Source organism: Primulina huaijiensis, chromosome 18, assembly GCF_012295235.1.
Source record: "Primulina huaijiensis isolate GDHJ02 chromosome 18, ASM1229523v2, whole genome shotgun sequence".
Taxonomy (NCBI): domain Eukaryota; kingdom Viridiplantae; phylum Streptophyta; class Magnoliopsida; order Lamiales; family Gesneriaceae; genus Primulina; species Primulina huaijiensis.
In genome coordinates this window covers 7,364,232-7,508,410 of record NC_133323.1, presented here as the reverse complement: position 1 = coordinate 7,508,410, position 144,179 = coordinate 7,364,232, and the positions used below count along the sequence as shown (strand labels likewise).

Genomic DNA, 144,179 nt, shown 5'->3' with positions numbered 1-144,179 from the left:
AACACATGCCTTCCGCACAAACAACATATGCTGACTAACAATCATGTATAAATTTTACACACACACACACAGAGAGAGATATATATATATATATATATATTATGTTATCTATTTCTTTATTTGTATTAAGTTATCTATTACAACATAGGCATTTGGTGTCATCATCTAACATTTGAAATACTCAAAATTCCATTATTAAAATAAACAAATGCCATGTGTCCCATGTGATGTCAACTTTTGTAGCATATGACTTATTTTAGTAAATATATAGTTTAGTGGTTTCTCGATTTAGTAACTTTTGTGTCTAAATGATCCTTCATGACTCTTGACCACATGTTGGATATTTATCTATATGAAATTGAGAAAGAATGTGAAATTAGGCAAAGAGAAGGGAAAATTTATAGGAAAAGAAAGTAAAATTGGTCACCAATAGACTCAAACCAGGATGAATAATTGAAGTAATGAGTTACAAACATATCAATAACGCGAGACTAAATTCGATCCAAGACTATTTTGATAGGACACAAATAAGAGAGATTGAACAAAAAAAAACAACATATATATAAATAAAGCTGTAAAAATAGTTAGATCTGACACATCTCAACCGTCCATCGACCATCAAATGGGGTGGGTCAAGTTGGTCCTACCAACTTGACGGGTTGGAAAACCTCAACCGACCACGAGTTGTAGATTAGGCTTGCTAACCCGTCAAAATATAAAAAAAAAAACCAAACCATTACTGTCACGCCACGAGACCGGGGTTAGTCGACACCGGCGTTTCTCAACAATCACATAATCGTCAAACAACAAGCCTCGTAGTACAGTATATACCAAAACTAGTTTATTTCTCATAATCCTCAAAAGAATCGCCTTTACAACTTAAATACCAAAATAAACTAATTAAAATTTTTTAATAGTACGGAAGCGATAAACATAAACTAAGCTTTAAAATTTCTGGAATAACTTGAAATCTTTTACCATCCCCAAAATTGCTCTTGCTCCTCTTCATCCAATTGCTCTTCATTCTTATCTGGATGGGGAGAAAGTAAGGGGTGAGTATTTGGGAAATACTCAACAAGTGGGGGCCGTTCGAGACATATAACAACAAATACATATATTTGAATTCAAATTGTACATAAAATATCAAAACTTGAATCATAACGGATATTCATACTTCATATTCATGCACATCATCACATATCGTACTCGTATAACATACTCATATAGCACTGAAAGTCATCTCATGTCCATGGTTTCCTGATATATCAGTCTCCTATATGTTAATCCTCTCAGAAGTGAGGCCATGTCCAATATGTTAATCCTCTATGGAGTGAGGCCGTACAACGGTTACCATCCAACTGTATAAGGGTCATAGTTCGGAAATCATTTCCCATATCCAATCGAATTCTAACAGTGCTTTGAACATATAATTCGACAAATCTTGAAGAAAACATATTATGAACAAGGAATTATGCTCGAAAAAATTTTTAAAAACGAAATAATCCATACGCAACATATTTTAAAACAAGCCCACTTATGAAGAACAAGTTTGGCAAACAAAAACTCACTTACGAAAGAATATATACATAACAAAAGCGCACTTAAAAAGGAAAAGTGTGCAAATTATAATATAGCAAAAACACACTTACGAAGGACAAGTGTGCAAATTATAATATAGCAAAAACTCACTTACTTTAGATCTTGCTTGAAGAAAAAGTTGAAGGAACAAGCTGAAATTTTTCTTTCAAAAATCAGCCAATATTGCAGGCACGTTTGCTACCTAATGAACCGTTGGATCAAGCTCGAACTTGTACAACACGTTCCCAAGTATGTTATTTAAAATATGAACGGTGGAGATTGCGTTTGGGCTTTCTTTGTACCAGATCATGGACAATAAACCGTAAATATGTTGTTCCAGCGTAGAATCTGAGCAATATTGTTGAAACGACTATATCTTAAATACTAACCATTGGATTTGACTGAATTTTGGATATGTTGTTCAAAACATATGAAAGTATGTTTCGAACGGTGGAGATTGGATTATGATGCCTGGAGTGATGGGACGAAATTTCAGAACGTTGGCAGATTTTCGGTCTCTTGGAAGCACCTCGGGGGACGAAATCTCGAAAATTGGAGAGAGAGGAGCTCGAAATTTTGAGCTTGAAATGTATAAATTTTGAATGCATAGACCCTCTTATTTATAGGTGTGTGGATAAAAATCCTACCATAACCGAGTTGATACTTCTTCCATAATTCCAAGGATATTTCTTCCATATTTTATAACATGCCAAATTCGCAAAACTTGATTCCCAAACCATGCTTATTTACCAAAATTATCTTATCTCCTAAATCAATTATATATGTATATTTATTTATTCATCTCATACGTGTATCTATATAATCTCTTTATAAATCACAAGATACATATACATATACATATACATATACATATACATAGGTGTATAAATTATTTATATTGATAACTTCTTAATTAAATTCTTGAAGAGTTTAAAATAACTAAATCTTTGATAAATTAATACCATCTTAAGTACAACTAAATACATGATTTAGAATTTGCGGAGTTTTACAATATTTCTCTAGGTTATTAATAAATATATATCACATATATAAGTATTTGTTATCTCATTATTTAAATTCTTGATATGTTTATCTCAAAATTCTTATCTCCGAAAAATCAGGGTTTCACAATTACAAATAACACAAATCTGTCAAATTCATCAACAATCATAAACAAACCATTATAAATAATAAAAAGATTTAAAATTTTATCGACTATACATAAATCATATAATATTTCAAAACTAATATAATAACTTCCGAACGAGCCGCTAAAATGTTCATCCAATTTCAAAATTAACAGCTATGTACATGTTTGCTTGTATATATTAGTCAAGCTAGCAAATACATGTACGACAAGAAAGAAGCACAAAACTTATCATATTGTAATTCTATAGACATTTCATCAACATACATAAAAAAAAAAAAGTACAATAACCTCTAAAACTCTTAAATTTAAAATAAATGATTATATATTAACTGATTTAAATCGAAAACATATTTCCTAAAAATAACAACCACAAGATAAACAACGGTACAAAACGAGGTTCTAAAAAAACGAGGAATATGACGAGTCAAATTTCAAGTTTTACAAATTTAAGGCGAAATTAAATGAAAATTAACGTTTTTAGTTTAATTACAATTTTAGTTATATCAAGTGAGATTAAATAATACGTCAACATACAAAATTAAAAAATAAATGCTTAAAATTTCAAATTCTCAAAATAATAAAGTCACAAATTACAAATATCTATAGTTTTCTACAATTATATTGTATTAATAATGCTAATTGTCCATCTCCTTGGCAGATTCTAATTCAATATCATTCTATAATTATGCCACCTTCCGCGTACAAACTTTGGTTTTATTTCAGTGTTTTGAATTTATTTTATCAAATATTTATTATTTAAAAATTATTTTTATAAAAATATAAAAGTTTACTTAAAATTTTATCTGAGAAGATCGCGCTTTTTTTTGCGTTTCTTGTGGTCAATATTTGATTAATCGTTTTTTTTTCTTGCTTTTTTATATCAAATATTTGAAATATTTAAGCAAAAAATATATATTTGAACAATATTCAAATACTTCATTATAATTTTGTGTAAAATATATACAGTAGATTTGAAATTGAAATCAAATCTTCTAAAATCTGTCAAATCAATTTGACCCAGGGTAAATTAGTTGCACCAGAATTTAAATATAGTCAAATTTTTGAATATGTACAAAAAATACTTATCCACACGAATAAACATTAGCATTGTATTAAAATCATTACAGTGCATAATTGAATCATAACCAATTTGGTTTCTCGTGCAACACATTTGCTTTTTTTAATATTTAAAAATAATACCAATATGCAATATTTATCGTTAAATATATATATCTTGTAATGCACTCTGGTCACCAGAATTTCTTGTAACAATTCCATAATAACAAATTCAAAACTAAACAAAATGTTGCAAATGTATAATGAAAAACCATTTACATATACAGCCAATTGAAAGTTCCTAAACAATATCCAACACAGCTGAAAAGCAGAATATAACAAGCCACACAAGACCAGAGATTTAAAACATAGAAATCCAGAACCGGACAAACAGCGCTATCAAGATTTATGTCTTGTTAGCAATGTTGTTAGAGAGCCACTCCAGTCCTTCGTAAAGCCCCTCCCCAGAGGTAGCACAGGTGCTCTGAATATACCTGCACACAAAGATATAATATTAAGAAAACGCTGTGTGTATCGTACAATAACAGATGATCGACGCAACTAGATTAAGAGTGTTTTACCAGTGGCGCTGCCTGAGCGAGTGCAAGCCAAGCTTGTCGGTTATTTCAGCAGCATTCATTGCATTAGGAAGATCTTGTTTGTTAGCAAATACAAGTAACACTGCATCTCTCAGCTCGTCCTGAAGAAACGGGGCCAAATTTTGAGCAAAATGATCAGCAGGAGCTTTGACCAATAATTTGAAGGCAGAGTCGTAAAATCTTAGTAATTCAATTGGCTGAGATGAAACTGCTTCATGTAAAAAGTCCCACAAAAGGCAGATAGCAGCTATAGGGGCAGGGCCAAAGGATAAGACTTCTTTTGTACCCACACCTACCCCTTAGGGTAAACATCACCGTTGCAAGGGATCAAAAGTACATGTGTTCATTACAATGACTCATTTCATATTTTTCACTTAACTCTACCAGAAGGGAATTATCATACATTAAATTCATTGTACACAGAGATATTATATTAAAGAAAACGCTGCATGTATTGACAATAACAAATGATCAACGCGTGTTTTACCAGTGGCACTGCCTTGTAAAACAGTTACTCAACTAGTTAATCATGCACAGTACGCAGCATTGTTTTTCTAAGCCAACATCATAATGGCATTTGCAATGTGATGTATTTGAATGATAGTTCAAGTTTTATCCATAAAAATAACATTGCGTAAACAAACAAATACTGTGGATCTCTTTTATGTTCTCTAGAGTATTTAATATGTAGATAGATGACAAATAGAGGTAGATATGTTGAAAAAATCACCCGATTATTTCTACCCCAACCAATCACCATAAACATGAAGCATGAAATACAGCCATACGATTTGACAACATACTTCTGGTCAAGAAAACTATAGGAAAAGATGTCCCCCAAACGTTGATCTACTTCCTAACAGAATGCAGAGCCTCAGTCACCAACAGTTGTTTGGCGTTCCACTTTTTGGAAGTTGAAACAAACAGGGAAAAGAAAAAGATTGTCACCTCATTCAACATCCTATGCAGTTCATCCCTTGCCTCCACAACACGGTCTCTGTCATTGCTATCTACCACAAAAATGAGACCCTGGGTGTTTTGGAAGTAATGCCTCCACAATGGACGAATCTGTCAAATAAGTTTAAAAAAACAATAACTCTTTTGCCACTTCAAGCACAAATAGATTCATAATGGAACAGGATTTAATCAATCATCACGTGAGATAAAAATGGTCCGTGAAAGGAGAGCAAGTTAACAAGTGTTTTGTTTTAAACAATAAGTGATAAAAATAGAGAGGTAGACAAAAAACTAAAAACAAGTCTCACCTTGTCCTGACCTCCAACATCCCAAACAGTGAAGCTGATGTTCTTGTACTCGACAGTCTCCACGTTGAAACCTGAAAATGGAACGAGAGCCCCACAAAGGTAAAAACAAAAAAATCCAGCTTAAAACCAAAGGATAAAATGGAGATAAACTGAATAGGATCATGAAAACAGAGAGATACAGCATCATTCAAATTTCAGAATCAAGGGCCGTACCGATGGTAGGAATAGTAGTCACAATCTCCCCGAGCTTGAGCTTGTACAGAATGGTTGTCTTACCAGCAGCATCAAGACCAACCATCAGAATTCGCATCTCCTTCTTGGCAAAAAGCCGACTAAAAAGCTTAGTGAATGTCAGCCCCATTTTTTCTTTCTTTCCTTTGATCCCTAACAACCATCATGGCACAAATCGAATAAAAATAATAATAACACACAAAGATAGATATGCAAATGTTATTTCATGAATCAGGACAGTAAAAATAAATGTACAAGTCTGAGAAGGTGCTCTGTGATGTATGCAGAGAGAATAAATGATTTGTAGCAACATGACTCTTTTTGTATTCTTGTTACTTCCCCCTTTCCAATTAAACATCTAGACACTATGAAACATATGTATGCCTGACACCTTTGTCCATAACTAAAGGAAATCCACACGCGACGACAGACACAACCTTCTTAACGATTGGCATTGCATTCAAATTCACGTAAACTTTCAATCATCAAAACTACTTGGTCTTACATCGATTTCATTGAATCAATAATATATTATTTTAAATCACTAAGTATTGATGAAATTATTTCAAACTAGAAATGCGTGTGGAGCACCAATAATTTTTATTCCAGGCTACATAAATTAAAGGCCTACATCAGGTACATAATCGTATTCTCATACAGATAAAACTAAGAGAAATAATAAAACGCAAGAAACTTCCTGGGCTAAAGCTCACAAAAATCAAAACTTTCACCAGAAATTACGAGCCAAACCAGGCGTATCCATAATTTTCATCAGTAAACAAAAGGATTTTAGCTTCTCAAAACAATTAACCGAGATCCTCAAGGTAAAAACTTCAGATCTCAGATAAGATCGTAACAAAACCAAAATCTAAGACAGCCGGCCGCACATTCACAAAATCCACAAGAACATTAAGCCGATTCACACGAAACAATGCTTCATTTTTCCACCAATCCCTCCGCATCAGAACAAAAAACACCAAAATTCACCGAAAAAAAAACCTCGCAAATCGCAAGCCATACACCACAAATCCAAAAATTAATTAAATCAACAAAATACAAAACAAAAAAAAAAACCACATCAAACCGCGAATCCACCAAAATCAATAAAACAACTCGTACGCAATTCAGATTTTTACCTCACCGGAAGTACAGATCAGGCGAGGTGCTGGAGAGAGAACGTGGAGAAAGATAAACGGAGCTCCCTCAGAACAGCGCGAACAGAACGATAACTTCTCTCTGGAAGAATGAAATGGGTAGCCACTGGTCATTTATATTATTTCCTACCTCATTTTTATATTGTCCAAAACACCCCTAGATATTTCGTAGACTAACGGCGTTGCCTTTTAAGAATTAACCGTATGACATTGTTTTGGCGAATATAGACCATTGAATATTGTTCGCTCACGCTGGCGGGCGAGTTAGATGGCGACACGTCATTAATTTGATTTTATTAATTTGGTACTGATTTTCGGTAACAATTAAAATTTGTTCGATAGCAATTAATTATACTATTAATATGTAAAAAAAATCATCTGTCAAAATTTTGATTAAAATTCAGTAATCATGAGTTTTTTTTTCCCTGTAGCCCTGACACAAATTATAAATGGTGATTTTATTATTTTTGTTGAAAATGTGAAAAACATTTGTGTTGAAAATTATAACGTTGAATGTTGAAAATTAAGTAAAATTAGGTGTTGAATATTGAAAATTAGTGTGTGATGATGTATGTAAAGATGAAATTATTTTTGGATTGTTTTCCAAGGAAATCCTATAAATAGGTCTCCATTTGTAAAGATTTGAGATAATTGAGTTGAGAGAAAAATATTATAAAGTGTGTAGTGTGATAATTTTGAGAATTTGAGATTTTTACTTTTTACCGTAAATTTTTATTTTTTCATAACACGTTATCAGCATGAAGCTCTAAAAGTTCTCCATATTTTTTCAAGCTCCAAAACAGAAGAAAAAGGTAACAAAAGTAATAATATTTATTTTATTGTTTATTTATTTATTGTATATATATTTAATATATAATAAAATGTTATTATAAATAATAAAAATAATTTTTTCAAAAAACTTGTTATAAATCTTGGGAGGATGTTAAGACGGCATCCCACACTCCCGGTAAGGGATAAGACAAGTATAAAATCCTATAAGATTTTTAAAAAAAATACATTATGACACATCATTATAATAATGTGATATGATATACATAATTATTTAAACATGACTAATATTATATACATCATATTATTACCATAAAATTATACAAATACATAAATTTATTTTTTTGTACACCAACGGTCATAAACGGTAACAAAACGACTAGTTTTTGCCCTATAAATATGATCTCACAACAACATTCAATCACTCAAACTTTCTCTTCTTCTCTAAAATTATTCTTCATCAAATTTTCGAAAAAAAAAAGAAGATGGCTTTCTCAAGATTATTTTTAATTATTTTGGTTATAATACTCACGAATCTTGTATTTACCGGAGAATATCATCTTCGTGTGTTTTCTTTATTTTTACGAATGCTTGTATTTGTTGTTTATCCATTACTTTGTATTGCATTATTCATTAACTAATAAAATGCATCATAATTTTTTTTAGTACCACCATGTCAAACTTGGCAAAGCTCGAATTTGTTGCACTCGACATTACGGGGAAAAATTATATGTCATGGACTCTAGATGTAGAAATATATCTTGAGTCATTGGGTCTAAGCGAGACTATTAAAGAAAATGGTATATCTTCATTACAAGAAAAAGCTATATATTTTTGCGTCGACATCTTGATGAAGGTTTGAAATGTGAATATCTCATGGAAAAAGATCTCATGGCTCTGTGGAAGGAATTAAAAGAAAGATTTGAACATATAAGAGAAGTTATACTTCCGACCGCCCGTGATGAATGAAATATGTTGAGATTCCAATATTTTAAGAAAGTAAGTGATTACAATTCGGCGATGTATCGAAAAATCTCGCAATTAAAATTTTGTGGACATGAGGTTACGGAATCGGAAATGCTTGAAAAAACATTTTCCACATTTCATGCATCAAATATAACTCTACAACAACAATATAGAGTGCGTGAATTTGCGAGATATTATGAACTTATCGCCTGTCTTCTTGTGACGGAAAAGAACAACGAGCTATTAATAAGAAATCATCAGTCCCGACCCACTGGATTAACAGCATTTCCAGAAGTAAATGCTGTAAGTAAAAATGAATTTAAACATGAAAACTAAAATCAAATTCAAAGACAAGGTATTGGTCGAGGTCGAGGTCATGGTCGTGGACGTGGACGTGGAATTGGTCGAGGCCGTGGTTTTGAAAACAATCGAGATACTTATTTTATAACTCATCTCAAAAGGACGTCACGGATCACCCACTGAAAGGGCATCATGAGAACATGAGTGTTAATGAAAATCACTCGAAAAGATTTGAAAGTTCTCGTTTCAGATACGGTACTCCAGGACATTGGTCTCGTATTTGTCGAGCCCCCGAGTACCTTTGCAAGCTCTATAAAGAATCAATAAAGGGGAAAGAAAAATAGACCAACTTCACTAAACGCAGTGACCGTTTGAGTGATTCAACTCATTTTGATGCTTCTGATTTTCTGAATTATTTCTCTATAAATGATCAATATGTTGGTGGGATAGAAATGAAAAATATTGATGCTGCAGATTTTCTCAATGATTTCTTTGAAAATGAACAATATACTAATGGAATATAAATGTACAATAATTTATTTTTCATGTATTCATAAGATAATGTTTTATTGTACAATTATGATATGTGTTTATTTACATATGTATTGTCAATAATTTTTTTCCATTGCATATTTTTGAAGTTCAAATATGGAAAATGCCACGAACAAAGCTAAACAAGGAACTAATCCCATGAAAATTTGCATACCTGATAGTGGTACAACGCATACTATACTCCGATATAAAAGATATTTATTGGAACTAAAACCAACAAAAACAATGATGAATACAATATCAGGTCCTGTAGACTTGATTAAAAGTTGTGGTAAAGCACAATTTTTGTTACCTAATAGTACAAAATTTTTGATCAATGAAGCTTTGTATTCACCACAATCGAAAAGTAATTTATTGAGTTTTAATGATATATATTCCCATGGGTATGATACTCAAACAATAAATGAAGGGAATGAGAAATATATTTGTCTTATCACATATAAATCAGGAAAGAAATATGTGATTGAAAAACTACCAATGCTCCCTACTGGATTGCATTATACACATATACGTCCCATTGAATCAAACATGGTAATTGATAATTCTTCAATATTAACCAATTGGCATGATCGATTAGGACATCCTGGTTCAACAATGATGCGAAGAATTATAGAAAATACACATGGTCATCCGTTGAAAGACCAGAAGATCTTTCAGAATAATAAGTTTCAATGTAAAGCATGTTCTCTTGGAAAACTTATTATAAGACCATCACCAGCCAAAATCCAAACTGAATCACCAATGTTTCTTGAACGTATTCAGGGTGATATTTGTGGACCAATCCATCCACCATGTGGACCATTCAGATACTTTATGGTATTGATTGATGCCTCCAGCAGATGGTCACATGTATGTTTATTGTCAACTCGAAATGTTGCATTTGCAAGATTACTTGCTCAAATAATAAAATTGAGGAATCAATTTCCCGATTATACAATCAAGAAAATTAGACTTGATAATGCTGGTGAATTTACTTCCCAAACTTTCAATGATTATTGTATGTCTATGAGAATCATTGTTGAGCATCCTGTTGCTCATGTACATACAAAGAATGGATTGGCCGAATCATTAATTAAACGTCTGCAAATGATTGCTAGACCAATGATTATGAAAACAAAGCTGCCTATTTCTATATGAGGACATGCAATTTTACATGCTACTGCATTAATTCGCATCAGACCAAGTGCATATCATAAATACTCCCTATTGCAGCTTGCATTTGGTAAAGAACCAAACATTTCTCATCTGAGAATTTTTGGATGTATGGTGTATGTGCCTATTGCACCACCGCAACGAAAGAAAATGGGACCTCAAAGAAAGATTGGAATTTGTATCAGTTATGATAGTCCATCAATCATTCGATATCTTGAACCTCAGAAAGGCGACATGTTCACAACACGTTTTGTTGATTGTCATTTTAATGAAGAAATCTTTCCAATGTTAGGAGGAGAACATAAATATACCGAAAAAGAAATTACATGGTATGTATCATCATTGTTACATCTGGATCCAAGAACAAAACAATGTGAAAAAGATGTACAGCAAATTGTGCACTTGCAAATAATAGCAAATCAAATACCAGATGCATTTCCAGACACAAAAGGGGTAACTAAATCATATATACATACTGCAAATGCCCCTTCTCGAATTGAAATTCCGAAGAAACAAATTGAAGATACTCATGATGTCATTAAACGCCTGAAACGTGGAAGGCCAGTCGGTTCCAAGGATAAAAATCCTCGAAAAATAAAATTCATAGAGAAACACGATGATCACAAAATAGAGAATGATGTTCCTGAAGAAACACATGATGATCACAAAATAGAGAATGTTGTTCCTGAAGAAACAAATGATGATGAAAACGTTCTATCAGAACCACAAACTGACGAGAATAGTGGAATCTCTATCAATTATATTAATACTGGAAAAATATGGAACAGAAAAGATATAGAAGAAATTGATGATATATTTTCTTATAATGTGGCAATCGACATCATAAATGATAATGAAGATCGAGAACCAAAATCTTTTGGTGAGTGTAAAAATCAGCAGGATTGGATAAAATGAAAAGATGCTATCCAGGTTGAATTGGATTCGCTAAATAAACGTAAAGTTTTTGGACCTATAGTCCTTACACCTGAAGGTGTAAAACCTATTGGATACAAATGGGTTTTTATTCGAAAGCGAAATGAGAAAAATGAAATAGTAAGATATAAAGCTCAACTTGTTGCACAAGGTTTTTCTCAAAGACCAGGAATTTATTATGAAGAAACGTATTCTCCCGTGATGGATGCAATTACGTTTCGGTATTTGATTAGCTTGACGGTATCTGAAAATTTAGAAATGCGTATCATGGATGTTGTTACAGCTTATTTATATGGATTACTTGATAGTAATATATATATGAAAATCCCTGAAAGATTTAAGATGACAGAAGCACAAAGTTCAAAACCCAGTGAATGTTATTATGTGAAATTACAAAGATCATTATATGGGTTAAAGTAATCCGGCCGAATGTGGTATAATCGGCTAAGTGATTACTTGATGAAAAAAGGATATGTAAATAATTCAATACGCCCTTGTGTTTTCATTAAGAAAACAACATCCGGATGCGTAATTATTGCTGTATATGTTGATGATTTAAACATCATTAGAACAAATAAAGAAATTCAAGAAGTTGTGTCATACTTGAAGGAAGAATTTGAAATGAAGGATCTTGGAAAAACAAAGTATTGTCTGGCTTTACAAATTGAACAAAAAGAATGTGGAATATTTGTTCACCAGACAAATTACACAGAAAATATCCTTAAACGTTTTAATATGGATAAATCAAATCCTTTAAGTACTCCAATGGTTGTTAGATCATTAAACATAGAAAAGAATCCATTCCATCCATGTGAAGATGATGAAGATATTCTTGGTCCAGAGGTACTATATTTAAGTGCTATCGGTACCCTTATGTATCTTACAAATTGTACAAGGCCTGATATATCTTTTGCCGTAAATTTATTGGCAAGATTTAGCACATATCCAACAAAGAGACATTGGAACGGAATTAAACATATTTTCCGTTATCTACGAGGAACAACAGACTTGGGAATTTTTGTATTCAAAAGATGCTAATCCAAGTATAATTGGTTATGCCGATGCTGGATGCTTATCTGATCCACACAAGACACGTTCCCAAACTGGATATGTATTTACTCGTGGAGGCACTGCAATTTCTTGGCGTTCACAGAAACAAACGCTCGTAAACTTCATCAAATCATGCCGAGATTATTGCACTACATGAAGCAAGCCGTGAATGTGTGTGGTTAAAATCAATGACCCAACATATCCAAATCTCATGCGGATTATCATTCGACGAGAAGCCTGTGATACTATATGAAAATAATGCTGCATGTGTTGCTCAAATGAAAGAAAGATACATAAAAAGCGACAAAACTAACATATTCCTCATAAGTTCTTCGCATTCACCAAAGAGCTTGAGAAGAATAAATATATTGATGTTCGTCACATTCAATCAAGTAAAAATTCATCAGATCTCTTCACAAAGGCACTTCCTACGACAATATTCAGAAAGCATATATATAATATTGGGATGCGCAATCTACGAAATTTGTGAAGAATTATTCATGTCAACATGAGGGAGAGTTTACGTGACTGCACTCTTTTTCCCTTACTATGGTTTTTATCCCAATGGGTTTTTCCTAGTAAGGTTTTTAACGAGGCAATATAAAAACACGTAATGAAGACAATCATTGTATTATGATTATCATCACAAGGGGGAGTGTTGAAAATGTGAAAAATATTTGTGTTGAAAATTATAATGTTGAATGTTGAAAATTAGGTAAAATTAGGTGTTGAATATTGAAAATTAGTGTGTGATAATGTATGTAATGATGAAATTATTTTTGGATTGTTTTCCAAAGAAATCTTATAAATAGGTCTCTATTTGTAAATATTTGAGATAATTGAGTTGATAGAAAAATATTATAAAGTGTGTAGTGTGATAATTTTGAGAGTTTGGGATTTTTGCTTTTTACCGTAAATTTTTACTTTTTCATAACAATTTTAACCGTAAATATTTGACAATTTTTTTATCTACTCGTTTCTTAATTCAACCCCTAATTCTTGGGTTGTTCAAGGCTGATGTTGAGTGCTCAAATGTGCCTTCAATGAGTCACTTAAATTGAAATGTCTACTCGTTTTAAAATGCATAAATATTTTTTTTTTATAATAAAGCTAACATTTTGAAAATAATATTTAAATAAATCGCATGTAGACAGTCCTACTTAAAAACATCATTTAAAAATTATCATAATTAATTACCAATAAAATATACGGAATAAAGACGAGAAAAAAAAATCCTAACATCAACTGTATAATGAAAAAGCATATAAGATCATCGTATCCTCTCCAAAACATAAAATCGTATAAGTGTGGAAAAATCATAGGCCCTCGGGTCGTGTCGCCCACCAGGTCCGCTGACTCAGAGTCCAGCACCTCCAGTCCCCTCAGAAGCTAGCTCACCTGCATCACACACGCCTAGTGAGTCTAAAGACTCAACACACCTGTACCAGGAATAACAAGTACATATACATAGCACACAACAGTGAAAAATATCATACTCAACATATCTTTCATGAAGTTAAAAACATAACACAAACGTGTCGTATAAAATCATAACATGTCAAATCGTGTCATCTCATGTCATCATATATGTATACATTTTCATTCTTGTGTCAAATCATGTCATCATAAACGTATACATTTGCTTTTTGATTGAATTCAGTTCATTAGTTGTGACTTTCGTATCAGCTCTATCGTATCAGCTCTATTGATGGATCCATCTATAAAACCGTGGTACCCGGCGGCGGGGGACATCAGCGACAGCATTACCCGCCCACTGAGCCCGGGCCTCAGCTCATCATATCTCATGTCATCGTATACATATACCTCGTCAGTCACAACCAATTCTCATCCTTCAAAAATAGTATCATTTTCATCACTTAATAAAAACATGCATATGCGTAACTTTTCCTTTAAACCAAGCATGCACCGTATTTATCATAATTGCGTAAAATAATAAACATGAAGCATGAACATTTAAAATATCATGAATTTGTGCTCAGGACGCTGCAAGAACCAAAATCTCACCCCGGGTGCAAGATGACCATTTTGCCCTTGCAAACCCAAAAATTATCGTTTCAACCCTGGACCTCTAAAATTGACTCGAAACTTACCAAACTCCCAAAGATGTCCCAAAACATTTAAAAAAATAGTCCTAGACGTAAACTCGAGGCAAAATCACAGCTTATCTAATTCGTTTTAAAACTCGGATCAGTGTTTTGGTTTTTAATCCGAATAAATCCAAAATTTACCCAACTCTTCTCCAACTTTTACCATTTCTTAAAAAAACTAAATAGTACCTAAAACAATATCATTAGGCCCCTAAATCCACGGTGGAAATTCCCAAAACTTGGTAAACTCTCGCTGCTCTCATGTTTCACCACCTCATGCACACTAATCTCCCCAAAAACTCACAACCATTCGGTCCCCTATAATTTAACCACTTGTCCTACCTTAAAACTCCCCATTAGGCCCCTTAATAACCCCTCTAAACTATACCAACCCACACAAATGGCTGCTGCACTACCTTGCGAAGAAAACCAGCCGAGACTACCTCACAGCACCTTCGACTCGGCCTCTCCCTAGCAGCATCCCACAACCAACTAAACCCCAAGCCAACCTCTCGCCACCACCAGTAGTCCCTAAACACACAAGGATCACAGCCCCTTGCACCAAATTCAGAAAACAAAAACACGTGAGATTCCAAACCAAAAAAAAATGTTCAACTTTCATGCAAAAACCGTGCATCACATTTCGAACGTGTATGATCTGATCTTCAACAACTATGGTACACACATCAGCAGTATATGGCGTGCATGATGCAGAAATGAAAGTACATAACGTGCCTTATGATGTTTGGAGCGCAAGAACGATAAGAGGAAACCCGGATGAATCTTTCTTTGCAAAAACAAGTGAACCACCGATTCTTTTAGCTGTTGGTGTGTTGAAAACCGAGAGGAGAGCTGGTAATGCTGAATGGTGTCCACTGGTTGGGTGTTAAAACCGATTGGAGAGGGAATTTGAATGGAGAGGAAACGTATATCGGCAGCATGGGGGTTACGGGATGTTTAAAGTTTATTCTATAATAATTAGTTGGTAATTAATTGATTAATGGGCCTTAATATAATAATTAAGGGTTTGAAAAGGATTTTAAGCCCAAAAGCTTAAAAGTAGGCCCATTAAATCCAAAAACACTACCGAAAAAATATTTCGTGTTGAAACGATTTCGAAAATATTAGCCGAAATATTAAAAAGTCCCTCGATTTGATAAAATCTGCGTACCGTAACAATAAAAATCATGTGATTAAAACTACCCAAAAATTCCCGTTTTTTGACAAATACTCTAAGAATGCTTTAAATTAATTTATAAAAATAACTCGTGTGAAAAAATTGATTTTCCTGAACATTCTCCGGTCTCCGATCCTCGTTCGAACGTGAAATGCACTTAGAAACCCTAATACGTGACCTTTTAAAATTTCAGGAATTAAATCCTATCATGCATGAATTATGCATAAATTGCATATAAATAATTAAACATATAATTAAAAATAAAAATACTAGATTGCATGCCCTTAGGTTACGGGAATTAAATTCCTGGACCTTACATAAATTCTCGAATTGAGATGGTATTTTGGCCGATCAATTGATTCCTTATTTTCGAGCAATATATGTGAATTTCATGGGCTTCACAAGTTGTGGATTTACACCGAAACGATGACAATAATGATGATAATATATTAACAAAATGCGGAATAAAATAATCAACAATAACACAAAATTTGTGTGTTTCACAAAATATAAGCTATCTTCATGGAGCTACTACAAATCTTTATTACAGGGGGAAAATATTACAATTATAGGCAACACTCAATCTTTTACAATCCTAACCCCGAGTATAATTGAGAAAATATTTCCTCTAACTCGCACAAGAGAACATTCAACACTAAAAAAAAACCGTTTTCTTTTATATTTGCTCTCTATTTAAGAATGCTTTGAAAAGATGAGATGATATAATGAGTGGTAAGCTACCTATTTATATGTTCAAACCATGGTGTGAACTCATACAAGATTTTCCATCAAATACGACAGTTTTAGTCATGGAAGATTTGTTGCATGTTTTTTTTTGAAATTTTATTCACCAACCATTTCATCATGTAATCCACCTAACATTCCTCCTACTTGAAAACTTGATTTCAATGTCTTAACAACATCAATGCAGAAGCTCATATCTCTTCTTTCATACTTGCAGTCCGGCTGAAGTTGAACACAACTTCAGTTTGTCAATGTTTATTGACTCCGTGAGCATATCAGCTGGATTTTCCAAAAATCTTCTCAAACATCAAGATTCCATCTACCAAAATCGATATAATGAATGATATCGAACATGTATATGCTCCGTTCTAAAATGATAAACATGATTTTTTGCTAAATGAATAACTATTTGATTGCTTATGAACCAATTCCTCCAGAAAGGATCTCAATCATATAATGAAATGATATCGAACATTTATATGCTCCGTTCTAGAATGATAAACATGATTTTTTGCTAAGTGAATAGCTATTTGATTGCTTCTGAACCAATTCCTCCAGAAAGGATCTCAACCATCTCATTTCCTTACTAGCTTATGCAGTTGCAACGTACTCAGCTTCAGTAGTCGAAAGCGCAACTATCTTTTGTGACTTAGATACTCAGCTTATTGTCGTACCACATAATGTGAGAATATACCCAATGATACTTTTTATGCCATCCAAGTCACAACTCATGTCAGCATCGACAAAACCTTGTAAGCCCGAATTTGACATTCTGAAACATATAAATAAACTAGCATTACCTTTCAAATACCTCAGAATCCATTTAAGTGCTTCCCAATGTTGTTTTACTGGATTGCCCATAAACTTGCTCACAACTCCCACTACATGTGCTATGTCTGGTCTAGTATACACCATTGCATACATAAGGCTTCTGACAGCAGAAGCATAATGAACCTTGTTTATATAAGCATGCTCCTGCTTCGTCGATGATGATTGTGCTTTGTTTAGTTTAAAATGACTAGCCAAAAGAGTACTCACATGTTTATCTTCATCCATGTTAAATCTGCTAATCACATTTTTCACGTACTCTTCTTGAGATACCTTCAAGATTACATTCACTTGGTTTCTTAAGATCCGCATTCCAAGGATTTACTTTACAGTACCCAAATCTTTCATAGCAAATTCTTTTGACAACTCATTTTTGTGTTTATTAATCTCCTCCAGATGAACTCCTGCATAACAACAATGATCAGCCTGACACCTCAGAAAATCATTATTACTCATGAATCCATCAAACTTATTGTACCACTGTCTTGGAACTTGTTTGAGACCATAAAAGCTCTTCGAAGTTTGCACACAATTTTCTCTTTTTCCCATACTTCAAAGCCCTGTGGCTGCTTCATATAAATTTCTTCACCTAGATCACCATGAAGAAACGCTGCCTTTACATCTAACTGCTTCATATGTAAATCTTCTTTTGCCACTAATTGGAGTACAGTCCTGATAGAAAATCTCAGTGTAATCAATGCCTTACTTTTGTTGAAAACTTTTTACAACAAGTCTTGACATGTACCACTTGCTACCATCACGTTCTTCTTTTAATTAGTACACCTACTTGTTGTAATACTTTTTTGCCTTGCGGAAGTTCCGTGAACTCCAACGTATGATTGGATGACAGTAAATCCATCTCATCTTCCACGACTAACTCTTACTTGGTTGAATCATTATTTTTCATTGCATATTCATAGATTTCTGGTTCACTTTTATCTGTCAGCAAAATATAGTGAAGTACGGGAGAATATCTATCATGTGGTCTAATTGTTCTCAAAGAACTTCTAAGTTCAATCACCGGAGTTCGTGAGTCATAATCTTGTGCTTGATTACTGCTTTTTGATTAATTCACAGGACTATCTGTCAATGACACTTCATCAGTTTTCTTGACTTCAGGACATTCATATCCAGCTCCAACGTTTGACTTGTCCTTGTACAATACTTGTTCATTGAAGATTACATCTCTGCTCTGAATGATCTTCCGATTTTGGTCATCCAAAAAAGATAACCAAACTCATTATCGCCATAAAAAAAAAAACTTCTTTGATTTTAGATCAAGCTTTGTTTTGCTAGCTGAGTCAATATGAACATAGGATAAATATCCAAACACTTTCAAGAAAGAAATGTTTACTTCTTTTCCGTTCCATACCTCTTCGGGTATTCTGCAATAAAGTGGTACCAAAGGTCTTCTGTTGTTCAGATATGCTGTATTGTTAACATTATCATCCCATAATGATTTTGGTAATCCATAGCGCAGTCTCAAGCTCGTAGCACGTTCATTCAAGGTCATGTTCGTTCCTTCAATTACATCATTCTGTTGAGGTGTAGCATGAATAGTTTTCTCCATCTTGATCTCGTTCTATGCACAATATTTCTTGAACTCATCATCTTCATATTCACCAACATTATCATACCGTAAGCACTTCACCTTCAAGTTGGTCTCATTATCAACCATGGCTTTCCACATTTTAAATGTCTCATAAACATCATATTTATTTTTTAGAAAATAAACCCAAACTTCCCTGCTCGAATCGTCGATAAATGTGATATAATATCTTGCATCTCCAAGGGATGTCAAGGGAGATGGTCCCCATACATCAGTATCAACCAGATCAAACTTTACTGCTTTCAGTTCTCTTCCGCCTTTTGAAAAGCTCACATTTTTCTGTTTTCCAAAGAAACAGCTTTCACATAGCTTGTGTTCAATGGTCTTTAATCCTGATAGCTTCCCGTTTGATACAATCATCTTCATTCCTTTCTCACTCATATGCCCAAGCCTACAATTCCATAGACTTGAATTAGCTCCAGCATCCACGACTAATAATGTATCTCTGCAACTGAAAGTTACATAAAGTGTTCTAGTTTTCTTTCCTCGGACAACAATCATGACTCATTTGTTCACTTTCTAGGAACTAGCACCAAAGGTCACATTATGGCATTAGCCATCGAGCTGTCCCACTGAGATCAGATTGTGTGTCAATTTTGATAAATGTATGACTTTGTTGATTTTCCTGACATATCCATTTGACATCATCATGCGGATATCACCCATACCGACTATTTCCAAAGCCTTTCCATCGGCTAGGAAAAATTTTCCGTAATCGCCATCGATGTAATTATCGAATACATCATGATTACCAGTGGTATGAAACGAAGCTCCTGAGTCCATAACAAAAAATCTACCGGGCTTTCCATGGATAGTAATAGAGCATCATGTACTTCCTCAGTAACAACATTTGCATTATTTTTTGTTGATTTGCAATTCTTTTACAAGTGATTAGTTTCAGCACAACTCCAACACTTCAAATTCTTTTCAAAAGTGTCTTTGTCTCTTCCATTTATTGACTTGGATTTGCCACGCCATATGTTAGATGTTATTTCACCACTTTTGTCTCTTCCTCTGTTATAGAGATTTAGAGCAGGTCTCGATGATGTCCATTCACTTGAATCCATCATGCGAACCTCTTCGGCAAGAATTTGATATCTGATATCATTGAATTATAGCTTTCTTTTGCCAACAGAATTGCTAACTGATGCTCGCATCGGTTCCCAATTATTTTTTAAAGGCGCCAAAAGGATAAGTGCCTGAATCTCATCATCAAAACTTATTTCAACCGATGTTAGTTGAGAAAAAATCGTGTTGAATTCATTGATATGTTTAGCCATCGAAGCACCTTCTCCCGTTTTCAAGTTAAATAACTTTTTCATGAGATGTACTTTGTTGTTTGTTTATGGATTTTCGTAGATGTTCAATAAAATGACATCATCTTTTATGTGGTTTGTGCCCCCGCCGCGTTATATGCTACGTTTTTCGTTAGAGTCAATCGTATTACACCTAACACCAGTCGGTCAATGAGCTCTCAGTCATCATCATCCATCTTTTTCGACTTATTTCCTGATAGAGGTTGATGCAATTCTTGCTATACTGATAATCTCTAATATGTAACCGCCAGAATGAAAAATCTATTCCGTCGAACTTGTTGATTTCCGGTCCAGATCCATAATCTCCGACCATCGATTCTCTAGCCTTAGCAAAAAAATCTAAAAAATCTTTTATGATATGAAAGATCAGACAAAGATGCAACCACAAAGTATATTCAGAATTCTAAGAAATTTTACAGCAAGGCTCTGATACCAGTTGTTGTGGATTTACATCAAAACAATGTCGATCATGATGATAATATAGTACCAAAAATGCGGAATAAAATAATCAACAAGAACACAAATATTTAAGTAGTTCACCAAATATAGGCTACATTCACGGAGCTACTGTAAATCTTTATTATATGGAGAAAATATTACAAGCATATACAATACTCAATCTCTCACAACCCCAACTCCGAGTATAACCGAGAAAATATTTTCTCTAAATCATACAAGAGAACACTAAACATTAAAGAAAAAATCCTCTTCTTTTTTTTTGCTCTATCTATTTAAGGATGCTTTGAGAAGATGAGATGATATAAATGAAGTGGTAATCCACCTATTTATATGTGCAAACTATGGTGTGAACTTATACAAGATTTTCCATCAAATAAGACGACTTTAATCAAGAAAGATTTGTTGGATGTTTGTTTGAAATTTTCTTTCACCAACAATGTCATCATGTCATCCACCTAACATCACATTCACTATCATAACTCTTTTAATCTTGGGATTCACTAGAACAACTCATCTTAGCTTCGAGGAATCCAAGCTAGCCACACACTCTTCCCGAATATTCTTGGTCTTAAAGGCTCAAAGATAGACCTCACAACAATATTACAAAAAGAATAAATCTTGGTGAGTAAAAGTAAATTGAGTTTTGAATGTACTGTATATGATTGCAAATGTATTCAAGAAATTTTTTCTCTGTGATAAAAAATGAATAATAATTCTGGAACGCCTGAAATGTACTTGGCAACATGAACTGGAATAAACTCGGCTATGCGCGCAGCCTCGACATCAGCAAGAGTACCTGAAAATTTGTTTAAAAAATTCAAATGCATGATTCTTTGATTTGATTACTACCAATTGCTTGTCAGTGAATTACTCATCTCAAAGATTCACATATTTCTCTGTTTCAGCTAACATGTTAAAGGGGAGCACACACACATATATATGTTAATGCATCGAGACAAACACATCATATGTGTAAGTATATTTTCTAATAGTGATTATTTTTGCTTCGGTCGTCCAGAAACAAAAGGTCCAGGCTCGGATGACAGATATTTATTTATTATATTTTCATCAATATAAAAAAAACATAGTTGTATATTAAATTTGATATTTATTTATCATAATATAATTTTAAATAAATTAAGAAATAAAATAAATTAAATCATTTTGAAAGTTAAGATAACTTAATTGAATTTATTATGGCTTTAAACATCAATGTGAACACTGTTAAAATCACGTCTTGTATATCCAATNACCATTGGGTTCTGCCACATGGAGGCCCAATAATGTGGTGTCCGCTTCAGTGGTCGAAGTGTCTTTTTTAAATATTTTTACTGTATTCATATTCATATATTTAATAATATAATAAAATTTTGAATTTTAGTTAATAAATTAAAATAGTTAACAAATGGTAAGATATTGGATATCTCATACAAAACTTAAACAAAATAAATATTATAAACTTTATTAAAAAAAATTGGAAACTGAACGACAATGCTCAAATAAAAAAAGAACACATCACTCTTTAAACACAAAATGATAAATTAAATTATATTAATAAATTAAATACACGTAGAAATATTCAATCAAATAATAAATAAAATATTATTTAGAACACATAGTATGAATTTTTCAAAAAAATTGCATAACAATTAGTAATGATCAAAGTTTGTTTTGTTAAGAAATAGCATACACTACAAAAAAACGCTATATTAATTGGAGTAGGTCTTTCATAAGACGGTATCACATATCTTTATTCGTAAAACGTATCAATTCTGTCCATATTTACAATAAAAATTAATATATTTGAAATAAAAAGTAATATTTTTTCGTGGATGACCCATATAAAATATTTGTTTCACAAAATTGACCCGTGAGATCGTCACGCGTGAGTTTTGTATTAATTGATACGGAATTAGCAACCGACTAAAATATCGTTCTCTAATTAACGACAATTTAACACCTTAAGCCTAATCATCCATTCTAATGGCTTATTGAGAAAATTTTTAACATCTTAAGTATAATTATTCAGTATAATTTTGATGACCGTATTCAATCAACGTAACTGACCTATTTAAAATACAATCTCATCTCTATATTATGCATTAATTTAAAGCTAATTCTCTTACTAATTATTGGGATTTATATTTCATAAAAAAATTAAAATAATATGATTATATACACACAATACATATGTCATTTTGCTAGTTATTAATTATTAATAAGTACCAATCCATGAAAGTAATACTATATTTGGTCATTTTAAGTGAGTTCACAAAAATGTCAGACGAAAAAATTGCACGTTTTTAATTTTTTCATTTTGTTAGTCAATTATCGGTCTTATTCCACTAATTTGTATATTTTTTCAATTCTATTCATTTTTCACTGAAGTGACAACATCGAGTAGCTAGAAAAATGATGACGTGTTGGGGAAGCTATAATTGCTCTTAGTTACCCTCTGACACTCGATCGATCTATTGTATAATTAAAAGTATTTGAGTTACATCGTTAGTTATCACAAGATATAAACCTTTGGTAAAGCGAAAAATGATTAATCTTAAAATTAATATGCTTAATGAAAGTGCCGAAAATGAAAAATACGCAAATTAGAGTATCAAATATAATGTTAGTGCTTATAAGCTAGACAAGAAAGATTTTATAGTGTATACTTTAAGAATACTGATAACTTGAACAAACCCATGTATTTCTAATGAATACATTAAGCATAGCAGATTCCAATTTTTGCCATGCATAATATATGTATGTATATATCTATATCATATAATACCATATAACAAATTTTAAAAACAATGGCATATAAACTAAAAAATAGTTGAATTATTCACGCAACAACGACTTGACGAAAACATGTATACCCAAAGGGGCCAGTGGCACCATAATGCATGCATTCATGTCACTTGAAGAAAATGGGACCGAGAAAATGCTAGAATTCGTAACTAGCTAGGGTTTCTTCAAATTAAGATCTATTTATTTGGGGCCACAATGCTTAGTTCCACCCCCAAAAAAAAAAAAGATAAACACATACAGATCCAAAAATTTATTCGACATATATATATATATATATCACAATGCTTAATCCGCCAAAAAAAAGAAGATATAAACACGTACAAATCCAAAAATTTAGTGGATATATATATAATTTTGCTATGTTGCCTACTTTGTGTCTATCAATAAGTTGATATCAAAATTATATATCCAATAGGTGAGTATCACTTCATTGATGAGCACAGATGTGTGCACAGTTGGTGGACAACATGACAAAACTACGTGTGTGTATATATATATATATCAAGATTATTAAATTTTAAAAAAATAAAAAAAAAATAAATAATAAAATCTTAAATAAATAAATTTTAATTTGAACTGAGCCAGCTACCAGTACCAGCTCTACTTACCAGTAGGAATAGGAAACCTGATTTAATTTGCGCCCCTCCCTTAATTCTCAAGTACAAATCAAATGCATGCATGTGTAGTATTCTTATCTTTTATGGGATGAGGTGAATCTCTTGTTTGGATTACTCTATCCTTTTTGGCCCTTCACTCAGATATTGTGGATAACAATCTCCCCCCACCGTACCCCACCCCACCCCCCATCTGTACAAGACCATGATCAACATGGTACCGAATTTTTCCACATATATAAGGACGGGGGGAGGGGGGGTGGTTTTTCAAATATCTTGTTCTTTCTCACATAACATAATTCAACTTTCTCTTTCATTTGTTTGCAATATTCCCCATTTTCTTCTTTGTAATTGATCTTGTCCATATTCTTCAAAGCCATGTATGATAACAAAATGAACCATTTCCCATGCTTGCATTGCCACCCTCACACCTACATTAGAATGGTAATTAATATTCACTCATTTGATCTCTTAGATCCTCAAATACAGTCTTGCTTTCTAATTTGTTCTAATTATCAAGTTTTTGTCGATCATTTTTCAGGTTCAGAATCTTATAGAGAGGTGCTTGCTGCTTCATATGGACAGAGACCAGTGTGTGAAAGCCTTGGCCGAGCATGCTAAAATTCGACCTCTCGTAACGATCACCGGTAAGTATCTTCATGATTCGTCGATGAATCTTCTGTGGTTATGCTCTAGAAATATCATAATATTATCAAACATGGAGATATTTAACATTTCTTTGATGTTACATCTAATTTTAAGTACTTTTAATTAGGTTCATAATAAGTGTAATTAATAATGAATTTTATGTCCCATTGACCTATTTTTCTACCTTATGTCGATGACTATTTATGGCTATTACCTTGACATCGAAGAATAGTCGACAGCTCTAGTTAAAGCCATGAAATATATGGTTTGGTTAATTAAAATTGCAGCCGACACAATTTCTAGAAGTGGAACTTGTTTGAAATCTTGATAAATCTACTCAGAATATGAATTAATCAATCGGCAAGTGGTCAACGATTAATTTATATCTATTGCTGCAGTATGGAAGGAGCTGCTGAAAGAGAACAAGGACTTCTTTCAATCGTATTATCGATCTATATCTCCAAGGCCATATTATACCAGTAAGTCTTCACGTAGCAATAGTAGCAGTAGTAGTCTTAGTACATTCAAAACTATTATTTGTGTGCCAAAGTGTACATATGATCTTAAAAAAACACATACTTAGAATTCATGTTTAATTTCTAATGGACTCACGGCGCTTCGTGGGTTCGATCTATCGAAATTCAAGATTTCAAAAAAAAAAAAAAAAATCGCATCATAGCTTTGTCTAGCTCGCTCCTTATGTTCGTCAACAAATTCGGGTTTTTACCAGATGGGTTTGTTCAAAGGGCACCAAGATTTGCAAGAAGATCGAAGTACCAGTGGAGATAGACTAGCAGAAGAATTGATCATGAGAAATCTGAAGTCTCCATTTCAAGTATTTATATAGCTGGTAATAATTATATTAATGATCCCTGGCTAGGGTTTGTTTTGTTTGTCACTCACCACACACTAGCTAGCTATTTTGCCATCAAGATTCAAGACAATATATTTGTAGTAGCTTTTATAAATATATCTTCTATATTATTTCTACCCTTCATGTAAAATATTCCAATATTCCTATTATATAAATCTATGAACTTTGATATATAGCTTTAGAAAATTAATATGTTTCGCTATATTTCTTATTTCGTGTTACGTATGAGGACTAGTAATATTGTACTATTAAGAAATAAAATATTTATTCAAATGATNATATATATATATATATATATATATTTGCTAAATTATTTCTTTATCTATATATAGATATATTTTGTTATATATATTAAAATTGGATTTTTGATCGTACAAAATTTTTATATGAATAATAATTATAAAGGGAACCAACATTTAATTATTCAACAACTACAATAAGTTTCGTCAGTTCTAAAGCTACCAAATTCATCAGAAGTCATTTCCCATAGCCGATCAATTGAAGAGGATAAATAAGATAATTAATTACACCAATAAATTAATTGTGTCAATTCCCTTTGTTTTGGGGAAATCCACTGCCAAAAGCATGAGCCTGAAATTTTTATTGAAATATTAAATATAATCATTAATTATATGATTGCTATTCAAAGTGGAATAAATACTATGAAAATAACATGCAGGCAGTATATCTATGCCACACATTTTATTATAAGAGAAACAATATCTTGGAAACTAATTTTGGACCCTAAATATAAATTTGCATAAATATCCAAACTTCAATTTAGATGATGAATTATGGAATAATTTCAAAGTTATTGCTATACAAATTTTTTGAATAAAAAAAGTTATATAACTGCATAAAATTTTTAAATTTAGTAGCTATGAAGTAGTTTTTTTTTTCCTATAAGCTTATATTTAGGTCTGACTTTTCCAAAAATAGTTCAAATAAAATCAACTAAAATAATTATTTCAATAATTAAATTGATACTACATTTGTATACACACAAAAAGTACACGTTTTACTTAACAAAAATAAAAAACATCCATTCAGCAGGTTAATTTATTACATAATTTTGTTGTAATTATTGCAAATTAACCATGAAGCTGTCGTAATTACCTCATATTTAGTAAACAGTCATCTTTCGGTCTTTTGCACCAAAGCCATCCACCACTTCTTCTTCATTAACTACACTTTGAGGACAATGGGCCCACTACAGATACATATATTAATATTTTTTAAGTAAAATAAAAAATTTTAACTCTAAATTTCTCAAAATATTAAATATTTCTTGCTGGGAAAAATATAGACTTACATTTTTAGCAGCAGTGCTAAAAGCTTGCTTGTGACTCATGTTGGGATACTCGTTCTTTAGCCTCTTGATTTCTTCCCNTCTGTGTGTGTGTGTGTGTGTGTGTGTGTGTAATATCAAGATTTGATTGTACTTGATGAAGTGATTATAGGCAGATGGAGCTCGTTGCTTCTTCTCTGGAGCTGTAAAAATTGAAGAAAGACTGTTAAAATAGCTGAAAATATCATAACACATTAATGGATAGCGAGCCAACTCTCACGACCAAAGGGTCTACCAGCAAGGTGGCATGATCAGTACCGATCAAGAAAAATAATTGAACTGAGAAAAAGTGAAAATAGAAAATATCCTTACGTACTTACGTTTGTGGATAATTTGGTTGATTTCAAGAGATTCATCATCATCATCATCATCATCATCATCATCATCATCATCTTCATCTTCGAAAAAGAGCGAATTCGGGCCGCGTTGTTTTGTATCAGCATCCGCTTCTCCGGACAAAACCTCCTGTTTTTGCTGTCCCTAGTTCGTTACAGTTAAAGATCAAAATACGAAGCATTTCACGAATTTCAGGCGTGGATCGGAAACGAAAGAGTTTTGAATTTTTATCTAATATTATTATCATAAAATATGAACTTCGTACGTCTCCGAAGATGTAAAATAATTTTCATTTGATGAGACCAATCGAGACTCCGATAACAACCTTAATCTACCTTCAGTTATTGCTACCAAACATATTAATTGTCGCATGATAATTTTACCAAAAAAAAAGAAAAGATTTAAGGATTTCACCATTTCTTGAAATTGATTAAGTGAAGAAAAAAGATGGAGAGGGAGAAAACAGGCTTTCAGCATGTTAACAGACAGTATTGTGAAGCAATGGCCACATCTCACTGTCGCCACCAAGGATAAGCTGTTGCATGGAACACTAACCTGCAAAATTTTTTATTTTTTTCAAAATCAGAATTAAATAAATAAATGGCCCCAAAAGCAAAATTGAATAAATATTTATGCAAATGAAATTAAATATTTTTTTATGAATTACTAGTAAAATTGTGGTGCAAACTCCACATTGCACAGAGCAAATTTGATCTTGGGAATTAAGCAGATTAATATCTATGGTGGACATATTGTGGGGAGGAAAAAGATGAATGAAACGAGGTTGATATATATGCATATATACATACACATATACATATATATAAATTATTATTTTTAAAATGGAAATGCATGATTTCGACAGATTAGTTTAATTGAATGCAAGATTTCAGTATCTTTGATCATTTGACTTGTTTTTTCAACTCTAGTCAAAATAACAAACACATATATATGTATATATATAGATATAGATATAATATGCACAAGATTCAAAGGGTGTTATAAATAACGTGTACCTATTATTAGAGATGTGTAGTTTTCTTGATATTTAAACTTGCTCACCTGTAAGTCAGACTTTCGTTTACTTTCTTGAAAGTGAAAGTGTGGAGAGGCCTTAAATATCATAGCTTGAACTGGTAAAAAAGGGCATCTTATATTTTGTTTTCTTTCTATTTCTGTGATTTTTTATTTTTACTTGGTGTAGCTGATTTTACCATCTTATTTATTTACTTATAATAGTAGTCAATAATTTGTCGCAGGACGTATTAATGATCCCACGTGCATGCATGCAGATACCTGTATTGATAAGAAAAATATAATGAAATTGTGGTTTTTTAATTTATTTTTATTTTTTTAAAAGAGAGAAACTGACTGCTATATTATATATATGTATATTACTATTGATTGGGATACCCGATGCGTTTTGTTATGGAATTTTCGGTTTTTGGATAAACGATTTTTTAAAGTTATATGATGATTTTCTGATTAGATTAGTGGAGGAAGAAAGTTTTTTCCCCTTCATTAAGATTGTTAATTAATTAGTTTTTTCTTCATCGATCGTTTTTGCTAAAATTCCTCATTGTATTATACTATTTTAATTTTATCATACATCTAATAATGAATAGAGCTTTGATTAAGTGCGATGAAGGAATCCACATAAACTGTTTAATTTTCCTGAATTCGAGAATTTCGGAAAATTGGAAAATTTTGAAATCCAACTTTCTATCGATTAATGTTCTATCATCCACAAGATCCGAACTCCACATTTGCTCAAATACGTCTATCGCTTACCAAAATCTCAAATTTAAAATGAGTTGAAGGGAAATATATTTTTCAAATAATTTCTGAATTTAATTTATTTCTCTAATATTATATTTTTCTTATTAATTTAATTATGTATGATATTAATTAATGAGATTTTGCCTTTCTATATGATGAGATAATTATGCTAAGATTTATTTGAGATATGATATCTTTATTGAAATAGAGTATGTGACTAACAAAACTCTAACTTTCCATATTTTGTAGGATTCTTGATTGACGTAACCTAGGCCTATAAATAAGAGGTTGAATATCAAAAAGCTACGCCACATACACAGAGAAAAATTCAAGCAACCGGAAGTTTCAGAGAAATCAATTTAAGAATACGTTGCTGATCGGAAGAGTGGTGATCGCCGTGTTGCGTCGAATGTTGCAAACATCTACAGACAACATCCGTAACGATGTTGACTGAAGATCGTGTCTAGTTTCTTTTGATTTCGGGATCACTTTACGTTTTGCTTTCTTATTTAAGTTTTAATATTGTTGGTTGTTTTAGGAAGCAGTTTATTTTCTCAAAGTATTGAGAAAATTGATTTTAGTATTATTCACTAGTGATTGGTTTTTGTAAAACGTTTTGATTTTCTAGTGATTAATTTTTGCCCTGAGGCACCACACAAGTATTTATACTTGTGCAAATTTAATCTTGTCTATTTAGTTATTTAAAGTAAATTTTTGTTACAAACTTTAATATTCTGCTGTATGTTGTCTTAAATGTTGTAACATTTGACACAACACTTAAATCTGATAAAACACAAATTGACAACTCTCACGTTTATATTTTGCTATTGTTATATACTGGTATATACACGTCTGTCGAGCATTACAAATTCTAACAAGAGTTTTAAGAGTAATCGTAATAAATAATAATAATAAAAAAAAAACCCTCCACAAGCTAGAACAATTTTTTTTTTTTTTTGCTCAAACAGAAGTAAACTCCTTTTTACTCGGACAAAAACATGAGGGACAGAGGTAGAAGCACGAGCCTGAGGAAAATTTCTTTACCATTTACCTAATTTTGTAGAGCGTTCACACATACAACAACAATCTAAAATTGGAAGTTCTTTGAAAAAAAATTCAAGTAAAAATTTTCAATCCCGAAGCAGCAATTGTCATGTGGAAATGGATATAGCTCCATCACCTAAACTAGAGTTGGTTTGGGTACTATCTATATATATACATACACGATCTATTTTGTTTTACCAACACTCAATTTCATATGTAAAATATATATTAAATTTATTCATAAATATAATATAAATAATAAAAAATATATCGTAAATATCAACTCCATATATACGAAGGTCATCCCAAATATTATACTTGGATCGAAAGATTTCAGTGGATCTGATTTCACTTCTCCAATTTATTGCCTCAATTTGACTCAAATTTGGAATGAAAACTCTAAATTCCATTTTGCTCTCCAACTCACGCAAATGATACATTTCACATACCAAGTTCGCAAATGAAGAAATTGTCTCTTTTTATAAAACGATAAAAGAACAAATTAGAAGTATATAAATCCATTCACATCTTCAGAGTAATTGACAAATTCCGTTTTGTAAATTACATTAAACTCAAGAATCCAATGACCAAGCCAAACAATGCCTCTCAACGATGCAGCTTTCCAGACTCTTTTTCAAGATATACACATCCACGTTTACATACATAAGAACTCGTAAAATCAAACCTTCTTCTGATTAAAAAAAATTCGAATTCCATATGTATATTTCTAAAAGAGAATTTCGAGCTTGGGACAAATTGAGTTGACTCCCTCATCAGAGCTCATCAGACTGAACTGAAAGAACATTTTTTACTTGAGATAATAACTTGAACACATGTACTTAGTTCTCAGGAGAAAATAAAACACTAATGCCGCAGAAAATGAAGATGGTAAAAACAATTTAACTAGTTTCTAATGGTGAGCAATAGACCAAGTATTCCGAACCCGTGATGAGAGAACCAAATTTTAACATACATCAGGGGGAAATAAACTTCATTCCCCTATTTTTACAGGCACAGGCAGGTTGTCACAATGCAAATCAGACCTTCTGATGTCCATTTGGGCATTCCTTTACGGCTTTACATATTCCCTGATAAACTGCTCTAGCTGAGTGACATCACCCGTTAAACCAGATGCTTCTGAAACTGTGACTTTGTTGACGCACTGAGAAAATGTGAAGGTTTCTCCGGTTACTCCAAGGGAATGTTCACTAGTAATATCTGCTGAAGATAGTGCAGTTCTTGATGCACGAAGCTTGTCACTGAATTAAAAAAGAAACCAAGAGTAAATTGATGATCCACTATGCAGGGTATAGAGAAAATTAAGTAGTAACTGATGATGCTGATATGTAAAGTTGCAATTATCCTAAGAAGTTGCCAATCCGGAAGTACTTTTCCAATCTTTTAACAGCCAAGTATCTAGTTCGGCTTCATCAATCGTTTTGTATCTCTATATGACGCATCACCTCTCTCCTCAAATATTATTGATAAAATGTATAATCTCACTTGTATACAAGAAATAAACCATTAAACGTGACATGTAAAATTTTAGTGATTGAAAACCTTGTGGTGTACAAATAATCTTACATTTCCTTCTCCAGCTGTTTCCTGATGAAATCCTTTGTGTGGGCAGTAACCTTATCAACCTTGTTGCACAGTAGTAGTAATGGGGTCTTTTTCTTGACAACAGTTGTCTTGGTCAAAATCTCATACAGGTACCTATAGCAAAACAGATAACAACTTTAGATGCTAAGATTCAATCTTTTAAGCGGTTGACCCACGATGTTGTGTATGCAAGTGTACACAGAAAATCAAGCTATTGCATACTCTGAAGCAGCACGGATATTTGGCAAGAAATCGACAGCATCCACCACAAATACAACACCAGCTGCCTGAGGCAAGAACTCATCTAATTTGGGTCGAAGCCGTGAATGGCCAGGAACATCAACTATGTGAACAGGCTTTATTTTTCCTTTCTGCCAATTAACAAAAATAAGGTTTAGATGGATTAAATTTCTCAGTTACTTGTTTCAGGAAAAAATATGATGAAAAATCCATCTTCAAACTAAATGATCCAAACAGTCGGTTCGCAGAACATTAGCATTACCTTATTTCATATTAAGATTAAAAAATTAACTATATATTCAAAATCCTCGTATTCGCACATATTAAAAAGCATTACCTTAGTCACCTCAGAGTGTAGAACAAAAGTTCCTTCATTTGGTTCCATTGAAGTCACAGTACCCTGATGAGAGGATCCATCTCGGAGCTATTGGAAGCAATAAATTACACATCAAACAATCAATAAATTTCACAAAAGGACTTCACTCAAATTATTTGAGAGTAGCGATCCGAAACAAATGTTCATGCTGTTACCTGATAAAACAGAAGAGTTTTGCCACTTCCGCTAAGCCCAGTTAGTACAATAGAGTTAGATGATCTTCGCTTGAACAGACGAACTAGAAATAAACAATATATAGTTAAGCAAATCACATTAAACCTCATGCAGTGGAGCAACTGAAGCTGAAAATGGCATCATTTTCGTTAGCATAATAAGGATGTAAAAAAATGTCTCAAGTAAAGCAATGCAGTTACAGAGAGAATATTTATAAATATGATTTTTTTGAAGTAAAAAATAAAGAAAAATACGAAAAAAAGAACAAACTGTATGCTAATATTGAAACAACAAAGTACTCTCTGCAAAGCCCAAATGGGAAAGAACACTGCAATTAATGGTTAAAGAGCGTAAAGAGAAAATCCTACAAAGCAACAAGCAACCACCCTCCCCACCCATATGCAAAGCGTCTTCAGAAATGTACCCGAAAATTTCCTAAAAACTCAAAATTTTCACAACGTTGCAACAAAATTAAGTTTCGTTACGGCATTGAGACCGGGGCGGGCTTACCGATTACTAGAAACAGAGATGTGAATAAGATTGCTCCAATTGCAGCGTACAACTGAGTTGGAGGAACTTTCTGAACAAATCCCTGGGCTTCATTCAACAACCACTGAAATTGGATCTTCAGTTCCTCCATCTTCTCTTTGTCCATCTTTATGACTCTGTCAAAAAATGTAAAACTAACACAATTGTTTTGGAAAATTTAGTGTGAATTAACATATATTAATCGAATTTAAGCAGGAAATTCAAACCCAAATCCGCCCGATCGACGACACCACCGGAGATCGTAATATTCTTGCAGATGATAATAAAAAAGCCCTAATTCTCTATTTCCCTCGAAACAAAGGTGTGGTTTGGTTGGTTTGGGAGAGTGGAGCCTTAGTTTCTTGGGCTTTCAAGTCGGGTTTGAAGTTGGGCTTAATGGTTTTAAAGCCCAACTTATATTCGTACTAAATCATTACTCACTATTTTAACATATTTATTATTTATTTTCATATACAAATAATTGTCTCGTTTATTTTTTTTATTTGGCATATTGTCAAAAACAAAATTTATATATTTTTTATACAAAAATTTATTTTAAATCAATGAAATTACTTTTAGTTTGATTATTTATGAATATTGAAAATTATTATTAAGTATTTTTTAAAAATATAATTATTTAAATAAACATGTTGAATTGACTTGAATAATTGAATTTTAGTTGCATTAAATTTATTATTGACTTATTTGTTGTCTTTCGTAAAATCAATATGTAAAAAAATATTATATTAAGAAAGAGAAATATTTGAAATAAGTAAAAATTATTCACGTTAATTAATTAGTTCAAATAAATTATAAAAAAATCATAATAATAAATTACAAAATCCATAGGGTTCTATGAAAAGTTTACAAATGCCAATAAAAACCATGTGAAATAAATCTATAACATTCTTTGAAAATTTTAAGAAATATGTGAGATTCTGCAAAAATCAGTAGAAATCTATAAACTCCACAAAAATCTGTTATTTACAAAAAGTCAGTAAATTTCTACAATGAATACACCTCCTTTAGTTTTTTGTAATGTTTTTTTTTTTTTTCAATTTGTCATAGTCATGTTGTTTTTTGTTGGAACAACAGCTTGAGAATATGAGTTTTGAAGACTTTTAGTAGAGGAGGGTATGGAGTTTATATTTCCCTTAGCACCACATGTGAAGACGAAGTCCCCTATTATGCATATACATATGAATATTATGTATTGACGTATATAAATTTATAGTTATGTGTTTTGTTCTCAGACTGAACAAAATAAAGTACAGAAAGGCTCGATTTATTTTGCTTATATTATAATCGAGATTAGTAATATGAAAAGGATGTACTGAAATATTTTGTTTGAAAAATTAATGATGTATTATTGATTAACTGTCAATTATTTACTTAACTAGATGGATTTTCCTCCACAGGTTTCTTAAGGTGCAAAAGTGCTTGTTTTTCGATTTCGTGGCACAAAATGGTGCCTTGACCGGTGCAGTAACTTGACATATAGCACACTGTGGCACAAGTAAGTAAGAAAAACAAAGACATTGAGCCTCTCATCTTTCTACAAAGATTTGGAATAAGAAATGAATCAGCAGTTGTGCGATTGAAGGGGGTGTATGGTTGTGTGGGTGTACCACATCACTTGGCAGGTGAACTCGGCTTGCTATTGAGCCTCTCATCTTTCATATAGTATCACAGGCTTCTCGTCGAATGATAATCCGCATGAGATTTGGATATGTTGAGTCATTGATTTTAACCACACACATTCACGGCTTGCTTCATGTAGTGCAATAATCTCGGCATGATTTGATGAAGTTGTTACAAGTGTTTGTTTCTGTGAACGCCAAGAAATTGCAGTGCCTCCACGAGTAAATACATATCCAGTTTGAGAACGTGCTTTGTGTGGATCAGATAAGTATCCAGCATCGGCATAACCAATTATACTTGGATTAGCATCTTTTGAATACAAAAGTCCCAAGTCTGTCGTTCCTCGTAGATAACGGAATATATGTTTAATTCCGTTCCAATGTCTCTTTGTTGGATATGTGCTAAATCTTGCCAATAAATTTACGGCAAAAGATATATCAGGCCTTGTACAATTTGTAAGATACATAAGGGCACCGATAGCACTTAGATATGGTACTTCTGGACCAAGAATATCTTCATCATCTTCACATGGACGGAATGGATCCTTTTCTATGTTTAATGATCTAACAACCATTGGAGTACTTAAAGGATTTGATTTGTCCATATTAAAACGTTTAAGGATCTTTTCTGTATAATTTGTCTGGTGAACAAATATTCCACATTCTTTTTGTTCAATTTGTAAACCCAGACAATACTTGGTTTTTCCAAGATCCTTCATTTCAAATTCTTCTTTCAAGTATGACACAACTTCTTGAATTTCCTTATTTGTTCCAATGATGTTTAAATCATCAACATATACAGCAATAATTACGCATCCGGATGTTGTTTTCTTAATGAAAACACAAGGGCATATTGAATTATTTACATATCCCTTTTTCATCAAGTGATCACTTAGCCTATTATACCACATTCTGCCGGATTGCTTCAACCCATATAATGATCTTAGTAATTTCACAGAATAACATTCTCTGGGTTTTGAACTTTGTGCTTCAGGCATCTTAAATCCTTCAGGGATTTTCATATATATATTACTATCAAGTGATCCATATAAGTAGGCTGTAACAACATCCATAAGACGCATTTCTAAATTTTCAGATACTGCCAAGCTAATCAAATACCGAAACGTAATTGCATCCATCACAGGAGAATACGTTTCTTCATAATCAATTCCAGGCCTTTGAGAAAAACCTTGTGCAACAAGTCGAGCTTTATATCTTACTATTTCATTTTTCTCATTTCGCTTTCGAATAAAAACCCATTTGTATCCAACAGGTTTTACACCTTCAGGTGTAAGGACTATAGGTCCAAAAACATTACGTTTATTTAGCGAATCCAATTCAACCTGGATGGCATCTTTCCATTTTATCCAATCCTGCCGATTTTTACATTCACCAAAAGATTTTGGTTCATGATCTTCATTATCATTTATGATGTCGATTGCCACATTATAAGAAAATATATCATCAATTTCTTCTATATCTTTTCGGTTCCATATTTTTCCAGTATTAATATAATTGATAGAGATTTCATGATTCTCGTCAGTTTGTGGTTCTGACAAAACATTTTCATCATCATGTGTTTCTTCAGGAACATCATTCTCTATTTTGTGATCATTATGTGTTTCTTCAGGAACATCATTCTCTATTTTGTGATCATTGTGTTTCTCTATGAATTTTCTTTTTCGAGGATTTTTATCCTTGGAACCAACTGGCCTTCCACGNGATTTCCTCATTAAAATGATAATCAGCAAAACGTGCTGTGAACACCTCGCCTGTCTGAGGTTCAAGATATCGAATGATCGATGGACTATCATAACCAATATAAATTCCAATCTTTCTTTGAGGTCCCATTTTCTTTCGTTGAGGTGGTGCAATAGGCACATACACCATACATCCAAAAATTCTCAGATGAGAAATGTCTGGTTCTTTACCAAATGCAAGCTGCAATGGGGAGTATTTATGATATGCACTTGGTCTGATGCGAATTAATGAAGCAGCATGTAAAATTGCATGTCCCCATATAGAAATAGGGAGCTTTGTTTTCATAATCATTGGTCTAGCAATCATTTGCAGACGTTTAATCAATGATTCAGCCAATCCATTTTGAGTATGTACATGAGCAACAGGATGCTCAACAATGATTCCCATAGACATACAATAATCATTGAAAGTCTGGGAAGTAAATTCACCAGCATTATCAAGTCTAATTTTCTTGATTGTATAATCGGGAAATTGATTCCTCAATTTTATTATTTGAGCAAGTAATCTTGCAAATGCAACATTTCGAGTTGACAATAAACATACATGTGACCATCTGCTGGAGGCATCAATCAATACCATAAAGTATCTGAATGGTCCACATGGTGGATGGATTGGTCCACAAATATCACCCTGAATACGTTCAAGAAACATTGGTGATTCAGTTTGGATTTTGGCTGGTGATGGTCTTATAATAAGTTTTCCAAGAGAACATGCTTTACATTGAAACTTATTATTCTGAAAGATCTTCTGGTCTTTCAACGGATGACCATGTGTATTTTCTATAATTCTTCGCATCATTGTTGAACCAAGATGTCCTAATCGATCATGCCAATTGGTTAATATTGAAGAATTATCAACTACCATGTTTGATTCAATGGGACGTATATGTGTATAATGCAATCCAATAGAGAGCATTGGTAGTTTTTCAATAACATATTTCTTTCCTGATTTGTATGTGGTAAGACACATATATTTCTCATTCCATTCATTCATTGTTTGAGTATCATACCCATGGGAATATATATAATTAAAACTCAACAAAATTCTTTTCGATTGTGGTGAATATAAAGCATCATTGATCAAAAATTTTGTACCATTAGGTAACAAAAATTGTGCTTTACCACATCCTTTAATCAAGTCTACAGGACCTGATATTGTATTCACCATTGTTTTTGTTGGTTTTAGTTCCAAGAAATATCTTTTATCTCGGAGGATAGTGTGCGTTGTACCACTATCAGGTATGCAAACTTCAGCTTGTTTCATAGCATTTTCCATATTTGAACTTTAAAAAAATATGCAATGAAATAAAATTACTAACAATAAAATACAATACAATATAACACACTATAAAACATTATCATACGAATACATGAAAAAATAAAATATTTTACATATTTATTCCACCAGCAAATTGATCATTATCTGAGAAATCAATCAGAAAATCTCCAGCATCAAAATGAGTTGAATTATTCAAAGGTTCACTGTGTTCAGTAAAGTTGGTCTCCTTTTCTTCCCCTTTATTGATTCTTTATAAAGTTTACAAAGGTGCTCAGGGGCTCGATAAATACGGTACCAATGTTCTGGAGTACCACATCTGAAACAAGAACTTTCAAATCTTTTTGAGTGATTCTTATTAACACTCATATTCTCATGATGCCTTTTCGGTGGATGGTTTGGGACGCTCTTTTGAGATGAGTTATAGAAATAACTATCTCGATTATTTTCAAAACCACGGCCGCGTCCACGACCACGACCACGTCCACGTCCACGACCACGACCTCGATTTTGTCCTCGACCAAAATCTTGTCTATAACTATGATTTTGGTTTCAAGGTTTACATTCATTTTTGCTTACGACATTTACTTCAGGAAATGCCGTTGAACCAGTGGGTCGTGCCTGATGATTTCTCATTAACAGCTCATTATTCTTTTCCGTCACGAGAAGACAGGCGATGAGTTCAGAATATCTCGCAATTACACGCACTCTATATTGTTGTTGTAGAGTTATATTTGATGCGTGAAAAGTTGAAAATGTTTTTTCAAACATTTCCAATTCAGTAATCTCATGCCCACAAAATTTCAGTTGCGAGATTATTCGATACATCGCCGAGTTGTAATCACTGACTTTGTTAAAATCTTGGAATCTCAACGTATTCCATTCATCCCGGGCGGTCGGAAGTATAACTTTCCTTATATGTTCGAATCTTTCTTTTAATCCCTTCCACAAAGCCATGGGATCTTTTTCAATCAGATATTCACATTTTAATCCCTCGTCNGAGGAGGATATTCTCCGATAAGTACAAGATTCGTGAGTATTATAACCAAAATAATTAAAAATAACTTTGTGAAAGCCATCTTCTTTTTTCTTCAAAAATTTGATGAAGAATAATTTTAGAGAAGAAGAGAAAGTTGGAGTGATTGAATATGTTTGTGAGATCATATTTATAGGGCAAAAACTAGCCGTTTTGTTACCGTTTATGACCGTTGGTGTACAAGAAAATAAATGTATGTATTTGTATAATTTTATGGTAATAATATGGTGTATATAATATTAGTAATGTTTTAAATAATTATGTATATTATATCACAATATTATAATGAAATGTCATAATATATTTTGTTTAAAAATCTTATAGGCTTTTATACTTGTCGTATCCCTTACCGGGAGTGTGGGATGTCGTCTTAAAATCCTCCCATGATTTATAACAAGTTTTTTTGAAAAATTTATTTTTATTATTTATAATAACATTATATTATATATTAAATATATAAACAATAAATAAATAAACAATAAAATAAATATTATTACTTTTGTTACCTTTTTCTTCTGTTTTGGAGCTTGGAAAAATATGGAGGACTTTTAGAGCTTCGTGTTGATAACGTGTTGTGAAAAAGTAAAAATTTACGGTAAAAAGTAAAAATCTCAAACTCTTAAAATTATCACACTACACACTTTATAATATTTTTTTCTCTCAACTCAATTGTGATTTTCTTCACAAATGAGAGATCTATTTATAGAAAATCTTTACAAATAATCCAAAAATAAAATCATCATTACCTACATCATCACACACTAATTTTCAATATTTACAACTCTTATTTTCAACATTCAAATATTCAACATTTAAATATTCAACATACACATTTTAAATATTAATTTTCAACAATTTCAAATTAATAATCATAATTTTGAGAAAAAATTGTATTTATTTTCGTAAAATTTTATTGTTTGAATTTAAATCTTTACGGGATTTAAATAACTTTATTACAAAACAAGATCAGGAAAAGTAATGTTACACTAATTTAAGATTTTGATTGTTGAGAAATAATTAATATTTGCAACTAATTTTATTTTGAGTAGGTCTATTGTGATACGGTTTCACGAATCTTTATCTGTGATATGAGTCAACCCTACCAATATTCACAGTAAAAAGTAATAATCTTAGCATAAAAGTAATTGAAACGTCTACTAATTTTAAAAGTGCGGAAATAAATTTTTTTCTATAAAACTCACATTTTCGAAATAACATTTAAAATAATCGTAATTATTTGACAGTAAAAATAATGCAGTTTAAATTAATCAAACTCATCCAAAATCATACGTAAACATGAACGAGTAGAAATCTTAAAATCGTCAACTTTTGAAAATGTTCATCCCCTCTCAATCTCATAAATCGTAATGCGGAAAACATGTGGTCCTCGGGTCGTGTCACCGCACCAGGTCTGCCTACTCAGAGTTTGGCACCTCAACCCACTCATCATTAAGCTCACCTGCATCACACACGCCTAGTGAGTCTAAAGACTCGACACACCTGCACCGTTGATAGCAAATACATATACATAACACACAGCAGTGAAAAATAGCATACTCAACAAACTTTTCATGAACTTTAAAAACGTAACATAAAAGTGTCGTGTAAAATCATGACTTGTCATTCATCATTCATCATTATCATTCATCGTTATCATTCATCATTCATCGTTCATCGTTTATCATTTATCATTTTCTTTGGTGAATTCAGTTCATTATAAGTGACTATCGTACATCATCATTTACTATGGATCCATCATACATAGAACCGTGGTACCCGGCGACTGTCGGACATCAGTGACAGGATCACCCATCCACTGTGCCTAGGCCTCATCATCAGTATTTACATATACGTCTTAAACATTTACATATACTTCGATAGCCACAACTAATTCCCGTCATTCAAAACATTATCATTTTCATCACTTATAAAAATCATACACATATGTAATTTTCTTTAAATCCAAACATGCAACGTATATTTTCATAAAATCTTAAAAATTGTGATCATGATGCTTAGACATTAAAAACATGATAAATTTGTGCTCAGGGCGCTGCCAGTACCAAAATCTCACCCCGGGTGCAAAATGACCATTTTTCTCCTGGAAACCCAAAAATTATCGTTTTACCCCTAGACGTAAAATTTCACGTTTTAACATTTTCTTAATTCTATTGATTCTAACATGTCTCAAATAATTGTTTAAACCTACATGAATTTTTTCATATTTTTATTTAGCTTAAATCAATGACTTTTAAATTAATCTTTAAATATAACATATTAATGCGTTTTAATCCCGAATTAAACCAAACCTTAGCATAAAATTCCCAAATTAAAAACTTAGACTTCTAATAATTATTTGAGCTTAAATATAATTTTTCATAATTTTATTAAGCATAAATCTAAGCGTTTTCAATTAATTCTTTAATTAACGTTTCGTGCGGCGATTAAATCCGGATAAATCCAAAACTCATTATTTTGATCTGAAGCTTACTAAACTCCTAAAAATGTTCCAAAACATATTTAAAATAATTCCTAGACATAAACTCGAGCCCATTTCATATCTTAACCAAATTGTTTTAAAACTTGGACCGGAGTCCCGGTTTTAACCCGAATCAACCCGAAACTCTACCGAATTTCTCCCAACTTAAGGCATGCCTAAAACACATCCTATCATCTCTTAAATCACATTTTCCAGCCCACTTAAGACCCATGAAAACGAGACCACCAGCTGCTGCTATTTTCAGCACAAGCCAAGTTCGAATCCTAATGCGACTAAGCTTCACTATTTCGCATCCTAGCTCATGCCCGAGCGGACCAGCCCCTAACCAACCTCACTTAGACCACTATAGGGCCCTACTGGACCAAAACAACCCAAGGACTCGACCCCATGCACGCTGGAAATCGCATCTTCTCGCTAGACATCCAAAACGCTCAAACCCGAACTCTCCTCGGTTCGACACCCTAGTGCGGCGCTAGAGTCAAGATCAGCAGTGTTCAAGCTTTTCCAGATCATGACTCAGACCCATCAGAGACAAGTCCAAGGCCTGGAGTTGCCCTCACACCGTCGGCTTCATCTTTGGTCCGAAACACAACCCAAAACAAGCCACAACTCCACCCAACCTCTCGGCCCTTACCACCCACGGCCAAAACACTATTACAGCATGTTTCCCCTTAAATATTACGTGGTTCAGACTTCTAGTGACAGCAGTTGACAGTCCCCTTGCAGCAAATTACAACAAACGTGAGTTGGATGTTCAATAATGCAAGGACTTGAAACAAAACTGAAAAATCTCCATGAATAATGCTGAACCGAGAATTCCACATACAAATAAACACATAACAGCATATATATAGCGTACATGATGCAGAAATAAAAGTGCGTGGCGTGCCTTAACATGTTTGGAGAGCAAGAACGAGACGAGGGAACTCGGGAGAACTTTTCATTTGCAAGAACAAGAGAAACCGAGGCACCAAGAGCTCTTTAATGAAAGGAAACCTATGATAGTTGGCTGAAAAGGAGAGGTGTCGGTTGGTGGGTTATGAAATAAAAGGTGTAGGGTTAATTAGTATTAATGTATCATTAACAATTAGGTTAATTAGCTTTTATTTTATATTAAAAGAGTTTAAGCCAATTAGCTTAAAAATAGGCCCATTAAATCCAAACACACTCCCGAAAAATATTTTGTGTTGGAAAGTTTTTTAAAATATTAGCCGAACCCTTAAAAAGTCCTCCGATTCGATAAAATTTGCGTACCGTTAAACAATAAATCCCAATTCTTGAAAAATACCCAATAAATCCCAATTCTTAAAAAATACATTTAAAACATCTTATATTAATTAATAAAAATTAATCGTGTAATAAAAATAATTTTCTTGAAAATTTTCCGGTCTCTGATCCTCGTTTGAGCGCGAAATCGGAGACCGGGAAATGAAACTTAAAAATCTTTAATGCATAAACCTTTAAAATTTCGTGAAATAAATTCTATCATACATGAATTATGCATAAAATGCATAATATTAAATAAACACATAATTTATGAAATAAACATGAATTTAATGCTTTTAAAACAAATTAATAAAATACCAAAGAAATTTAATAACTTGTATGCATGTGTTTCACATGGACCTTCAAATTTTTTCAGGACGTTACAATAATAATTTTTAATGGTTGACCAAAATAAGACATTCGACCCATGAAATTGATCCGTGAGAGCGTCTTACAAGAGTTTTTGTGTTTTTGTTTTATTCGTTGACTTTACCGAAAACGACCCAATCATTTAAAATCAACTAAATTTCACACGTGTGATGCACGAAGTGTTATTTTATGTAATTAATGATTAAAATTAGCAAGTATTAGTGTTTGAATAATTATTTAAAATTATTGATATAATATAATGAATATATTTAAATTTTAAAATTTATTATATCAAAATATTAATATCATTTGAAATAACACTCAAATGATGATAACAATATTTTATCGTTAAATTTACTTATTATCTTGGTTAAGTAGAACTGCTATAAATAAAAAGAATAGAAAAATATTTAAAAAATCTTATATTATTTTGTTTATCAAAGTTTTAGAGAATAAATAAAAAAATTTTGAAAATTCAAATTTTTTGTCATTTTTTATATGAATAAATTTTGGTTAAAAAATAAATTATTTTTTGGACATGTTAAAAATATTTATATTAAATTTCTATTAAAATACATATTTTAAAGTTCTATTAATATACGTAACAATAATAACAACAATTTACAGACATTCTTTTAAAAAATTGAAAAACATAATATTATATAAAAGCTTTTATATTTTATTTAGTATGATATAGAGTAGTAAACATAAATTCTATCAAAGTAACACAAAACTTAAAATCATAATCGAAATTAAATAGAATGATATAATCCATGCAAATATTTAAATGTAGTTTATAATTTCAAAAAACATCAAATTTAAATTTGAATTTTATATAATAAATTAAAAACAATTCACATTTAATTACGTATTTATTTTCTATCTGTTTCAAATATTAATGCGGTATGTGAATACATTAATAATGATATTTTTTTATAACATATTATTTTTTACAAAAAACTTTCCATATATGACAAAAACTTTATTTATATATATGTGTGTGCGCGTGTGAACAATATAAAATAAATGAAATATAAATAATACTCTTAAATTAAAAGATAAAATGTATGGAAAAAATATTGATAAAAATTTTATAATGAAAAATAAATTTTAAACTTGAATTTCGGTTGTTTCCATATGCTGGTAGATCATATCAACGAACTAATAAGATTTTAAGCGCTAAATGTATTTTTAAATGATTTAAAAGTAGTTTATGTTTTCAATTGAGTTCAGTTTCAACTTGAATAAAGAACATAAAAAACACATAATTCATAGATTACATTTAAATTAATATAAAAATAAATTAAATTCAAATTTAAACTAATAAAGGAATTGATATAATCAAATCAAACAATAATAGAATGATATAACCAATGCAGATACTTTAATGTAGTTTATAATTTCAAGGAACAGCGAACTAAAATTTGAATTTTTAAAAATAAAATAAAAATAATTCACATTTAATTACTTATTTATTTCTTATTTGTTTCAAATAATTCACATTTAATTACTTATTTATTTCTTATTTGTTTCTGATTGAAAATTGATTGTCTACATGTAATGCAGAAATCAGATTGAATTATTTATACAATTTATAATAACAACTAAATATATCATAGTAACACAAGATAATATTAAATTAAATGAATTGATATAATAAAAACAAAATTTTGAGAGTAGTTTATGTTTTCAATAAAATTCAGTTTTAATTTGAATAAAGAAAATAAAAAACACATAATTCATAAATTACATTTAAATTGATATAAAAATGAATTAAATTCAAATTTGAACTAATAAAAGAATTAATATAATCAATTCAAACAATAATTGAAGTTTATGTTTTCAAATATATTAAATTCACATTTTAAATTTTGTTTAAAAGAAAATAGAGAAGCCTTTGTTAAAAAAATATCAATAAAAATCTCATAAAATTAAATGTTTTCAATCATTTATTGCAGTACGCCTATTTCGAGATTAATGATACATCTATCTTTTTTANATATAGATTGCATGTGATTACCGACGAGTGTCGAGAGCCCACACATAGTGGTACATAGGGTGCTGAGAAAAATATAAACTCCATGTCACTCTAACAGGGATGAACATCGCAAATAGTTCAATACCTTCATATACTAGAGTCCTTGAAAACTCAACGGTAATTTCTTCCACGAGCATATAAATCTCATCCACGAACGTAACCACATAACTAGATGTTTCACTATCATTCTCACTAAGCAAACTAATAATGCCACAACCGTCCCCGAGGATGAGTAATTACTCGGTATGATAAAACCGAAATAAAAACGTGTAACAAAATGTAGGATACGTTGACACAATTCATTATCAGGTAAATCCACATATAATTGTAAATAGAATACGCTAGATGCACAATTGGTAAATGCAGTGTTACAATAGCTCGAGCAATAGGAAAGGCTCGACTACATTTTTCTCGGCTACATCGTTGTAGTGGCTACACTTTTTGAGTCTACTACTTTGTGTTGGTCATCTCGCTAAGGACTACAGACGTATTACGTCTTATCAACCTACAACATCTCTCGGGCTATTCGCAACTCCATAACTTCCCAAAATCACCTCGAATCCACGTATATTAATTGTGAGAATCCAAATTTTCGGGAATGTAATTATTTATTTAAATATAGACATGTATAAAAATTTATTTTCGAGTTATGGTATTATTGCAAAAGTAATAAATTCGAAAATAATAAATAACACATGGTATTTGAAATCTCAAGCAAATAAATACATGAAATTCGAAATCAAGTACAATAAATATATTAATTTCAAAAATTAAGAGATATCAATCAAATTAGAAGAAAAAATTACATACATGAAAATTTCTCAATAAGGAAGCTAGCAAATTCCAGTGATGTCTAAGTACATTATGAATCTGTACAAGAAAGCAGTTTGCATTGAACCATCCAGTCTAACATCAAATTTAAAAAATTAAGGATATTTGGTGAACAAGTTTTTCCAAGTATGATATGATATTATGTAAGGAAGAAACATCTCGAATTATGGAAGAATTAACTCAAAATTTTGGAAAAAATATCAATTGAATTATAGTAAGAATTTCTCTTCATCACCTATAAATACCTACCATTCGAAATTTCACACCCAAAATCTAGTAATTTCGAGAATTTGCTCTCACGGTGCTCTCAAGATTTCGAGTTTTTTCCTCGAGTTTTGTCGAGTATCGAAGTTCTGCTGCTGTCCAGATCCAAGGAGGATCCGAAAATCCTAACCAAGAAGCAATGTTCTTCACATTTTCGTTCAAGATCTAAAGTAAGTGGACTTGTTTTAAAAGTATAATTTTGGTTATGTATTATTTCGTTTTTCGAAAGTTACGGTCGAACGCAATTCTTCTTCTACCTTTTTTGATACGATTACCGTATGTTCTACGTTTTGGCACTGTGAGCATTCAACTGGATACAAGTGAGAATCCCAATATGAGATAAGTTTATGGACCTTACACGGAGTGATTGTAACCATTATATAGCATCGCTTTCTTAGAGGAGTAAAAATTAAAGACTGCTATCAGTAAACCATGAAGAGTAAAGGAATCTCAGTGCCTAAGCTAATATATGCTTATGTCTATGCTGATTATATGAATTATGTTATGCATGATACATTTTTATTCGAAAATCATGTGTATTTGTTATGTATGTGTTCGAACGGCCCTACTTGCTGAGTGACGATAATATCACTCACCCCTTACTCTCCTTCTCCAGATAAGACCTAAGATCAGATAGAGGAAGAGGAACATGACCAGTTTTGAGGCTGGTGATGGGCGAAATAACTACGAAGTTAATTTAGATAATGATCGTTTAAGTTATTTGAATTTCATTTGTAAACGTTTATGTAATTTTTCTTATCGTTTTAAGAATTTACGTTGTAAAGACAATCATATTATTTGTTATGAGTAATAAACTGGTTGTTAGTTTATACTGTATAACGAGACTTTTTGTTTTCAATTGTGTGGTTGTTAAAAAAACTCTGTGTCAACTCAACCCAGTTTCGAGGCGTGACATATACCATAATAGATAATCACTAGAATTGTTGCTCAATATGCTAAACAATGTTGTACATCGATGATACATATATATATACAAAAAATTATGTGTGTAAAATATATTTTATTTTCCACATATCAATGTTTATATAACAACACAATTAATATGTGTAGGAATAAAATCACATGAGTCACGTTCAATACATATCAAATGCTAAGGATACATGTTGTATTCATCCGATAATAATATATATTCTTGAGGAATTAGTTGAAATTGGGCTTGCGGATTAAGAACTCTACATTTTATTTTGCAACAAATCATTGACTTTGAATAATTGCTAAAAATATATATGATATACCAAAATTTATTTGTCTAGATATATTTTGTTTATCAATTTAATAACAGTACCATTTAGAATTTTCCCAACCTAAAATGAACTTCTTCCCCTAGAATTCCAGAGAGAAGCACGAATCTTGAACTCAGCATTACACATCATGAGTTATATTATTATTATTTTGGTAAAATAGAGTAACTAAAAAAATGGACAAACTTATTATTGTAGAAGGATATTTCTTTATTTTCTTTTTATTTTTCTATTATATATATAATTATTGTATTTTGGCTATTTTCCTTTTATTTGGTATCCTTTTACAATTATTATTATTATTTCTTTTTGTTATTTCAATCAAATTATTTTCTGAAAGCGTTGAATTGTACATTAATTAGAATTCTTAGGAATTTATTCTACACTTTATTTTTATATATATCTTAATTTTTTTCCATAACCGATGAAAAATTACTATTTACGCCTTTGATTCCGCATATAACCTTAGATTATACATTGTCGAAAATCTGTCGGAATATATATATGTTTAGATCCAAATCAACCAGAGATATACTACATGTCTTTCAAAATAATTCTATTGAGAGTTGGAATATACAATACAGTTATTTTTAGTAAGTAAGTATAACCCATTTTTATTAATTTCCAAAAATATTAATGACTTCTTTTATTGGAAACTGTCTAGAATTTGTACACACATAAATTTAACCTTGATTCCACTCATTTTCCATCAAACAATTGTGTGTATCATGTAAGAATATCATCGATCCACGAAAATGCCAAGAATCTTATCCAAATGAAAGCTGGATTCATCCTTCTCAATTAACAGCCCTACACTGTCTCCTGATTTCTCCCTGATTCCCTGTCAGCACTTCAATCCCTCCCATTTTAACAATAGCTCCGATGAATTTCGCGAACCAGGCCGCCTGATCACCCGCCATTTTCTTCATGATATCGTTCCCATGCGGGTCTTTCGCCAGCACGTGATCCGATTCGAGCAACGCTCTTTTGGCCAAGAATTCATTGTATATCTGCGAATCCATTTTGTTCTGCGTGACCCCGTCGAACGGCAGCATGTTGTCATCCCTCGTGCACATGAATCGCATCTGTTCGACGTAATTCTGGTCCATTTCCATGCTTTTGCGCTTGTCGAATAGTCTGGATTTGACGACGCCGCAGTGCGCCGTGCCGATGGAGTGTGCGCCGACTAGCACGACCAGGTCTTCCAAGGTCAGCCCTTTTCTCTTGAACATGTCGATCATTTCTTGGAGGGGCGTGTCGGGGACTGGCAAGTTGTTCTTGACATTTTCTGCTAGGGAAGATAGGCCGTCTCGGCGACCTGCGGCTACTTTGTAGGTGGGGAGGCCGGTGTTGACGAGGGAGTCCCGGTTGGCGAACGCGATTATGTCGGCGCAGGAGACGACGCCGGGGCATTCAGCCTCGAGTCGCTCTTTTGCTTCGTCGATTACTTCAAAGCCGCGGACGAACGGGCCATTTGGGCCTGCTTTCTTCTCCACATCCTCGCCTGAGGGTGTTTCGTCTAGAAGGATTGAAGCATCGCATCCCTGCAAACAGATCATAAAATGACACCAAGAAATTGGCATACACAATGAAGAAAATGGAATGTTCATCCATAACCTAAAAATATTATAATAGAAATCTTTATATAACATCGAGTTTTGAAATAAAATTATTTCTAATAAATAATTTCTAACATGATATCAGATAGGATAAATTAATAATTAAGTTTGAAAATCCTGTGGAGATATAATCCATATCATATTCCATTGAATAAAAAAAAATATCATCCAAACGTGCATTTTCCATTATATACAGACACTGATCTTCTTCTTACTAGAGGGAGAGGCATCAGAATATGAATATATTAGGAAAAATTGCAAAAATATCATATTATTTGGTATGTTTGGTTTTTCTTTTGGTCCCTACAAGTATTGAAAGATTGATCTTAATCTGATAAGTTTGTCTTTAGTCATATTCCATCAGGTCTGATGTAGCACAATAAGTTTCTAATGTGACAACTAAAAAAGTGTTGATTTGACGTTGAATATTGCAACTTGTCAAACGCCACGTATGCAATCTAACGAAAAATAGATGAAAATTAATAAATATTAGGCAAAAGCCAAACTTTGAGTGTTTGCACGACTAAAACTTAAAACAAATCGAGTTATGCAGACTGGTTTCATGGTAACAAAAATGCATGCAATATTAATCTCTAAGGATGTAACAAGTTACCTTGACTAAACAATCATGCGAGAAGAGGCGAACAATGGCTGGAGCAAGAGTAGCATCTTTCTGAAGATTCTTCATCAACACCTCATTCACAATCTGCTCCGCTTGTGGGCAATCTTTCTCATAGAACCCTTCGATCAAACCCCCTTTCGCATTTTCGACGGGCTCGGGTTCACCATTACCCTCCACAGGCTTGGCTTCACTTTCATCTCCATGATCTTCATTTTCAGCAGGCTCGGCTTCTGGTTGGTCTTCAACCCCATTTTGTTCCCTGAGCTGTTCGATTTTCGGCTTCTTGTCTTTCAGAGGACTTTTATAGGACATCTGATTTTCGGGTTCCTCTTCCTTCGGGGGATCGTTCGTTTGAATACCTTGTTCAATATTGTTTGATGGAGAGTTGATGAAATCAGGAAACGGGAACCGTAGTCCCGATTCGCTTGGTTCAAATGCAGAGGCCAGCAGAGGGAGAATTAATGCGCAGGAAATGAATGCTGCGGCGATAATCCTTCCTCTTGCTGCCATTCCTGCCGCCATGCAATTCAGCATTACGAGACATTAGCACGGTCTTTTGGCATTTGAGATGGGGTCTATATAGGAAGAAATATTAGTGAGTGAAATTTTTTTGATACATTTTAGACCTGATCATTTTTCGTGGATCCATTGGTTATCAAATTTGATCAAATGATTTCATGTTGCAAGATCCAAAAATCTCTAATCCCATCGACGGTGTTCCCTTATCGTGTAACGTTTAGTCTTTGTATGAAATAATGATATAACTAATGGGTCGGGAGGTTGGGAGCCATTTTAGGCACCAAAAATGGGTGGCAAACAAATGTTTGAAATCTCAAATAGTTGTCGACATGTATGTTGCTGGACCAGAATCGGGGAGTGTAGTACTGTCTTGATAATGTAATTTGTATGTTTCTCGTTTTTTTGTCATTTTGTCGATCAATTTACGGGTTTAGTCCAATAACTTGTACTTTGATTTTCGATTTTAGTATTTTTTTGTCGGAGAGTTGACGTCTAATCAAAATGATGATGTGTCGTGGTCAATTTACGAACTAACCGTGGCTAAAATGTTATTTAAATTCATAAGCTTTTATTCAATCAATTTTCATGAATCGATTAGTTAGCAAAATTTTCATGATTTTTTATTGTAACTACAATGGCAGAGCCATAAATCCATTACTACTCGGACTAATTTTTTTTATTACAAAATACAAAATAATATATGCCAATTAAATTCATAACAAATACATTTTTCGGACTAAAATCAAAATTTTACCATATTTTCTCTTTCTTTTTCTAATTGAACTACCTGAATTAAATACAAATTTTTTAATTTTTTTCTCCTGTTTTTATATTTAATTTCTATTTGAGCTACCCCACTAAATAAAAATACCAAAATCTCAATATAAAAAATTAAAATAGAAAGACCCATTCGAGCAGCCATAAGGTGCCTCCGCCCATTTGTCAGATCCGAAAATCTCCAATAGCATCAATGATGTTACTTCATCTTATACGTTGATTCTGCACGAAACAATTAATGGGGCTTGGGAGCCATTTTAGGCATAAAAGATGGGTGGCAAGCTAGGGGTGGTTTAGTTTAAATAATATTAGATATAATAAATTTTTTTTCAATGGTATTTTATGTCGTCAAATATCATTCTTTGTCCGCTATCTTTGTATTTTTTGACAACTTTAGTCTTTTTTCCGATGTGGCGTTGATCTGGCACCATTGCAGTGCTGATGTTGATGTGTATAGTGTCGCACCAGTACTTCAGATGAAAAAAGACTGAAATTACCAAAAACCAAAAGATACGAGACTAAAATTGAAATATGATAAAATAAAGTACTAAAATTACAAAATAGCAAACATATATGATCAAAATTGTAATTTTCTCTATAATAAACTAATTAAGTGATATATTTTATATTCCAAAAATTTTTTCTTGAACATTTTCTGATCTATACTTAATCAAGCACCTGTGGAAAATGAAAAATCATATTTTTAATCATGTAACTTGAATATTTTTTTGTTATGTTATCGGTCAATTTATAACTTTAGTCCACTAAATTGATTTTTTTCGATTTTAGTTACTTTCATCGAAGCCCTAGTAACGCCGCAAGTGATTGTGTTTCACCGATAAATGATGATGTTTCATAAAAAATTGTTGACATGGTCATGACTAACATTACTAACGTGTTCGTGTTCGATGTCACACTATCATTCTAGAGGAAAATGATAAATTAGAAGAAAAAAGTGCAAGTTAGTGGACTTGATTATAACATGATCAAAAAATAAAAACATACAAGTCACAAGTCCAAAAATATAATTTTTTCCGAAGAAAAACTTCGTCACTCGCTCGCCCGAATCAACATCAAGAATTAAACAAACAAACAAAAAATGGAAGATTAATTAATTGATTAATGGAAAAGTGATTGCGATGCGAGCAATGATAAAAAAAATAGAGCCGCTTGGATGTTTCCAATTATTCCATCTTTCTCGGCCGGTTGATGTATTAGACTTCAGCTGTCAATTTAATTAATTCCCAAGGTTCACGAATTAGTTTGTTAACTATTTTTGGTACTGACATGAATGTTATACCAATTTCCAATTTTTTTCCTTTTTTTACCAACTAACTCCCACATACATGATAAATCACTTTCTAATTTAATTTTTAAATAGAATATTTTGAAATTTTTATTTTCTAAAATTTCATAATTAATATACTTATTTGAAAAAATATATATATTATATAGAAGCAACACAGGATATTTACCTCAAGCAAATGATGATGACATGTCTTCGAAGTATTTTCAACTTCCAAGTGTAAGAACTAGGATCGGATGTTTTGTAGTTAACATAAATATTCCTAATGTTTGCAGTTCAGCCGACAGACTTGCTTGTAGATTCATTTATTCCCATGTAAGAAACAAGAAAATTTTAGATGTCGGTCTATAGCATCTCCACAAGTAGCCTGTAGCTGCATAGAATTCATCTCCTATCCTATGATGGGTGCCGAATCCATCATGCGACGGCCTGGTTCATCTCCGAGTGTAGCCCATGAAGTGCATTATTAACTGTTTAAGTACCAAAAACTATATATTTTTATATCTTTTGAAACGTAGAATAGCATGAACACCATGCTTGGGTTGTTATACCACATAGGGGCCAGTGAGGCGGCCACAAAAGCGAGGGAAATTGCTGATACACAACAGAGACAACTGCCTCGTCTCAGCGTGTTGTGAACATCGACATGAGATTGATATGTCAAATCATGAGTATTAAACCATAGGAAGGAGGGCTTTGTCAGCACCAATAAAATATCAACTTTTGTGAATAAATTATTCACAGTTTCCCCTAACTGCCAGCATATAAACTAATGGAGGATTAATAGGGAATAAACTATCAAACATGTAATGACAAATGGAAAAGGCTATCACCATGTTTAATTCCTTCTTCCTTTATTGTTGCCTGTTTCTCTCCTACACAAGGCTAGTTACATGCTGAGAATGTCTATGGCTTCCAAAAGAATAAGTCTCTTTTTCTTTCTTCTTCTTGTTCTACTGTTTCGGGTCACGAAAATCTCGGCTTCTGACCAACATAAGTTCCCTTTCGCTTGCTCTGCGAAGATACATTCGTGTAACGCTCTTCTGTACCAGAAAAACGGACTTCAGGAGGATGAGATTGCTTTCTTGTACTCTGTCGATATAGCGGAAATCAAGACTATAAAACACGGTAACAAACAAGACTACTTAGTTCCTGTAAACTGTTCTTGCAAGAATGTTGAGGGGACAGATGCATACTTCTATGATGTAATTTACAATCCAGAGAGCAATACAAGTCTTCAAAATGTTTCGAATGAGAAATTTAGCGGGCAAGCGTGGGATGGAGGAATAGATAAGGATTTCGTGAGTGGAGTGAAAGAAACGATACATCTTCTTTGTGGTTGTGTGGATGATGATTCTCAAGTTGTGGTGACTTATACGGTTCAGGAACAGGATACGGTGTACTCTATTTCGGTTCTACTTTCTGCTCAAAATGGACAATTGGAAAGCTTGAACTCGTATTTAGCGCCAAATCCATCATATATAGATCTTGGATGGATCTTATATGTGCCTATGGAAAAGTATGGAATTCCTGCTACAAAGAAAGGTTAGCAAGATCCCCTCTGAAATATCTTTATTTGTAAACTACCCAACTAAATTTGTTCAAGGTATTAAGTTTCCTATACTTTGTTTTCTCCATTTTTCAGAAAAGTTCCACAGAGGGACTATAATTATAGCCATTTTATCAGCTGTGACATTACTTTCCATGTGCACGTTGGCCATAATCCTTTTCCGGAGAAAGAAAAGCAAGGCACAAAACAAGGAAGATCCAGAGGCATTTTCCAAGATTGTAAGTGCTCACAAGTCTGGATCATTGAAGAAACAGTACCTGCAAACAGACAAAATGGAAGGTAACATAAAACAGTAGTGTTTCTTCATATATTATCGTCGTCAAAAGTTTGAAGAACCCCTTTTAATAACATGTTGGTTTCACAGATATAACAGTTTTTGAGTCGGAAAAGCCATCATGTTACAGTATTGAGGAGATTGCAGAGGCTACAAGTGACTTTGATGAAAGTAGAATAATTGGGAGAGGAGGATTTGGAAATGTCTATCATGGGGTGATTGGGGAAAAGGTCAAGAGCCTTCATTGTTTATCAATTTCTTAGTCGATTTTCAATGGACGACGATATTAATCTTATAGCATGTGGTAACATCAGGAAGTTGCTATCAAGAAAATGAGATCTAACAAGTCCAAGGAATTTCTTGCTGAGCTCAAGGTGTTGTGCAAGATACATCATATTAATGTGGTGAGGTCTCAATGTTTCATTAACAAGAACCAAGTTTTACCTTTATAATGTCGAAGTGGATCGATTTTTATGGCTCGAATTCATGTTATAGGTGGAGCTGTTGGGTTATGCTAGTGGAGATGACCACCTATACTTGGTTTACGAGTATATTCAGAACGGTTCTCTCAGCGATCATCTTCACAATCCATTACTGAAAGGTATTAACATAAAAGGTTTATTTGAACTAAAAACCAGAAGAAAATTCTTGCATGAGAGTTTTTATTAAACAGGCCACCAGCCCCTGTCATGGACTGCAAGAATGCAAGTTGCACTTGATGCTGCAAAGGGAATCGAATACATCCACGACCACACAAAAGCACAATACGTGCATCGTGATATAAAAACAGCGAATATTCTTCTTGATGAAGGCCTTAGAGCAAAGGTACTGTCAAATCTGATGCATTTCATAGTTTAAGTCAAGGATGATGAGTCGTGAACATCATCAAAACATGACAATATTCCACGAAAATGTGACATGTTCCCATTTCCACAGGTAGCAGATTTTGGCCTGGCAAAGCTTGTTGGTAGAACAAATGAAGATGAGCTAATAGCAACTAGACTTGTTGGAACCCCGGGATATCTTCCTCCAGAGTAAGCATTAAACTCCTGGAACAAAATTTTATCGAGTACCACAAAACTATCCCATTTAATAAATAAAAAAAAATAATTGATTAACATGCATCTGGTCTAATTTTGCAGAGCTGTGAAAGAGCTACAAGTGACTACCAAGACTGATGTTTTTGCGTTTGGAGTAGTTCTTTCCGAGCTAATAACCGGTCAACGTGCACTAGTACGTGACAACAAGGAGCCGAATAGAATGAAATCACTCATCACAGAAGTAAGCAAATGGACAAAAAATCCCTTTAATCAAAACACTGATCAGAAAATGTATGAACAGAGAAAAAAATATCAAATGTCAAACTCACTTCAATATTATTTGGCCAGGTAAACAAGGTCTTCCAAGAAAACGATCCAGAATCCGCACTGGAGTTAATTATAGATGGAAATCTCAAAGGGAATTACCCTCCCGACGACGTATACAAGGTCGATAATTACCTCGATTCCATCTGCATTATGTAGTAGACTCAGACATGTATAATTAGTTTCAAGAAATTCAATTAGACACTAAGCTGCTGACTAGTTTCTAACCTGTGCAGATGGCAGAAGTTGCAAAATGGTGTCTAGCCGACGATCCACTCGACAGGCCGGAGATACGCGAAGCGGTCATAGCGCTAGCTCGAATCCGAATGTCATCCATTGAATGGGAAGCATCACTGGGAGGAAACAGTCAGATTTTCAGTGGAGTTTTCATTGGCAGATGACAAAATTTAGCTCCATTTCTTTACTACTGCCTGCTTGTTCTTTGTACGCATGAAAATATAATTATTTTTATCATATTTTCATTCCCCATTTAGTTTTAGATGCGACAGGTTCAAAAAGCAAAAGTAATTTAATTTGCTTGGTAACTTACAATTGTTTATGTGTAATATAACATTATATAACCACAGTTATTTCGGAGTTGCATGGGATTTTAATTCCTGTACTGTTCCAAGTGTGGGATTTGCAAGTGATTAGTGTAAATGAATGAACTAGATAGATCAAAATAAGAGTGAAAAATGACTTATAAAACACATCGTTTGGTTTGTCTAATATGATGATAAATAACTTATGCTAGAAATGATAATCAATAATATAATGATTTATAATCTTAATATTTTGTTGAATTTGAGTCAAACGTTGAATTAATCAAATAAATATAATAAACTAATAGTATTGTAAGAATTATTGGATTAGAAAGAAATATAAATGATTAGTTATGTAAGAAACATAAAATAATAGAAAATTTTCTATCAGAGGGTTTTTGTGAAACTTTTGTATGCCTAATGCATTCGAGATAAAATAAATTCGCAGTACCCCTTAATAATTATTCTAAACAGTAAAAAACCTTGTTTATTCAAGGAGATCCTAATTCACCTTCTCCAAGTTTCCTTGCCACCATCACCTTATTTCTCCAAACTNAAATTTTTTTTTTTTTTTTTTTTGTTAACTTTAGCATCTATTTCTTCACAGGCAATCACGATTAGTGTTTTGTCGATTTTATGATGGAACTTCCATTGTGGGTATTTTCTTAAACTAGTAGTTGAGGAAAACCAAGACTGAAAGCATAGCTAGAAACGTCGATGGCCACCGAAAATGCTCGCATTTCGAGCGGAGAAATCATATATTTTGTATTTGTGGATATTTAAGGATTCTTGAAACGTATAATTCTTAAAATTTGTCATACAGTTGATGATAGAGAATGATCCGAGATAGTTTTTCACTTTGTGAATTTAAGATCATTGGAAGAGCTAAGAGAGCTTATTATTTTATAAAAATATATTCATGTTTTAAATAGACCGACCATGATATGTTTTTATCCTATTGGGTTCTAAAACGGAAGCAATCTTGATTTGACGATAAAAAAAAAATTGTAATTATATTTCTAACACATTTATTTAAGAGTTTAGTTAAATGTCAATTTGGAAGTGATAAGTTATTAAAATATAATTCTAGCACAACTTAGTTTTTGGCAGGATGAAGTTTTCGATGATATCTCATAGCTTGTTGATCCAAACGATCAGAAACTAAAGCGATGGAACATCCAACTCAAAATTCTTCAAGTCATATTGCAAACCAACTCGATAGATTCATAGAGTATCTAGGCAAGTTGGTGGCCGAAAGATCAAGCTGGATGTAATTGAAGTTGCAACAAGATTAACATAACCATTTCTTGAATTTTGGTAATATATCCAAGATAGAATATCAAAATGGTGCGATTCAACATGTGTTACGAACCTAACACAATAATCTACAAATCATATTCCAAAGCTGAAGACTAGTTCGGATATGAAGATGGTGCGAAACCATTATGTAATTTCAGGTTATGCATTGAATGAAGAACACGTTCTAACATGTATATAGTTTAGTATTGTTGGCATATCTTGTTGGGAAATTACACTTAAGCAATGCCTATCACGATGATAATAATACCCAAATATGCGGAATAAAATAATTAACAAGAACACAAAGATTTACGTGGTTCACCCAAGATAGGCTACGTCCACGGAGCACTGCAACTTTTATAACTATAAGAAATATTACAACAAGCGTATACACCAATACACTCAATATTTCTCACACTCCCAACCCGAGTATACCGAGAAAATAATTTCTCTAACTCACACAAGAGAATTCCCGCACTCAAGAAAAAAATACACTCTTTTTTTCTATGCACTATCTTTTTATCAAAGCTGAAAAGCTTTTGTTTTTGGGATACTAAAAGCAAACAAGAAAGGCTCAATTTATAACACATTTCTTGAACCAACTTTTTGGAATTCCCGATGTGGGATACCAATTTTCTTAATTTTTTATTTACGTGGGTCCCATTTCTCACCTAACAATTCTCCCACTTGAAGACTTGATTTCAATTACGTCTTCACATCACCATTGCAGCAGCTCATATATCCTTATTTATTCTTGCAGTCCAACTGAAGTTGAACACAACTTCAGTTTATCAATGGTTACCGTCTTCGTGAGCATATCGGCTGGATTTTTACTTCCAGGAATCTTCTCCAGCATCAAGACTCCATCTTCCAGCACTGATCTGATGAAATGGTACCTAACCTGTATATGATTTGTCCTAGCATAATAAACAGGATTTTTTGCTAAATGAATAGCACTCTGACTGTCACAGTATAATGTGGTATCTTCAAGCTTCTGACCCAATTCCTTCAGAAAGGATTTCAACCATATCATCTCTTTGCTAGCTTCTGTAACTGCAACATACTCAGCCTCAGAAGTCGAAAGCACAACAATCTTTTGCAGCTTAGACACCCAGCTTACAACTGTACCACCTAATGTGAACACATATCCAGTAGTACTTTTCCTGCCATCCAGGTCACCACCCATATCGACATCGACAAAACCCTGTAAGCCAAATTTGATCTCCTGAAGCATGAAGAACAACTAGTAGTACCTTTCAAATACCTGAGAATCCACTTAACTGCTTCCAAGTGTTGCTTTCCTGGATTACTCATAAACCTGCTCACAACTCCCACTGTATGTGCTATGTCTGGTCTTGTGCACACCATTGCATGCATGAGGCTTCCGACAGCAGAAGCATAAGGAACCTTATTCATATAAGCCTGCTCCTGCTCCGTCGATGGTGATTGTGCTTTGGTTAGTTTGAAATGACTAGCCAAAGGAGTACTCACAGATTTAGCTTCATTCATATTAAATCTGCTAACCTCCTTTTTCACGTACTCTTCTTGATATAACTTCAAGAATCCATTCCCCCGGTCTCTAAAGATCCTCATTCCAAGGATTTGCTTTGCAGCACCCAAATCCTTCATGGCGAATTCCTTTGATAAATCTTTCTTGAGTTTATCAATTTCTTCCAGACGATCTCCAGCTATCAGCATATCATCTACATATAGCAGTAGTATGATATAAGAACCATCAAACTTTTTCACATAACAGCAGTGATCAGCTTGACACCTTAAGAATCCATTTTCACTCATGAATTCATCAAACTTCTTGTACCACTGTCTTGGAGCTTGTTTGAGACCGTACAAGCTCTTCTGAAGTTTGCACAACATTATCTCTTTTGCCCGTACTTCAAAGCCCTGTGGCTGCTTCATATAAATTTCTTCATCTAGGTCACCGTGAAGAAACACAGTCTTTACATCCAACTGCTCCAAATGTAAGTCTTCCTTCGCCACTAGTCCAAGTATTGTCCTGATAGTGGTTAATTTAACCACCAGAAAGAAAATCTCGGTGTAATCAATTCCTTCCCGTTGTTGGAAGCCTTTTACAACAAGTCTTGCCTTGTACCGCTTGCTACCATCATGCTCTTCTTTTAATCGGTACACCCACTTGTTATGTAACACCTTTTTGCCTTGCGGAAGTTCTGTCAACTCCCATGTCTGCTTGGATGACAGTGAATCCATCTCATCTTCCATGGTCAACTCCCACTTGGTTGAATCATCATTTTGCATTGTCTCTTCACAGGTCTCCGGTTCATCTTTATCTGTCAGCAAAATATAGTGAAGTGCAGGGAAGTATCTATCAGGTGGTCTAATGGTTCTCAATGATCTCCTGAGTTCAATCACCGGAGTTTGTGGGTCATCATCTTGTGCAGTTTCTTCTTCATCTTCCTGGTTACTGGTTTTCGATTCATTCACAGGAATGTTTGTCAATGGCACTTCATCAGTCTTCTCGACTTCAGGACATTCATCTCCAGCTCCAATGTCTGACTTATCCTTGTACAGAAGTTTCTCATTAAATATTACATCCGTGCTCCGAATGATCTTCCGATTTTGGTCATCCCAGAAACGATAACCAAACTCATTATCTCCATAACCAATAAAGAAGCACTTCTTTGATTTCGGATCAAGTTTTTTTATGCTTGCTGAATCAATATGAACATAAGATAGACATCCAAACACTTTCAAGAAAGAAAGATTTACTTCTTTGCCGCTCCAAACCTCTTCGGGTATTTTGTAGTCCAGTGGTACCGAAGGTCCTCTGTTGATCAGATATGCTGCAGTGTTAACAGCATCAGCCCAGAATGATTTTGGCAATCCAGAATGCAATCTCATGCTCCTTGTGCGTTCATTCAAGGTCCTGTTCATCCTTTCAGCTACACCATTCTGTTGAGGTGTACCAAGAGTGGTTTTCTCCATCTTGATCCCGTTCTGTGCACAATATTTCTTGAACTTATCATCTTCATATTCTCCACCATTGTCAGACCGTAAGCACTTCACCTTCAAGTTGGTCTCATTTTCCACCATGGCTTTCCACCTTTTAAAGGTCTCGTAAACATCAGATTTATTTTTCAGAAAATAAACCCAAACTTTTCTACTCGAATCGTCAATGAATATGACATAGTATCTCGAGCCTCTAAGGGATGTCACAGGAGATGGTCCCCATACATCAGTATGAACCAGCTCCAACTTTGTTGCTTTCGGTTCTCTACCGCCTTTTGAAAAGCTCACCTTCTTCTGCTTTCCAAAGATACAGCTTTCAGATATTTTGTGTTCAACAGTCTTTAATTCTGGTCGCTTTCCTTTTGACAACAACATCTTCATTCCCTTCTCACTCATGTGTCCAAGTCTATAATGCCATAGACTTGAATTGGCTCCAGCATCCACAGCTGCTAATGTGTCTCTGCAACTGGAAGTCATATACAGTGTTCCAGTTTTCTTTCCTCGAGCCACAATCATGACCCCTTTGTTCACTTTCTAGGAACCATCACCGAAGGTCACATTGTGGCCTTCATCATCAAGCTGTCCTACCGAGATCAGATTGCGTGTCAATTTTGGTACATGCTTGACTTTGTTGATTTTCCAAGATCCATTTGACATATTCATCCGTACATCACTCATACCAACAATTTCCAAGGGTTTTCCATCAGCCAGAAAAACTTATCCGTAATCGCCAACGATGTAATTATCAAATACATCACGATCACCAGTGGTATGAAACGAAACTCCTGAGTCCATAACCCAAGAATCAACAGGGCTTTCCATGGATAATAGCAGAGCATCATGTACTTCCTCAGTGACAACATTGGCATTATTCTTAGTTGATCTGTAGTTCTTTTTCAAGTGACCAGTCTCACCACAGCTCCAGCACTTCACATTTTTTTCAAATGTGTTACTGTCTTTTCCATTTCTTGACTTGGATCTACCATGCCATTGGTTAAAACTCTTTTCGCCACTCCTGTCCCTTCCTCTATTCTCGATATTTAGTGCAGATCTCAATGATATTCCTTCACCCGAATCCATCCTGCGAACTTTTTCAGCAAGAATTTGATCTCTGACATAATTGAATTGTAGCTTTCTTTTTTCAATAGAGTTGCTAACCGCTGCCCGCATCGGTTCCCAATTATCTGGTAAAGACGCCAAAAGAATAAGTGCCTGAATCTCATCATCAAATTTAATTTCAACCGATGTCAGCTGTGAAACAATCGTGTTGAATTCATTGATGTGTTACTGTTTAGCCACCGATGCATCTTCTCTCATCTTCAAATTAAATAACTTCTTCATGAGATGTACTTTATTATTTGCCGTTGGCTTTTCGTACATGTCCAACAAAATGGACATCATCTCCTCCGTTGTTTTTGCCCCCGTCACGTTATGTGGCACGTTCTTCGTTAGGGTCAATCGTATTACACCTAACACTTGTCGGTCAAGAAGATTTCAGTCATTATCCTCCATCTTTTCCGGCTTCTTTCAAGATAGAGATTGATGCAACTTCTTGCTATATAAATAATCAATAATTTGTAGTCGCCAGAACGTAAAATCTGTACCGTCGAACTTGTTGATTCCCGGTCCTGATCCATCATCTCCGGCCATCACTTCTCTAGCCTTAGCAAAAAATCTAAAAAATCTTTTCTGATGTGGAAGATCAGACAAAGCTGCAACCACAAAGCATACTCAGAATTCTTAAGAATTTTCACAACAAAGCTCTGATACCAGTTGTTGGGGAATTACACCGAAGCGATGCCGATCACGATGATAATAATACCCAAATATGAGGAATAAAATAATCAACAAGAACACAAAGATTTACGTGGTTCACCCAAGATAGGCTACGTCCACGGAGCACTGCAACTTTTATAACTATAAGAAATATTACAACAAGCGTATACACCAATACACTCAATATTTCTCACACTCCCAACCCGAGTATACTTAGAAAATAATTTCTCTAACTCACACAAGAGAATTCCCGCATTCAAGAAAAATATACACTCTTTTTTTCTATGCACTCTCTTTTTATCAAAGCTGAAAAGCTTTTGATTTTGGGATACTAAAAGCAAACAAGGAAGGCTCAATTTATAACAAATTTCTTGAACTAACTTTTTGGAATTCCCGATGTGGGATACCAATTTTCATAATTTTTTATTTACGTGGGTCCCATTTCTCACATAACATATCTCTCTTATACAAACTCGAAATCAAGTGATTATTGATTCTATGGAAATCAAAGACAAAAGGCTAAAATTTTCATGTTCATCACATTACTCACAAATCAATAAATCAAGAGCTATAATTCAATAAGACGACCAACCCGACTTGGACCAGCTGGGCGACCAGCTAGCCTTGGACCAGCTGGATGACCAGCCAGACTTGGAACAGCCAGATCAAAACAGTCGGTCAAACCAGCTCGATCAACCAAGCGTGTCAACTAGCACATTCAAACCAATTAGAGTTTAGAAAAGTGGTCAAACAACATGAATATGATGGTTGAAATGTCGGAAAATGTCCAAAACTTGTCCAAACAACTATATTCTTGTTGATAACCTGCATATCATTCTTGGAGGTGGTAAATACAATACTTTGAAGATCTAACAAGAGCTTTTGATTGGTATTCAAACCATGAGCAGATTATAAAGGAAAAATGAGGTAAAATTAGAGCAAATCCAAGAAAGTGAGGTGTAGACCTAGCCCCGGGCCAAGTTGGACCCAGACATGCCTGTCTCGTGGTCAACTGTTCAGTTAACTAGGTCAATGGGTTTGACTCAGAACCATGACAGTATCTGACCAATGGTGGTCCGGTTACAGTTTTGGAGTCTAAAACAAGTCGACCCATCGGGTTGGACGGGTCGAACTCAGTGGGTTGGTAATATTTAATTATTATCATTTTTTAAAATGGACGACCATGATGACGTGACCGTTATGCAACGATAGACCCGTCGGGTCGACCCAGGCCGACGAGCCCACCGTTTAATTTTTTTAAAAAAAAATATTTCCGACTCAACCCTATAAATGCTGCCCCCACCTCTTTCTTTTTTTTTTTACCCATACAATTCTCTCTTAATTCTCAATATCTAATTTTCAATTCAAATTTTATCTCATTATTATCAAAATTTCGATTGTCGATTATTGTCATTTGTTCATTTATTTTTCAAATTACTTCAATTTTATTTTTATACAAATTAATGGTTCAAGTCGTAGTGGTAAGGTAAAGATAAAGAGCATCATACCCGAGTTTGAGGATCACGACTTTCTTTCATTCAAAGTTGATGGCTATGTTTTTGATTTTTTGATGACAAGCAACAAGAACAAAAAGTGGTCCAACAAACACATTATTATCAAATTCAAGAAAGTATAAGCGATCCGACGTCGACTAAAACTTGAGTGGTGTCTCACCACACATTTAATATTAATCGATTGGGAAAAAAAATCCCGCTTAGAAAAGATATGTTAAAATTGCTCTTTCCACAAAGCAAAGAATGAGCTATTACACCACAACAACAGTAATAACAACCAGTAAGTCTTTAACAATTGGGTCATTGGTTTCAACAAATCCCTATCGGTTTTTTTGGGTTTTTTATGAGTCACCTAACAGGCTGTTAACTAAAAGACAGAAAAATTAGATTTTTTATTTTGTATTTTTTTTATTTTTTTTTTCATATTATAAATAAACTTTCATTTTTTGGTCCTACAACTTGGATGTTGTTTTCATTTTTGGTATTGTTAACTCCAAATTTGCATTTTTAGTCTTTTAGTTTGCATTTTTCTTTCACTTTTTGTATTTTCTTTTTAACCAGAGTCCGTTGTGTTTCTTTCTAAATAATATTTTTTAAAAAATATGACACATATGCAAGTTACTTTCCAAAAATTCATGTTAGTATCTACGTCCACCATATAAATAATTTCTGATAGACACGAGATAATTTAGCAAAAAAATAAAATAAAATGCAAGTTAGAGAACTGAAAATGTAAATTTATCATGAACAAGATTACAAATTAAAAATCACATGCAAGTTACAAGATTTAAAATACAAATACGTCGTTAACATGAACAAAAATGAAAAAAAAAACACGCAATCTACGAAACTAAAAATGAAAATTGGCCTTTAATAAGATTAAAAAAAATAAAATATGTAAATTATATGACAAAAAATATAATTTTTCCATTAGAAAATAAACCCGGTTTTTGATCCGGTTCGATTTCTAAAACTAAATAAAGAAACATGAATAGTAAATGAAAACTGAACTAAAAATAGAAGCCCAATAAATAGACACAAACGTGCCCAAAAAAATAAAGCCCAAAAAGTGCCAGCTCGCAGTTACCCCCCTCGCACCCCCCACGAAGAACCAGCGATCAAAATGCGCTATTCTCCTTGCAATTCCTCGTCAATCCTTCATACAGAATCGGAAGATTCACACGCAAGTTGTGCAGTAGCTGCCCATTGAACATGATGCAGAGTTGACGTTTGATTTTCGTTTTTTCACCCATTTTCCGCTAGATCTCATCGCCATTTTCCCCTTGAACTTTTGATCTGTGATCGCTGTGCCGAATTGAATCAAGTCACTTGAAATCAGATTAAATTGTCCGATTAGGCGGAGGAATGGCGGGAGCAGCGTCGGCGCTGTTCCTATTGGACATAAAGGGCAGGGTTCTGGTATGGCGGGACTATCGCGGAGACGTCACCGCGGTACAAGCCGAGCGTTTCTTCACCAAGCTCATTGAGAAAGAGGTTTCATTTCTTTTTATATTTGTGTGCTTCTTGTCTGTTTTTTCGATTCTTTTCGGTGATTACTGTTTAGTGAAGTGGTGATCTGCATTTTGTGTGATGAAGATGCATAGAATCTTGAACATTCTATTTTTTCTGTTAAGAAAGTTTGAAATTTTGGGTGGGTGAAATTAGTTTTAGCTTGATCTGATCTTTATCCTTTTGATTGATCAACCTTCTATGCTGAGAATGGAAATTAAGTGGCTTCGGTGATTGCAGAAGTTTAGTTGAGCACTTCATGCCAACATCCAGCTCTTTGCTCAGACACGCACCTTGTGAATAAGCAAACGCAATGGAAGCCCTATGCGTGCCTACGATGAATGTATCATATGTTTTTAGTAAAATCAAGTGTAATAGTCTTATGTATTTACTTATGTTCTAAATGATATGTGTATATTTGTTGTTAAAATAGCTTATAAATTTCATTTTACATGATTAATGAGTAATGATACCATTTTCTTCATTTGTGTCAATTTTAAAATATTAGTACGCAATCCGTCTAACTGAAGTCATAGTTTAAGGATGAAAGGTGCACCAAAAGCACTAAGGAATCTAGGAGCTTGCGTGCAAAGGTGAGCACACTGAGAGGCAAAATGATAATACATTAGACAATTCTCAATAAAATTGAACCATGATCAACTACTCAATCTATTCAAAAATTCTCATTATCAATGAATTATCTATCCCAAATTTAGTACTGAAGCCACCAAATTAAGATTATTGGTGATAAATTATGCTTTTCACAAGTAAATGATGAACAACTGCACGCAAAACCAAAATTTCAGTAGTTAGAACCAAAATAATTTGCAAAAAGAATGATATATAAGACTGAAAAATTAATAAGGCACACAAAACATGCCTTGCACCTTAGCTGAGGCACACTGACCTGCACCTTGAGAGCCTGGAGCTCCAGGCATGCCTTTAACACATTTGATAAGTCGCATAGGCTCTTAGGTACATTAACACCTTTGTGCCCTGTTTGCTATTAATAACTATGAGAAAGCATAGATTGAGGCGAATTTTGAGTGATATTTTGTGTCCATGCATCTGTAATCTTCAGTAGAAAAAAATTGTCAGTGTGGACAAAAATATTGTAAATTTGAAGATAAGATATTGAAATCTTGTAGCTTATATGTGATGCATGTGAACATGCGAGATATGGATAACAGCGCCAAGTCGCCAACAATCTGTGGTTTGTATGGATTGATCTTGTTACGAAAAATTACTTACTTTTGTCTAGATCCTCGACCTGTTTACACTAGTTCATAATTGAAAATATGTGTGATCTTTTATTATTCTTATAATACTGACGTAAAGAATAGATCTGTCTAGAAACTTTGTATAGGGCATTACATCCCACATAAAAATCAGAATAACCTGAAATTGACAAGATCTGGTTATTCATTGTGTTCAATTTCTATCTTAGCTTGGTGCATTCTTTAAGTTTTGTTTTAAATGATATAGGGTGATCCAGAATCTCAAGATCCAGTTGTGCATGATAATGGTGTTACATACATGTTTGTACAGCACAACAATGTCTATCTTATGATTGCATCGCGGCAAAACTGCAATGCTGCTAGCCTTCTTCTATTCCTACACCGTGTAGTTGATGTAAGCACTATAGATAATCAAGGAATCGCACATCAGGATATATTCCTGCTAGTCATTAATGCAAATTCCCTTTATTTCTTTGCACGTAAAATAATTTCTGACAGGTCTTCAAACATTACTTTGAAGTGTTAGAAGAGGAATCACTGAGAGATAATTTTGTTGTGGTGGTATGGCTAATTTTTTGGACTATTTGTTATTTAAATTTTGTAGAATGCATTTTGCTAATTATGTGGTAAAATGATGCCTAATACTTTCTCAGTATGAGTTGCTTGACGAAATTATGGACTTTGGCTACCCGCAATACACTGAAGCAAAGATTCTTAGTGAGTTCATAAAAACTGATGCTTACAGAATGGAAGTATCTCAGAGGCCTCCAATGGCTGTTACAAATGCTGTGTCGTGGCGCAGCGAAGGAATTCGTTACAAAAAGAATGAAGTAAGCTTTTCTTGGCACCAATTACATTTGTTTCTTAGTAACTGGATTTCATGGGCAAGTGCTGCTTTTTCAGGTGTTTCTCGATGTTGTTGAAAGTGTTAATATACTAGTCAATAGTAATGGCCAAATAATTAGATCAGACGTTGTTGGGGCGCTAAAGATGCGAACATACTTGAGGTTTGTCCACACTTCTTTTGCTACTTCCTGAGCTATATCTTGTGAAACAAGGGAAAGCTCTGGAAGCTATTATTCGACCTAGAATTTTTAATTTTTTCAAGGTATAGATACGCATCACAGAAATACATCAATTTTTTTGTTCAAATTGGAAACCTTGATTTTTGTCTGTGATTGAGCATTTATTTCATGTTGTTCTACCGTTAGAAAGTGCCAATAACTCGAATGCTAGCTGACGAAAGTATGAGAGTTAACCATGCAATATCGCTAGGCTGTATTTTTTATATTTGTGATGCATAATTTTCCACTTTTCACGTCCATTGTTTGTAATGATGGTTAATGACACTTTATCAACTGCAGTGGGATGCCTGAATGTAAGCTTGGGCTAAATGATAGAGTTTTGCTGGAGGCACAAGGGCGAGCTACTAAGGGAAAGGCCATTGACCTGGATGATATCAAGTTTCATCAGTATGTGATTTTTTGCCATATTAATTTCAATGCATGATTGTTGTTGATATTTATAAAGTATGTGATTGGCATTAGTTTAGTGCATACTGATGTTTGTGCTTGTGTAGAGTTCTTTATAATTTTATGCATATATAAATGTATTTCTGATTGGATGATTAACTCACGGTATTTGTTTCAACTTCTGTTTATTGGTTTAGGTGCGTGCGGTTGGCCCGTTTTGAAAATGATCGAACAATATCTTTCATTCCTCCTGATGGATCTTTTGATCTCATGACTTACAGGCTCAGCACTCAGGTTTGGTGCTTGCATACTTGGCCCATTTTCTTCTTGATGCTATCAGATTTTATCTTGTTCATGATTCAAACGTACAGATGGGATGGTTCTATTTTCATAGAATGTTGCTTGGACAAAAAAAAAAGCTCGTGAATAATGGAGTCTCAAATTGTTCGTCCATTATTGAAAATTTGACCAGTTTTTTGAAAGGGGAAAAACAGTTGCTCTCTAGATTTCTCTATTGGGCTCCTCTGTGTGGAAAATGATTAGTGTCTTAAAACATGTAGTCATTGTTATTTTCAGGTAAAGCCTCTAATATGGGTAGAAGCTCAGGTTGAAAGACATTCTAGAAGTCGCATTGAAATTATGGTAAAATCCAGAAGCCAGTTCAAGGAGCGTAGGTATAAAGACATTTTTTGTCATTGTGAATTGTTTATAATATGATCTTTATTTGGCTGGCATTGTCCTTTTCATTTCTGAGCTGATTTGAATTTCAGCACTGCAACTAATGTGGAAATTGAGTTACCTGTGCCTTCTGATGCTACTAATCCAAATGTCCGTACATCAATGGGGTCTGCTTCTTATGCACCAGAAAATGATGCTCTAGTTTGGAAAATTAAATCTTTCCCGGGTGGTAAGGTAGGAGTTGTTGGCCTGCTCTTTAGTTATATCTGTTGGTATACTTATCTTGACTTGCTTATTTTTCAGGAATACATGTTAAGAGCAGAATTTAGGCTTCCTAGCATAACATCTGAGGAATCAGTGCCCGAGAGAAAAGCTCCTATAAGAGTGAAGTTTGAAATACCTTATTTTACTGTTTCAGGAATACAGGTGAGCCACCAATAAAAAAGTTCTTATATTTATTTTCATGTCACGTTTTTGGTACATTGCAATTTGCAAATATTATGACTTAGATACGATAAAATCGCTGATTCTTTGGGATTCCATTTGATATCATAAAAATCATATTTCTTTTGTATTCCATGGGTAGAATTTAAAGTTTGTGACTGTCATGAAGGAGTGGTAAAATCCATGAAACTATTCTTAGAAAAAGAAAGAGAGCAGGTGCAAGATTGCAACAACCTCATCCTTCAGAAATGCTTGGGTTTAGAGGGTCTATAGTTTATTCAGATGTCCAAACAAGTGAGCTATCAAAATTCGCATTACTATGTATTAGTGTTTAGGTTCACAATTTTATATCAGCGTGAAGTAAATATTATTGGAGAACTTATGAAATTTTTGTAAGTGTAAATGATGTTGAGGAACCCAAAAGAAGAAATCAAAATGCATAACTAGGCCAATACCATGTATCCATAACATAGACGAGAAATAGAATGCATGGAACTCTTTTATTGCTTCATTTTTAGGCTAAATTCGTGGTGTAGTGGCATCCTTGTGACGTTGAGAATAGGGACATCTGCCGTGGGTTTTTCGTAACAAGTTAATGATTTGTATTGATATGCCTGATCTCTCTCTCTCTTTTATTTTGTTTTGAACTGAAGATGTGCTCTGGTAGACTAGACTAGACTAGACTAAACTTTATGCATGTATTTTTTCCAGCTACTTGGTCATGATTAGCTTTTCTTTGTATTTATTTGGAACATTGATTTGTAGGTTCGATACTTGAAAATCATTGAGAAAAGCGGCTATCAGGCCCTTCCATGGGTGAGATACATTACCATGGCTGGTGAATACGAGCTGAGACTTATTTGATGACTTGATCACGGTTTCTGCATTGTTGATTTCCTGAAATTTTCGTGCTTGTTCTCTCAAACAATTCGTGAAGCTCATCTTTCACTAGTGGGAAATCACGTGTCCTTGTCTGAAGTGGTGAACTCTGGAGCCATTCATTGGCAATTTCGGGATGTGGTTTTGTAACAGTTACTGCATTTGCTTACTTTTTATTTAACGCAAGTATTGGACTGCAAATTTTTACTCATTTTGTAGAGAAAAGATGTCGATACCTATTGATAAAGGTGTATTTGCTTCGAGAAATTAATCGTCTCAGTTGGGATTACTTGGGACCATTATAATATGTATTTACAGCAACATTTGCAGTGTGTGTGAAAGGCTAAGTGGTTACTGCGTTTGATTTCAATTCTATTTCAAGTTTGTAACCATAGAATCAAGAATCATCAAGATTCATAAGAACATTCAGTTCATTGACCAAATTTCACTAAGTTCTATAGGCATCTTTTAAATCCATGGATTTTATTCGATAACTTAAAGTTAATCATGACATCAAAGTTTAAAATATAAAATAAAATATGATATTTGAAATTCAATTATAACATACATCGTTCAAAATTCAAAAAATACATCGATTTTGAAATCTTTTACTGTTATTTTAGTTATTTTGTAAATTGATCCACCTTGAGAACAAAAGCAACGGGTACGAACAATGGAAAATCCAACCTCCTAAATTACTGAATAAAAGAAGGAGAAATTCAGTTTTCCTCAAGTCTCTCACATGTAGAGCAATGCTACATTTCTCTCTAAGAAAAACCTAACAAAAATAGAAAAAAAGGAGAAGAAAACAGACATCAAGAGAACACTAATTATGCAATTCATTTGGCAATATAGGAGCCTTTCTGAATGCATGTTTCCTACAACGCTCAAAAATGGCATCATATATCAAATCAAATTGAACCCCAGCTCTTTCTTTGTTCACAATGAAGAGAATGTGATCGCCTTCCACAATCTTGTAGTACCTGTATCAGAAGCAGAATTCCTATGAAAACAATACAAATTTTTATCTGATAACATTGACTCTCAAACGTGCCGTTTTCGTATATAAAATAAACCAAGAATTCGTGGCTATTTAAATTCAAGATTGTAGCAATATGGAAATTTTTGAACGGCATGAAATTAGAACAAACCAGATTCCTGGCTGGAATGGTTGGCACTCTGAATCTTTCACAACAAAACAGCTCGGGTGTTCGACTGGAAAACGAGGGTGTGTCATCGACATGGTGTTGAGGGCGCCATCATTATCCCACCACTCTTCATCCCTAAAAATGCATTCATAACTTTATAATATGGAAGTTTTAAAATTACTGGATTGTCATTGGTTTTGCATATTCAGATATATTTTTTAGGTGAACTGCCAGAGACTTTAATGTGAAACAAAGCATGATGCAGGACGGACCTGTAACTTTTATAAGGAGGGGTTACATCTGAAGGATGCCTCCATTGGCTCATCTGCAAGACTCTAATAAACAACAAAGGGTGTATTCCGAAAATGCCAGAGGGAATAGTGAATCCCATTAACTTCCTTGTGCGCTTGGTGGCGTAGCTGAAGTAGTATGTTTCTGGAAACGTATGCACGTGGCTGTTCAATCTGATAGAACCTTGGATGGTAAGATCCGGAAGAATCCAATCTCCAGATGCAAATGGACCACTCCTCCCAATCAGGCAATTAACAAGTCCCCAAATGCCTATATTTCTTCTAGATATATTGAAATGGTCGAATCCAAAATTGTAATAGCGTTTTAGCCATAGAACATCGAACCAGTCATAAAGAATCACTCCAACTCTGCACAGCTGCAGCAGAGAAATGGGCTTCAAAGATTTCCCATCTTCTGGCCTGTGGTATTATTATGAAAATTTAGAACTTCTTAGTCGAAAGATTGCATTAAGTTATCAGTCAGATACGAATTTAACTGTAGAACAGAGATCAAGAACTTACTGCATTCCATCTAAGTAAGTTCTTGTTGTGCCATTAAATGCACCAGACAAAGAAGTGATACTTAGCACCCAATTCGGTGATGTATTATCGTACCCCTCAAACGCCTGAAATCAAATCAAGAATCTTGTTTTTTTACCATTCCATAGTGACACAATACCTAAATAACTCATTCACACAAAACTTGCCTTGTCAGCAAGCATTTGCTGCAAGACTCGGACAACTTGCGCTCCTGCTGAGTGCCCCACAAAATGAATCTGGTGTTCCTCATCCCATTCAGGATAATGCCCTGCGTATTTTAGTCAAAGAGAGCTAAGCTATATTTTTTCAAACAAAGAAAATTTAATGCCAATGCAGATCAAATACCTCACCTTCTCCATAGTTTCTACCAAACTGAGTGTGCCCACAAGCCCTGCTATGTTCTTCTCCATAATCCACTTGTCCTCCTTTTAAGTAATAAAAAAGTTCTCTTGCCCTGTACCAATACAAATCGTCCAAAAAGCTTCACAAAAACCTTAAATCACACGCACACACCCTAATCCCCAACTAATTAAGGTAAATTATACATATAATTTTTTTCTAAACAAAGTTCAAGTTTTTTCCCCTCGAAATACTTTCTGAGTTGCATATTTATGTGTCCCATAAGAGAACACCTACCTGTCATATATGCTTGTTAATGAGCCTAAATCAGGCACAAAGACCCTTTCGTCCTTCAACTCAGCTCCAGCGAAATAGGACAAACCTCCCAATCTCTGTAAATCATCAACAGAAACACGATCTTGAACGAGTTTGACAAGTAAACAAATCCCCCAAAAAGTAAAATGGAACAAAAAAGAAGCACAAAATTATAACCAATGTAAAAGAAGTATATTCTCTCACCCCTTTCCCAAAACCAAAGATTCCATGAACCAACACAATAGGAGGCAAATCATCTACACCAGTTGTCTTCTTTGAATCTTCCTCTCCCAATCCGTTGGCCACATTAGGCTTGAAAATCCAATCACTCAATGCCTGTGAGAGATCCCCACCCACGGCTGTGCTAAATATGTAAAACCCATATACCATATGCACCAAAGAACTCACAAATAGCTCTGTCCATTGAAGGGTTGATATCCACCACCTGATCATATTTTCCTCTCTTCTTTTTTTCTCCCCAAAAAATGTTCAGATGTATGTCTGAATGTATATGTATCCTCTATATATACATAATATGTACACAAATGATGAAGGAAATAAGTTGATCTTGAGCCTTCTTCAAGAAAAACAAGAGAAGGCTCTTAATCATCAAACAAGAAACGAAACCTAACCTTCAAGCATGAAATAAAGAATTCCTTCAAGCACTAAAGGTTAATTAATCTAAAAGGAGAAGGAAAAGAAAAATGGGGACCCTTTTCTCAAATATTGAGTAAAATTATGATGAATAGGGTCCTTATGATGTTTGGCATGCAAGACTTTTAAAAAAAATCAACTTTTCAAACTTTGAAAATGAATCTTGCCACAATTTTCTCATTGCCCACCTCTTTCACTCACGCACAAAGTCATCTCCACCGAACCAACCAAAATAAAAAAAAAAACTAAAAATTTTTTTTTGTTACAGTGCCTAATTCATTTGATTATTATTATCCTCCCCATGAAATTCATGGCTTTTGTGGAGTATGAAAAATGCTGGCTATATCGATTCCCACTCGTCCATAGGGGGAAACGCTGCCACATATTTTACAATCTGTATAGGCTTCGTGGGTCCCCAGTGACGACCCACAAATGGAGAAAAATACGCCAAGGAACATGACACGTGATCTAATACGAGATATGCGTTGGGATTACGGTGAAGAATCCAAAAAAAAAATATATACATTTTTTTTGAAGGTGAAAACTATACTGATTCGTTTTGCATAAATCGTGTAATAATCTAAAACGAGGAGTATTAATGAAATAGATAAGATTTTAGGCGTCTCTTTGAAGAGAAATGCGCTGTATCAAAGCTGGAAGATTCTATTATTGATGGTCAAAATAAACTCCCAACAATCCCCACCTCTTATTCGATTAATCTATATTATATTTGGAGTATTTCTCTACATATTCTAATATTATTATATTATATCGATAAAGTATTTACAGAATAGAATAGGTCTCTTGTGAGACGATCTCACAAATTTTTATCTGTGAGACAGGTCAACCCTATTGATATTCACAATAAAAAGTAATACTTTTTCATGGATGACCTAAATAAAATATCTGTCTCATAAAATACGACATGTGAAACCGTCTCACACAAATTTTTGTCCTAAGAATAATCTGTTTATCCGAAGATTCCTAATCAAATAAAGTAGTTCTTCTCTCAGTTTCCACGTTTTTAGCTTACTATTTTCTTTAATTTTGATACTATACAAATTTGTCACACTTGCGTGTTTACATGAAATTTGATGTTTTTCCGTCCCGGCCAAAATCAAGATTCCAAATTTAAAACAAGGTATGAATACATATATCTCATAAGATATAGCAGAACTTTATGATATAAAAATTTGATATTGTCTATTATTTAATTTCAATATATTCTTAATTTTGATTCATAACAAATTTAAAATCATTCTTGTTTCAAAGTTGAGTAATGCACAAAAAAAAAAAGTTTAATATTGTAAATCCAAATAGATGCTAAGAATAAGGAGAAAGCACCTACATAGTTAAGCGCCGTTACCTAGGATATGTTAGGCCTCTCTATGCAACTTAGGTGTTACCTAAAAAGAAATTTTGATTTTTAATATTTTAATATAATAAAGTCGATGATTTCTAACTCATTTGACATATCTTAAATTTTGGATGAAGTTTCGGATTTAAAATTGAGATTCAATTATGATATTCTCTTTCTCTAACTCGAAAATAAATATTAATCCGATCAACTTGTTCAAAATTTTTAAAAAAAATAAAAAAATCGAATAATTTAATAAATTGGAAAATAGATTAATAAATAAAAGTGAACTTGTTCATTTATATATTTGTATTTAATAATCACTATTTTGCCATATATAGTATAAATACATAGGTAGGCGGAAAGGAGACTATATAGGTGACGGCTACCTAATTAGACATATTTTAAAACAAACAAAAAAATTAGGTAGTTACTAAAAACGAAACCAAACGAAACCAAACGAAACAAAACAAAAAATTAAAAGTTATGATATTTATATTTATCAACAAAAAATAATTTACCAAAAAAATTAATGTAAAAAATATGATTTTTATAATTTCAACAAACAAAAATAGCTCAAGATGAAGTGGAAGTGGGTCGATTTGTATTTAATTTCTGTGACATTAAATAGCATTAAAAAATTTTATTAACCATATATTATATTTTAGTATATATGGCCATACTTTTCATNGTGTATATATATCGTTTTATATCATGTGATCAGTAGGAATGCGCGTATCATGGTTTGAATATGTGCACATAAAAATTGATTTTATTAGATGCGTAGGCGTATATGGGAACTTTCGAGATCGATCACGACGAGAAGCTAAGTTCGATCGAACAATATATTGGAGCGTTTGAAATTTTAGAGAAGTTATTGATCAGATGACTATGTCATTGTGTTTTTGACGTAAATAAATCTTTCAACCCTTACAATACCGCAGGAAGTATTATAACATTGGAAACTTTGTAAATAATTTTGTTTGCACAAAATTTGTGAAGTGTAGGTGTGAAAACCCAAATTTTTGGACACGTAATTAATTAAATATAGACATGTATAAGAATTTATTTTCGAGTTATAATAAATTTGAAAATATAAATAATACATGGAAATCGAAATCCAGTGCAATATACACGATAAATTAAGGTTGGACATCTACCTAATTTAGAAAGAAATATTGCATACAAGGTAGTTTTTCTCAACAAAGAAGCATCTCAATATTTAAGGAAGAAGTATCTCGTAATTTATGGAATGAGCATCTCCAAATTTTGGAAAGTATATCAGTCGAATTATGGTAAGATTTTCACCTCACCCCTAGAAATAACAGAAGCTCTCATTCAAATTTCACACATTAATTTCGAAATTTTGCTCTCCAATTTTCGAAATTCCTCCAAAAAATTCTGCACGAGTCATCAAAATTCTTTTTAATTTCAGAAATTCGTTTCTCTCTCTCGGGTGATCGGAATACGATCTCCATCGTTCAGAATATGCTTCGGTATGTTGCGCATAACATATCCAAATTTCAGCAAAATCCAACGGTTAGTTTTTTGTTTATATCCTTCGCAAGAAAATTGCTCAGATTCTATGCGAGAATATCATATACCAACGGTTTTCGTCTATTAACAGGTTAAAAGTATTTCAAAACCGATCTGCACCATTCATAATTTAGTTGACGTAATTGTAAACGTACTGTTAAAGTTTAAGCCTGATCCAATGGTTCAATAATGCGCAATGAATTTTTCAAGACAACTGATTTTTCGGTAGATGTGCTGCTGCGTTTTCGAGGTGTCGGTTGCATGATTCTTCTATGTTTTTGAATTCTTCGTGTTTTCTTCGAGTATAAGGTAAGTTGGCTTATTTTTAAAGTTAAACTTTCGTTATACATATTTATTTCGTTTTTTTTTTTGAAAATGCGATCGAGTACACGTTCTTCTTCTACTCCATTCTTGTGTTGGTTGTCATACGGTTTTAAGCACTGTGAGGAGTTGACTGTATATGGGTGGGAATCACAACCATGACGTACCCTTATGCGGTGGGGGATATAACCGCTATACGGCCTCGCCCCCTTAGAGGAGTAAAAATTAGGGACTGATATCAGTAAATCATAGAAAGTAGATGAATCTCGGTGCTTGGTCAATGTTATGCATGGGTTATGAATGATGTTGCAAGTCATGTGATTTTCGAAATTATGCATGTTGTTATATTGCGCTCGAACGGCCCCCATTTGCTGAATATTTCCCAAAATACTCACCCCTCTTACAACCATTCTCAGATAAATCAGAAGAAGAAATAGAGAAAGAAGAATCAGACACAAATTTTTGGACTGATAGTGGACGCATGAAGAATTTTAATTAAGAATATGTTATTGTTAGTTTTAATTCAAGTTATAAACGCTTCCGCAGATTTTTATCGTTTTCATAGTTACTATTGTAAATACGATTCCATTTTTATGGTATTTATGATATAAATTGGTTTTGGTTTATACTGTACAGGCTTGTTGTTTAGCAATTATGTGATTGTTGAATAACGTCGGTGTCGACTAACCCTGGTCTCGGGGCGTGACAGTAGGTGTGTCGGATGCAAATGTGGCAACTTGAGTAAAAAATAGTAAAAATCTGACTTCTAGGAACTCAAACGACGCGGGAATCAAACATGACAGTAAGTTATGATCTTCGAAGCAAATATTCAAGGAAAAAAGAAGGAAAAGGTTGAATAAGACTCTGGAAATTTCTGAGAAATTCCTATCATGATTTATATATGTACATTCAAAATCTAGAGAAATCATAATAAAATTGAAATTTAGAATAATTTTGCTGGAAAATGAAAGGGAATTGCACTAGAATGATCGATATGAGAGATGAATTTCAAATTTGCAAAGTTGTCGTTTTAGAGTTTGTTGTCTTTCCTTCTTGTCTGTTGATTCTTTTCGAACGATAATGACCAATGGAATTTCGAATTATTTTGAATTGTTAATGGTCTTCTGCTTTTTGAACTTTGTCGACCAATTCATTTTCTTGAGATTGGGAAAAATTAATTTGGTCAATTTTAATTTTATCCCCAAAAAAATCGAGAAAAGAAAATTGAAAGTACGATGAGAGGTCCCTGATCGACGTTGTCCTAAGATTATTATTCTCTCTTTTCGTTGAGACCTCTCTCCATGGAAAACAGTAACTTTGAGCTGGACAAAGTGTTAGAATTTTTTTCAAAATTGAATGAATGGTTACAAAGTAAATTGCCAATTTGAAAATAGTAGGTCTCATGTGAATCCGTGAGACGGGTCAACCCTACCCATATTCACAATAAAAAAGTAATACGCTTAGCATAAAAAGTAATACTTTTTCATGGATGACCCAAATAAGGGATCCGTCTCACAAATACGACCCGTGAGACCGTCTCACACAAGTTTTTGCCATTTGAAAATTACATGGCCTTGCCAATTTGAAAATTACATGGCCTTGGAAAACAGCAATTCAATTATTAAGGTTGTTTTTGAGTTTGGAAAGTTGACTCTTTCTATCTTTAATAACCATCGTAGATTAATACATATTGGAAAATCTACAGTAAACACATTGGATTAATGTTGTTTTGTATAAATCTTGCGGTTTAAATAATTTTAGTTTGTATATATTGGGATGAATTGAAATCCAATATAATAATTAACTGGCTGATTGAGATTTGAAATTCATTTTCAAATGAATTTACCAAATAAACAAATAGATTTGTTATTGTGGATTTGAAATTATAGCTCCGAATCCATCAATTCATTTATTATATATTTTTGTATGATTAATATTCTTGCTAGATATATACACGTTTGTCTATTTATTGAAACATAAGGACTAAGTTTATAAATGTTTAAAGTGTACAAAAGTTTAGTAGAAAATTAAGCAAAGAAAAAGATTAGCGAAAATTATTTTTTTGGTTTTGTAACTTGCACATTTTTTATTTTTGGCCTTATTATCCATCAGTTCACTATTCCTGAAACTTGCATTTTTTATATATACATGTTTGTCTATTTGTTGAAACATAAGGACTAAGTTTATAACATGTTTAAAGTGTACAAAACTTTGGTAGAACATAAAGCAAAGAAAAAGATTAGCCAAAATTATTTTTTTTATTTTATAACTTGCACATTTTTCTTTTTTTTTTTTTTTTATCTTATTTGTAGGACCGAACGCTTATCGCTTTATCAAAAGCTATAGCTGGTGGTAATGGTGCAACTCAAATATTTTAAAGCGCACAGCAACACAAGCACCATGGTTCGATCGCTCTACCGAGCAGGGACAATTATTGCACCCAACAATCTCTATCCCAATAATTGCACTCCTTGCTATCAATGGGAATCGAACCCGTGACCTTGGCTCTGATACCAATTGTAGGACCAAGCGCTTACCGCTTTATCAAAAGTTATAGCTGGTGGTAATGGTACAACTCAAATCTTTTAAACCGCACAGCAACACAAGCACAACGGTTCGATCGTTCTACCGAGCAGGGACAATTATTGCACCCAACATTATTCTTGATTAGTTCGCGATTTTTGTTTGAAACTTGATCTTTTTTTTTATTATTTAGATTTTATTCATTTTTCATTTAAATACTGACATGACACTAGACATTGTTGACATGTCAAGTATCATACCAGCACTTAGGTGAAAAATTATTAAAATCGAAAAAAAAAACAAGTTACAAGATTAATTAATCATGAATTGATCATGACCAAATATTTTAGAAAAAAAAGACCAAATTACAGAATAAAAAATTTTAAAAAAAATATCCAAATGATCAGACCAAAAATATATATTTTTCCAAAAGGTTAAGGTACTTAGGAAACGGATATATTATGATAAATACTAAGACTATAAATGAAAATTTTCCATACAAAATTTCGGGGAGAAGCATTACTAATTGTATCCATATCATATATAATTATGAATTGATAAAAGCAAAAAAATAAATATTAGGTTTATTCTATAAATTTTTAAACATTTTACAAATGATTAAATCAACATATATATGGACCTCTAAAACCAAAGAACATGAGCATGATCGATGTAACATTGAAAAACGCACACAATATGTTTATAAGTTCTAGGGTTCTTAGTAAAATCTTATTTTCAAAAATAATTATTTTTCAATATATATATTAGTATTATATTTATATATATATATATATATAGCATTTGAGCCGATGAATCATATCTGCTGAACAACAGCCAAGCAATTGTCCACCATCTTCAAGTAATGGCCTGAAACTTTGGCGAGAGGATCCTCGACTCCGAACTCGGCCAGCGCGTCGGAGCAGTCGGTGCTATAAGCAGCGCTGAGGTGAACCTTGAGCGTCCCCATGTCATTAACTTCCAGGGCCTTTATGCTCTCCTCAAGGTCCGAGATCGTTATGTCGAAATCCTCGGCACAAGAAGCCAATATCGACTCACGACTCTGCGGCTCCAGGAAGGAAATGGCCGGCTTGATGAGGTGGGACATGAACTGGATTCGCTTGGCTAGCTCGAGAGTTGTTTTCATGGAGTTGGCGGAGGCGTCGTGCCAAGTGGTGGCGCCCTTCGCCATCTGAGTGCAGAGGCGCTTGTGGCTGGCGGTGCGGCACCAGGGGTTCACGCCGATGAACCTGCGTGCGGCGGCGGATGGACTCTGGGCGGCGATCAGGAAAAGAACACAAGCCATGCAGAGAAAGAGAGAATTGAACTTTGAAGACATATTTCTTGATTTTTCTTTCTTTTTTTTATATGTATATATATTTTCTTGAAATCGAGTTCTTGTAAAAATCTCCCTTTCTTCTTCTTTTCTCGGAATCAGTCCAGAGTCACGTTGATGATGAGGAAAAAAGAAAAGAAAATTAAGGATTATTGAGAGAATAAATTTGAATAAAAGATCAAATTTTTGTGGTCACACACCACATAATTCGAGGGTTCTCCTTCGTTATAGATGACAAGTAGCGATCATATGCATATTATTTCTTTGGGTTATATTCTTTTTTCCAATTTTTCAGAGAAACTGAAGCAAGAATCGAGGAATATATTATTGATGGATAAACAGTTATCAATTACTCGTGTTATCATGAACTCATTTGATGGATAAACAGTTATCTATTCTTGGTATTTTGATAAAACTATTATTATTGAATATATTTGGAATTTACTTTATAAAATGATTCAAAAATATTAATTAAACTTTATTTATGTTTTGTTATATATTATTTCTTTATTAGTTATCTTATATATATCAAAACTTATAAATTCTCACGTATATATTGAACTATATAATTGTAATTAAACACTAAAGCAATGTTCTCATTTTAAGCGAGCCAGTAACACCGATCAAACATTTAAATGATATCGATAATTTAATATTATGATATAATTCATATATAATAAATCAAATTAATCACTTTAAACCGCTGGTAATATCAGGTTAACATTTAAATAATAACAAGAATTTGGTGTAACATATATAGCAACAATAAATCAAAACTCTCATATATAAGTATTATATAATTATACTTAAATAACAAAAAATAATCAAATAAAAATTAAATAACACTAAGCATAGATTGTTATTTTTATTATCGTACTAAGAGTTTCCCATATTCATCTCAACTTTAAGAATTTAGCTACTTATGATCGAACTGAATAACTATGAATATGTAATTAACATGATAAATTTTTTAACTGAAGAAATAAAATGAGAATAAAGAGAAAAATTATTTAAAAAAATTTAGTTTAATTTATATAATGAGGAATATCTAAACATCACAATACACATTTATTTAAATGCAAAATTAGGGAAAGAACAACAAATAAAATATTATTCTTAGTGTTCATAAATGCCCAAACATTTATTTCATTTTCATCATCTCTTTTGACGTCTTCCATGTGGTTCTGAACTTGTACAATAAACAAGAGTTGACATAATTGAATTGTCTACTTTGTCTTCTAATTTTGTATCACTTTACCAAGAATTTTGGGACAAATTTTACTTCTTGTTTAGTTTGATCTCAATTATGAAAAGATTTTTATCTCACGTTTTTCATTATCATTCTAGATACTGAAAATGGAGAAGTAGAGTTATGTGTTTCAATCATTTCCTCTTTCTACTATATAATATTATAGAATGAATAATAGATGGGTATGTGATAACAATTGTATAAACAGTACTTTGAAATTGCATCTTCATATCAAATCGAGTAACTCAAGAGATCATCTGAGAGAATGACTTAAGATTGGCTTAAAACTCTCTCCTGAGGTTCCTGAAATTCTTTGCACTCTATTCGTATCCTAAACAACCAGACAAATTGTCTCTGTATCCTTGTCAGAAAATAGACCATACCCAAGTAGTGTTGAGTGAGTATACAGGATAATTAAAACAGACAAAAGAGAAAATGAGATGTCGTACGAGTATGTTGTATCAAAAGTTACTACATCCCCAAATTCCTTATAAGCTTCCCTGCACCTATATATTATCTGCCCCAAATACATTATTTAATCAGCATGCATCATCCAAATCCAAGCTAAAGCAAAACCAAGACAAAGTAAATGAATTTTGGATAGGTGATGAGCTTGAATAGCAGTTGCATCTCATCTCCCTATCCAAGTCTTGATTTTCTGACTTTATCATTATAATTTCATCAACTATTTTTCAATAAAAGTCATCTTCTCATATCCATTTATTCAACGAAAACTGAGTTATAACTTTCATGAAGAAGAATATATACCTGCAATAGCGTTCGCCTCCATTTGTCGCTTCACATGAGCATTCAACTTACGATAGCTTAGAAATACTCTGGATTTGGATGAACTAGATTTGTGATTGTACTCAGATATGGACACTGATAATTATTCTCCATACTCTAGCAGCATTTGAACAAGATGACAGCCTAGCTTTACAACCCGTTTGACTAGTTGTTTGGGGCTTCAGTGTAGTACTTTTATTACTAGCTAGATTTGCGACCTTCTCGACTACAAGTGAACAATGTATATAATAACCCTTTTGTTATTCTTCGATGAAGTCTTTTTCTAACTTCAAAACCAACATGATAAGCATACCTTTTGTAAAATGCAAAGACTTTGTTCTCATTTTTAAATTTCATCCTGACCTTGAGTCAATCTCACTATCTTCATTAATAAACAAAGGTGCATCATCATTCACTGAACCATTATCTTCTGAATTTGAAGCCCCTACAGAAAAAAATTAATTTATTTAATGACCAAATAACATGGTTCAAACTACAAGTAAATCTTGGGAACTTTACGATTACATTATTTTATCAGATCCAAATTCCTAAAAATGCAGTCTCCATATCATATTCATCTTAGGCTTTTTAAGAAACTATTAAACTCTTTGTGAGGGACGTTGTTGTACAGGAAATCAATATAAAGTTGTGTGTATCAGAATTTAGTGTTGTGATCGGTGTTGTCAACACGACACACAACACGACAGCGGAAATTAATTATTAACACACAAATATAATTTTAATAAATAAACACCAGTTTTAAATTATGCACAAGTACGAATACTTGTGCGATGCCTCATGACAAAAAATTCACTAGAAAATATGTAAATCGTTTACACCAACACAATACTAGTGAAAATAACAAAATCAAATTCCTTGACACTTTAAGGAAGTAAAATATGCATCAAAAACCCAAATCAAATCTAGATGCATAAAATAAAAATATGTTGATTAAAACCAAACGAAACCACTCTTCGATCAACACTCTGCGTCAGTGTTTTTCTTCAAGTGTTGGCAACAGAAATCAGCAACACGGCAAAGTCTGTGACTCAATCACACAAAGTCTTCAACATTAAAACTATTCTTCAGTAATCTCTGTAAAAGGACTATGCACTAAGTCCACGAAAAACCACGCAGAGATCACACACGAGAAAGCTCACGAAGACACAAAAGAACACTCTTCAAAACCACGAAAGGAGACTCTCCAAAAGATCACTCAAAAGGTCACAAAGAGGTCTCCACGAAGAGTCTAGCTTCACTCTCTCTCTAAAGCATCTTCTCTCTCCAAGACCACTTGTCCAACTCCCTCTCTCTACTGCTCTCTTCAAACCACTTGTTCAACTCTCTCTCTACTGCCCTTCCAAACCACACTTGTACGGCTGTGAGGCTATACAAATTTATATCCATGACTTGACCTAAAAGTTATTCCATAAAAGAATCCTAAAAAATATAGAAACAAGATTTCCATTAGAGATAAAATTATTTAAAACATGGATAAAATATTTTGGAGATAAAAAATCATATTAAAAAACAAATAATATAATATCTAGATATAAATCAACCAAGATCTTATCATATAAGAATAAATCAAGAAAGACTTCATAATCTAGAAATAACTCAAGCAATAATCTAGAAAGGCAAAAGCATAAATTGATAATATCAATTTATCAAAATAATAAAGGAATAAAATATTTCTTTCAATCTCCTTCGTTTTGCCTTTCTGGACAAAACATCCAAAAATGATAATCTTGGCAAGCATCTCAATCAGTTAAGCTCCCCTTGAGTTAAAGAGTATCTCCCCCTGAGTCAAAGTTCATCTCCCCCTGAATAGAACATGTTAGAGCACTGGTGTTGTTGACAATGTTGTCAACACCATCGTTAGAACACCTGAAAATATAAGAAGACATACGAAGGAGAAATTCATTAATCACGCTAATAGATATAAGAGCAACACAAAAACAACATTAAAGACAGAGTATAAGTATTCATTCAATCTCAGCAACTCCAGATGCTTCAGCATCATTCCTTTGCATTTTTGGTCCTCATACTCCCCCTTTTTGGCCAGAATGTAAGCCAAATTCCAAAAACATCATCTACTCAGCCACATGTTCTTTGACCTTTTGAATCTGTCGTAGAACAAACTCAATTTGGGCAGCATAATAAAAAGAGTCAGTGTTGTCAGTGGTGTTGACAACATCGGACTCAACACCAGCAGTATCTTCAGCCACCTGCAGAACGTGAGAGCAAATTATAAAGGTGCATCAGGAGTTACACACAAAAACGCTTAAAGAAATCACGAGAGCAAGGAAAGATTGCGAAAGTAAATAAGAACAAGCAAGAGTAATTATCAGAGATTCAATTATAACAAAACATATATACTCTTACTCAAACAAAAAAAAACACAGTGATTCAATCCTTCAGTTCTGAACAATCCACATGGTAATGGTAAAAATTTTCAGACTAGATTTCCAGTTTACACGTCACACCCTCATCCAATGATAAAATCGATTCAACCTCGTGTTACAACTATTTCAAAAGAATATCCAGTGAAACCCACGTCAACTATAACCCACTGACACAAGTAGACACATAAATTCAAAATCTAGGTAATCAAGGTTTTTATCAACTGTCATAGGTCAGATACTGATACGTCACTGCACATGATGAATTCACGAAACAAAAATCAATATGCATGTCCTAAATATGCCTCCAATATGATGAATTATCGAAATGTCAGGCAATGTATAAATTTGTGTTGTGGCTGAACTTGGTGTTGGCAACACCTCCTGGCAACACCACTGAGTTTTATTCAAACTTCCAAAATTTCTTTGATTCAGAAATGATAGCTCACATACTAGAAGAACGGTCTTCAATGAACTCCCCTAGGTAACTTTTTCCATTACTATTTTTTTTTTACTTAGAATTGGTAGCTTCCACACTAGAAGAACGGTCTTCAATGGACTCCTCTAGGTAGCTTTTTCCATTTTCTTCTAAACATTTTTTTTTAATTTACCTCTTTTCTATTTTTCTCCTTATGCTCACATTTTCCAAGTCACTTTTTCACATTGGACAAGATCACGATTTTCATGAATATCCTCAACTACTCGATGCCTTGGATTGAGCATAATTCATTCTTCAACATTTGATTGTAAGTATAAACACTCAGAGGGTACCTATCAGAAATTGCCTTCACTGTTCAGAATTTACACAAATAAATAGGATGTTTATGATTATGCAGTATGACTAGCATCTTAAAAATAGACATGCAAAAATGGTGTTGTCACCGGTGTTGGCAACAACAGTGACAACACGTGTGTGTGATTATTGTACGCACATTCTGAGAGACTTCCGAAGATTGAAAAATCTCTCAAAGTCCAAAGGTTTCGTGAAAATATCAGCCAGTTGATTCTTAGTCCTAACAAATTCCAGTCGAATTATGCCTTTTTCAACCAAATCTCGAATAAAGTAATGTCTTATGTCTATGTGTTTTGTTCGAGAGTGTTGAACAGGATTCTTAGAAATGTCTATAGAACTAGAGTTGTCACAATATACTATCATGATGTCACTATGAAAGCCATAATCTTCAATAATTTGATTCATCCAAACAAATTGTGAGCAGCAACTTGCAGATGCTACATATTCAGACTCAGCAGTGGATAGGGACACACAGTTTTGCTTTTTACTGTACCAAGACACAAGGTTATTCCCTAGGTAGAAACACCCACCCGAAGCGCTCTTCCTATCATCTAGGTCTCTAGCCCAATCATCATCAGAAAAACCTACCAGATTTGTGTTTGTCTCTTGTGTGTACCACAATCCTAAATCTAGTGTACCTGCAATGTATCTCAGTATACGTTTCACAGCTTTTAGGTGTGAAATTTTTGGATTTGCTTGGTACCTAGCACACAAACACACACTGAACATGATATCGGGGCGAGTAGCAGTTAAGTACAAAAGACTACCGATGATGCTGCGGTACATGGTGTTGTCAACACCGTCGGCAACATCATCTTTAGACAGTTTTTCACAAGACCCCATGGGAGTTTTCATATGCTTAAAATTATCATTTGAGAACTTTTTGATCAGATTCTTAGCATACTTGGATTGACAAAGAAATATACCATCATACAATTGTTTAACTTGCAATCCAAGGAAGAAATACAACTCTCCTACCATGCTCATTTCAAATTGTGATGACATGAATTAAACAAAGTTATCAACAAGCTTTTGTGATGAAGCACCAAAGATAATGTCATCTACATAAACTTGGCAAATCAAAATATCATGCTTCAATTTTTGAATAAAGAGGGTTTTATAAACCTCACCTCGTTTAAAGCCCAAGTTGATCAAATAATCAGCCAACCTACCATACCATGCTTGTGGAGCCTGTTTCAGTCCATATAGAGCCTTCTTCAGCTTGTAGACATGCTTCATGTGATGAGGATCTTCAAATCCTTTAGGTTGACTTATATATACTTCCTCATTCAAAATTCCATTCAAAAAAGTACTTTTTACGTCCATTTGATACAACTTGATGCGCATATGGCAAGATATGGCAAGAAACAATCAGAATGACTCAATTCGGGCTACAGAAGCGAAGGTTTCATCAAAATCCACCCCCTCAACCTGCGTATACCCTTGAGCTACCAACCGAGCCTTGTTTCGAACAATGTTACCAGATTCATCTGTTTTATTTTTGAAAATCCATTTTGTTCTAATAACATTGGTATTCGAAGGTCTAGAAACTAAATCCCATACATCATTGCGCACAAATTGTTCAAGTTCTTCATGCATTGCATTGACCCAAAATTCGTCTTTTAGTGCATCGTTAATGTTCTTAGGTTCAATGTGAGACACAAAACAAGAGTGACTTACCTGGGAGTACTCGGAGCTCATGCACACTAGCCCAATCATCTTTCGGTAGTCGACCTTCTACTTTTTCCTAGTTTGCACACCTTCATGTACTTCACCAACGATTTGTGATGATGAGTGATTTTTCTGAATCTTGTTGGGAATTTCTTTTTCACAATTGATCACCACATCATCTTCATCGTTATCATTATCCACAGTTTCTGTTCGGTTCAGAGGCGGTGTTGTGCTTGGTGTTGCCTCACTGGACTCAACACCAGGCTCAACACCAGTACTGGTCAGTGGCTCACTTATATCCAGCAGTCCTTCAATATCATACTCATTGGTTTTTCCTGTTATATCTGCAAAATCATCAAACACCACATTAATTGACTCAATAGTTGTTCTAGTTCTCAAATTAAAAACACGGTAAGCCCGACTATTCATTGAATATCCGAGAAATAGACATTTATCACTTTTGGAGTCAAATTTTGCACGATGATCACTATCATTTAAAACATAACAAATACAACCAAAGATATGAAAGTATTTAAGGTTTGGTTTTCTTCCCATTAAGATTTCATATGAGGTCATTGTAGAACCACTCCTTAGATATACACGGTTGGAAATGTGACATGCCATATTTAGAGCTTCGGCCCAAAAACGTTTTCACATTCTTGGAACTTAGCATGACCCGAGCCATTTCTAGGAGGGTTCGATTCTTCCTTTCGGCTATTCCATTTTGTTGAGGAGTTTTAGGGACAGAAAATTCATGAGTAATACATTTCTTATCGCACAAAGAAATAAAATGAGAATTTTCAAACTCCTTACCACGATCGGTTCTTATTTTGACCACCCTCGTTTCATAAAGATTTGTTATCCTAGCATGCAATTTCTTAAAAGCACCAAATGTATCAGATTTTTCTTTAAGAAAACTTACCCAAGTAAAATGCGAAAAATCATCAACACAAACAAACGAATACTTCTTACCTCCTAAGCTCTCCACCTCCATTGGACCCATAAGACCCATATGCAAGAGTTCAAGAAACCGTGTTGTCCCATAGTGTTGCAACACCGGATGTGCAACACGGGTTTGTTTACCTTTATGACACGGTCCACAGACATATGCATTACATGAACTTAAATTGGGCATACCTCTCACAGCATCAAACTTGCACAGATTCTTCAAGGTTTTGAAGCTCACGTGTCCCAATTTTTGATGCCATAGGTCCAAATCACTCACCTCGGCACTTCGGCAATCATCACCTTCTCCCAACAGATAGCAATTGTCAACAGACCGAGTACCTGACATTACACAAACATTGACATCATCAAAAACTTCACAATTATTTTTGTTGAACCTAACATGTAAATCATCGTCACAAAGTTGACTTATGCTTATTAAATTCGAGTTAAGTCCTTCAACATGTAAAACATTGTGGAGTTCAGGAAGCCTATCAACATTCAGAGTTCCTTTGCCTACAATTCTTCTTTTGGCACCACCACCATAAGTTACACGCCCACTTTTTACTTCGACATAGTCTGTGAGGTGTTCTTTAAATCCAGTCATGTGACGTGAGCACCCACTGTCAAAGTACCATGCACCTGCAGTGTTAGTTTTCAAAGAAGTATAAATGACATTGCATCGAATAACAGTTTTGGGTACCCATATTTTCCCTGTGGAAGATTTCGTGACTGCGGTGTTGCGCCTGGTGTTGGGCAACACGGTGGACAACACTTGATTTACATGCCAGTTCATATAGTCATTTCTCAGCTTAAAACAAAAAGGTTTGATGTGACCTGGCTTATGACAGTAGTGGCAGATAAAATGTCGCTTTCTTTCCTTTGATTTAGAAGTTGACATTGGCTTCTTGGTTTGTGACATCTTCACTGGCGAGTCAACTTTCAAATGAGAGGAAGAAGCTCTGTTTTGTTTCGGCCTTTTTTCCTAGGCTAGCTTTGAGATTTGCAAAGTCTTTGTAGGAGGGTTCACCATTAAAGGGACAGAATTGTCTTCACTTTCCTTTACAAACACAGTTGATATTGATCCAGAGTTGGAAGATTCACCATGTTCATATACACTTTCAACATATCCAAGACCATCTCTGTTATCTTTTCCCATCATTAACATCGAGTCAAGTTTTGTTGAACTTGAGTTAAATTTTTCAAGAGTTTTTTAGGCCTTCTCAAGATCATCCTTAACTCTACAAAGCTCAAGATCCTTCTTGTTAAGCACAACTTCAAGTCGAGACACACATTCTTTCAGATCAGTATTCTCCTTAGACAGGATTGAATTTATTTTATTCCTTTTGATCCGAACTTCGTATAACTCTTCATGCATAGCCTGCACACTTTCAAAGGTGAGTTCATCAGAATCAGTATCCTGGATTTCATGATTACCCGAGTCATTGTGAGATTTAGCATTGAGACACAAGGATTTTGAAGTGGTGTTGCGGCCTGGTGTTGCAACACCTGCGGCAACACCGTGCGGGTTGACTTGCAGCCAGCATTTTTCCTTCAAAACAGCAGACATGGAAGAGTTCTCTTCTACTTTACAAGATTCCAGTTCTTCTTCTGAGTCGTCATCACTCAAGGAAACTGTCATGCCTTTGTTCTTACGAAGTCTGTTGACACATTCATTTGCATTAGATCCATCCAAGACCTGTGGTCTAAAAACAGCACTTGAAGCCAATACATCCATTGAGCTTTTATTATATTTCCTGCAAAAACAACAATAAACTAGAATCAATCACTTACTGTATCAAGCGTTGGCTCTGATACCACTTGTGAGGGACGTTGTTGTACAGGAAATCAATATAAAGTTGTGTGTATCAAAATTTAGTGTTGTGGTCGGTGTTGTCAACACGACACACAACACGGCAGCGGAAATTAATTATTAACACACAAATATAATTTTAATAAATAAACACCAGTTTTAAATTATGCACAAGTACGAATACTTGTGCGATGCCTCATGACAAAAAATTCACTAGAAAATATGTAAATCGTTTACACCAAAACAATACTAGTGAAAATAACAAAATCAAATTCCTTGACGCTCTAAGGAATTAAAATATGCATCAAAAACCCAAATCAAATCGAGATGCATAAAATAAAAATATGTTGCTTAAAACCAAACGAAACCACTCTTCGATCAACACTCTGCGTCAGTGTTTTTCTTCAAGTGTTGGCAACAGAAATCAGCAACACGGCAAAGTCTGCGACTCAATCACACAAAGTCTTCAACATTAAAAATATTCTTCAGTAATCTTTGTAAAAGGACTATGCACTAAGTCCACGAAAAACCACGCAGAGATCACACACGAGAAAGCTCACGAAGATACAAAAGAACACTCTTCAAAACCACGAAAGGAGACTCTCCAAAGGATCACTCAAAAGGTCACAAAGAGGTCTCCACGAAGAGTCTAGCTTCACTCTCTCTCCAAAGCTCTTCTCTCTCTAAAGCATCTTCTCTCTCCAAGACCACTTGTCCAACTCTCTCTCTCTACTGCTCTCTTAAAACCACTTGTTCAACTCTCTCTCTAATGCCCTTCCAAACCACACTTGTACGGCTGTGAGGCTATACAAATTTATATTCATGGCTTGACCTAAAAGTTATTCCATAAAAGAATCCTAAAAAATATAGAAACAAGATTTTCATTAGAGATAAAATTATTTAAAACATGGATAAAATATTTTAGAGATAAAAAATCATATTAAAAAACAAATAATATAATATCTAGATATAAATCAACCAAGATCTTATCATATAGGAATAAATCAAGAAAGACTTCATAATCTAGAAATAACTCAAGCAATAATCTAAAAAGGCAAAAGCATAAATTGATAATATCAATTTATCAAAATAATAAAGGAATAAAATATTCCTTTCACTCTTGAATAACCTAATCAGTCTTATAGATAGTTCCTCATTTTATTTCTTGATCTTAATATTAGCTCCTCCTATTTTCGACATCACAGATCCGTTTAGATATTTTTACGTTAATATCTTCAATTTAAACATGTAGTAGAAATGAGATGCAAGATATTAAATTGCCAGACATTAGAGAGCTTCGCCGACAACGAGGAGATGACTGGCAAGAAGAAGAAAGGTAACATGATAGAAAAAATAAAAATGGAAGTAAACTAGTAGAGAGGGAGATTAATTCATGGATGTCTTCTTGTGAAGAGGAGTAGAAAAAAGAATTGGGAAAAGTTAGTCAAAATATGGTGAGAAATTGATAGCAATACAGCTTGAGAGATTTCGAGGTGAATAATTGTAATCTCGTGTGTAACATTTATTGTACATATAGCAATGCTAATCAAGCTGTTATAGCAATGATTTTCAATTCGTATCACAATTCTAATGATGACTGTCCTGAATAATCTTACACTTACCCATAACGTTATCCTTGCAGTCAACTCCAAAAGTAATTTTTGGACCTTTGCACTAAATGAATTTTAATAGCAGCTTGACATTTCCAGTCATATGTCTAGATCGAGCAGCCACTATCTAGATACCAAGTATATTTCTTAATTAATTTCTTCTTTTGTACTTGCAGTCATTGAAATAAACATTTGATATCCAAAACTAGTTGAGTACTGAACGGATTAACCATTTCGAGACTCATAATTGAAGTAGCCTAATTGATCTAGCCGTGTGTATCCAAAAGAATGTGAGACTGTGCAAAATCACGTATAGTTGTGTGTTATATTCTTTGTCTCATCAAATGTTGTTTAGGCATTTCTTCCTTACTATTCATTCTATGTCTTTTTCTAACTAATTTGCATGTATAATACCAGATATGTTTACCTTTTATTTCATGGAGTAATGTCTGGCGAGACCACCTACGTCTTGTCAATGCTTAAGTCATGTCTGACTAGAACTAGAACTCTCAAGATTAACATAGCGAACTCATATGCTTAACGTTGTTCTCATAAAATACAATCTGCCTGGTTTGGACTTTTGTTGATCATGTTCATATATTGTGCTGGATCGAATAACGTATATCATTTTAGACTTGTCAGAGGAATTGCATTCATTATTGTTAAATCATAAGTCAGTTATGTCACCAACTGATTTTTTTTATTTCATGCATTTTTCTAATAGATTCAGAAGATTTGTTACAAATCTAAGAATTTAATAGTTTCTTAAAAATTTAATAGTTATTTTAAGAATTCTTGTCTAAGAATTCTTAATAACTATTTCTATTGAAATAGTTATTTTAACCAATCATAGCCCATAAATAAAACCCAACATCTTTGGCAGAGTAGTTCAATCAAAGTCCTTAATAAAAAGGAGTTCAAGTTAGACACAATAGCTTTGAACCGAATCGAAACTCTCTCTTACAAATTTACATGAAATTGCGATTCAGTTTGTAAATGATAGCCAAATAAATAAAATATATTTTTTTATTAAAAAAAAATTATTTGATTTTGGTTCTCATAAATAGAATCAAAATATTTGAAACAATATTGGTCCAAGCCGATGGAATTTTCTGGTACACAATTATGTTATGCCGATTCGCGATAAAGTATTAAATTTGACAAAAATATATATCTCATTTTAATAACGCAAATTGTAATTTTTTCAGTCATGTATATGTTAGAATGTGAATTAATTATTTTAACTATGTTCCGATATTCAATTTTAGAGAATGTCAAAATTATATACTTAAATTGCTATTATTATTGTTAAATTTGTATAACTATGTTGTTAAACACACTTGCAGGTCACGAATGATTTTTAAACCACAAAATTATAAAAATTTAACATGATACTCGTCATCTAAATACAACGAGAAAAACTAAAGTTGATCATCAGAACATATTTACATGTTTATAATTGATTCAATAAAAAATAAATGATTAAATTTGTCACAATCATTACATTTATGTCAAAAATTGATATTTTGTGTAATTACTCAATTAATTATTAATTCACTTATTATTATTATTATTTTTTATTTTCGATTTTACTAGGCGAAGCATAAAATATGACATATTGTGCAGAAAAAGGATTTTATCCAGAATATAATTTATATTACATTGCATTTGGATGAATGAATTTTAATTCATGTGGAATAATTTTAAACTTGAATTTTAAATAACTCTCTTAAATAAGATACATTTAAACTCCTTCATAAATAAAAAATTAATTAAAAATATGATATCTAAATTATTTTATTTTATTAATTCAAATAAAATTTATTTTCAATCATAATATTTATTTGTAATATTAATTATGAAGATTTTAAAAAATTTATTTATTTATTTTTCATTTCCATTCGCGAAGCTCCTCTGAAATTAACATGAGATTCGCCCGACCATAAACCCTAAACCCAATCGGATTTCGACCAAAATCGGCATGGACCATCAGCAGTCTCACGGCTATATTATGCAGCCTCCGCCTCCACATCACGCGCCGTCGTCCGCGGCGGATCCATATCAAAGGCCTCCTCCGCCCCCTCCGGCGCAGCACGGTCACCCGTGGCCCTACTCCACCCCTCAATTTCAATTCCAAGTTCTGCACTCCCCCTCTCCCCCACCTCCACAGTGGGTGCCGCCGCAGTCTCACTCCTCCGATCACGCGCAGTACCTTCACCCTCCTCCTCCGCCACCTCCTTACTCTGGCCATCAGCCTCCCCCGTATCCCTCGCACTCTCATTACCCTCAATCGCATCCTCTACCGCCTAGGCCGCCTCATGGCCCCCAATCTTACACTCAGGTATTTGTTCTTGTAATTTGTGACTCTTCAGTTCATTGGAAACCCTGAAATTATTGTGTTGTTAAGTTTTGTAATGATTTAGCAGCTAGGGAGGAGGCCGGATGGTGAATTGACCTAGTTTTTCGTAATGAGTCGATTACAAATAAATTGTTTCGCGAGTGTAGTAGATTTTTTCATTTAAGCTTTGAAGGCCTTGTTCCCTGCAGGCTGCAGCTAAAGAATATTAGATTCTGACTATATGACTGACTATTGCATAATGTAACTGGAAACAGTAAGATGTTATGCGTTGCATAATTTGCTGCAGTCGAGTTTGTGTCACATTGAATGCAAAAGATCATGATTTTTTTCACTAATTAATATTTTAGAAAATGCTTTCATCGAGCTACTTGCTGATTACTAGCTGAACATTAAAAAATCTTTATCATGATTTGTATACCTGTAATTGCTTGAAGCCTGTTATTGAACTGAACTTTTTATCACCTGGAATCAACCTCAGTTAACCTTTTGGACATCAACTTTGTTTATATTTGAGAAAAGTTGAGTTCTCATAATTATTTTGGTTGTTTGTATTTGATATTTTTTGTTATACAAATCATTATTCGGGGCCTTTTAGGTATTTTACATAGAAAATATCATAAAGGTTATGTCTTTCATGCAGACTTGTGGTTGATGTATAATGTGCGTTCGTTGTATCTTAATTATTATGGAGTCTGTCATGGTTAATATTTTTGTTGATGAATTAAACTTTAGCTTGTGTGGAGACTCTTGGGGTTAACATTTTTGGATTGGTAACTTAAGATTGATAAATTTACTACTGCAGGATTTGGGAAATAGCAGCTGGAGTCATCACCAGGGTTGGGACTACTCGAATCAGTGTATAAATTTCTACTTTTTTCTTGAAGATTGTCAGTCTCGTTTTTTTTTTATTTTTATGTTTATTAGTATTTTTTTGTATAATACATCATGGTTTTCTGTCTGTATGGTTCGAAAAAAAATTTTAGTTGGCAATATATGGACATAAGGCAAATCTGTTTGGATATTAATTGACTTTAATGTCAACTATGGTAAATAATTTGTTGCTTCACAGCCTACTTTGATGCTTGATGAATTTGATTTAGTGGAATAGATTTTCACTCTTCTCATAATTTGACTTATTTCAAAGGTGTCTAAAGAAGTTCTTTAGTCGGCTTTCTTAAGCATCTCTGCAACTTCACTTATAACCGAGTATTTGGTTTTGTAACTTGGCAGCAGAAGCTCATTGTTAATCTTGAGGTCATAAAATGTTTTGATTGACTTTATTTTATTTTTGAAAGAAGTTATTGTTACAGTTCCTTTTCCTATTGAATGCGTTTAATTATGACTAGCTTGAAGCTGTCAGGCTGTCACATCATCTTCTTTTTTAAGAATTTATTCTGGATTTGCATTGGTTTTGGACCTGCAGCGAACAGTAATGAACAAGACTGGGCAGAAAAAGCCAGAGCATGGGCAGTTGCAAAAGCCGCGGCAGACAATCAGTATTCTGTACCTGTTGGAAGACCAGAAGAGCAGAACTATTTCCACGATCAATATCCACAATCCATTAATCCTCAATTTCAAAGTGTACATGTGCCGATGGAGCAAGCCTCGAGCTATCAACAATATCCAGTTGGAGGGGGACCTTCAAACAGGACAGGACCAGGTCAGTTGCAGGAGTTTAAGCAATTCACGTCAGGGCAATCATCTTATACTGTGGATTTGCATATCCCATATGCAGCAAGAGATGGAAACCTGATGGGAAATTCATGTGAACCAACCCATCCACAAGAGAATTCATCTTTAAGTTCATTGCCCTATCAGCAGGAGGTACCTTCTAGTTATTCTTCTGTCTCAGGTAAAACTTTTCTGTGTGTATTGACACTAAATTTGAATCTTTTGCTCAACAACATATTCCGTTTTGCATGATTAAGCGTAAGCTAGTCAGATAACCAAGTGAAAGATGGATTGATTGGAAACTCGATCTAATATTCTAGTGAACCGAACTTAGATAGGGGTGAAAACCCATTCCACCTGAATATCTGTTTTGGGCAAAGAGTTTGCTTCCAAGAGGGCATCTAGTGAAGCAGATTAGCGCTCTAATTTGGTTTCAAAATTGATTATATTTTGGTCAAAGAATTGATAAGGCTGAAGTTTTGTGTGTGTTACAAATGGAACTGAAGTTCTCTCAGACTAAATCAAATTTTGTTTCTGTAAAGTTGTCAAACCATGACAACAATTTTGACGCGAGAAATTATGAAGTTAGAATTACGGCATATTACGGCATGTGTCTTTTTATGACTCGTGTTCTTTGTCGCAGGTAATGAAGGTGCTGGAGATAGATATGAACAGTTAAATAGCTCTTCATCTATGCATGTTGCGTCTGTCCCACATAATCATGCTCAGCCACTGCCACCTGCAGTCGGTCGGTCTGGGTGGGCAGAGGAGCACCATCACTTACTTTCTAGCAAACCAAATGAGTCTGTAATCAGTATAAGTGATCAGCCATTGAACTTTTCGCATCATTTTAATCGCAACTTGGACCAAAATATGCAACCCAATTCTACTCATCCGTCAGGCGGCCCGGTCAGAGTTCTGGATCCTATGGTGTCTATGTCTTCAAATTATGCTTGGACTCCCTCGTCTTCATCTGGAATTGTTCATCCTCCCATTCCTCCCACAATCTCACCAAGGGCACAGGTTTTGAATTCAATATTTGCATATCTTTTGTAGTTCACTATCATTTGTTTCCATCTTTGACCCGCTTCATTGTTTTTAGGTTGATCACCCAGTAGCTCTGCCGTCTCCAGCTTCTGGACATTCTGCATCAATTTTTCCTACTGGGCATGGTTTTCAGCCTCCCGCCTCATTGATTGGTGCATCTTTTGGTGCTGGCTCTGGTGTTGTCTCACATCCTACTACATCTTTCTCGGTAGATGCTTATGGTGTTCCTAGCATTTCTGAGCGCCCTAAAAAGGTAATTTTGTATTATTAACGGCTTTGAATTTGGACATTACAAGGCATGCATATGAAATTCTTTTGAATTTCAGGCCTCTGTACCTAATTGGCTTAGGGAGGAAATAATAAAAAATAAAGCTGTTATCACAAGTTCAGTTCCAATGCTTCGTCAAGAGGATTTACCATCCATTGAAGGAGATGTGAGTGATAAGTTTTCTCAGAAGATTGACAATTCAGATAGTAAAAGCATTGATTCTTCTCGGTCAGCGGAAGATGACGATGAGGATGAGGTTATTATCCATTTTTGCTCTTGTAATTTTTTAAGGACTAATAGTGAAGAGATTCGTTCACTTGTTTTGATGCGGCAGTCGATAAAATTTGTATAATTATCTCTTCCGAATCACAAGTTTTTTCATCTTGTAGCTGAAAATTTTGAGGCGTTTTTTTTTGTAGTTTAACATTCCAGACCATTCATTAGCATTTTCAGTAATTAACATTCCAGACCATTCATTTAGCTTTTTCAGTTCACTCTTTTGCTCCTCCTAAATCTATTTTAAGGATTTGTCTTTGAGTATACTTTGTGGTTTCGGTGTAAGATTTTGTCGTCAAATATCTTTTCTGGTTTTGTTGAGTTCAGTTATTCAATTTTAACCACAGTTCTTGATTTTCATTTTTTTTCCTGAGCTTTGTGTCTAGTGTATTATTTATATCTTTTCCTGTTCCTTTTGTAGTTGCTTTTGGTATTTTCTATTTTCTGTTTCTTTTTCTGGCTCATGGTGTGACAATTTTTCCATACTATGTGCTGACTGCTTTCACTCATTGTAGGATGTCGAAGCTGCCAGAAATGCAGCTATCAACAAAGAAATAAAGCGTGTTTTAACTGAAGTTCTTTTGAAGGTTGCAGCCGACCAAATATGTCAAAACTTCTTGTTAGACTTGTTTAGATGTTTTGACTATAATTCTCTGGCAGGTCACTGATGAACTTTTTGACGAAATCGCAACCATAGTTCTTAATGAAGATGATCTCTCTGTTGAAGGTGACTGCCTTTGTTTGTTGTCAGTATTTTATTTTTCTTTTGTTTTCGTTTGTGTTTGGGTTGCCAACCATCTTGTCTTGTTTTGTCTCCTTTTTTCGTAGTTGTACAAAATCCAGATATGTCAAATCATTGCTTGTTACCATCTACACCAACTATTTCGACATCCACGGCCTTTGCAAAAGTTCTAATTCCGGCCAAGACTATGAATATTAATTCTGAGGATGGTAGTGAAAAATCTACCTCTGGCTCTGCTGGAGATGTTCTAGGTCTTGGTAGTTATGCCTCAGATGAGGATGATGATGAGATCCAGATTTCTGGTAAGCTGAACTCAAAGGAAAGCTCCACAAATCAGCAATCATCCCTGAACAAGGTTTTGGATGAGCATCTTCATTCCAGGAAAAAAATAGAAGAGCATGGATTAGAGAACACTGGCAGAGAGACTCCAATGATTTCCATGGATAATGTCAGTGCTGCAGATATGGGTGTGAAAGATGATAGGGCAGTTAAGAAGTTATCTTCTAGTGACACCCTGCGGTCCTCCAAGAAAGCATCTCGTGAAGATGAGATGCATCATGGATCTGATATTTCCATGCCAAACAAATCTATAACCGAGAAGGCTGTGGAAAGACCAGATGGAAATTTAGATAGAAAGTCAAGTGACAGTTCCAGAGGCCAAAAATCTGGTAATAGGTCTGAAAAGAATGATATGCATGGAAACAAAAGGAACTTGGTTGAAAAAGACAGCATGGGGCCCGAATATGCCAAAGAAACGGTGGATAAGAAGGGAGATGAAAATTACCGGAGGCATGAAGAGAGGCATGCAAGAACGGAAAGGGAGTATTATAATGGTTCAAAAGACAAAGGAAAGGGGAAAAGTAGAAATGGGGAAAGAGCACAGGATCCTGAAGCAAGGAAACGGCCTTCTCCTTCTGAGGGGAAGGAGGGAAAATCCGACACAAGAGGGGACAAAAGGAAAAATTCTAAAGAAAGCAGTGATGATAAAAGACACGATAAAACAAGAGATGAGAAAAGGGAAAGATCTTGGCATAAAAATGGAAGTGGAGCTAGCAAGCATAAACCACACCGGTCTTCTTCTGTTGGTAGTAGGGACTCTCACAAGGATAACTTGATTGCTGGCCATTCAAACGATTCAAGCGATGAGTCCTCAGATGCTTTGAAAAGGTGTGCTGTAACATCAAATATGTTGTATTCAGTTTAGAATCTCTGATTTTCCTTATAATGTTAAATTCAATGGGCAGCAGGAAATCACGTCATTCTAAAAGGCATACATCTCCATCGCCCACCAGGTTGAGAAAAAGGTACTTCTCTTCGCTCTAATTGGGTTCGACATTTCTCTCCCTTCTAAGCATGTGGAGGAAACGGTGCCCATGCATATACTCATAAAACTCCTTTTTTTAACATTTGTTATTTTGGTTTGCAATTTGTGTTTTCTATATCCCACAGCCAGCGTAATCATGAGAAAAATTGTAGAAAGACCTTTTCAACTGAATATGATGTCTCTTGCTGGTGAAGAGATTTTATTCATCTGAATATCATGCAGTGAAATTGTGTGGTTACATAGCATCTCTATTGACATATAGCTTTTAGGAGTATTTTATGATTATTATCCTATCCAGACGAAGGTTTTAATCATGCCAGCAGGTCAATTTTAAAGTCTGGATGCTCATAACGCTGCGAAATCACACGGGCAACTTTAGACTTATACTCACTTTTTAGCATGTAACATTTTTCTTTTAGACAAGTTTCGCGGTCTCCTAGCAAGCACTCTAAGCGCAGGCATACTCACTACTCTTCTCTTGAGAATACCAGGTATTTTACTTGCCTCCTTAAATTAAATCAGTTGTTATTTTAGATTCTCCACCCATCAACACATCGAATGCGACTCAGGTGAAAAAAAGGGAGAATGTTTCACATTATGACATTTTCTGTTGCATAATTACGAACCTGTTGATCACTTTCAGGGGAAGATCAACATCAAGGTCAAGGTCAAGGTCAAGGTCGCCAGTACGCAGGAGACGATAACAAGAAAGAATGCATTGAAGCAGTTGGAACTTGGACAAGCCGATATATTGTCTCAAGGGCGTCCCCTCGATTGAACTTGGAACGTTGCAGAAACTCACAATCCATCCTGCGGATTGAAAATCAGTACACATCGAAGCTGTATGTTGTTGAATGATAAAAAGCATATATGTTGTCTTGTGTTAAATTATGTTGTCTTCTATTCTGTTTTAGTTGGCACTCGAATACATCGATCTTAATGGTTACCGCAGAACTCTGTTTCAATTAAATAATAAATTAAATCTGATGTCTTTTGTCGCATTTCTGTTCCATTGCTCGTTACTTGTAGAGATAATAGGTTATCAGACAAGAATAAGCAGGAGGGACAAGGATTGTTGTCTTTGTGCGACAATATTAACACTAGGATTGTGTTTAAAGATGTCTCATTAGTAATGTTACGACTTAACATGGGTAGATAAATCCTTTTGTATGTTTGATCTTGTTAAAACTTAGTTATTAACGTCATGGTGAGAAAATCGAGAAGCTTTTAACCAACCTAAACTTCGAAATCATCATTGATTCAGATGGGATGACTATAAAAAAAAAAACACAGACAGACATACTCCCAACAGAAGACAATTGACTAATTTTGCACGAGTCATCTGGAGTGAATTTGGGAACAAAATAAACTTTTGGAGATGTGCTCGTGTTTAAGGTCGAGTTCGGTGCTCGGAGATGTTTCCAAGAAAGAAGAATCAAAGGAGGAAACCGTCTCATTCAGTGAGAGCACACAATTGAAGCATACTGTGGTGCGAATAGTCCATGCGGGTGGGCGTGTAGAGATGTACCAAAATCCCATTCCAGCATCTAAACTGACTCAGAGATATCCAGGCATGTGTGTGACCAAGCCTCAAGTTTTCAAACGTCCCCACGAATCCATATTATTTGGTGACGATATGTTGTTACCTGGAAACAAATATTTCATCGTTCGATCATCCACTGTTGAAAAGTTGAAACGTAGACATTCGAGGAGCAATGCAAGAAGCAATCCGACAACAACGTTAAGTGGAGAAGAATTAGATGACTGTTCTGTTGAAACTGTTACTTGTTCTAGTGATTTCTCTGTCTCTGATGATCAGTACACTGCCGGTTCCGTGGTGAAGAAAGCAGGAAAGGAGAAGAAAAGGCAGCAATTTGTGCCACCCATTCAGAGGATTAAGCAGTGGAAGGAACCTGAGTGGGAGCCTAGTTTAGTATCCATTAAAGAGCTATCTCAATGAATTCGTCTATCAGTCGGATTATATAAATCGCGAACTAATCAGCATTGGATCATGAAATATGTGTCGAACCCGGCGTAATTTGTGTTGGATATAAACACACAATGCGTCACATTGTGCTAGTCTTTTTGTGTCTTTTTTAAAAGTATCGCTATGTTTGAGTTTGCTAACAAGCCATGGCGGTGTTTCGTTACGAAGATTTGGTTAAGAGCACAGTCTTCTGATTTAGTTTCGTGATTTTATGGCGTATTACAAAAACTGTGAGGGAAAGTGATCCGGATAGAGATGAGTTTCTTACCCTTTTGTATGAAGGTTTAGTGGGAAATTGAGAGACCCGGTTCGACATAGAGAAAATCGGTTTACAAGGCCTTTTTAAGTAATAAGAATTAATTGGGTAAATTTACTTCAACTCCTCACACTCAATTAAATTTGCATCCACTCTATGTAAAAAAATTTGTGTTTGTACTTCCTTATCCACGATAAAATGTGTTTACACTCCCTGAGCTCAAATGTTTTTTCTCAGATGAAAATCGGTACAAAAATTAAAAATATGATACTAATATATAATATTATAGTAACAACTGTTTCAGATCTGGTGCTAATATATGATTTTTGAGTTTCAAAAATGTGTAAAAAAATATTCGTATTAATGACCTATTTGTTTTTCGGATGAAAATCAGTACAAAATATCAAAATTATGATATTTGAGCGCTAAGTTTTTCAAATTTGTGACTAATATATGATTTTTTTTAGTACACAAAATGTATAGCAAATGTTGATATTAATAAAATTATTTTAATTATATGCTCAAAATTTTATATTTTCTACAAAATTTAAAGCAATTGATACTCAAATATCATATATCAGTATCATATTTTCATTGTTTTGTATCGATTTTCATCCGAAAAGACAAATTTGTCATTAATACTAATATTTTCTATACATGTTTTAGTACTAAAAAACCATATATTAGTACCGGATCTGAAACAGTTGATACTCAAATATCATATATTAGTACCATATTTTTAATGTTTTGTACCGATTTTCATCCAAGAAAATACATGTGTCACATGGAGCTCAAACACGTTGTTTTTTGCCAATATTTGATATACATGTTTGGTTACTCAAAAATCATATATACTATCAGATCTGAAATAATTAGTACTCAAATATCATATATCAGTATCATATTTTTAATGTTTTATACCGATTTTTATCTAAAAAACATATGAGGAATTCAAACACATTTTTTTTTTTACATGAAGACTGAAATCAAATTTCAGTTTGCTTTCGGGGATTTTTGAGCAAGTTGAATATTGTGTTTGTTTCGGTAAAACATTAATTTCTTTTGAGGTAATAAATTATTTTTTTTTTGGGTCTAAAATCCATTTGATAAATAGTGTATTTTTTTTTTCTTTTTTCAATCAGATGTCTTTTCAAATTAAACTTTTTTAATTGCTATTAGGAACGGGTCTTGTCTGTATTTTTTTTAAAAGAGAATAAAATAGGTGTTCTCTGTTAGGCAGAAAAGTTAGATATTAATGATTTCGGATCCCAAAAAAATTATGATTATTGGAATAACTTAGTAAATTTTAGTTTTGATATATATATATAACTTTTCTGCCTAATGTAACATATACTTAAGAGTAGGTATCTTGTAAGACGATCTCACGAATCTTTATCTGTGAGACGGGTAAACCCTACCGATTCACAATAAAAAGTAATACTCTTAGCATAAAAAATAATATTTTTTCATGGATGACCCAAATAAGAGATGGATGACCCAAATAAGATATCCGTCTCACAAAATACTATCTGTGAGACCGTCTCACACAAATTTTCGTCTATACTTAAATATAGGTAATGAGAACAATAATATGACAAACAAATATTTATAGCAATTTTGTAAATTTATGATTTATCTTTACAGCCAACAAAAAATATTTTTCACAAATATATATTACTAAAATAATAATAATAATAACAATAAAAATAATACTAATAATAACGATGATGATGATATAATTGAATGCATGTGAAATACATAAAATGTGAAAATTAAAGAAATTTAGTAAAATATGAAATGTAAACTAGTAAATTTAGCAGGTAAAATTAAATTATAAAACAACCCAATTTTTATTTGTTTTAGTAGAAATATAAGTTCATAACACAATTATTAATATATTTATTAGTTCTTCAAAAAACTGCAAAATTCATCAACCATTATATTCTTTTCCATCTTTATGTTCTTTCTTTTCGTCATTAGTCTCAAAAATATTTGATTTTTCATGGGAAAAAGTTGTTTTGATATTTGTATTATATTCGATATTTGTAAATAAAATTAACAAAAACAAATATAGTTAAAAACTAAAATCACAATAAGCTAATATATTAAATAATTAAAGAACATCAATGACGGAGTAACCCGATCCATATCGCCATTACCCATAACTAAAACAGACTAACTCATTTTGACTCAATTTCACATAGATTAATAAAACCTTAACTCAACCTATCTTTTTAAATCGACAGATTAGATTGATCCGACTGACCAAATCAAAATTTACATCTCTAACCCACACTAAGCATAATTATATCACAAAAACTCTTGTAAGATGGTCTCACGTTTCAATTTTATGAAACGGATATTCTATATGTGTCATCCACGAGAAAAATTATTACTTTTTACGTCAAATATATATTTTTTATTATAAATATAAATATGATTGATCTATTTCACGAATAAAGATCTGAGAGATCGTCTTATTATCATATAACAACAATAAGAAATTTAATAAATAAAAAAAGTGGACCCAACAGAATCTAAGAGGGTATATTCTCTTGATGGGTCATTCAAAGTCACTTTAATATCATTATTATGATCAAATTTCAAAACTATAATTTGGGATTTAAAAGAATAAATTGATTATCGTTTTTATTCAAAATATTAAATAAATTTTTTAATATAATATTTTTAAAATCCATATTTTATCCCCACATTCATTTATGCCATCCCCTTCCCCACTTTTATTTCATGGGTCTACCCCATACTCCATCGATCATCATTTATNTATTATTATTGTTATTATTATTATATATATATATGTATGTATGTATGTATATATGGTCGAAGCTGAGAACCAAAAATATCAGAAAGACAGGAAAAGATAAAGCTTTGACGCGTTTCCCTGTATACTACAAAGTTTTAACAAATTTTGAAATTCTGAACTTAAAATCAATTGCTCACTATTTTCTTGGATTTATTGAATTAGATGCATTATGTTGTCTATATTTTATTTGCAGGATTTATTAAAAGATGGTTAATCCCATTTTACCACCTAAATTATTCGCTTAACGGCCTCATTAATTTTTTTAATAGTAAACTATTGATAAAATTAATGATGCCACGGATACATGCATGAAAACTATATAATAATTACATTTTCCAACATATCACGTGTGTACCAAAAGCCAACTCTAAATTGCAGTTTAGTTGGAATTCATGTCATAATTTCACTTATAATAATAAAAATCGAAAGTTTGGTAGAATTTCTTGCCTAGCTCTCTCATGATACATACATACACATATATGTGTGTGTTAGTGTTTGTGTTATATGTAAGGGAAAATAAGTTTTTAAGTCCACTAATTTATTCGATGTTGGGTTTTAGTCCATTAAATTTTCAATGTTTGTTTTTAATATATTAACTTATAATTTTCGGTTATATTAGTCAAATCGTTGACGTGACATATGAAAAATCAGTAATTTTCAATGTCACGTCAATATTTTTCGATAACTTTCCGTGCCACTTCAGCATTCCGACAAAAAAAGAATAAATCCAAAAAAATAAAAGCTAGTACATCAAGACCCAAAATAAGGAAATAAACAAACGGACCAAAAAAGTTAATTACCTCCATATGTTGATGAACACACAAGTTGTAGTTTCATCCAAGTGGTAACCTCATTGAATCATGGCCCCTTCATGTATTGCTCAAATATTACACTGCTTCGTTGTAGACACGTGTGCACGCTTCTTAAAAGTCGCATTTAAGGATAACATAATATATAGTGGGGGGGGGAGGGGGGGGGTGGTTGGTGTACCTTCAAAAGATTCCCTATCAACTTGCAATACTTTGCTCACACTACAAAGCACAAAGGTTTGAATAAGATTCTCTTGAGAAATCAATTGCCTTTCTAGGCTAAGAAACATCAAATCTATGTAATTGAAATTAATGGACTTTGGTACAAACATTCTTTTAACATATAATAAAAAATTAACCATAATTTGAAATATAATTGTTTAAGAAATTAAAATTAAACAATATGATTCTCCTGGCTTTACTCGTTAAACATTAAAATTCAACATATAAATGTCACTTTATGTTGGGTTAAGCGTGTTTGGTTAAATAAGTACCGATATGTGTGACCTCTTGAAAGATTCTTGTGCGTGAAGCTGGTGACGTTGTTGTATGATCTGATTGATTGCTATAAAAGAAAGACTTCAGATCTTAATGGGTACGACCGATTTTTTATGGAAAAAACGCTGACAGTAAGAATTATAAGGTTGGTCTCTAGGTGATTTGAGACTATATCAACAGCAAAATACACTCCTCATCAAACTCATAGGATAAACAACATGACACATTGACATCCAACTAGGTTTAGTCTCACATGTCTACCTGTAGATTAGTACAGGACTATGTGTTACCACAAGTATAACGAAATTGATTTGTGTATTTGCTAATAACTATAATTTTTGGTATAATGGTAAACGATTAATAATAAAGATTCAATTAAATCCAATCCATAATCAAACCACGATAATTAAAAATCGAAATTGATTCGGTTTCGACAACATCTTCTATCAAAATTGAAACAATAAATTTTCAAAATCAAAATTTGCAGATTCAAAAACTTGTATGGGACTTAGTATCGCCACCATGTTAAGCATGGGTATATTCAAAATTTCAAATTCAAGTTGGTCTCATTGGCATCATTTTAATTCTCACATTTTCTTTTCGAACTTTGTGGCAAGAAATAATGTATGCAATAGTAACTTTATTAATCATCAATTCATTCATCTTCGATTATTTTTTTCATATCTTTTAATTTTTTTATTTGGAAAATTTATAGAGAAAAAAAAAACCATGTGATGACTGATGGGATGTGTCTTTTATTTTAATATTTTTTTTCTCTATTTTTCTGGTAAAATGTTATTCCCCATTTGAATGACAAGTTGCCAAATGTATGAAAAATGAACAGAGGAACATGCTCGATTCTCTTCAGGTAATAAATATATTCAATAGGGACAACGAAATAATGGTGGATATGCTTCATCCCTTCGAAAATACATCAACCCATTTTAATAACACAAAAACTCCTGTACCTAAGACGATCTAGGTCAATTCTGTGATACTGATATTCTATATGAGTCATCCACGAAAAAGTATTACTTTTTATATCAAATATATTAATTTTTATTGTAAATATAGATATGATTGATCAGTATTATGAATATAGATTCGTGAGATCGTTTTATGAAAGAACTATTCTTTTAATAATGATATAATACTTGGAGAAAAAATGTAGCAANAAAAAAAAAAAAAAAAAAAAAAAAAAAAAAAAAAAAAAAGGGAAACATTGACCCACAATTTGGGAAGACAGCCCAAATGGCTCAATGAATGACATCAAAATGGAATAAATTTTGTCGTACAATTATTAAGGGAACATTAGGTGAAAATGGTGAAGAAGATAATCCTCAAAATTCGGTCGACTCACAAATTATGCTTTTTAAACTATTGGAGAACTCCTTTATTGACATCTTTCATTTTTATTAATATTAATTCGGGTTAAAAAAAGGGAGCATCTATATTTTAAAGTTGTAAAATAATAAATCTTATGTATGCAACTTTAATAAATTAGGTATTTTTATTGATGTATGATCTGACACTGAACGCTCGTCGTTTTACCAAAAATAATAATTGATATTATATATAAAAAAACAATAGTTGAAGATAATGATACAACTTAAATATTTTAAATTTTGCACCACCTCATGCGTCACGTTTCGATTTATCTTCCAGTATGTGCGATTATTTCACCTAAATAATTTTCTTCTCAATAATTACATTTTTTGCCATCCATGATAATCAAACACGTGGTGATATTGACTCTGCTATGGATTGTATGACCGAGTATTTTCTGTTTATACAGGAAACAATATTGGATGGTAATGAAAAAACTGAAACATTTTAAACCGTAAAACACTCGTAAAAATGTGTACACTCCATTTTGTTATATTTTGGTAATTTGAATTTTTTGTTACAAATTAATTGATCCCGTAGTGTAGTGATTGTGATAATATTCTTTATTATGAACATAGAATGGAACACGATTGCAATTATTAATTATTAAGGTAAGAATAAAAAAATTCAGCAATTTCGTCCAATGTGATCTACGCGTTTGTTTGCAAATGTATGAAGGCAAAAAGATTATTCGAAAAGCAACAAATGAGTGTGAAGTTTGATTACTTTAAAATCTACGTGTCAAATTTAATAAATTAATTACTTAATTCGTGACGAAATTCCCTAGCTAATTTATTAAACGATTAGTCGAGATAATAAACTTAATTAAATCTAAGAGTCGAATTATTCATAAATGAATTTAATTAGATTTTACCGAATTAAGTCCCTGTAAAATTTCAGTTTTCCAACCTAAAGTCGCATATAGATTTCGAATTTATTTCTAGTCAATTTTAAATATATGTTGATTGATATAGTGAAAGCAAATATCGATCTATCGCATTTTGATGATATTATTAAGATTGGAACTTCGAACTAACTCAACCTCAAAAACTAGCTCAAGGGGGGATTGTCCAAGCCCATATATGCAAGTCACATTATTTTATCCATCTGATGTGGGAAAACTAACACACCCCCTCACGCACAAAAATGAACATCTGGAGCGTGAAGTTTGCAAATGACTCAACTATGGGCAGAACGGGTGATATAACACATAACGGTGAAACCTAAGCTCTGATACCATATTAAGATTGGAACTTGGACCTAACTCAACCCCAAAAGCTAGTTCAAGAGGGGAGGATTGTCCAAGCCCATATATGCAAGTCACATGTATTTTATCCATCCGATGTGGGACAACTAACAGATATTAACCAAAAAACTATGCAATTTAATTTACCATATCAAAAACGCACATTATAAACGACATCGATCAATGAATCAAAATAAATAATCAAAATCAAAAAATCAAAATAACTTGTCTTGACCATATGGTGGCATTAGTCTACGAAATTATAATCCATAAACTCAAAACTCTTGTTTAATTTCATAGAATAAAATATAATCGAGAAGAATTCAAAGATATCTTTGCGATTTAGGCTCGTTTTCTTGAGTATATTGATATTTTCATCAAGTCTTCTAACTTTAGCCTTCGTATTTTCCTCCAAGCTGATGTCTTCTTCTCCTCCAGGAGAAGTTTCTGCCTCTACCGTGTGAAGTACGTGTGAAGTCGAGTCCTTCTCAATAAAATATTAATTTGATTAAATTTGAGATAATGTAATAACATCGTTTCATTTTTTTTTTAAATATTAATAATATTATTTATTAAAAGTAATATTATAATTTTAATTCAATGATTTGATTGATGTGAGATAAATGATTGATAAATAGATAAATAATATAGTGCACCAAACATAAGTTTAGATTGGATAAAAATGTTGACAAAAATAAAGATAAATAATATAACGAACCAAACGGTACGTAAAGATTTTTCATCATCGAACAAGAATAGAACAAAAATATAACATAAAAATAACACAATCAACACTTTCAACCCATCATATTTCGTCACACTCAAGCAAAAAATCAAGCTTGGAAAATCATAAAATTCAATTTGGTTTCAAATTCTGAACTTTTAACATCCGTCCAAATCAAGAATTGTGGTGACTGGTGATTGGTGAACTATTTTGAATAATACCAACAAACTAGGTGGACCATTATTAGTACTTTTGATTTCAAGAATCATCACTCAGCATTTGAAGTTTGAACATCAAATGTGCCATAAATTTAGTTTGATTTTTTTTTTTATATATATTCTCCTAAAAATAAAAGCATTTGTTTTGCAATATTTTTTTGGTGATATTGTTTATTTATATAGAGATTTTCAAAGTTGAAAAAAATGAGTAAATTAATGTGATTTGTTTGACAAATATATTGTAAATGAAATGATATGAAAATGTTAGCTCAAAAATGTTTTTGTAAAGGAAAGAATTTTAATTTTTTCCCCAACAAAATCGTAGACTTTTAGTTAGGGAGAAAAACATGGCTTAATAATAAGAATATTCAAATATTAGACTATTTCCCATTGAAAAGAACAAATTATTGTACTCTTTTTTAAAAAAACAAAAACAAAAAAAACATTTCAGTTAGACATTTGGTTTGCATCACAAGTATTTATCTACACCCAATGTTTATATTAAATTGATAATTAATTCAACATCAAATACAACATGACAACCTTGAATACAAAGAGAATGTCTTTCATGAGACGGTCTCACAGATTTTTATTTGTGAGACGGATCAATTTTGTCTATATTTACAATAAAAATTAATATATTTGACATAAAAAATAATACTTTTTCGTGGATGACCCATATAAAATATCTGTTTCACAAAATTGATCCGTGAGACTGTCTCACAGGAGTTTTTGTGGAATACAAAATATTCGGATCCAAAAAAATATTTGCAAAACAAGGGCTTTCAAAACACTCTTTTAAATAAAAATAGAAATAAATTTATATTTGGATATTATAGTCCATTTTATAATTTTGCACTTGAGTTCAAAATATGATCATATGGCGAGATTAACTATTGATATATCAGGTGTGTCACGACCTATTAATATTTAAGATAATCTTATGATGTAAGAATTTTCTCTAAAGATTATATTAAAAAAATTACAATAACACAAAAACTCTTGTAAGACAGTCTCATATGTCGATTTTGTGAGAAATATCTTATGTTTGGTTAACCCATGAATAAACATTACTTTTTGTTCAAGTATTACTTTTTATTATAAATATGAAAATGTTATCATCTCACGAATAAAAATTTGTTAGACCATCTCACAAAAAACACAGTCTTAAAATAAACTCTTAAAATAAAACCCCAAGTAACCAGACCAGCTCTCTACAAGTAAAACTTGACCAAAAAGTGTGTTCTTTTCTTCTTCTTCTTCTTTTTTTAAAAAAAAGAAGTAAAACTTGATTTCTTATTGTTCATGGAAAGGATGAAAAGATCAATAAACTTAGAAATTAACCTTAGGGCCTACGAACATGGGAATCTATCCACACATGACCAAGTCTATTTCACAGGTAGTTATTTTCTGGACTCCAAACTCCTCATCCTCATATCCAAAAATAATAACATTTATTTTTAATGTATTATAATATAAAATTCATTGTATTTATAAAACATTAAAAATAAATATATCAAAACTCTTGTAAGTCACGTATCAACTTTGTGATACGGATGTTTGAGCTGACTCGACCTATATATATCAAAAGTAATTTTTTTCATTGTAGATATAGATCAAATCGATCATTTTATATCTATAAATCGTTAGTTAGATGCACATAAAGATAAAAATGAATCGGGTCTAAAATCGGTATGTATTAAGGTGGGGGAGGGTTTAGACCAGACCTAATGGGTCTAAAAGTGGGTCTGGGACGGATCTTGAGTTTGGTCAAACCCGTCCCGCCAAAATCTGCATGTATATTTAATTTAAAATATAAAATATATATGTTTAGATATTATTAATGATGATATTATATTTTTTTAGTCTAAATAATTAATACTTTATCTATAATTTTATTTTATTATTATAAATTTAATATGAAAATATATCGTCAGTAAATTTTTTTGTTATCAATTGAATACAAATTATATTTTAATTTATGATAAATTTTTTTCTGAATATTATTAATATAAATTTAGACATAAATTTAATAATTTGTTAATTTTTAAAATTTTTATGAAATAAATATAAAATTATATATTTTTGACGAGTTCAATGAATCAACCCGCATTGGACATCGCAAGTTCGTGGGATGGTTTAAAGGAAGGCAGAACGGATTCCGTATTTGACTAACCCGCCGCAACTCGGACCGTTGCAATCCTAGTTGCACATCAGATCTATTAAAAAAAAATTAAATAATAATTTATTTTTAAATAATAATTTATTTTTTCACAGTTGCACTAGCTTAGCCCACCTCTATAAATAAGTGCTCAATATTACCTCACACAGGCTTGAAGAAGAAGGGGAGCAAAAACTTCAAAGCAAGTCTCTCTTCCTCTAAAGGCCGCTTTTTTACGCAAAGAAATCCAAGAAATAGTGAGTTATGGTCGGAAATGATCTCTCCCGAAAACCCATCAAGTTCATGTGCAGCTACGGCGGCCGGATCCTCCCCCGTTACCCCGACGGAAAGCTGCGGTACCACGGCGGAGATACCCGTGTTCTTACTGTGGAACGCACTGTTTCTTTTTCGGGTGAGTCCCGTTGTAATTTTACCATTTTTTAAGTGATTCAAAGGTTATGTCTGTGTTCTTTGTGTTATTTAAAGATTTCGTTGTGTTTGATTTTTTTTTTTTTTGGTGTAGAGCTGTTGTTGAAATTAGCGGAGATGTGTGGAACGGCGGTGAGTTTGAGGTGCCAATTGCCGTCTGAAGATCTGGACGCATTGGTGTCGATTACTTCCGACGAGGATCTCGCCAATCTCATTGAGGAGTACGACCGGGCGGCGGCAGCGTCGTCTTCGCCGGTTTCCTCTCTCAAGATGAGAGCTTTCCTCTTCGCCCCCAAGCCCACCAAAAAGGTCTCTCCACCTCCCTCAACTGTCTCCTTCACCTCACCCAAATCACCCTTCTGCTATGCTGCCGTCACTGGCGGCGTCCCGCCTCGGTGCCCCAGCTCCGCCAGCGGGAAACACATCCCCCACGCCTCCAGGCAGCCGCCGTCCTACGCCGTGAAAGCCGCCGGGAAATCTCCTTACCATCAGTATGCATGCCACCATCATGGAAATGGTGGCCGTGTTTATCTGATTCACTGTGGGAATAACTGGCAATAACAAAAAATATATCCAGGGGAAATGGAAGTAATCCAACTGGGAAAAATGGGGAAAAATGGGGAAAAAAATTCAAGAAAAAGGTATATATTAATGATGTAAAATGATGCATAATTAATCTGGATTGTGTATTATTAATTAAAAAATTAGTAAAAAAGGGATCCATTTTTGTCGATCCCACTGCGTGGAAATATATGAAAATCGAGTCTCCGTATTCAGAAAATCATTTGAATGGCTTGTTCTTTATTTTTTGTAGTCTTTTTATTTTTATTTTTTTTCTGTTTTTGGCTGTAATTCCAAATTTATTTCCCGAAAGTTAATCGTGGTTGCGTCCACAATTTTCAGAGAACCAATAATTATTTTATTTTATTTTATTTTTATTACCAAATTATTTTTTTGTGATGGTGAATTATTATTTATTTTTAGAGTCATATTTGAATTTTTGTTAAATGTAACTGATTTTCATGGTTTCGTTTACACCAAGAATAATTTCATTTTAATTTTTTTAAAGAAAACTATTTCATTTTTGTTGCTGAATTATTATTCATTTATTATGGTAAATATTTCTAAGTTTCTGCAATCTTTTAAAATTTATTTATCTGGTTTCTTGCAGGTTCAGAAGGATTCCATGATTTGTAATTGAACGAAGGATGATGACAGCTTCCGAGGTGGCCACGATAGTGAAGGTACGCAAGTTTTTTTTTTTTGGCTCATTTTCTCAATAAAAATTTAAGGGTTTTGAAATATATTTATTTTATTTTAGGAGTTGTTTTCAATAAAACTTATCAAGATCTACTACATTCTTACATTTTCCAGAACCATTTTGTCAGAATCATGATTCTTGAACCCATATTTGGCCCAATATGTTTTTGTCTACGAAAAATTTAATGTCTCCACGATCCAGCCAACCAACTTTTATCCCTCATTTATGACCAAATTATATGACCCATGATAGTTATCGCTATGACATTGTCTCAAGAGTTTATCTACATGTAAGTATATTGCTTTTTCAATGAATTTCACACTCCTGCATGCAACATTGATGTACTACCTTTAAAGGATAGTTTGCAATTTCCCCCGAGCCAAAGACTCTTACTATATATGACATCAAAATTTTAAATTTGAGACGTCAGTCTTAAGTTTAATACTATTAATAAATCTTTCCCGGGTCAAGAAATACAAAAATATTAGTGAATATGACAATTTCATATGATATTTATGAGATCGAATCTATTCATAAAACTTAATTCGTCGATCCAAATATGATCTAATTGTATCAGTGTTACATATGTTGATAGGTATCGGGTGAAAGATGCAGCGCCGGAGATTGAAGTTGCGTGTACGGGACGAACGGGAAACTTAATTAACCATAGCGTAAGGATATGCAAATATGTCGAAAAATTTAAGACAGAAACATCAATCGCCTTCAATGGAAGATATGGAACTGGGAAAGTGAAGAGATTGTGAAACCCTAACTTTGACACAAATGAAAGAAAAGCCAAATGGAGTTGGAATTATTGGACGTGGCTGATGCAAAGCATTAATTCTCAAGTTCGGTATACTCCATGGCCCATTACAGCTGGTGCCTCGACTCCTGGAACAATTCCAATTATTTTGATATTTTGGGAGATATAAAAGAAAATTAAATGAATTAAAAATTAATCTAATCTCAAGAAAAGTTTAAATATCTCCCAATTTAACATTAAAATTTTAATATAATTTTTGAGTTTAAATGCTCAAAAAAAAAATTTGTTGAGATCAATGACCGAGTCAGAAATATGAGTGATTCGGTATAAAATTTGACACTGATGTCTTTTTTTTATGAGTTCGAAAATCCAATTATGAATTAGTTATAATTTAAAATTCGGATTTTGAATGATGTATATAAGTTTTAATTTTTCTTCTATAAGAAATTTCAAATTATTATGGAAAAGAAAAATGAAAAAGCCGCATTTTTTGTTGGATGAGGGATGATTAGTGGTAGTCAGTTCGGTTTGCGGTTTTTTATTTCGCTTTTAGAAATATATAATATAATATCCAAAAAATTTTATTTCGGTTCGGTTTCTACAAAAACGGTTAGGTTATTTTGATCGATTAATTCATTTTTGATACAATTATTTAAATTAATAATATAAATATATTGTAAAATATAATATGTTAGTTTTTCATATGATTTTTTAGTAAAATATTTAAATATAAAATCTAAATAAATTAAATTGTAGGACCGAACGTTTGCCGCTTTACCAAAAACTATAGCTGGTGGAAATGGTGCAACTCAAATCTTTTAAACCGTACAGCAGCTCAATCACCACGGTTCGATCACTCTACCAAGCAGGGACAATTATTGCACCCAACATAAATAAATAATAATAAACTAAAAATTATTCAAATGGTTTTTTATTTACTAAATATCATCTTAAAATATATAATATAAATAAAATAATTAATTTAATAACATTCGATTTTCCGTTCGGTTCGATTTTCATATTTGACTTTTGATTAAGTTCAGTATTTGGATTTTACAATTTGAATTTTCGATTTTATTAGTTTTATACGAAGTTTGAAAACGCCTATGGATGATAACAAGATAAGGTCCACATTAATGTGACAAATGAAGCATCTCCACTCATGCAAACTTGGTGACCATGCACATATATAAAACAATTATTATTATTATTAAATAAAAATATGAATGAATCATGAATATTTATACTTAAATAAATTTTTTTAAAAAAAATTATCTGATAAAATAAATAGAAGGAAATAAATAAAATGGTAACTTTTATAATTAATATTTTCATATTTTCAAAAAATATTTCAAATTTGACAACTATTGATTATGCAATTATGTACTATAATCGAGAATTCTTTATTGCCATCGCATTGGTCTGCTAAATTTAGTTGACTGAATTATACTCTATAAATTTTGGGGAACCTCCAAAATTGATGGCATTTAATGACAAACTCGTTCACTCACAAAATTAATATTGCATATACGAATTTATGATATAAAATTATTAACGGTGCAAACAGTCACCCAATCATATGAGGAGTTTGGATATATGAGAATCATTGCGGCAGAGATTGGAGAGTTGATGAAGGACCCCGATGGTATCATATTTATATCATATCAAACGGTCAGCTAACGTGGTGGTACATGTTCTGGCAAAATTTTCTATTTTCTCTCATACATAATACTTTGAGTGTCGGGTGATTTTTCGTTCTTGCTTGACAAACTTATAATTGATGACATCTGATTATTGATTAAAGAAGGCAAGTTTTCTCGTCGAAAAAAAAATTCTATGTTCCATTTTGTACTTCATTTCCGATTTGTACAAATGTATACGATCAACCTGCCAAACAGTCAAAATTAACTACCAAATATACCAGATATATATTTGTGTAACATAAAATCGAGTCGAGGTCTCGTTCTAACTTGTCAAAATTAAGTACCAATTATGCCAGATATATATTTGTGTAGCATAAAATCGAGTCGAGATCTCGTTCCAACTCGGCTACCAAAATTACTAATTCAAGTTAGCAAATTGTCATTTTCAAGTTGATCAATCAACTTCGCACTTAGCATACATTAATGTGCTATAAGAATAGTTCAAAATGGATATGCTATGCATCAGCCATCCCACCAATTAGTCCTGGTTCAATTGATTTATTAACTCAATTATTAAAAAAAAGTTGCCACTGGAATAACAAAAAACAAAATTGTTAATTTAAATGTCTTAGTCTAATTTTATTTTATTGTGTATATGAGCTGAAAAAATATTGAGTATGTATCTTGTGAGACGGTCTTACAGTTATATATTCGTCAGACGGACTTATCCGGACTATAACTTCATTAAAAAGTAATATTTTTTATATAAAAATTAAATTTTTATGGATTTGGTTGAGTCGAATATATGTTCCACAAAATTAATCCGTGAGACGGTCTCGTAGTAGTTTTTTTTAAAATATTTATGAAATATAGGTTTTTACCAACGAAATAGACAAACATTTTACGTGTAGGCGATTTTTTCGCCCATAAAAAAACTTGCAATTTATTCATTTAACTAGATAAGGGAAACGAAGTGACATTAATGAGATATTTTGCCGTTAATTCTTATCTCTTTAATTATTTATCATTTATTAATATATTCAAGGATAATTATATCCGATACTCTATTTCAATCTCTTCCGTCTTGTCACAATTTTTTTTTAAATAGGGATGTAATGAACCAAGTCGCTCAGCAACTCGGAGATTATCTATGTAAAAAGTTAGTTCGAGATCGTTCGTTAAACTTATCAAACCGATATCGAACTTAATGATATTCTTCAACTAGTTTGTTGGGCCTTGAGTGTAAAATAATAACTTGTATTATCTCACATCAAAATCTGAGTGCAATAAAAGTGATTGAAATACTATAAAATGAGAAGAAAACCCCATTAAATTATCATATCTTAGTTAACCTTTTGTCTAAAAATAATCGACGATATCGAAAACAAGCTTGTTTAATGAGATCGAAAATGATCTTGTTTAACGAGCAAGAAATTGAGCCCGCTTAATGTGCCAAGCTCAGAAAAGACTCGTTAAACATGATAGATTAATTATTAACAAGCCGAGCTCGAGTCTCATGATAAAAGCTCGATTTGATCTTGAGCCGAGCTCGAGCCTATATATATATCTTAAACGAACCGAGTTCGAACATAATATTGTTCAACTCGACTCGTTTACATCCCTAATTTTTTATATCTCAATCCTTTAAATATTGGCTACTTACGTTTTCAATTTGGACAAGTGTTCATATGAAATTTCTTGCACATGCTTATAATTAATATGTGTTATATTATTTATGAAACCATAGATTACTATTTTTTTAATGAAATGATGGGATTCAAAACTCAGGTGTCAAAATATGTTTGCATACATTCGATTATGATAATTTTAATGCAAATTGAATAAATTCAATTTGAATAAAGAAACTCATCACTTACCTCGATTTGTTTATGTTAGATGTAATAATTATCTTTGTTGGATAGAACAATCGAAACGTAGTGCTTATACTGCTATACGATTTAAAATATTTGAGTCTCACACGTTATCATCGGCTATAATTTTCGATAAAACGACATATTCTCGGTTCTATTGCTTGTAACTCCATAGTAGTTAATGGCAACAAGAAGAAAAAAATGCCTAGTTGTTGAAAATTAATATTTAAAATGTGTATGTTGAATATTTGAATGTTGAAAATAAGAGTTGTAAATATTGAAAATTAGTGTGTGATGATGTAGGTAATGATGATTTTATTTTTGGATTATTTGTAATGATTTTCTATAAATAGATCTCTCATTTGTGAAGAAAATCACAATTGAGTTGAGAGAAAAATATTATAAAGTGTGTAGTGTGATAATTTTGAGAGTTTGAGATTTTTACTTTTTACCGTAAATTTTTACTTTTTCACAACACGTTATCAGCACGAAGCTCTAAAAGTCCTCCATATTTTTCCAAGCTCCAAAACAGAAGAAAAAGGTAACAAAAGTAATAATATTTATTTTATTGTTTATTTATTTATTGTTTATATATTTACTATATAATATAATGTTATTATAAATAATAAAAATAAATTTTTCAAAAAACTTGTTATAAATCCTGGGAGGATGTTAAGACGACATCCCACACTCCCGGTAAGGGATACGACAAGTATAAAAGTCTATAAGGTTTTTAAACAAAATATCTTATGACACCTCATTATAATATTGTGATATGATATACATAATTATTTAAAACATTACTAATATTATATACACCATATTATTACCATAAAATTATACAAATACATACATTTATTTTCTTGTACACCAACGGTCATAAACGGTAACAAAACGGCTAGTTTTTGCCCTATAAATATGATCTCACAAACACATTCAATCACTCCAACTTTCTCTTCTTCTCTAAAATTATTCTTCATCAAATTTTTGAAGAAAAAAGAAGATGGCTTTCACAAAGTTATTTTTAATTATTTTGGTTATAATACTCACGAATCTTGTACTTATCGGAGAATATCCTCCTCATGTGTTTTCTTTATTTTTACGAATGCTTGTATTTGTTGTTTATCCATTACTTTGTATTGCAATATTCATTAACTAATAAAATGCATCATAATTTTTTTTAGTACCACCATGTCCAACTTGACAAAGTTCGAATTTGTTGCACTCGACATTACGGGGAAAAATTATATGCCATGGACTCTCGATGTAGAAATGCATCTTGAGTCATTGGGTCTAAGCGAGACCATTAAAGAAAATGGTATATCTTCATCACAAGAAAAAGCAAAAGCTATAATATTTTTGCTTCGACATCTCGATGAAGGTTTAAAATGTGAATATCTCATCGAAAAAGCTCCCATGGCTCTGTGGAAAAGATTGAAAGAAAGATTTGAACATATAAGGGAAGTTTTACTTCCGACCGCCCGTGATGAATGAAATATGTTAAGATTCCAAGATTTTAAGAAAACCAGTGATTACAATTCAGCGATGTATCGAATAATCTCACAGCTAAAATTTTGTGGAAATGAGGTCACAGAATCGGAAATCCTTGAAAAAACATTTTTCACGTTTCACGCATCAAATATAACTTTACAGCAACAATATAGAGTGCGTGGATTTGCGAGATATTCTGAGCTCATCGCCTGTCTTCTTGTGGCGGAAAAAAACAACGAGCTATCAATGAGAAATCATCAGTCCCGACCCACTTGATCATCAGCATTTCCAGAAGTAAATGCTGTAAGTAAAAATGAATTTAAACCTGGAAACCAAAATCAAATTCAAAGACAAGGTTTTGGTCGAGGTCGAGGTCGAGGTAGTGGTCGTGGACGTGGACGTGGAATTGGTCGTGGTCATGGTCGAGGCCGTGGTTTTGAAAACAATAGAGATAGTTATTTTTATAAGTCATCTCAAAAGAGCGTAACGAAACACAAACAGAAAAGGCATCATTAGAACATGAGTGTTAAGGAAAAGCACTCGAAAAGATTTGAAAGTTCTTGTTTTAGATGCGGCACTCCAGGACACTGGTCTCGTATTTGTCGAGCCCCTGAGCACCTTTGCAAGCTCTATAAAGAATCGATAAAGTGGAAAGAAAAAGAGACCAACTTCACTGAGCGAAGTGACCGTTTGAGTGATTCAACTCATTTTGATGCTGCTGATTTTATGAATGATTTCTCTGGAAATGATCAATATGTTGGTGGGATAGAAATGAACAATATTGATGCTGCAGATTTTCTCAATGATTTATCTGAAAATGAACAATATAGTGGTAGAATATAAATGTACAATAATTTATTTTTCATGTATTTATATGATAATGTTTTATTGTACAATTATGATATGTGTTATATTTATATATGTATTGTCATTAATTTTTTCATTGCATATTTTTTGAAATTCAAATATAGAAAATGCTATGAGCAAAGCTGAAGTTTGCATACCCGATAGTGGTACAACGCACACTATCCTCCGAGATAAAAGATATTTCTTGGAACTAAAACCAACAAAAACAACGGTGAATACAATATCAGGTCCTGTAAACTTGATTAAAGGATGTGGTAAAACACAATTTTTGTTACCTAATGGTACAAAATTTTGATCAATGATGCTTTATATTCACCACAATCGCAAACAAATTTGTTGAGTTTTAATGATATATATTCCCATGGGTATGATACTCAAACAATGAATGAAGGGAATGAGAAATATATGTGTCTTACCACATATAAATCAGGAAAGAAATATGTGATTGAAAAACTACCAATGCTCCCTACTGGATTGCATTATACACATATAAGTCCCATTGAATCGAACATGGTAGTTGATAATTCTTCAATATTAACCAATTGGCATAATCGATTAGGACATCCTGGTTCAACAATGATGCGAAAAATTATAGAAAATACACATGGTCATCCGTTGAAAGACCAGAAGATCTTTCAGAATAATAAGTTTCACTGTAAAGCATGTTCTCTTGGAAAACTTATTATAAGACCATCACCAGCCAAAATCCAAACTGAATCACCAATGTTTCTTGAACGAATTCAGGGTGATATTTGTGGACCAATCCATCCACCATGTGGACCGTTTAGATACTTTATGGTATTGATTGATGCCTCCAGCAGATGGTCACATGTATGTCTATTGTCAACTCGAAATGTTGCATTTGCAAGATTACTTGCTCAAATAATAAAATTGAGGAATCAATTTCCCGATTATACAATCAAGAAAATTAGACTTGATAATGCTGGTGAATTTACTTCTCAGACTTTCAATGATTATTGTGTGTCTATGAGAATCATTGTTGAGCATCCTGTTGCTCATGTACATACACAGAATGGATTGGCTGAATCATTGATTAAACGTCTGCAAATGATTGCTAGACCAATGATTATGAAAACAAAGCTCCCTATTTCTATATGGAGACATGCAATTTTACATGCCGCTGCATTAATTCGCATCAGACCAAGTGCATATCATAAATACTCCCCATTGCAGCTTGCATTTGGTAAAGAACCAGACATTTCTCATTTGAGAATTTTTGGATGTATGGTGTATGTGCCTATTGCACCACCTCAACGAAAGAAAATGAGACATCAAAGAAAGATTGGTATTTATATCGGTTATGATAGTCCATCAATCATTCGATATCTTGAACCTCAGACAGGCAACGTGTTCACAACACGTTTTGCTGATTGTCATTTTAATGAGGAAATCTTCCCAATGTTAGGGGGAGACAAGAAACATACCGAAAAAGAAATTACATGGTATGTATCATCATTGTTACATCTGGATCCAAGAACACAACAATGTGAAAAAGATGTACAGCAAATTGTGTACTTGCAAAGAATAGCAAATCAAATATCAGATGCATTTACAGATACAAAAGGGGTAAACTAATCATATATACATTTTTTAAATGGTCCTTCTCGAATTGAAATTCCAAAGAAACAAATTTAACAAAGTCATGATGTCGTAAAACGCCTGAAGCGTGGAAGGCCAGTCGGTTCCAAGGATAAAAATCCTCGAAAAAGAAAATTCATAGAGAAACACAATGATCTCAAAATAGAGAATAATGTTCCTGAAGAAACACATTATGATCACAAAATAGAGAATGTTGTTCTTGAAGAAACACATGATGATGAAAATGTTCTGTCAGAACCTCAAACTGACGAGAATCATGAAATCTCTATCAATTATATTAATACTGGAAAAATATGGAACCGAAAAGATATAGAAGAAATTGATGATATATTTTCTTATAATGTGGCAATCGACATCATAAATGATAATGAAGATCATGAACCAAAATCTTTTGGTGAATGTAAAAATCGGCAGGATTTGATAAAATGGAAAGATGCCATCCAGATTGAATTGGATTCGCTAAATAAACGTAATGTTTTTGGACCTATAGTCCTTACACCTGAAGGTGTAAAACCTGTTGGATACAAATGGGTTTTTATTCGAAAGCGAAATGAGAAAAATGAAATAGTAAGATATAAAGCTCGACTTGTTGCACAAGGTTTTTCTCAAAGGCCTGGAATTGATTATGAAGAAACGTATTCTCCTGTGATGGATGCAATTACGTTTCGGTATTTGATTAGCTTGGCAGTATCTGAAAATTTAGAAATGCGTCTTATGGATGTTGTTACAGCCTACTTATATGGATCACTTGATAGTAATATATATATGAAAATCCCTGAAGGATTTAAGATGCCTGAAGCACAAAGTTCAAAACCCAGAGAATGTTATTCTGTGAAATTACTAAGATCATTATATGGGTTGAAGCAATCCGGCAGAATGTGGTATAATAGGCTAAGTGATCACTTGATGAAAAAGGGATATGTAAATAATTCAATATGCCCTTGTGTTTTCATTAAGAAAACAACATCCGGATGCGTAATTATTGCTGTATATGTTGATGATTTAAACATCATTGGAACAAATAAGGAAATTCAAGAAGTTGTGTCATACTTGAAAGAAGAATTTGAAATGAAGGATCTTGGAAAAACCAAGTATTGTCTGGGTTTACAAATTGAACAAAAAGAATGTGGAATATTTGTTCACCAGACAAATTATACAGAAAAGATCCTTAAACGTTTTAATATGGACAAATCAAATCCTTTAAGTACTCCAATGGTTGTTAGATCATTAAACATAGAAAAGGATCCATTCCGTCCATGTGAAGATGATGAAGATATTCTTGGTCCAGAAGTACCATATCTAAGTGCTATCGGTGCCCTTATGTATCTTACAAATTGTACAAGGCCTGATATATCTTTTGCCGTAAATTTATTGGCAAGATTTAGCACATATCCAACAAAGAGACATTGGAACGGAATTAAACATATATTCCGTTATCTACGAGGAACGACAGACTTGGGACTTTTGTATTCAAAAGATGCTAATCCAAGTATAATTGGTTATGCCGATGCTGGATACTTATCTGATCCACACAAAGCACGTTCTCAAACTGGATATGTATTTACTCGTGGAGGCACTGCAATTTCTTGGCGTTCACAGAAACAAACACTTGTAACAACTTCATCAAATCATGCCGAGATTATTGCACTACATGAAGCAAGCCGTGAATGTGTGTGGTTAAAATCAATGACTCAACATATCCAAATCTCATGCGGATTATCATTCGACGAGAAGCCTGTGATACTATATGAAGATAATGCTGCATGTGTTGCTCAAATGAAAGAAGGATACATAAAAAGCGACAGAACTAAACATATTCCTCCTAAGTTCTTCGCATTCACCAAAGAGCTTGAGAAGAATAAATGTATTGATGTTCGTCACATTCAATCAAGTGAAAACTCATCAGATCTCTTCACAAAGGCACTTCCTACGACAATATTCAGAAAGCACATATATAATATTGGGATGCGCAATCTACGAAATTTGTGAAGAATTGTTCGTATCAACATGAGGAGGAGTTTACGTGACTGCACTCTTTTTCCCTTACTATGGTTTTTATCCCAATGGGTTTTTCATAGTAAGGTTTTTAATGAGGCAGTACAAAAACATGTAATGAAGATATCATCGTATCATGATCATCATCACAAGGGGGAGTGTTGAAAATTAATATTTAAAATGTGTATGTTGAATATTTGAATGTTGAAAATAAGAGTTGTAAATATCGAAAATTAGTGTGTGATGATGTAGGTAATGATGATTTTATTTTTGGATTATTTGTAAAGATTTTCTATAAATAGATATCTCATTTGTGAAGAAAATCACAATTGAGTTGAGAGAAAAATATTATAAAGTATGTAGTGTGATAATTTTGTGAGTTTGAGATTTTTACTTTTTACCGTAAATTTTTACTTTTTCACAACACTAGTGAATTTGAGCTTTTGCTCCATTCTAATGGGGAAAATATTTTTCCTAATGGCTAATCCTATCCTATCCTATCTTAATTCGATAAAATCTTCCTATAAAAAAATAAAGCATCGATTTCAATTTGTTGTGTCGTGTTTGCAAAGCCCTTCATCTATGGTCTCCATTGATATCTTCGAGCAATCAACTTTTATTTCGATTTTTTTCATTAAAGAGAAAAGCGAAAAGAAATAAAAATTTTTGTTTAAATTGTGAATATTCTCACATTGTAGGTTCGATAGATTCAATAATTTAATTATTATTGATTTGTAACATTTATATAGAAATCGCTCATAATTATTAGGGAATAATAACAAAATAGTTATCTAAATTAAATTTTTTTTAATTTTGTTAAAATCGTGTCTTGGTTATATAGACTGATTTTTTTCCCTCTTTTTTATCCCGTTTTACTAAATTCTTGGGTTCAACCCAAGTAATTTATAGTAGAAAATATGTCGACTTGAGTGGCAAAAAAGAAATAATGAATTAGGAAAACAGATTTATTTTCAAAGATGTTAATGGAATATAAGGACTAAAACCTATGGGAGAACTGTCGGTAAAGTCAAAATTGACATATGACAAATACTACATTAAATGAGTAGACAACGGTGGTTGGCTATGCAGCGGAAGTTTCGGACACGTCTTCACACGGACAAGGGACTCTATAAATAGAGCTCCCTTCCCTCATTCTGAAATCATCACTTCATCGAGTTTTCTCTCATCATATAGTATTAGAGTGCTTAGTTCTATAATATTTGTGGGGTGTTCTGTTCTCCTGTATTAAGAGTGTATGTTCTCTTGAAAACACAGTGAGTGTGTTGTATACCATAAAATATTATAGTGGAAATTTTTTTCATCTTGCCCGTGATTTTTACCCTAATAATTTTTAGGGGTTTTTCACGTAAATCTCGGTGTCCAGTATATTCTTTATTTTCATATTTATTATCTCAAATTACCGTACGTGGGACCAACAAGTGGCATCAGAGCCTTGGTTTAAAATTTCTTAAAATTCTGAGTATGCTATGTGATTGCAGCCTAGACTGGTCTTCCACAACAGAAAAGTTTTTTTGATATTTTTTTATTAAGACGGGATTGTTTTGTCCAGTCTACTAAATTGTTGTAGACATAATGACGGGCAGGTACAAGATAACAAAGTTCAATGGAATCAATTTTATGCTGTGAAAAATAAAGATACAAGTAGTTTTAAGAAAAGAGAATTGCTTGACGGCTATTGAAGATAGACCGGTGGAAATTACGGGCGATGGAAAGTGGAATGAGATGAATGACAATGATGTTGCCAATTTACACTTGGATATAGGGACGAAGTATTGTCAAGTATCTCTGAGATAAAAACAACAAAAATTATCTGGAATACTCTGACAAAGATGTACGAGGTCAAGTCGCTACACAACATGATTTTCCTAAAGAGAAGACTTTATACTCTTCGGATGACGGAATCCTCATCGATGACCGACCAAATCAACACACTAAATACTCTATTTGCCCAACTCACTTCCATGGGGCATAAAATAGGGGAAAATGAACGCGCGGAGCTTTTACTTCAAAGTCTACCAGATTCATATGATCAAATGATCATCAACATAACAAATAATATTCTTACGGGCTTAAAATTCGATGATGTCTTAACTGCGGTTCTCGATGAAGAAAGTCAGCACAAGAATAAGGAAGATAGGTTGATAACTTCGAAGCAAGCAGCGGCTTTACCGATGATAAAAGGAAGATTTATGGACCATGACTCCAGTGGGAGCCAAAGACGAGGTGGATCAAAATCGAGAAATAAGAAGAAAAATATTTACTGCTTTAAATGTGACGGTAAAGGGCACTTCAAGAAAGAGTGTACGAGTATCGAGAAAAATTCTCAAGGAAATGTGGCCAGTACTTCAGGTGGTGGTGAAATATTATTCAGCGAAGAAGCAACTGTTGCAGAAGGTAGGCACAAATTTGTGACACATGGATTATGGATTCAGGAGCGACGTGGCACATGACGTCTCAAAGAGAATGGTTTGATCATTATGAACCACTTTCAGGAGGATCGGTATTCATGGGAAATGATTATGCCTTGGAAATCGTTGGGGTCAGTACTATCAAAATTAAAATGTTTGATGGCACCATTTGCACCATACAGGAGGTACGATATGTGAAAGAAATGACGAAAATTCTTTTGTGCTTGGGACAATTGGATGACATCAGGTGCAAAACCCGTAAAAAAAATGGGATCATGAAAATTGTGAAGGATGCGCTTGTGGTTATGAAAGCAGAAATAGTTGCTGTAAATCTGTATGTACTTTTGAGAGAAACACACAAAAAGGCTAAATTAGCTGTTGCATCAATTGGTTTAGGAGAACAATTAACAGCGTTACGGCATAAAAAGCTCGGGCATATATCAGAATGAAGGTTGAAAATTCACTCAGAACAGAAGGTGCTGCCGGGACTTACAAAAGTGTCACTACCCGTTTTTGATCATTATGTTACCAGTAAACAACACAGATTAAAGTTTGACACTTCTACTGCCAGGAGCAGCATACTGGAACTGATTCATTCGGATGTTTGGCAAGCACTGGTTGTATCCCTAGGAGGAGCGAGAAACTTTGTCTCGTTTATTGATGATTTCTCTAGGAGATGTTGGGTGTATCCAATCAAGAAGAAATCAGATATTTTCCATGTCTTCAAAGATTGTAAAGCGCAAGTTGAACTTGATTCTGAAAAGAAAATCAAGTTTGAGGATTGACAATGGAGAAGAATATACCAGTGACAAATTTGATGCATATTGTCAACATGAGGGCATCAAAAGACAATTTACGACGGCTTAAACACCTCAACAAAATGGAGTGGCAGAGCAGATGAACAGAACCTTGTTGGATAAAATAAGATCTATGTTGAGGACTGCAGGTCTAGACAAGTCATTTTGAGCGGAAGCAGTTAAAACCGCTTGTTATATTATCAATCGTTATCATTCAGTAGAGATTTATCTGAAGACTCCGATGGAGATGTGGACCGGAAAGCCGACAGATTATTCTCATTTGCATATATTTGAAAATCATGTGTACATTCTGTACAATGAGCAAGAAAGATCGATATTGGATTCGAAATCCAGAAAATGTATCTTCTTGATTTTTGTTGATGGAGTTAAGGGGTTTCGCTTGTAGGATCCTATTATCCATAAGATTTTCGTCAGCAGAGATGTTATCGTCAGCAGAGATGTTATTTTCGAGGAAAATAAAGTAAAGGAAGACAAATGCACAATGAATTCAAAAATTATTATATTTCAAGTGGAAAAAAGGACGGACGAAAGTCAAAATTCTTGTAAAGCAGTACCAGAGCACGAAGAACAAGAACATGACCTTTTATGGAATATGAAAAATACGTTGCATGTTTGATTTTAAGAAAATTTTTTACGTATATTCATGATTTTTACAAGTGATGAATATGATGATATGTTTTGAAAGATGAGAGTTGGTTGTGACTAATACGAATACGATAATACGATGACATGTAAAGCGAAGGCTCAGTGGATGGGTAATATTGTCGCTGGTGTCCCCGTTACCGGGTACCGCGGTTATACGTAGATGGATCCATCAACATATACGATGATACGAAAGTCACAACTAATGAGCGAAATTCAAATAAAGAAAAATGAATACATATATGCTGATATGTTGATACATGTTTTGGACACATTACGCTTTGACACGATGTGTTTTAAGTTCATGCTTTTAAGATCATGAAATCTATGTTGATTACATTACTTTTCATTGTTGCATGTTATGTATATGTACTTGTTATAACGATTTTGGTGTGTTGAGTCTTTATATTAACTAGGTGTGAATGATGCAGGTGAGCATATTATTGAGGAGACTGGAGGCGCCGAAGACTGAGTAAACGGGGCTGGATGTGCGCACGCTAACCCGAGGAATATATTTTTCTGCACATTACGTTTATGAATTAAGAGGGACCATGGATATTTTTATACACTGTTCTTTTTACATGTTGTTGGTTTGATATGATTTTTGGCATATTTTTAACTGCGGTATCTTTAACGGTATTAGAATCCTTTTATTTTAAAATGAGTGTTTTACAGCAGTTATCGCATACATGCATTTAAATACATGTTCGAGATTTTAAGTAGTAGACGTTTCACTTATAATAATCAAAGGCAAAAAATAATGCAACTCCCAAAATCCTCCAATAATTGTAAGAATAGAGAGCTGAACTTATCGAAGTAAAAAGAACCTTGTTGGTTTGATGTTGCTTCTTCTTCATGATCAAGAACAATCAAAGGATGGAAACTGGACTAGCATCTCAACAAATTTATTGAAGAAAAATCGAAATGAAAGTGACGGCAAAAATTCATGGCAACAAAAAAGAAAAATCCCCACACAACGAAAACAGATGGCGGTGATAAAAATAAAAACTTTTCTGATCAATTTTCATTTCTGTTAATGATTAATCTCACAAACAAAATTTGCACAACAATGGTCACATTAGGAGAACAAAACACATGCTCATGAATAAGAGACACTAGAGAACTAATCCATAAAATACAGACAATTGAAATTGCGAGAACCAAAATTTTTAAGTTCATAATTAATTAATAGACATGTATGAAAATTTATTTTCGAGTTATAATAAATTTAAAAATATTAATAATACATGGTGTTTGAGATTCCAAGCCAATAAATACATGAATTTCGAATCCAGTGCAAGAGATACACCTTAAATTCAAAATTAAGGATGAATATCAACATAATTGGAAAGAAATTTTACATACAAGGAAGTTTTTCTCAACAAAGAATCATATCAATATTTATGGAAGGAATATCTCGATATTTATGGAAGGAACATCTCCAAATTTTGGAAAGAATATCAACCGAATTATGGAAAGATTTTCACCCCACCCCTATAAATATCAACCCATTCCATTCAAAATTTTCACACCTCAAATTCGAAATTTCTCTCTTGAATTTTCGAAACTCTCCTCTCCAATTTCTGCCGAGTAGCGAAGCTCTGCTGCAGTCCAAACCCAGAAGGAATTTCGAACTCCCAGTACATAAACCTTTCACGTTCTTTCATCCAAATCTGAAGTAAGTGGGTTTTCGCTATATTATAATTTGTACACTTGTCCTTCGTAAGTGTGTTTTTGCTATATTATAATTTGCACACTTGTCCTTTGTAAGTGCGCTTTTGTTATGTATATATTCTTTCGTAAGTGAGCTTTTGTTTGCCACACTTGTTCTTCGTAAGTGGGCTTGTTTTAAAATATGTTACATATGAATTATTTCGTTTTTGAAAGTTCGTTCGAGCATAATTCTTTGTTCACATATATTTCCTTCAAGATTTGTCAAATTATATGTTTAAAGCACTGTTAGGATTCGATTGGATATGGGAAAGGATTTCCGAACTATGACCCTTATAAGGTGGGATGGTAACCGTTGTACGGCCTCACTCCATAGATGATTAACATATTGGACATGACCTCACTCCTTAGAGGATTAACACATAAGAGACTGATACCAGAAAACCATGGAAATGAGATGACTTTCAGTGCTAAACAAGTATGCTATACGAGTATGATATGTGATGACATGTTATGATTATGAAATATGAATATTCGTTATTATTCAAGTTACGATATGCTATGTAAATTTGAATTCAAGTATATGTATATGTTGCTTCATGTCTCGAACGGCCCCCCACTTGCTGAGTATTTCCCGAAATACTCACCCCTTACTTCCTCCCCACCCAGATAAGAATGAAGAGCAAATGGATGAAGAGGAGCAAGAGCAATTTTGGGGATGGTAGAAGATCTCGAGTTATCCTAGAAGTTTTAAAGTTTAGTTTATTTTTATCGCTTCCGCACTATTAAAATATTTTTAATCAGTTTATTTTGGTATTAAAGTTGTAAAGACGATTTTTTTTTTTGTTGATTATGAGAAATAAACTAGTTTTGGTATATACTGTATTACGAGGCTTGTTGTTTGACGATTATGTGATTGTTGAGCAACGCCGATGTCGACTAATCACAGCAGGCAATGTACGTCGTTAATACAATTATCCGCAGCAGACAATGTACGCCGTTAATATTGTCTATGTGTACACAAAATCTTATAATTTATGATCAGTTTGCGGTTCCGACTATAGTTCTACATTGTTATGGTCTTCATTTCATGTTGTTCCACTTACGATTTCTTAGAGATGTTGATTCGGTCAATGATTACAAAGAAATTGTGGTCTCATCAAAAAATGGTTTGGAACGGTGGTTCCCTGCAATAGAGACTAGAAGTGGTCCGGAACACCGGTTCCACAAAAAAGGAATAATCGGATCTGGATCTGGGTCTGGGTCCAATTTAAATTTGTTTTTAAAGAAGGGGTCAACAAGCATCCAATCGCGACCCACCATTACCATGTCTTGCCATTTCGGCGGGTGGAAAAATTACCGACACAACCCCCTATTTTACGCTACATGGTGAGCCGACGAGCTTAGCCAATTTTATGTTGAATTTGGTGTGGCGGACGGGTCGACACGTATTTTGACAGGTCATGATATTATTAATCCAACTCATCTATTTTATGTGGCAGACGAATCTAACCGTTTTGACAGCTCTAATGCATATGAAGGAATTTTGAGGGTAATTACTATAATTTTTATAGAAATATTAAGTAAATTTAATTTAAAACTTCTTTTTACAAGGATTGAATATCCGTTTCGTAAGTTTATGTTTTGGGTGAAGATGGAGAAGCCCGTTACAATATTGTGTGGCCCAAATAAATTAAACATATTTTTGGTTCCTTAAATTACATCCATATAAAAAATAAGAATAATTTATTCATAATTTTAACTTGTATCAATTATATTTTATTATACATTTTAATAGTTAATATATATGTTGAATTAATTCAATATTTAATTTTCATATATTGATGTTTTATGAAATTTGATGAGATTTATTTCTACACGTATATGTATACAATTAATAAAAATAAAGAGGACTAAAATAATAACTATTTTTTGGTGAAACTTTTTTTCAAATTTCAAAATTGTCCTTCATATTTTAGGTTTAATTCATACTTTTGTTCTTGAACTTAATTGAATATTTCAAAAAATAATAATTTTCCCTCCCTAAGATCTTATCATATTTAAATGTTTATATTTATTTATTGAATTGTTAATTGTTTATGCATTAATTTTGTGTAGTTAATAGAGTGTGCTTGAATTTTCACGTTTTATAATTATTTAAATTAAGAACTTTGAGAACAAATGGTGTGCAATATATAATATTATTCGCGTGTTATATTACACATAACGTGTGTGCGAAGTAGCTAGTATGATTTAAAGATGCCCTTTTTGCAAGATTCCAAATATTCTTGCTTTGTTGTGATGAGAATTGGGGCCTTTGAAAAGTAAACATATGTGTTTGTTTTCTCATTGAAAAGAACAAGTAAAATGAAAAAGAAACGTAAAACAAAATAAAAAATAGAAAATTAATGGGATGTTTTTTATTTTGAGATTCATAATTAATAAATATCATAGTGGTTGAAGCATTGCCTAAACTCATAAAGTGATGGATTGCTTGTGGTGGGATGTTTGGGTAAGAGTTTGAGATTGAGACAATTTAAAAGTTTACATATTGAGGTTTACATTTGAAGCATTATTGGGGTTGAACTAATAAAGTGTTAGTCATTTTTCTTGTTTGAACTTGATCAATTTGTTTTAATTATGTAAATAACGAATCCTAACTGACGAATTAAATTAGAACTCGAGTTCGAACTTTATTTAACGACCGCGTGAGCCATTATTCAAGTTCTTCAATCATATATGAAACAACTACAATGTGATTCTCCGGAAACGGCATCGATTCTTCAAGCTTCAGTAGGTCGAAGTGAAGTGCTCTGACTCGAATAATATATGAAACAACTATGATATAATGATCCAGTGTTGTGTTTTTCGCATTTCTTGATTGTGCTATCTGTATTTCTTGTGTGATTAACTAAAGGCTATGATATAGTTTCATGAGTTTTCCAAGCTCCATTGTGTTATATGGTGGAGTTTGGATTATAAATTGGCAAAAAAAAGCTAGGATTGATGATAAAAATACAGCTAAAATCGTCTATTTTTACAACAGCTCAAACGTCAAATATCACGGTTTGACCAGTTTTGGATCGAAAAGAGGATTCTGCATTATAATTTTCTCTATTGTAGAAACATGCATCCTTATCATTATTAGCATAGGTTACACCAACAATTCACTGGGAATTTGATTTTCCTAGTGATTAAGCTTTAAGAATTAGGATATGGAGAAAAGAGCTCAATAAAGGCAGAGTACAATTTACTCTGGCGGATAAAGAACCAAACACAAACAAGAAAAACTAAACAAGATTTCTCATTTCTTTTCACTTGCACTTCTGTTGATTGGCCACAACTTGCTGAACATTCTCTTAGGCCTGTCAGGAACCATGCTTAAGGAGTTGAGTTTCGAAGATTTTTCGACATCATCCGGGAAATTGACAATTGAGTTATTCTCTTCGACCGGTTTCATTTTCTGAGAAGAAAGATTTGAGTATGGCGATTTCTGGCCTGATACACTCAACTGATCTTCGGCTGCTATGTTGGTGCTAAAAGAAGTAGCGTTCTTTAAGGTCTTCTTGTGGGCTGCTAATAAGGCCTTGATTTCGCTCGGTAACTCAGCCGTCTGGCCGCCATTCTGTGCTGTTCGAGCTTGCTCAAAGAAGAGAACTTGCACTACAACTCTTAATGGGAGCATTTCATTTTGTGCAGCATGCATACAAGCTTTCACGGATAGCTTTTTGCAGTCCAATATTCGGCATAAGCTCTTCCGTTCGCTCTTATTGAGTTCCGGATGTACCTATACAGTTAGTTGAAAAATCCATAAATAAGAGCTCTTTTTTGGACAAAAATAAATATATTTCTATGATCTACCTTTAAATAAATGTCAATGGCTTTGTACAAATCATCGTGTGCAAGCCTGGAGAATTCTGGAATGGCTTCGGCAAGGTAAATGAACTTCGACAAAGGCAAATTCTTGTCGCGGGCGATTTCTTGAAGATACATATCCACAAGCTTTCCCACCTTTAGTTTAGATCTGTGTGATGCAGAAAACGATCGCCGATTTTCTTGAAACTCGAAATCGAGGTTCTCAGCAGATCGAGACCTCCGCCTTTCAAAATCTTTCTTGATTCTCGGAGGGCTTATTGGGGGACTCGTCCCTTGTAACGTGAACTGTTCTAATATGTTCAAAACAATATCCACGTCGTATACCAGGCCATTTTTGGACGATAAACTAGGTATTAACAAATCTCCAACTGTCGCTTCATCCAACTGAATACCAACCCTTTTTTCAAGTTCCATTTTTGTAGAGGAAGAAGCTTTCAAAATATTAGCAGCCTTCAATAATTTCAACAGAAAGCTGCAAGAAGCCGCACCTTTCTCAGCTGGTAGTAAGCTAACCATTGATTCTAAGAGCAGCCTAGATTTCGAAGTTTTCTCTCCATTCGAACACAACCCGCGATTGGATTCGGCCTCCTTTTCCATGAATTTCGGAACGTTAGGTAGCCATCGTGATGCATAAATTCGCAACGCATCACCAATAAGGTATGAAGGAATCTTCCCACCAGCTTTAATGGCAATCATTGTTCTCCAATAAAGATCTATCCCCAATTCCGCCACGTCTTCCCCCCACCATCCTTTATTACTACCCGCAGCTTTATTCATACGACACTCGGATCCATTGCACGATACGTTGTCCCTCTCCTTTCTTGAATAACTATGTGATAAGTTCACCTTAGTGGGATTGGTTAAAACTTTAGAGGCAATGGATCCAATACATCTATCAGTAATCCCAAGATCCTCTGACAACAAAGGGAAGGCTTTGGTAGTTTGCAAAGTTACAATTGAGTCCCTCCAACCATGGAGGATACAAGAATTGAAGAACACTTCAATCTTGCATATCAAATTACCCTTTTCAACATCTTCTGTCATTTGAAGATACTCGGCCGCACATCGGACCGATACGAGGTTATAAGCACTGAGAGTGACTGTTATGCCATAGCAGAATTTTGCGCAGACTTCAAATTCCTCCAGTCCTGCTGGGAATTCAGGGACTTGGACTATTTGGATCTGGGAAGCTTCAGGGCTTTCTAAGCACAGTCTCTGCAACCTCAAACTCTTCGACAAAAGTGGAAACTGTGCAATAAAAATCTCAAACTTATCAAATTTCTTGCATCTAATAATCATATTTTAATCAGTTGAAAACATTAAAAAAACATATTGTACGTGTTGGAATTTGAATTCACCTTGTGAAGTAAGTATCTGCTTCCCTTGACTTGAATGATAAGATCACTTGAAACCTCAGATGATACAGACCTGAATCGAGAAACACGTAGATTCTAACTTATTGTAATCAAACAAATTAACACATAATAATGTACAAAAATTCTTCATGGAAACTGAGAGCCAAATATAAAACAAAACAAAAAATAAAAAAAGCTCAAATTCGAAATTACCTTACAGACTCTGTGGCATAGAAAGTGTCGGGGCGAGATCCAAGCTTCATAAACTTCATCCTCTGAACCTTCTATTTTGATCCTAAAACTGTAGAATTTACCAGAAAAGGCAACACAATTTTAGAATCAAACAAAAAATTTCTGAAAACTTCACTGCTCTTCCCTACCGGTAACACAGAAAATGTCACCTCCAGCTGCAAAACAAAATCTTTTTGTCGGATATTGAGTTAATTTCCAATTATTTGAAAAATAAATGGAAAACAAAAAAAATCCAAATAAACCTCGAGGAAACTTGAGGTTGAAGACGAACAAATTTGCAAGAATTAAGAAACACTCCAAGAAAATTAAAGCACTGTACAAACCCTTTTACACGAGTCAAACTCTCTACCAAAATTGAAATGGACATGCAAAAAGAATCGTCCTTTTTACTCCCAGAGAACCACTACAGATTTGAAAAAAAAACACTTGTACAGCAACATGTCACCGAATTTAGGTGAGATACGATAAAATACGGCACCCACCTGAAGATTTTAAGGTTATTTTTCCCTTTTGGTTCTCACGAGTTACTTCCAATCATTTCTCAACTGGGATTTACTTTTTTACCTTTTGCAGAGTGTTGATTTTTGAGCTCTGCGACGGGTCTGCTGAGCCACCGCTACAGCGTGCAGGCAATGAGAGAAAGTCAGAAAGGCGACGCCCACGTGCTCATGCTGCGCCCACTTTGTCGCTCTCCCTCATCATTGCCACAGCAATTTCGCTGTGCCTCTCTTTGGCCTCGAAACTATTTTAGTCCAACTCTTCTTAATAACCTGTCGTCGTACGTCGCTAGCCCTCTCAACGTGGCTCATATTTATAGCATCAAGGTCTTGTGCTTACGGTTTGATACTAAAGATAGAAGACGATCAATTTTTCTAAAAATCTCGATTAAAAATAATAATCATGAACTACACTACATTGCAGTGCCACATTTACCTAAAGAAATCTTTATTGACTCTCCCTCAAATCTCGTTCAAAATTCTCCCTCTTACAAAAAACATAAATCTTTCTTCTTAAATATTCTTCAAATTAATCTTAAATGGAGAAATTATGAGCAATTATGCAACACTTAATGTCAAATAAAACAACCATGTATTAAATCTGACAAATGTCATTTTGTTAATGAGGGTTTTGTTGAGTCCAAGTATACTATAATTTATTAACTTTGACTTTAAATCTTGATTTTTGTTTTATATGTATTTATTTTTGTATAATTTGAATAATATTTTATATTGAAATATATTCTGTTGTTATTATTTTCAAATCTATGAGAATATATGTTCCAATCTTTTCCATTTTACTTGATCATACAAAAAACCAAAATCTGGTCGAAATTGTCTGAAACAGTTCAAAACAGTAAATCTAATTTCACATATAAAATCGTGATTATTTTTTTAAAACATTAACCAAGCACACACATATAAAATCGTGATTATTTTTTTAAAGCATTAACCAAGCACATATATATATACGACAATTCGATTGAATATTTTGGAAAAAAAATCGCAGAACCATACTGTGGTCACCCTTATTTGTTTCCACGTTCATATTTCATCCATTTTCTTCTACCAGGCAGTGAAAATGTTTTTAATTTATGCTTTTAGTAATTGTTTTATTGTTGTTTCAAATGTCATTGGTCTTCAATTTATAAATAACTGGTATTTTAGTATACTAGAAAATGGTTTTTTTTTTTTCCATTAATTTGTCAAACTTTGGTTTTGGAACTTAAACTTTTAATTTTCGACTATTTTGATCTAATTGTCGACTTTTTTTATGTTGCACTGACATTTTTCGATGTCATGTTAGTAATTTCTGGTCTTACATAATCATTTTTTGGTGTCATCTTAGCAATTAAACCAAAATAACCGAAAATTAAAACTTAGTGTATCAAAACCAAATTTTGAAAAGTTAGTAGATTAAAACCAAATCACAGGCTTCATATAAAAATGCGCAGCTCCGGTGGGTTCCCTTAAACAAGCCAATGCCTATGTGAAATTCAATTTTGATTCTTTTTATTCGCGCATAAATAAAACTGACTAATTCTAAGTCAAAGGGTTGAGTGTTTTAGATGCAAGTGGTTCCAAGTTAATGCCAGAAAATTTTGGGTAGAGCCTAATCCAAGCGTTGGCTAAGTAAGCTTAGTGGATTTTTCAATTAATTGGATTAAAAAAAATATTTTTCCTTGAGCATATTATAATTATAAAAATTGAAATATGGTAGATAAATATGGACGTGGAAGAAAATTTTTAAAAAAAAGGTCTAATAATCTTTTGGAAAAAGGGATTGGGATGTAAAAGGATATGGATATCACCATCATTATAGGAATGATGGTGGCTTTAGCCCTTAAACCATCTCAAAATTTATTTATTACCATGAGAAGAAGAAGCGATGCTTTGCTTTATTTTGTCTTTAAATAAATTCACTCTTTACTTTTGCCTATTTTATGTTTTGGCTTTTTAACTACTTGGTTATGGGTTCGTAAATTAGGTTATGTTTTGATTTTTGCTCGTTTATACATAATTATGAGTTTGTTTAATTTTGCTCCTCTTTTGTTGTTTACTATTATTATGACTTTAAGAAGTGTAACTAAAACTCCAACATGCACAAGTAGCAGTTGTTGTAATCAAAATGGGCACTTGAAATAACTTTTAATAAAGAAAATAGAAACATTTAAAAAATAATCAAGTGGGTTCGACCATTTTAAGGTGAATATATTATGTGAGTAATTAAAGAAATATGGACATGAAAAGACGTGAGTTTGCATAAATAGTACATCGCAATAATTGTAACAATGGATTCATTAATTTTTAATTATGTAATATTTATACAAAATCTTATATGAATTTTACTTTATACGGCATATAATAAATCATAGATATCTCCAATAATTGAGTGTTTGGTGAGAAAATGACAACATTTGACTTCGTAACTAAGGATCAAACTTATATTATGACAACATTTGACTTCGTAACTAAGGATCAAACTTGTGAATATGTGCATGCAATAATTTGATCTTAGGTAGAGTTAATTAATTAGTTAACTCTTTAGTATTCTAATTTTAGTTTAGCTTATATCTACATTTTTATGTTTACAAAACCATCTTAATTGAAAATTAAGTTTCCAAAGCATCTCTCTCTTTTCTTTTTCNTTTTTTTTTTTTTTTTTTTTTTTTTTTTTTTTTTTTTTTTTTGTGAGTTTGAACTCACGCTTCTCTCTCCAAAGAAGAAATGTATATGCAACGTGGTGGTGATAAAACATCTCATTTTTATGATCTTAAAAAAATCGGTTCGTAGTTTGAAGATCCAACATAAGATAAGACCAACTTAAAGCTTAAGAAACTTGCAGTCTTTAAACCTAAGAATGCCTCACATTTTTAGCACAATAATTAATTATATTGACAGTCCAAACATAACACACAAACTTACGGCCCATCAAGCTTCTTTTCGAAAATTTTAAGCACAATTTGACCATCATTAATAACCACTAATGACTCTTAAAATATGAATTTTGAACAGCCCCTTGATCAGTATGTAATAGCCAAATAATGGATGTTTAAGGTAATTAAGATGGTGATTATTACAAATTGAAAACCTTTCAAGATCTCTTCCTATTTTAGCCTATAAATATCACCCCAAAGCTGAAGGAAATCACCCCAAACATAAAGGATTTATCTCCTTATTTTCAAGTTTCCTACACCAACATATTTGAGCAAGAGTGCTGTCCATTCTCTAAAGCTGGTTTCTGCTCATCTTCGAGCAACCATTTGCAAGCAAAGTTCTGTTCACTGCAAGCAAGGAAAGACAGTAACTTTCGAGTTCTCAAAAAATAGTTGTCGTCCAAGAATTGTGTCGACTTTAGCGACCTTTCTGACAACTTTGTTCACATTAATCTCAACTCAAGATCATGTAAGTAGGCTTATATATGTGTGTTTTAAAATAATGATGTTTCTGTTTTTTAATGTTCGATGGTACACTACTTGTTTCACGTCATTTGATTCGTATATATTTCATTCTTCAGGATTCATATGTTATGCTATGAAGTCTTGAAAACGCACTGTTATGATTCGAATTAAAAATAGTAAGGAAATTTCCGGAACATGATAAGAAAAGGTCTTGATGTGGTGGGTTATAATAACCAATAAATGGCATCGTCCCCTTACAAGAATAATAATCATGGAATGATCAGTATATCATGGATAAATAGATGAATAACAGTCCCTTGTTTTGATATGTTTTAATGTCTTGTTTCGAATCATGCATGTCTCATGTCTTGATTTATGTTGCGATATGTTCTGCGACATTTAAATTTGAACTCATATTATATATATATTTCGATATTCTTGTGTATGATTGGCTCCCACATACTCTCCTCCCTAGATAAGAGCGAAGATCAATTGGAAGATGATGAACAACACATGTTTTGGGGTTGGTGATCAAGTTCGAGACGTGAAGTTTCAATCATCAATTTTAATTTTATTTTCCAATACCTTATCGATTCCACATTTATGTTAAGCATGGTAAAAACAGTCTTGATTTATGTAATAAACTGGCTTTTGATTATTTTATGTACTACGTGGCTTGTTGTTTTACGATTTTTAATTATTAAACAGATGACGCGTCTCGGTTTCGGGGCATGACACATAGTATCTTAGTTTTAAAAATATTTTATATCCTTTTTATAGCTTATTTTTAAATATATTAAAAAATTTTGAATTATACTTTTTAAAATAATGATAAATATTTTATGGTTTTTTAAATATATTTTATGATAGGTAACCAACTATTGTCATTGTTGGTCATGGTGAGCATCATTCCATTCTTAGCAAGTCCGTTTGATACAAGAAATAAATGGATAATACAATGGTCCCGTAGGAAAGATTAGGATATAAATCATTTCTGGTTTTTTTTTTATTTCACTTTTTTAAGAAATAATAATAATAAATACATATCGAAAATGCTATACGTATGCACCAACTTTTGAAAAAATAATAATGGAGTTTATTTTATTTATAAGGTGCAGGAAATTTTCTTAAGTTTACATTTTAGTTTTAAATTAAATATATCATAACCATTTATTACCACAGTTCAAATTAATCAAATATAGGTAAAATGTGAGGCTACAATTATTTGTGGGGACATTTTTATTTCCTTAATTTAATAAAACCATATGTTTCAATTTATGTTATATTTTATGCTACACAAATATTTAGTTTACTATTTTTAAAAGCTAATCCATCAACAAAATATCTAGACTGCCTTATAGTCTATTCTTCCTTGGACATTGTAGGGTAAAGCTGGCTCCAAAGATAATAAACATAATATAGAATGAAATTATTTATATTAAGTAAAAATATTATATATAATAAAGAGTATATTATTTTTTTTATTAATATATGTATAATAAAAGATCATGATCTATGTTAGTGCTAAATATGTGAAAAATATATTTTTGGTTGTGGTGTAGTCCACTAATTTGAGGGTTAATTTTCAATTTTATTCGTTTGTCATATGAGTGATGACGTGTTATTGGAAAACGATGTCATGACACCAAAAACTGCTAATATATCTGATGTCACTTCAGTGTTCCGATTGAATTAATATGCCTAAAATTGAAAAGAAAATGCAAATTAGTAGAGTAACACTGTGAAATTTTAGTCAGCAGTTTTGAGCTGACTGAATGAGGAAACATGCCGCCTGCAGCCAAGTTGATCTGAAACATACATACAAACCAGACTAGCTAGACCTGAAAATATTAGTTAGATCTTAGACAAATGCTAGGGAATGGTCACGATATGTGATTCTTGGTGGGTCCTTTGTGTAATTTCTGGTGGGTTTTCCGTAGACATTCAATGGTGTTGTAATAATGAAAGATTTGAAACACTTGCATGAAATTAATTATCTTTAAAACGCTATAGAAAGTTCTCTCGATCTTTTCAACAATTGACATAGCAATTTACGCTTGTATATTACCTTAAAAGTTTGGGAAAATTGCTATATTTAACACTTTGCTATTTTAGTTTGTTATGTTATTAAATTTGAATTTTAATAGTGTATATTTCATTTTTTGGCCATTTTGATTCTTTGTTTAGTTTTTTTTAAACAAAGTATCACGTAGAAAAATTATTAACATTACTTGAAAAACAATAACAAATTAAAACTAAGATTAAATAACGTGGAGTCTTTTCTCCCTGTCTTGTGAGACATTACACATGTCTGACTGTTGGTGTTCCATCTGACTGACTGTTAGTTATTTACTCATACTTTCAATAGTATATTTATTTCGTTTATTGCTTTGTCTTTACGAGTATTTGGACTGCATTCCGTTTATTGTTTTATGTTTACTAGTAATTGGACTGCATTATAATTATGTGATTATAGTAAAATATGTTGGAGTACTTGGACTGTCGTATGACTAGAGACAAGCATATGAGCACACATTAATTCTCAATAATATTTTCAGCCTTTTTTTCCCAAACCATACGGGGTTAAATGGTATGTTGGTAAGGGAACATTAATAAATCATTTTACCTCAAAATGTTTGAATTTGCTTGCCAGTTTGTGAAATCTTTTCAAAAAAAGTTGTACGAGTTTTTTTGGATCAAACTGGTAAATTGATGAGATGGACGGAGCTCGAATTGATTGGGCCACATCATCCCGATATTATATAGGCCGTGTTTGGATTATTTTCATTCATATCGAGTAAAAAAATATGTGATTATGTTCCATCTAAGGTACAAATGAGCCTAGTCGAGTATCATACCACTCAAGTTCGAATTTATTTAAATTTTGTTGGCTTGAGCTCGACTTGAACTCGATCGAGTATTCAATTTCACCGTCGAATTGAACTCATGAAAATATCAAGTTACTCGAGCTCGTGCTCGAAAAGCTCGAACATATATACTTGTAGCATAATAGTGCTCGAGCTTAAAAAATAAAATTGAACCATTTTATATTGCATAATTTCATTAACCCAACTCAATATATAATTAATCGAGTAGAAACAATTAAAACTCAAACTCGAATCGAGCCCGGTAAAATGAAACTCGATTCGATTTTAGATCGAACCGCTCACGAGTAGCTTGACTTCCTTACACCCTATTTTCCATCTACTCGGAAATCGACTGATTGTTTTCCTCTTTTCTAAACATAATTTATATTTCAAACTAAATATATGTCTCATACTTCATGTATTTAGAAACGCAGATCTTCAAACAGAATTAAAATAATTTTTTATATCGTTTTTTTTTAGAAAGAATGTATTGTTTTATTTTTGTGAAATCAGTTCAAAATGTTTTGGACTTGATATGTTCATTTGTGACCTGCATATTGGGCCATTCGGCCCATTTATTATTTTATTTATATGGTCCATATTCAGAAGGCCGACGTATAAGAACAAAAGGCTTCACCCGGTTTGTTGTGTCTCAAGGATTCACACTCATCAGGCTCGAGATCGGCTCGTTAAAGATACATATAAGCTGGATCTCAGCTCGAGCTCGATTCGAGTTTTTATTATTTGGCTCAAGCTTGGTTCGTTCGAAAATTATTAAGCTTGCGAACAGCTCGAGCTCGGTCGTTAATATCTCGTTTATCATGTTTAACAAATTTGCTCAAGCTCAGCTCGTTAAACAATAAAAATATGTTAGCGGTTTAAAAATTTTGGAAAGTCCGTGACATATATTAGTTATTATAAATTTATTAAAATATAATTTTAATTAAATTTTTTTTATAAATAAAAATAAAAAGCTTTTAGAATTTGATCAATATATTTTTGGCGTTTTTAAAATTATAAGATGACCCTCAAAACATTATTTTAACTCCCATATTTTATAAAATATAATAATATAAACAATACAATTAATATATGTTAGAGTACCGTTTTCTTACATCAAAACACAACAAATGTAACATCCCAAAATTTTGAGGTATTAAGTCAAAATTTAATTAAATGATTTGAATAAAAATAATAACAATAAATTAATTAAATAAAATAAAATTTATCTTCAACATAAAAATTTAAATAAATTTATATCAATTATTAAAAATACATAAAATATGCTTATAAAATAATATTGATTAACTAAAAATAATATATATACGTTAATAACAAGGGTATTTGAGAAAAATTTAAAGAGAATAAAAAGAATTTCAATAAAATATTTATTCTAGCAAAAATATTTGATATATTAATAATTTGCTTACACACTAATCTACATAAAGGAGTTGAGATGAAATAAATAAAAATGCAAATAAATAATATTAATAAATTAATTTTATTATTCTACAAATAAAATTTAAATTGAACAATACAACCGCATAAAATATTCTAATAATACAACTTAAATAAATAATTAAATAAAACAATATATAATATAAAAACATTAAATAAAACTTAATAAAATATGAATTAATTCAAAATTGGCTATTAATAATTAAATTTAATAGATAATTAAGTGTAAATAGTTTAATGGTCAATGTGTCAATAATTTAATTGAAATATGTGTCACTGTCAAAAATTGAAAATAAACCAATGCAAGTGTCCATGCTTGGTGACTATCTCCTCATATAAATACATCAATTCTAAGCATTTTATCAAAAAATTTGATCTAAATTCGTGGGTTTATAGATGATAAGTTCTAGTGGGAAATTAGAGTGGAAAATTACAAAGTTTGCCCAAAAATATTTTCACACAGCAACCCTTTCATATCTAGAAATCATGATATGCTAGAAATGTAATAATATGATTATCCAAATTTTTCCAAAAAATTCAAGTTCGTCAAGAACAATTTCTGGAAAAAATTTAGAAACCGGTTTTGAGGTAGTTACTTCAAGCTCAAATTACTCCTTCTTCTTAAACGAATATGCCTTCGGTTTTGAAATACAAGTTGTTCAAAATGTTTCATAGTTTACAAATGTTCCGGTCGATCATCCTAAAAGACGTAGGAATTACTGTTTTTGGTCATCCAAAAATAAACATGACATTCATTCTAGTTTTTCAAATTCTGCTATTGATCCGTTCTGAATTTCAAAATTTGTTCAATATAAAAGTTGTAGATCATCCGAAATTACATCATACTAGAAAATTTTAGCAGTGTGTGGTCGCCTAAAAAACCACACGCGCAGTCGCACCACGCGTGAATCTAACGCGCCACCACGATTTTTAGATTTCCGACTTCCGAACGATTCCGCACTATTTTTAGTAATTTTCAAAAAGTTTGATGATTTTTGGGAGTGTATTTTGATTGTTATGAACTTTTAAAGTTTTATTTAAAACTATTTGGTACAAGTTTTTACAAATGATTTTTTAAAAGTTCTACGCCTATTGCTGGTCTTAACCAATGTAAAATAACTCAAATTATATTGGCTTGGGATTGAAATCAAGACAAAAAGTAAGCTACTGCCTACCGAGGTGAGGATTTCTATTGTATGGTTTCTACCAAGAGGCTTTTCTTATTGAATTCTTCAATAATAGAGTTTGACATTTTTTATGGAATTTAGAGTGATGTTTATAAAATACTAATTATTCATATATTACATCATGTTGTGCATGTCACAAATTATTGATCATATTGTACTGCATATTTGAATATATGAATTTATTGGTTCTTGACTGGTTACCGATCGACTATTACTGATTGAATGAATGACTGAATTCATTGAACATGGAAAGCATCATCTATCATTATCTTGATTAGCTGAGCTAGCTTATACATAGTGAGGTTCACTAGATTTCACCCTTGATTGTCGTAATGACTTGCCTCGTCTTCTC

The 144,179-nt window shown here is 33.0% G+C and overlaps 13 protein-coding genes and 1 long non-coding RNA gene across 32 annotated transcripts in view; 5 read left to right on the top strand and 9 right to left on the bottom strand.

Moving 5' to 3' along the window:
- LOC140963734 (AMSH-like ubiquitin thioesterase 2) overlaps nt 1-23 on the bottom strand; it is a 2,770-nt gene extending 2,747 nt beyond the window's left edge. For both annotated transcript variants that reach the window (XM_073423114.1, XM_073423115.1), the window contains exon 1: nt 1-23. This exon is cut by the window's left edge and continues 334 nt beyond it. The gene's annotated coding sequence lies outside the window, so the exon portion shown is untranslated.
- Nucleotides 24-3,987: 3,964 nt separating this feature from the next.
- Nucleotides 3,988-7,153, bottom strand: LOC140964936 (ADP-ribosylation factor-like). 3 transcript variants are annotated; one of them, XM_073424929.1, is made up of 6 exons: nt 7,016-7,153; nt 5,862-6,032; nt 5,649-5,719; nt 5,332-5,451; nt 4,366-4,484; nt 3,988-4,278 (listed from the first exon to the last, which is right to left on the bottom strand). In XM_073424929.1, the coding sequence occupies exons 2-6, from the start codon at nt 6,007-6,009 to the stop codon at nt 4,191-4,193; spliced, it is 546 nt and encodes a 181-aa protein (XP_073281030.1). In that variant the 5' UTR covers nt 6,010-6,032; nt 7,016-7,153; the 3' UTR covers nt 3,988-4,190. The 3 variants fall into 3 exon arrangements, with proteins under 3 accessions (XP_073281030.1, XP_073281029.1, XP_073281031.1); XM_073424928.1 differs by having other exon boundaries at nt 7,021-7,146; XM_073424930.1 differs by having other exon boundaries at nt 5,862-6,014; nt 6,999-7,129.
- A 17,516-nt stretch (nt 7,154-24,669) lies between these two features.
- Nucleotides 24,670-27,504, top strand: LOC140964055 (uncharacterized). 2 transcript variants are annotated; one of them, XR_012172813.1, is made up of 5 exons: nt 24,670-24,879; nt 24,977-25,082; nt 25,482-25,562; nt 25,814-25,933; nt 27,418-27,504. XR_012172813.1 is itself a non-coding variant. In XM_073423548.1 (4 exons), exons 1-4 carry the CDS (start codon nt 24,814-24,816, stop codon nt 25,870-25,872), a joined length of 312 nt encoding a protein of 103 aa, XP_073279649.1. In that variant the 5' UTR covers nt 24,670-24,813; the 3' UTR covers nt 25,873-26,130. The 2 variants fall into 2 exon arrangements, 1 of the variants encoding a protein (XP_073279649.1); XM_073423548.1 differs by lacking the exon at nt 27,418-27,504 and having other exon boundaries at nt 25,814-26,130.
- Nucleotides 26,289-28,949, bottom strand: LOC140964053 (axial regulator YABBY 4). 3 transcript variants are annotated; one of them, XM_073423547.1, is made up of 7 exons: nt 28,309-28,949; nt 28,056-28,196; nt 27,626-27,779; nt 27,400-27,448; nt 27,270-27,348; nt 27,074-27,167; nt 26,289-26,548 (listed from the first exon to the last, which is right to left on the bottom strand). In XM_073423547.1, the coding sequence occupies exons 1-6, from the start codon at nt 28,438-28,440 to the stop codon at nt 27,081-27,083; spliced, it is 642 nt and encodes a 213-aa protein (XP_073279648.1). In that variant the 5' UTR covers nt 28,441-28,949; the 3' UTR covers nt 26,289-26,548; nt 27,074-27,080. The 3 variants fall into 3 exon arrangements, with proteins under 3 accessions (XP_073279648.1, XP_073279646.1, XP_073279647.1); XM_073423545.1 differs by having other exon boundaries at nt 27,626-27,785; nt 28,309-28,934; XM_073423546.1 differs by having other exon boundaries at nt 26,291-26,548; nt 27,270-27,345; nt 27,626-27,785; nt 28,309-28,898.
- Nucleotides 28,950-30,956: 2,007 nt separating this feature from the next.
- LOC140963744 (uncharacterized) lies at nt 30,957-33,692 on the bottom strand. 2 transcript variants are annotated; one of them, XM_073423126.1, is made up of 7 exons: nt 33,612-33,692; nt 33,417-33,521; nt 32,838-32,920; nt 32,644-32,730; nt 32,289-32,437; nt 32,049-32,180; nt 30,957-31,723 (listed from the first exon to the last, which is right to left on the bottom strand). In XM_073423126.1, exons 2-7 carry the CDS (start codon nt 33,457-33,459, stop codon nt 31,534-31,536), a joined length of 684 nt encoding a protein of 227 aa, XP_073279227.1. In that variant the 5' UTR covers nt 33,460-33,521; nt 33,612-33,692; the 3' UTR covers nt 30,957-31,533. The 2 variants fall into 2 exon arrangements, with proteins under 2 accessions (XP_073279227.1, XP_073279228.1); XM_073423127.1 differs by having other exon boundaries at nt 33,367-33,521; nt 33,612-33,671.
- Nucleotides 33,693-40,320: 6,628 nt separating this feature from the next.
- LOC140964949 (uncharacterized) lies at nt 40,321-42,482 on the bottom strand. The gene is made up of 2 exons (XR_012172939.1): nt 42,034-42,482; nt 40,321-40,529 (listed from the first exon to the last, which is right to left on the bottom strand). It is a non-coding gene; the product is annotated as an uncharacterized lncRNA (long non-coding RNA).
- A 5,775-nt stretch (nt 42,483-48,257) lies between these two features.
- Nucleotides 48,258-50,491, bottom strand: LOC140965008 (peroxidase 44-like). The gene is made up of 2 exons (XM_073425035.1): nt 49,859-50,491; nt 48,258-49,170 (listed from the first exon to the last, which is right to left on the bottom strand). The coding sequence occupies exons 1-2, from the start codon at nt 50,399-50,401 to the stop codon at nt 48,424-48,426; spliced, it is 1,290 nt and encodes a 429-aa protein (XP_073281136.1). The 5' UTR covers nt 50,402-50,491; the 3' UTR covers nt 48,258-48,423.
- Nucleotides 50,492-53,327: 2,836 nt separating this feature from the next.
- LOC140963715 (lysM domain receptor-like kinase 3) lies at nt 53,328-56,198 on the top strand. The gene is made up of 10 exons (XM_073423095.1): nt 53,328-54,014; nt 54,115-54,318; nt 54,404-54,543; nt 54,628-54,717; nt 54,809-54,914; nt 54,987-55,138; nt 55,250-55,347; nt 55,456-55,594; nt 55,702-55,800; nt 55,914-56,198. The coding sequence occupies exons 1-10, from the start codon at nt 53,363-53,365 to the stop codon at nt 56,076-56,078; spliced, it is 1,845 nt and encodes a 614-aa protein (XP_073279196.1). The 5' UTR covers nt 53,328-53,362; the 3' UTR covers nt 56,079-56,198.
- Nucleotides 56,199-64,842: 8,644 nt separating this feature from the next.
- On the top strand, nt 64,843-70,383 carry LOC140964638 (AP-1 complex subunit mu-2-like). The gene is made up of 11 exons (XM_073424498.1): nt 64,843-65,287; nt 66,788-66,934; nt 67,039-67,101; nt 67,194-67,370; nt 67,444-67,547; nt 67,905-68,012; nt 68,210-68,306; nt 68,589-68,686; nt 68,783-68,924; nt 68,994-69,116; nt 69,900-70,383. The coding sequence occupies exons 1-11, from the start codon at nt 65,159-65,161 to the stop codon at nt 69,996-69,998; spliced, it is 1,287 nt and encodes a 428-aa protein (XP_073280599.1). The 5' UTR covers nt 64,843-65,158; the 3' UTR covers nt 69,999-70,383.
- Nucleotides 70,384-70,678: 295 nt separating this feature from the next.
- On the bottom strand, nt 70,679-73,627 carry LOC140965077 (uncharacterized). The gene is made up of 8 exons (XM_073425126.1): nt 72,850-73,627; nt 72,628-72,722; nt 72,342-72,445; nt 72,159-72,259; nt 71,974-72,077; nt 71,434-71,871; nt 71,165-71,296; nt 70,679-70,996 (listed from the first exon to the last, which is right to left on the bottom strand). The coding sequence occupies exons 1-8, from the start codon at nt 73,096-73,098 to the stop codon at nt 70,840-70,842; spliced, it is 1,380 nt and encodes a 459-aa protein (XP_073281227.1). The 5' UTR covers nt 73,099-73,627; the 3' UTR covers nt 70,679-70,839.
- A 6,223-nt stretch (nt 73,628-79,850) lies between these two features.
- LOC140964676 (uncharacterized) lies at nt 79,851-80,372 on the bottom strand. Its single transcript, XM_073424546.1, has one exon. The coding sequence runs from the start codon at nt 80,370-80,372 to the stop codon at nt 79,851-79,853; it is 522 nt and encodes a 173-aa protein (XP_073280647.1).
- A 13,152-nt stretch (nt 80,373-93,524) lies between these two features.
- LOC140965218 (uncharacterized) lies at nt 93,525-100,309 on the top strand. Of its 6 annotated transcripts, XM_073425347.1 has the most exons (13): nt 93,525-93,979; nt 94,800-94,854; nt 95,421-95,849; nt 96,312-96,482; nt 96,570-96,691; nt 96,771-96,968; nt 97,042-97,239; nt 97,775-97,846; nt 97,920-97,986; nt 98,088-99,168; nt 99,246-99,305; nt 99,745-99,816; nt 99,969-100,309. In XM_073425347.1, exons 1-13 carry the CDS (start codon nt 93,620-93,622, stop codon nt 100,027-100,029), a joined length of 2,946 nt encoding a protein of 981 aa, XP_073281448.1. In that variant the 5' UTR covers nt 93,525-93,619; the 3' UTR covers nt 100,030-100,309. The 6 variants fall into 6 exon arrangements, with proteins under 6 accessions (XP_073281448.1, XP_073281443.1, XP_073281447.1 ...); XM_073425342.1 differs by having other exon boundaries at nt 96,312-96,691; nt 99,249-99,305; XM_073425346.1 differs by having other exon boundaries at nt 96,312-96,691; nt 99,987-100,309.
- Nucleotides 100,310-111,588: 11,279 nt separating this feature from the next.
- On the top strand, nt 111,589-114,088 carry LOC140965228 (RAF-like serine/threonine-protein kinase PRAF). 2 transcript variants are annotated; one of them, XR_012172993.1, is made up of 4 exons: nt 111,589-111,846; nt 111,958-112,504; nt 113,035-113,107; nt 113,720-114,088. XR_012172993.1 is itself a non-coding variant. In XM_073425359.1 (2 exons), the coding sequence occupies exons 1-2, from the start codon at nt 111,699-111,701 to the stop codon at nt 112,422-112,424; spliced, it is 615 nt and encodes a 204-aa protein (XP_073281460.1). In that variant the 5' UTR covers nt 111,589-111,698; the 3' UTR covers nt 112,425-112,647. The 2 variants fall into 2 exon arrangements, 1 of the variants encoding a protein (XP_073281460.1); XM_073425359.1 differs by lacking the exons at nt 113,035-113,107; nt 113,720-114,088 and having other exon boundaries at nt 111,958-112,647.
- Nucleotides 114,089-132,051: 17,963 nt separating this feature from the next.
- LOC140965065 (BTB/POZ domain-containing protein At1g67900-like) lies at nt 132,052-135,268 on the bottom strand. 6 transcript variants are annotated; one of them, XM_073425112.1, is made up of 6 exons: nt 134,900-135,268; nt 134,741-134,820; nt 134,379-134,466; nt 134,169-134,238; nt 132,796-134,058; nt 132,052-132,721 (listed from the first exon to the last, which is right to left on the bottom strand). In XM_073425112.1, the coding sequence occupies exons 3-6, from the start codon at nt 134,435-134,437 to the stop codon at nt 132,239-132,241; spliced, it is 1,875 nt and encodes a 624-aa protein (XP_073281213.1). In that variant the 5' UTR covers nt 134,438-134,466; nt 134,741-134,820; nt 134,900-135,268; the 3' UTR covers nt 132,052-132,238. The 6 variants fall into 6 exon arrangements, with proteins under 6 accessions (XP_073281213.1, XP_073281216.1, XP_073281212.1 ...); XM_073425115.1 differs by lacking the exon at nt 134,741-134,820 and having other exon boundaries at nt 134,982-135,268; XM_073425111.1 differs by lacking the exon at nt 134,741-134,820 and having other exon boundaries at nt 134,900-135,267.
- Between the last annotated feature and the right edge of the window lie 8,911 nt (nt 135,269-144,179).

Bases quoted from the DNA above. Each gene is read 5' to 3' on its own strand.
- LOC140964936 (XM_073424929.1), bottom strand. From the start codon at position 6,009: ATGGGGCTGACATTCACTAAGCTTTTTAGTCGGCTTTTTGCCAAGAAG. The intron at 5,720-5,861 runs GTACGGCCCTTG...TTCCATTTTCAG, and splicing joins GACTACTATTCCTACCATCG to GTTTCAACGTGGAGACTGTC. The intron at 5,452-5,648 runs GTGAGACTTGTT...CTTATTTGACAG, and splicing joins ATGTTGGAGGTCAGGACAAG to ATTCGTCCATTGTGGAGGCA.
- LOC140964055 (XM_073423548.1), top strand. From the start codon at position 24,814: ATGTATGATAACAAAATGAACCATTTCCCATGCTTGCATTGCCACCCT. The intron at 25,083-25,481 runs GTAAGTATCTTC...CTATTGCTGCAG, and splicing joins ACCTCTCGTAACGATCACCG to TATGGAAGGAGCTGCTGAAA. The intron at 25,563-25,813 runs GTAAGTCTTCAC...GGTTTTTACCAG, and splicing joins TCCAAGGCCATATTATACCA to ATGGGTTTGTTCAAAGGGCA.
- LOC140963744 (XM_073423127.1), bottom strand. From the start codon at position 33,511: ATGGACAAAGAGAAGATGGAGGAACTGAAGATCCAATTTCAGTGGTTG. The intron at 32,438-32,643 runs GTAATGCTTTTT...GTTAATTGGCAG, and splicing joins TACACTCTGAGGTGACTAAG to AAAGGAAAAATAAAGCCTGT. The intron at 32,181-32,288 runs GTATGCAATAGC...GTTTTGCTATAG, and splicing joins AATATCCGTGCTGCTTCAGA to GTACCTGTATGAGATTTTGA.
- LOC140965008 (XM_073425035.1), bottom strand. From the start codon at position 50,401: ATGCTGAATTGCATGGCGGCAGGAATGGCAGCAAGAGGAAGGATTATC. The intron at 49,171-49,858 runs GTAACTTGTTAC...ATCTGTTTGCAG, and splicing joins CGCATGATTGTTTAGTCAAG to GGATGCGATGCTTCAATCCT.
- LOC140963715 (XM_073423095.1), top strand. From the start codon at position 53,363: ATGCTGAGAATGTCTATGGCTTCCAAAAGAATAAGTCTCTTTTTCTTT. The intron at 54,319-54,403 runs GTAACATAAAAC...TTGGTTTCACAG, and splicing joins GCAAACAGACAAAATGGAAG to ATATAACAGTTTTTGAGTCG. The intron at 54,718-54,808 runs GTGAGGTCTCAA...TTCATGTTATAG, and splicing joins AGATACATCATATTAATGTG to GTGGAGCTGTTGGGTTATGC.
- LOC140964638 (XM_073424498.1), top strand. From the start codon at position 65,159: ATGGCGGGAGCAGCGTCGGCGCTGTTCCTATTGGACATAAAGGGCAGG. The intron at 67,548-67,904 runs GTTTGTCCACAC...TATCAACTGCAG, and splicing joins AAGATGCGAACATACTTGAG to TGGGATGCCTGAATGTAAGC. The intron at 68,013-68,209 runs GTATGTGATTTT...TTATTGGTTTAG, and splicing joins GATGATATCAAGTTTCATCA to GTGCGTGCGGTTGGCCCGTT.
- LOC140965077 (XM_073425126.1), bottom strand. From the start codon at position 73,098: ATGATCAGGTGGTGGATATCAACCCTTCAATGGACAGAGCTATTTGTG. The intron at 72,446-72,627 runs GTAGGTGTTCTC...GTATTGGTACAG, and splicing joins TTAACAAGCATATATGACAG to GGCAAGAGAACTTTTTTATT. The intron at 71,297-71,433 runs GTCCGTCCTGCA...ATGCATTTTTAG, and splicing joins CCTCCTTATAAAAGTTACAG to GGATGAAGAGTGGTGGGATA.
- LOC140964676 (XM_073424546.1), bottom strand. From the start codon at position 80,372: ATGTCTTCAAAGTTCAATTCTCTCTTTCTCTGCATGGCTTGTGTTCTT.
- LOC140965218 (XM_073425341.1), top strand. From the start codon at position 93,620: ATGGACCATCAGCAGTCTCACGGCTATATTATGCAGCCTCCGCCTCCA. The intron at 97,847-97,919 runs GTTGCAGCCGAC...ATTCTCTGGCAG, and splicing joins TAACTGAAGTTCTTTTGAAG to GTCACTGATGAACTTTTTGA. The intron at 97,987-98,087 runs GTGACTGCCTTT...CTTTTTTCGTAG, and splicing joins AGATGATCTCTCTGTTGAAG to TTGTACAAAATCCAGATATG.
- LOC140965228 (XM_073425359.1), top strand. From the start codon at position 111,699: ATGGTCGGAAATGATCTCTCCCGAAAACCCATCAAGTTCATGTGCAGC. The intron at 111,847-111,957 runs GTGAGTCCCGTT...TTTTTGGTGTAG, and splicing joins ACGCACTGTTTCTTTTTCGG to AGCTGTTGTTGAAATTAGCG.
- LOC140965065 (XM_073425112.1), bottom strand. From the start codon at position 134,437: ATGAAGTTTATGAAGCTTGGATCTCGCCCCGACACTTTCTATGCCACA. The intron at 134,239-134,378 runs GTAATTTCGAAT...TTCTCGATTCAG, and splicing joins TATGCCACAGAGTCTGTAAG to GTCTGTATCATCTGAGGTTT. The intron at 132,722-132,795 runs GTAGATCATAGA...CTAACTGTATAG, and splicing joins CCATTGACATTTATTTAAAG to GTACATCCGGAACTCAATAA.